The following is a 103,681-nucleotide window of genomic DNA, read 5'->3' as shown; positions in this document are numbered from 1 at the left end:
GCTTGAGTTGTCACAAGATCACCTGGCATTCCTCCTGCGCCACTGGAAGCCCAAAGGGGTCAACACCCCAGGCAGCAAACGTTTGTCCCTTGGGAGGAGGGCAGAGGGCCAATTCCAGACTTTTCTCCTCTCCTACTTCCCTTGCACTCCATTTTGCAGGTTGATCCCATGGGATAGAGCAGCTGTTCCACTGTAGCAATGGCCAACCCAGTAATGCCCCTTCTGCTGGCTCACCCCTATTAAGCCTGTAGCCCATGCACTGACTTCTCCCTCCTGGTAAGGCTGTAGCCCATGCACTGACTTCTCCCTCCTGGTAAGGCTGTAGCCCATGCACTGACTTCTCCCTCCTGGTAAGCCTGTAGCCCATGCACTGACTTCTCCCTCCTGGTAAGCCTGTAGCCCATGCACTGACTTCTCCCTCCTGGTAAGGCTGTAGCCCATGCACTGACTTCTCCCTCCTGGTAAGGCTGTAGCCCATGCAATAGCTGTTGCACACTTTGCAAGCTGACTCTTGTCTTGCAACTCCAGCTATCTATTTTCAACTGGTTAGTGTGCTTTATTTATTTCACTTTTATGTATTTTAAAGTTTTGACACACACACACACACACACACACACACACACACGTAGAGAGAGAGAGAGAGGGAGAAATTTTTCCCATTCACTGGTTCATTACCTAAATGCCCGCAAGAGCCAGGTCTGGGCTGGACCAAAGCTGGCAGCCAGGAACTCAATTCAGTTCTTCTACATGGGTGGCAGGGACCCAGGTACTTGAGCCATTGTCTGCCACCTCGCACACCTCCCAGAGTGTGCATTAGCAGGAACCTGGACTCTGGAGTGGAATCCAGACTTGAACCACGTACTGTGATATGGAATGCAGTGTCGCAACTGAACGTCCACCCCAGCAGCTCCTGGTGTTTATCTGGTTCCTTCCCGTCCAGAGACCTCTGCACTCCTCACTTTCCCATCACAGGACCACCGATACGGTTTTTGGTTCAATAGGATTTCCTTAGAGGAATCTTCCAAGTCCCTAGATGGGTCAAATCAGCTTATCTTGGGGATATTACACCTCAATACCGTCTGTCACAGTGCCTGGTACCTGATGGGCATTTGTTAAACACCTGCTAAGGAAAGGAGAGAGTTACGAGGTGGAGTTACTCCAGATACTGAGTCACGCTGGTCCACACGCATGAGTGCAGTCACCTCACGGTCCCTGAGCTCTTCACCTCAGTGCAGGGCCACAGCACCCACCAGCAAGCCCGGCTCTGCAGCTGCCTGGAACCTGCTCGCCCTCCCCGGGCTGCCTCCGCCTTGCTGTGTAAACGGATGCACCAAAGCCCTGAGCTGGAAAAATGCACCAACTCGTAGGAAGGAAAAGCCTCTAATTTAGCTGCTTGCTACATGCATTGACACAGGATTTGATACTTTGATATTTTCCTTTTTTTAGAATAAACAGCAGTTCCAGCCAAACTCTTGCAGGGCGCAGACACAAAGCTGTGCAGTGCAGACACTCGAGTTCTGAAGCCCGTCCTTAACCTGCTCTTAGAGGGAAGGATACTGTTGTGAATGTTCTGTAAATAATTAGGTGTTGTGCAGTTCAGTAATGCCAGCTGTAAAGGCAGTGCAAGATTTTACTAAGAGACAAGGATGTTAGCTGCCAGAGAAATATTAGCATAATGATAAGGCACTGACATGTTTATAACGTGTTAGAGCTTCCGTGGAGAAGATGTTCGTATTAGAAAAATATGAATTCCCACAAAGAGTATTAGAACCTGTTATGCTTCAGAACGAATTTTTAAAATTTCCAACGCTTGCTTTTTTAGGCATGTACTCACACATAGAATGATGTTTGAATTAAAGGTGCAGTGAGGCGATGGCGCCACGCGATGGCGGTGTTGCAGAGCGCTGTCAGCCGCGGCCGCGCCCTGGCTGGGGATTTGGTCTCCCAAGGCGGCCCCGCGCGCTGTGGGCTCCAGGACTCTGTGCCACGACCCTTCTCCCAAGTGCGAGTTCGGGTCCCACCAGAAATCACTGAATTTAAAAAAAAAATTTATATTATTTATTTGAAAGAGTTACAGGGAGAGGTAGAGCTAGAGAGAGAAACAGAAAGGTTTTCCATCTGCTGGTTCACTCCCCAAAAGGCCCCAATGGCCAGAGCTGAGCCAGTCGGAAGCCAGGAGCCAGGAGCTTCTTCTGAGTCTCCCACGTGGGTGCAGAGGCCCAAGGACCTGGGCCACCTTCTACTGCTTTCCCAAGCCACAGCAGAGAGCTGGATGGGAAGTGGAGCAGCTGGGACTAGAACCAGCACCCATAAGGGATGATGGTGCAGCAGGGCAGGGTTTTAACCTGCTGTGCCCAGCGCCGACCCCTTAATGCACATTTTGATCTATCCTCTGTCATCATCTGTATCTACCAGCTCTCTCCTCCCCTCTCCCAATCTACATATCATCATGAGATGTCCCATCAGGAATTGTCTCATACAGTTATAGAGGAAGAGAAGTTAAGGTTAACCATCAGGGAGCTGATGCTGTGACTACAGTTCATGTGCAGAACCCCGAGAAGGAGGACAACCAGTGGTGTAAGCTGCAGACTAAGCCCAAGTCTAAAGGCAGGAAAAGACCTAGGAAAGTCCCAAAGACAGGCAGGCAGAGAGGAAGACGGAGAGGTGAGTATGCATGAGAGCTGTTCCTCACTCGGTTCTGTTCTCCTCGGCCCTCGGCACACTGGGAGAGGCCCTGCTATGTCTCTGAGGCCTCTACTTCACTCAGTGCATGGACTTAACAGTGGACTTCATCAGACACCTCACAGTCACACCTGTCTGGCCAGCCTGTAGCCCGGCTGGGTTGACACATGCTGTTAGCCAGGACAGCCATTACGTGTTTTCAAAATGGGGGCATCAGCCGGCGCTGCGGCTCACTTGCCTAATCCTCTGCCTGCGGCACTGGCACCCCAGGTTCTTGTCCCTGTTGGGGTGCTGGATTCTGTCCCGGTTGCTCCTTTTCCATTCCAGCTCTCTGCTGTGGCCCAGGAAGGCAGTGGAGGATGGCCCAAGTGCTTGGGCCCTGCACCCCATGGGAGACCAGGAGGAAGCACCTGGCTCCTGGTTTCGGATTGACACAGTGCACACAGGACGTAGCGGCCATTTGGGGGGTGAACCAACGGAAGGAAGACCTTTCTCTCTGTCTCTCTCACTAACTCTGCCTGTCCAAAAAAAAAAAAAAAAAAAAAAAATGGGGCCATCCAGAGTTGGATAGACGATAAAAATCCCTCGTAACTTACTGTAGGAATGTTATGAATTACCCTAACATCTGTACTTTCCACAGGTTACAGGTTCAAGTGAAGCAGGGGCTGATGGGCACAGATTCATTCCAGGGCCCTTGTATTTTCCTCAGGACTCAGCAGATGGCTGCAGTCTTCACGGTCCCACTGCCGAAAGCATGTGCTTGTTGGTACTCCTTCCCCTTAAAAAGCTGGCTTTCTCTGCCGGCCGCCGTGGTGCATTCTGCGGACACAGGCACAGCCACCAACGGCTCACACAGCCCCCGCGGTATGGTTGAGGCCACCGGAGCACACACAGCTGGACTCCCAGAGGGTGCAGCAGCTGAAATGCTGCTTATACTCTGGATCAGACACAGGCTATGCTCACCTGAATAACTGGAGCTGCATATTAGACCCTGGGCATCACCCTCACGTTCAGCACCAAATTCACAGTCGTTCACTTCTTACTTGTCAACAACTACCACACATACATAAACATCTCTGCATGATGCTGGTAGGGGCCGGCTGATAATCTACGACAAAACACACATTACTGGTTTAGAGGGTGGCTCTTAAAGCCATTACCAGGGCGTGCATTTGTCATAGGGGTTAAGCACTGCTAGGGGCCTCCACATCCTGTATCAGAGTGCCTGGTTCGCGGCTCGGCAGGGGTTGCTTCCTCAGGAGCCACACTGAGAGGACAGGGTGGACTGCCAGGAAGGCCATGCTTCCCGGGAGGCCTGGAGGACAGGTGCTACTTCCGGGGAGGTCTCCTGCACGGACAGGTGTTACTTCCGGGGAGGTCTCCTGCACGGACAGCTGTTACTTCCGGGAGGCCTGGAGGACAGGTGTTACTTCCGGGGAGGCCTGGAGGACAGGTGTTACTTCCGGGGAGGCCTGGAGGACAAGTGTTACTTCCGGGGAGGGCTCCTGCACAGACAGGTGTTACTTCCGGGGAGGCCTGGAGGACAGGTGTAACTTCCGGGGAGGGCTCCTGCACGGACAGGTGTTACTTCCGGGGGGGACGCGCTGCGAGGATGGCGTTTACTTCTGGGGGACACTCCCAGAGGGCGCGGAAAGCTGGTGCGAATCTATCCGGGCCGGAGACAAGGGCTCCTACCTCCCTGGTCGGAGTGAGGCTGCTGGAGCTCTGAGGAAAGCGGCGCCTGAGGAGCGCCCCGGCCGCAGCGGTGCCCGGTGCCTGGCGGAGCTGAGGAGGAACGGGGCGAGGCCCCCCATCCCCGAGTTCCTTGAGGGGAGGAACGCGGTGAGTTCCTGCAGGCGGGCCGGCTCCCTTCCCCCGGCGTGAAGTCTTCAGGACCTTGTGTTCGAGAAGATCCGAAGGGTTACCAGACCGCGTCTGTAGGAACCGGAATCCAAGAGTTAAACCGCATCCTTCGTCCAGGGCTGTGCATTTCTTGTTTTCTTTTTTAAAGCTTTTATTTATTTATCTGACAGGCAGAGTTTCAGACAGAGTGAGAGAGAGAGAGAGAGAGAGAGAGAGAGAGGAAGGGAGAGAGGGAGGGAGGGAGAGGGAGGTCTTCCATCCGCTGGTTCACTCTCCAGATGGCCGCAAAGGCCGGAGCTGCGCCGATCCGGAGCCAGGAGCCAGGAGCTTCTTCTGGGTCTCCCACACGGGTGCAGCGGCCCAAGCAGAGGGCTGGATCAGAAGTAGAGCAGCCAGGACTAGAACCGGGTGCCCATAGGGGATGCTGGTGCCGCAGGTGGTGGATTAACCTGTTGGCCACCGCGCCGGCCCCAGGGCTATGCATTTCTTCAACAGACCCTGGAGAAAGCTGCAGAGGCCGACTTCCGGTCAGGACTGATCTCCAGACGGCATTTCCGGTTAGACCAGCCAGGTACACAGAGCACTTCAGCTTTGGCACTGCTCCCTGGACTGGTGTTTATGTTTGTGTTTGTGTCTGCAGTGCACTGTGTGCTGATTTTTTCTCCCTTCCTCTGTTTGGTTTGTTTTGTTAAGATTTATTATTTAGGGGCTGGAGCTTGTGGCGTGGCAGCATCCCCTATGGGTGCTGGTTTGAGTCCCAGCTGCTCTTCTTCCATCCAGCTCTCTGCTATGGCCTGGGAAAGCAGTAGAAGGTGGTCTAACTGCTTGGGCCCCTGCACCCGGAAGGAGCTCCTGGCTCCTAGCCTCGAATTGGTGCAGCTCCAGCTGCTGTGGCTATCTGGGGAGTGAACCAGTGGATGGAAGACCTCTCTTCCTCTCTCTCTCCTCTCTCTGCCTGTGCCTCTGTAATTCTGCCTTTCAGATAAATAAATAAATCTTTTTTTAAAAAAATTACTTATTTATTTTTGAAGGAGAGAGAGAGAGAGAATCTCCATTGCTGGTTCATTCCCCAAATGGTTGCAACAGCCAGGAGTGGGCCAGGTGGAAGCCAGTTCTCCCACATGGGTGGCATGGGCCCAGATAGTTGAGCATCACCTTCCACCTCCCAGGGTGCATATTACCAGGAAGCTGGATCAGAAGCTGAGCACTCCCATGTGGGAAGCTGGCCACACAAGCTGCACCTTAACCCACTATACCACAATACAGTCCCTGCAATAATGTCACAGTGCAGACTCTAAGTCAGCACTACTTGCCCCAGATCAAATCATGGGGTAGTGTGAGAGGTATTGGGAATTGGTGCAGCTCTGTTGCAGATACTCATTCTCATTAACAAATACCAAGTTAAAGTATGTTTATATGATAACCAGTCAATAGAATATTATTACACATCATTGCATATGCCATTTCTCATTGATTGGTAGTTTCTTTGTCTTGTCTTTAAATCAGAGGAATGAAACATGGCAGCTATGCTCTTGGGCTCTCGCTTTTTTTTTTTTTTTTTTTTTAAGATTTATTTTATTTATTTGAAAGGCAGAGTTACAGAGAGGCAGACAGAGAGTGGTCTTCCTGCTGGCCCATTCATGGAATGGCTACAAGTTGCACAGCTGGGCCTGTCTGAAGCCAGGAGCCGAGAGCCAGGAGCTTTGAGGTTCTTCCGGGTCTCCCACACAGGTGCAGGGGCCCAAGGACTTGGGCCATTTTCTACTGCTTTCCTAGGCCATAGCAGAGAGCTGGATTGGAAGTGGAGCAGCTGGGATTGGAACCGGCACCCATATGAGATGCTGGCACTGCAGGCGGTTACTTCACCTGCTGCACGGCACAGTGCCACCTGCCTTGGGTTCTCTTTAGTGTTTTATGCTGAATTCCATTTCCCCCTGTTTCTATTGGATATTTCACATAAGTAAGTGTCCTCATGAACATTCTGGCATTTGACTGCCTTAACAGTGCTGTTTGATTGCCACAGCAGGTGTGAGCCCACGGGGTCCTCGTGCTTCCTTCTGAAAGTGCAGGGGCCACATCTTTGCAGGGCGCTTCCTGCTGCCATGGCTGCTGAAGGGTCCTATGGCAGCCTGCTCCTGAGGTGGGTCTGCTGGCCATGACTGAAGGCCATTGTCGGCTCTGTTGAGCCTCTTTTTCGACAGCCAGGCAGGTGGGTGCTTCCACCTAAATGTCCTTCTGTCCTTCCCTGTCCACCAGTGCTGGGCAGGTGGCAGCTGTCATGCCTTCCCAGCGTGTCCCAGCTCTCTGTTCCCTTCATGTGTTCATTTCCCCTAATAAAATCTTAGATGTTCCATCATCTGCTTTAGGGATAGAGGCTTGCAGAGCCAGGGCACACAGAGATGATCTCATGAGATGTGACTCTCACTCCAGCTCACAGGATTTAGTATTGTGCTTTTGCTCTCACCATTTTTACATAGATCTGCTTCATTCTTTTAACTGATTTATAGGATTCAGTTTTATGAAAATGTTACATTTTGCTTATTGTTTCATTCGCGGGTATATTGTTTGGTTTTTCTTGCGATTATAAAATACTTCAGTGAACATACAAGGGTGCTAAAAAAAGTTCATGGAAATACATATTATGATAAACACCATAAGCATGAGTACGTGGCTATATGATACCAGCAACAGGTGCTCAATGACTGGCAAAGGCATAGTCTATCCTTGCCACCAAATTATTAAGTCTTTGTCTTTTTGCACCAAAATAAACATTTTAATTCTGTATTTCCACAAACTTCTTTTTTTAAAGATTTATGAATTTATTTATTTGAAAGGCAGAGTTACAGATAAAGAAAGAGACAGAGACAGAGACAGAGACAGAGAGAGAGATAAAGAAAGTACTTCCATCCATTGGTTCACTCCCCATATGGCCAAAAGAGCCAGGGATGGGCCAGTCTGAAGCCAGGAGGCTGGAACTGCGTGCTGGTCTCCCACATGTGTGGCAGGGGCCAAGCACTTGGGCTATCTACTGCTTTGCCAGGCGTGGTAGCATGGAGTTGGATTGGAAGTAGAGCAACTGAGGCAGTGCTTACATGGAATGCTGGCATTGCAGCCAGTGGCTTAACTTGCTGTGCCATAGCCCCAGCTTCAACACACTTTTTGATCTACTCTTGTACAATGTCATGTTGTGCAGTTCCAGTTTTCAGCCTAGAAATAGAATGACTAGAGTGGAGTGTATGCACTTTTTCAATTAACTTATGGTTAGCCACACTTCATATTATAATGAAATTCCCATACTACTTCTACCTGTGGAGTGAGTCCCTCTTTCTCCCTATTCTTGCCAACACTTAATATTGTGGAATTGTCTGCTTTTCTCATGTTCTTGTTAAAACTCTTTGTAGACATTTCTATTACTTTTAGGGAGATGAACATCTTTTTCTACGTCAGTTGGAATTGTTTCAGTTCTTTGAATGCCCCCATGCACGGTTGTTATTTATGAAGGTATTTTTGAAATAGAATATATGGGCTCAGTTGTAATATGGTTGTGTCTTGTTCCAATGGAGTTCGTTTGTCATAACCACAGGAGAACCATCAGCCACCTTCTATTTGTTTCCAATTAAATACTTTTTACCAGTTTCTTGTGAATGTCTTTTAATAGTGAAGAATTATAAACTCTAAAGAATAGTCCCAAAAAGCGTTTCTATGTCGTAATCCCTTTCCTTATTTTCATAATCACATGCTGGTAGGCTTTTTCAAGCAATTTGTTTTCTCCTTGCAGTTTAAATACATGTTTCGGTGTGCTTCCAGCGAGGGTGCTTAATATTCCTGTTCTAAATTTGAGGACACCAAGGAGTCATGTTTGGGAAATTTTTGAAGTTGTTCAAAAGCAGGACTGCTGTGGAGATGGCTTCTTTGCATTCTTCTTACATCTCGGTGTTTTTTTTTTTTTAGCTTCCAAATGGAGTACTAAAGAAAGAAGCTACTCTTGTCCTCTGCTGCAGCCGGAGTACACATGTGCGTGTGCTGCCGTGGCACCTGAACCAGCACAGGGAAAGCAGGGGAGGCAGAGCAGGTGTGCTCATGCCTGCTAGATAAAGAGAGACGGCAGCACAGTTCTGGAATGAACTGAACTGGTGGGAGGGCGCTCACCTCGCCCTTTGTGTCTGCTCTTTCTCTTGAGTCTTCCTCACTCTCCTTCCTGGTGCTGCTTCCCAGGCTCCGTGTTGCAGACACAGCACCTCTGAGAGCCTGACCTTCCCTGTGCTTGCCCCTAGCTGGAGAACAGAGGAACCACCTCGTCCGTTTTTCCATGGCGTGTCTCGGGTCAGCTGTCTGCCTAGCCTGCGCTCCATTTAGTAGATGTGGCTGCTGCAGATGCACCCATTTCTTCCCTCTGCCAGTCTTCTAAAGGGCAGATTCAGGTCAGGGAGTCCCCATCAGCCGTATGACTTGCTGGAGCTGTGTCGTGGCCTAAGCTCTTCCTCTTCTTTCTCTTTCGCAGGCGCCAGTCCTCGCTGCAGCTGGAAGCCCTGTCTACTGTGAATCTCCATCTCCAATTATCTTCAGTGGTTCTCCCCGGTAAGGCCCTTTCATAGTTAGCCCCCCACTGGCACCTGGTTTCTCGAGGACCCAGGGTGACAGGCCTCACATTCTTCCCATGATGGTGTGGTGACTTCCACTGCAGTCTTCAAGTTTTATGAAGTCCTCTTTAATGTGTGAGATGTTTAGATGTAGGGCACACAAATAGGAGTATGCTGCTGTTACTCTCCTGCATACACACCTCTGCACTGTGGCCCTGCGTGTCTGTTCAGTAAAAGTGGAGTCTATTTACACCCCTGGCATCAGGGCTAGCCACATGCTTTTTTTATTGATTTATTTTTTGCCAGGGAGACATTAGTAAACATGCTACAGGTGGTCTCTGCAGGGCACTGTACCTTGGGGATTTCCTTGTGGCTCTGGAAACCTTTCTTTGGTCACGTGGACAGGTGCAGGCCGGCCTGCTGGAGGGCAAGGGAGTGCATGGAATAGAGAGATCTCCCTGGAGTAGGCTTCCCCCAGAGCAGACAGTTTCATGAAGCTCTCAGGTGCCAAGTGGAGAAACGTTGACTGATAGCAGTTGACCACAGCACGTCACTTACTGAACTGGCGGTGGGCTGCAGGTACAATGCTGATAAGCAAGTCACTGAAGAGCCTTCTGGAAAACTTGCCTCTTTCTTGAAAAGAGACACAGGTGAAAACATGCCATATCTTGCCTTTACTATTGTTCTGTGATAATGCGATGCCTGGAGCTCTGGCATTGAGAGGTGAGACTAAGCCTCCAGGAGATGTCATGAAGAGAATGACAGTTGACATGGAAAACCAATATCATTAGGCCTCAGAATGACCCAAACTTCATATCACTTCCTGTTATGTGATGCAATGCATTTCCTACTACTTAAGACGTATGACTTGGGTTTTTCTGTAACTTGTAGCTGATGGCACCCTTTTTGATGCACTGGTTAAATTTAAGCTTGGTAGAAATGCGATACAAATGTTTAAAATGAAAACATGCATATTTATGCCTGGAGATGCAGTCTAACCTCTAATAAACAGCCCTTCTGAAATTTTCTGTTCCTCTTTCTGTCTTCCTTTTCTCCAAACATACACAGAGCTTTGTAAAAATGATAAGGAAAGCAGTATTTTTGAGTCACACCAAAATAATGTTCTCTGATTTTCCCAAATATTGCCATATATTTCCATTTTAACATATAACTGATTCTGTTAAAATGAGTTTATGTAAGCTGGAAGCTGACATGCCACAAAAACGAAATGAGTGGAGAATGTCTCACAGAATCTCTTTTGAGTTCTGAGAGGAGCTCTGAAACCTGGAGCAGTCAGGGATCAGAATAAAAATACCTTTTTCAGAATTGCTTCTGTGGTGACCATCTAGGTAGGGAGATGAAATGTGCTTTTTACTTCAGGAGCAAAGTGCTGTCCTGTAGGATGCACAGTTACCTCCTGTGTATGGATAAATTGTCCCTGCCAGGGTAGGGATGTCTCGTCCCACTCTGTGCAAGCAGGCATGCGTGCTGCCGTCTCTTCATTTCTCTGCAGCCCAGGAAATACCTTGCTGGAAGACAGAAGCGAATGATGTTGTAAGTAGCTGACGTGTGCGCATGTCTGCTTACCGACAGCATTCAGACATCTGAGAGAACCCTGTAGAGGCCTGCTGGTCACTCACTACTTCCAGGCAAGAGAGACAAGTTCCAAATGCCATCTGCTCACCACAGCAGAGCGTTGCAGGGACGTTTGCAAGCTGCGATGTGGAAATGATGGTGGGATCTGCGCCCTGCCAGCGCCGACAGAGGTCTCAGACATCCTGGATCACTTTGCCTGGAGATGACGTGCCCACCGCAGACTCTGGCAGTGGAGTGCGGAATGTGGAAGGGTGTCGCCTCCCAGCTGACCAGCAGGTGCTTGCAGGACGCGTCTGGAGCTTTATCACCTGACCCCCAGCCAGGGCGAGCAGGTTTGGAGGCCAAGCCTGTGATGAGGCAGGGACCGTCCTTGCACACACCTGTGGCGCCTGTGTGCACCGAGCACTAAGTGTCTGAGTGTACTTTTGTCTTGATCTAGTAAGTCAGACCAAACCGTGGTGCTGATGAGACAGTCCTGAAAATGCCAGCGTGACCCCGACCCTCAGGAGGAGGAGGAAGAGGTCTGAGGAGTGACTTGACGCTCCCCCGCAGAAGCGTGGCTGTCCCGTGTAGCGTTCTCGGTAGCTGTCCACTTCCCTGTCCTGGCCACGCCTCCAGGACTGACTTCATGACATCTCCTTGAGGCTTAGTCCCACCTCTCAAACAGCCCCCACCCCAGACCCCTCTCCTCCAAGCTGCCTCCTAAATCCCTGAAATTAGCTAAGGTCCCGCGCTTCCCTCAGCTTGCAGTACTTTCCTCTTCCTCTCCCTGTCTACTCACACCTTAAACTTTTCATTTCTATAATGACCATGGCTTCGTCTGCAAACCCTGGTCATTTCTCCGTGATCTTGTTTTCTAGGATTCATAAAATACATTTTCTTGTAGACCCTTTGGGAACTGTACCTGCTCAGTAAATCCGAGCAGCTTCTGGTTTGTTTTTCCTTGTCTCCATGTCTAGTATTGTGCATGCATAGTCGTGTAGTTTGCTACGTACTGTGCTGGATTCCCCGTGGAGGCTGTGGCCAACGTCTCTCTCCTCCAAGCGCAGCCACTCTGCACCCAGAGGCTGAGCATATTTCCTGTCCCCTGGATTCCATGCTTCACCCAGGACTTGCTTGGCCTCTGTGGGGCTGTGAGGCTTTGGGCCTAGGTACTTAGGTGACTTGAAGGTTTGGGTGGGCCCTTTAGGGATCCTTTTCCCGTGTGAAAAAGCCTTACAGAATTATGCAGCCATCCTCAGCCCCTGAGCCAGCCGAGGCTCCTTCTTGTATGTTGCATCCGCAGGCAAGCTTCCAGGCAGTGCAGCTATGTAAGGGACACAGTCTCCTTCTGCCTGAGTGTAGACGATCCGTCACCAAGAAGCCTGCAACAACGTGGACCTGTGGGTCGAGGAGCACAGACACCGACCTGTGAACTGGGAGGTGGACCTGCTGAGCTCTGGGAGGCTGTGTGAACAGCAGCTGCCAGTTGTGCAAGGGATGGCTCACACTCAGGGAGAGCTGCATGCCCAAGCCATGTGTGAATCTCCTAATGCCTCAGCTGGTGCCTTGTAGTTTAGTTTAATGTCAACAGTTTTGTTAAATTCACATCCCAGATGAACAAAGAGTGCTCTGTGGGCACTCCTGGCTCCCAACCACTGTGCCGTTGAAGTGGACTCTTAAAGCCTGAGTGATGGTATCGCAGATGTTGTTGGCTGTTCCCTTAGCTGGCACCTCACCTTGCGCACTGTTGAATTTGGCTCTGGAAGGCAGATTGTCCAATGATTTCAAGCCCCATGTCCGTCTTTCTGTCCCAAGGACATTTGCCTGGACATCTGCTTCATGCTGGCCCAAAGGGTTGGCGTCATCTGCTGCATTCCTTTCCACAGAAGCCCAGAGCTGTCTAGTACATACACACTTTCCTTGAACATTCAGAGAGAGAGAGGCAGAAATCATTTCTCGACATTTCTGCTGTCATTCAATATCTCGTGTGCTTGACCAGCGGGCACTGCTCTCAACGGATGTTGAGTTCTCGTCTACGTTTCTGATCTTTTGGGCACCCATGGTGTTTCTTGGCCTCCACCGTGTTGTGAGATGTTGAGCTGCTGTTTCATCGGTTTGGTGTTGTGTTCTACTGGACCGTGTGCCTCTGTGGAAGTGTCCTGTGCCTCTGGCCGCTTCAGACTTGCACTGATACGTTGGTGGTGTAGCAAACGTGAGCTTTGACACAAAGGGAAAGTATTGCATTGTGATAAGTTTTCGATGTGGAAGAGATTATTTCCATCAAGCTAATGCTTTTTATGGAATCTGACTTTCCAGTGTATTTGCCTGAACTTTTACTCGTGATATCTCTTTTGTTGAGGCTGCAATGCAGTACTTTTATTATTCTGCTTCTACTCTGCTAGCCAAAGCCATACTGTACCTGTTTTCTTTACACATATTTTTGTTCTGGGACCTAATGTCCACCAAATTTGGTGAAAGAAGAAGAAAGCATGGAATGGTGGTTTTTGAGAAGGAACCAAAAACCTAAGGCTTTACCCATATAAAAGAGAGTTCCAAGCACTGTGGCAGGTTTGGAAGCTCACTTGTTACTAGACAAAGGAAAGAGCCAGTTCTGACCCGTGTGCATCACTGCCCAGTGTGAGCAGGTGTAGCCTGCCTTCAGGGACAGGTGGCTGAGCTCTTTCTCTGGAGACCTGACTGGCTTCTCGGAGCACGGCTGACAGTGAACGTGACTGATACTTTCATTGCAGGTGTCAGGGATGCCAGTTTTGGGAACGGTGGGCGTGGCTGTGATCATGAAAAGACTAGATGAGAAGAACATAAGGAAGAGAAAGAGGAAGCTGAGAAAGTGTCTGGAGAAGGGCAGACACACAGTGTCTCCATGGCAGGGACAGGCACACCCTGGGCTGGGAGCCGCCTGTGCACCTGCTCCCAGCAGCTGTAGAAATGCCTGAGTTCTCGTACATGTACATCTTTTGAAGCCTCCCCGTCCTTGGCACCCCTGAGAAAGTCTGCTGCTTGAAGCCAGAATTACCTGATAGGCTCTGTGTTCTAGGGGAAAAATAAAGCAGAAAGAATTATAGCAGAAGAGACGAAATTGGTAAGAGAAGCTACCTGGGAAAGAATGGATGTGTGATTGTAAGAAAAGATGAAGGCAGGGAATATGTTGTCTGGAGATGGAAGTCAGCACCGTGGAGTCAGCAGGGGATGGTGAAGTGTAAGCAAACAAGAAAGGCTGGTAGACTGGGCCCAGACTGCTGAGGGTGGAGTGCACGTGCTGTGAGGAGGGCCGGAGGTGCTTCAGGCTCCGGTGTCTTCTGTCTCTTCCTTCTTTGAAAGTGATTGAAAAAAGCCTGTGTTTCTGTTGATTCTCTGCCCCACACTTTTTATTAACCTCTCTTCATTAAAATTTGCATATAGCATATGTGAATATCAGTGCACACTGCACATGCACAAAGACAAACATTGAATGGAACTTGCTTATAGCATGTGTGAAGACCCATGCACACTGCACACGGACAAAGACAGGCATCATGGAATATGCATGTAGTGCATGTGAAGATCAGTGCACACTGCACACGGACAAAGATGGGCATCATGGAATCTGCATACAGTGTATGTGAAGATCAGTGCACACTGCACACGGACACAGATGGGCTTCATGGAATCTGCATACAGTGCATGTGAAGATCAGTGCACACTGCACACGGACAAAGACAGGCATCATGGAATACAGTGCATGTGAAGATCAGCATACACCAGCACATGTGCAAAGGCATCATGGAATCTTCATGTAGCATATGTTAAGATCAGCATACACTCACATGTGCAAAGACAGGCATCACATGGACTTTGAAAAGGCCCCCAAAGCAGTACTGCTGTGGGCCATTTCAAGAGCCACTAAGGGAAGGAAAATCTAAGCCCATCTTTGTCCATGTGCAGTGTGTCACTGACCTGTCTTTGTAGATGTGCAGTATGCACTGACCTTCACACATGTGACATGCAGATCCCATGATGCCTGTCTTTCTACACATGCAGTGTGTATTGATCTTACATGTGCTCTACGCAGATTCCACGTATTGGGCCTGTCAAAGGTCCATCTGCCTTCATCTCCATACCTTACAGTACAGGTGAAGAGAGTGAGTGTGATGGCTCATATCCCCTTTGTGCAGGGTCAGTCACCAGGCAGAACCATCGGTTCCCCTAGGGAGCTGGTTTACAGTGGTCTCAGCGCCAAATGGGCAGCCCTGCCACAGCCAGGGCCCCTGCGTGGCAGCTGCATCCTCTGGCTGCTTCAGGAAGTGATTTCCATATTTGTGGGTGACTCCGGTGATCCACGCTTGCCTTCAAGCCCAGCGCTGTGTGCACACCTCATGTGTGCCTGTGTATTCAGTAACACCAGCCACTCTTTGTCATGCTACTGATACATCAACTGCAGTAAACACCGCATACTGCCACCTTTGTGTGAGGCACTGTTCTTGTCCATTGAGTCATTTCAGCCGCCTCAGAATCCTATGAGGTGAGTTCTAGCACTTCTGTTTCCTTTTTACAGGGAAGGGAAGCAGGCCTGGAGGGATTAGTGACCTGCCTGTGGTCACACAGCTGGGAAGCGCAGTTTGAACTGTGTCCTCCAGAGTCCACACCATCCGTTGTGACACACACTGCTTTGCAGACGTGCATACTCAACACTCCCACATCGCCTCTCCTCTGCCTGGAGGTGAACTCCCGACTCTGGGATGCTGGGCCTTGTCCTTACCCATGGACCCAGCCCTAATAAATGTAAGACTGGAGCCTTCCAGGGTTGGTTTGCCCTCATTTACAAACCAGTGCTCGGTGGTTCTCCCTTGACTGTGGGTTTCTAAGTCCATCCTCTCTTCCCCCTGTCTTAGCCAGGGATCAGGGATGTAGACTTATTCTCATGCCCAGAGGTCTCTCCAGGCCCATCCTCCCCTCATGAGGGTCTTTTGTTTAGGAAAACATCCTTGTCTCACCTTCTTCATCTATCCAAGGGTGTTCTCTTACACGGGTCCTTGGCAGTCTAGGACTGCAACTTTTTCCTCTTTAAATGCTATACTTTTTTTTTAAGAAGCCTGTGTTAATTTAGGATTGGTTAATAGGTTAATTCTGACGTCTCAAGGCTAACCCTGCATTGTGTGGGGTGTTGAAGGCACAGGGTCTTGAGATGCCGCTATTTCTGTTGCTCAATTAGTGATGAAGTGTTCTGGAAAAGTTGTCCTCAGTGCTTCAGGGGACAGATTGTTCTAGAAGCATAGGGAACAAGAGGAGGAAATAGGGAACTTTATAAGCTTAGGGAAATGCTGATGGGTGCCAGTCGAGACTTAGGACCTCTGACATTTTGTGTGAGGCAAGCAGATTGATCCTGGCTGCTCCCCAGGGTAGAGGATGTGCAACCTGGGGAGTGTTACAATGGCATGAAACCTTTTAGTGTGACAAGGAAATTGCATCAAAGTAAAACCACCTTCCAACCACGTGGTAGATTAGCTCCTTCTCCACTCCAAATCTGGAGTAACAGTAGTGCCACCTTGACTGGCTGCTGAAGGCAGTGGGGCCACAGCAAAAAGGCTCTGTACTGCCAGCCCCCAAGTGCTGCCTGACTGTTAGCCACACTCTGCTGCTGTAATCTTCTGAGTACTAGAACCTCTGATCTAAGGGATCATTGAAAAGGTTGAGGTGTTTTTTTTTTTTTAAGGTTTCTTTGAAAGTTACAGAGAAGAGAGGGAGACAGAGATCTTCCATCCACTGGGTCACTCCCCAGATAGATACAATGGCCAGCATTGTGCCAGGCAGGAGCCAGGAGCTTCAGGTTTCCAGTGTCAGTGATAGGGGCCCAAACGTTGGGCCATCCCCTTCTACTTTTCCCAGGCCATTAGCAGGAAGTTGGATCTGAAGTGGAACAGCAGGGACAGGAACTGGTGCCCATATGGGATGCCAGCATCACATGTGGTGGCTTACCTGCTATGCCACATTGACAGCCCTGAAAATATTGAGGTTCACATGGTCATCAATTTTCTGTGGAAACTGCGAGAGTTTAAGGACTCTCTCTGATACCCCTTTTCTCTGTCCCAAAGCACAAACCATATCCACTTTCCGTTATGGCAAAGTGGAGGACCTAGATACTGTTAAAGAGCTCATATTTGAGAAATCCAGGCTACAGGCTTGCTTAAGGAGACACAGCTATGCAAAGCGGGGAGATCCTAAGCTCAAGTCTCCTGGTGAACAATGTAAAGTCAAGATGAGCCGTGCCTTCCTGCAAAACGTGGGGAGCCTGTGGGGTTCAGGTGAAAAAAGAGGGCATCATTCTGGGAGTGCAGGGGAAGATGTCTGAGATTCTGTTCTTTTGCCTGAGTTCTGCCAGATGTTTCTATGTTAGTTCTCTGTATTAGCCAGCCTTTCTGCTGTGTAGTCCTAAATGCACACAGATGTTGGCACTGGAACTCTCGCTCCTGATTTGGCTAGGAGCGGCCTCGCCATTCCCAGTCACCTGATAGATAGAATCAAGCCTTGCAGGAGTCTGGAGATGATCTCGGATCAGAACCAGGCTATCTGCACCCTGCGAGGGCCAAGCAGCCCTCACTGGCTCTGTCCAGGCTGCCCGCTAATTAAGGGTGGATTTCAGGGAACATTCAGGTACATCAGCCTGATCACTTACTAAAAATCTCTTTGGCTTCTCTTTGGAACTGGAGACCCTTAGGTCAGAGGCGCAGGGATTGGTGCTGAGGCACTTAGAGGTTCTGAACCCAGCAAGTGAAATGCTGCCAGCTTGCTGACTCAGTGAGCATTGCAGGCCAGGACCAGGGTCTGGCAAAGAGGGCCCACCTTAATTGGGTGCCAAAAAGTGCTGTAACCAAAATAAAATATTTAATGGAATATTAATTAAAATATAATTTAGGGGTTGGCATTTAGCCCAGCAGTTAAGATACTCATGTCCCACATCCGAGTACCTGGATTTTAGTTCCAGCTCTGGCTCCTGGCTCCAGCTTCCTGCTCGTGCAAGCTCTGGGAGGCAGAGATGATGGCTCAAGTGATTGGGCCCCTGCCGCCCAGGTGGGAGATCCAGACTGAGTTCCTGGCACCTGTCTTTGGTTGTTTCTGGCATTTGGGGAGTGATTCGGTGGATGATAGCTCTCCATTGTTTACCCATTTGAGTTTTTAAAAAACAGTATTTCATAAAATATTTGTCTTGATTACTGAGGCCCCAGGTGCTTGTTTAAGCTCTCCCAAGGCAGGTGCCTCACTAGGCTCACCCTGGTCCAGAGTTAGAGTCAGCACTCTTGAGTTGAGATGCTGGGTTGAGCAGGCTTGGCCCTTGGTCCACCTGATGTAATTTTTTCGCATCACAACACATTTTGTGTAATGTAGCATCATATCCTGGAAAAATCCTGGTATGGAAAACCCCAGAGAGTAAGCATTAGTGGGAGCTGTCATGTTGTGCTCAGGGAAACCATTTGGGGTGGTGCCTTCCTCATGACCCTTGACCGTGGTGGAAACAGTGAGGCTGTGATGGTTAATTAATGTGTCCAGGGTATGAGAGCAACTGAGGCAAGCAGCTGTCACCCAGAGTTAGGTTGCCAGCATGGGAACCAGGGCCAGGTTGCTGCAGAAGAGAAGGCAAGAGGCAGAGTTGGCAGAGCTTTTCCTGAGGGCTCTCCATTCCTGCTGTCTCCTGTGTGAGGCCACCACACACCTGCCTGTGGGTGCCATGAGATGCCTCTGTGCCCTTTGGGAAGTTCCACCATAAACTTGTGCTGGCAGAAGTTGATACCTGTATTAAGGCTAGTTTTTCCCAAAGTCTACCCATCTTTGTTTCTCATATTGACATTTTTATTAAGTATTTATAATTTCATTTGCAGGCTGGTATTTTTTTAAGTTTCATTTGTTAGTCTATTTTTTTAAAAGATTTATCTTAATTTAGTTGAAAGACAGAGTTACAGAGAGAGGTAGAGACAAAGAGGGAGGTCTTCCATCCACTGGTTCACTCTCCAGATGGCCGCAACAGTAGGAGCTGCACCAATCCGAAGCCAGGAGCCAAGAACTTCTGGGTCTCCCACATGGGTGCAGGGCCCAAGGACTTGGGCCATCTTCCACTGCTATCCCAGGCCACAGCAGAGAGCTGGATCCGAAGAAGAACAGCCGGAACTGGCGCCCATATGGGATGCCGGCACTTCAGGCCAGGGTGTTAACCTGCTGTGCCACAGCGCTGGCCCTTTATTGGTCTATTTGAAAGGTAGAGTGACAGAGAGAAAGTGGGGGAAGAAGAAGAAATGGAGGTAGAGGTAGGTGTGTGTGAGTGTGTGTGTGTGTGTGTGTGTGTGAGAGAGAGAGAGAGAGAGAGAGAGAGAGAGAGAGGGAGAGAAAATGAGAATGAGAATGAGAATGAAAGTTTCTAATCACTGGTTTGTTCCCCACATGTACACAACAGCCAGGGCTGGGCCAGTCTGCAGCTAAGGGCTTGATCCCGGTTTCTCATTATCCACTGCTTCCCAGAGTGCATACTATCAGGAACTGGATTGGAAGCAGAAGAGCCAGGATACTGTGCGGCAGCTCAAGAGCAGCTCAGCCCACTGTGCCACAGCGCCCACCCGCAAGCTGTTTACACTTCCTGTTTCTGAGGTGAATGCTTGCCTGTGTCCACGTGGGCCACTCCCTCTCAGCAGGACTCAGTGTGGTGCTCCCATGGCATCAGCTGTGCTGTGCCCACGTGTCACGCAGGAAGCATTTCAGTGAGAAAAACCCACTGAGGGCCTTTATGCCTGTCTGGGTGCAAGAATGTGCATCCCCAGTACTTTCAGTATGCACCCATGCATTCTAAGCATAAAAAGATGTTCACTTTCCATGCCGTTAACCTTGGATTAAACAAGCCTGAGTTATGGGATGCTGTAATTCCTCAGAGAGCCACGATGACAGAACACACAGTGCCTGGTCTGTGTGCTCACCAGAAGCTCCGCTCAAATTTATGTCTCAATAATTCAAATTTCTGCCCGTGAGATGCCTTTATTTCAAATTCTATTTCCCCCCTAGGTCAGATTGCCTAGCATATAATATACAGACAAAACCAAACAGGGCCTGGAAAAAATTTCAGATACTGTAAAGTCCAGGGTAACTGAATAGTACAGGAACTCACTTGTGTAATCCTTGCAGTGCTCTGTGGGTCTGCACAGGTTTTGGGTGGCATTACTGGAAGTTGTGCTTCAGTGAGTGTAATAGAAACACCAGGGCCTGTCTCCAAGTGCATGTTGTGGACTCTGGTATCCTCAAGGTTGTTCAAGTCCAACCAGCAAAAGCCAGGATCTTACAAGGAAGTCTGGTGATGTTAATGCAGATCCTAACGGCTAGGAGTCTCTCAATGGCATTTGTGTATTTGTATTCCAGTGGTGAGTTGAACTTGGGGCTGATGAAGAATTCCATTCTCTACTGACTACAGGGGGCTTCCCTCAGGAAGGCTTAGCTGTCCCTCTTTGGTAGCACCCTTGCAGGGTCAGAAAAGTCCTTGTGCAGTGTAGTGCACCTCCATGGAGTCTCTGTACTGTTTCCTCTTTTGTGGCTTGACAGTGAAAGCAGCCATCTCAGGAATGACTGAGAGATGTGACCAGCATTGCTGTTTCTGCTACTGTTTCACGGTTGGAGTTTCTCTTCCTGACGGTAGCTTTGCTAGCATTCCTCTGAAGCTGGATCGTAACAGTGCAGTTTACATGTAGAGTGCTTTCTGGGCTAACCAGAGCACCCTTGTGTTTGTTGCTTGTGATTCTGACCCTGGCTCTCGGGTTTCAGCAGAGCCCCTGTGCAGGAGACCTGCTGCTGCACCTCAGGGTGCTGCTCGCTGAGGTGTCCGGGTTTGCTGTCGTTCTCGCTGCCTTTTCTCTGCGCGTGCTTCCCTATGACTGCACCCACAGGCTGCAGACCTGTTCCCTTTGCAGCTTTTCTCTTGAGGTTGAACATGGGCCCTGTGGTTCGGAAGGACACTGGGGACCTCCTGCCAGGTGGCCAGGTGGCCAGGTAGCCAGCAGCACCTGCCCTTTTTTACTTTGCTCTTATCTCATCATCCAGCTGGACCCTGAACTCCACAACCACAGATGGTTTCATCCAATTTTGGGTTCCTTACGTCTAGACCGATGCCTGCATCACAGTAGGCATTAAACACTTTTTGAATGAAGGAGTGAAAAGATGTGATAGATAGGCAAAAAAAAAAAAAAAAAAGTGCTGATGTAGGGCATAATTTTCAAAATTCCAAGTCTCTAGCATGCTCTTCAACATGAACCATTTTGGAAGATTTCACTGTGAGATGTTTGTGGCTGGGTTTTCCACGTGGAACCTGAGCCTACAAGGATGCCTGTAACACTCCAAGGGGCCAGCAGGGGCAGGCCTACTTACCCCCGCTGTTAAGGACAGTGGCCACTCTGGCAGTTGAGACAGGAATGATGTTTAATGTGGTCAGGTCCTCAGAATAATCAGATGACAAAATCCTTCTAAGTGTTTATTGATTCTGTTTCATTGTGAAGAATTCGGATGCCTCAAGTAGGTATGCTCGGCAACTTTGTATATTGGCTAAATGTTACAGTGACAGATAGTGTGTGGATGGGGTTGATATGCATTCGTATTTCAACCAGTTGCTGTTCCGTGTATGTAAAATTACATACATTTTTCATCTGTGTTAGGGAACTCCATCAAAGTGAAAATATAGCATATTACACCTCAGAGTTGGTGATGCACAATCATTTTTCTGGAGCTTCTTTTACCAACTTTTCTTAGATATAGATCATTTTGCTGAAAACAAATTAAAGATTTAAAGGATATATTCATTAAAATTCTGGTTTTATGGACAATAATAAACTCTGTTAGATAGACACAAGCTGGATGGAACATTCTATATTTATTTCTAATCCAGTTTGTTGTATTTGAGCAGACATAGTGTATACAAAATTATATCAAATTTTATATCAAACTTGTATCAATTGCTCAAGTTCGCCAGCTATATTCTACTCTTATTTAAGATGTGTACTGTTTTTTAAGATTTATTTATTTATTTATTTGAGAGGCAGAGTTACAGACAGAGTGAGGGAGAGACAGAGAGAAAGATCTTCCATCTGCTGATTCAGTCCTTAGTAGGCCACAATGGCCGGAGCTGGGCCGATCCAAAGCCAGGAGCCAGGAGCTTCTTCCAGGTCTCCCACATGGGAACAGGAGCCCAAGCACTTGGGTCATCCTCCACTGCTTTCCCAGGCCATTAGCAGAGAGTGGGATAGGAAAAGAAGCGGTCAGGATGGGAACCGGCACCCATATGGCATGCCAGCGCTGCGGGTGGAGGCTTAGCCTACTATGCCATAGCGCCAGCCCCCAGATGTGCACTTCTTGATCTAATCTGAGAGTGTACGTGATCCTCAAATGGTTGGTGCCAGGATCCTACTTCCTGATGGCCTTGGGCCTGTGCTGGCAGGGTTAATTGCCTGCAGTGTCATGGACCCATGTCTTGGATGTGACCACATCAAATCCATAGGAACCTCAAAAATGAGGTTTCCAGGGGATGAGATGCAATTGTGGCTTACAGAATAAGTTACAGCGCTCTGTGTTTGATGTGTTTTTTACTTATTTCCCATATTCTGTAGTGTTCTACCAGTTACTATTGAAAATTGCCTGACCTAATCTTTTTAAAAATATCTGATATTTATAGCTTTCCTTAAGATATGTGGAGATCAGTTTTGGATAGTGTCTACATACTCATTGAGTTAATTCAGAGAATGTTGTTTTTCCTGCTCAGATAACCAATTATCTTAGTGATTCTATAGAAATACAGTGCATTGCAGTTTAACAGTTTGTGTCTTTAAGTCAGGATTGCTCAGGTGCTCAATATCTAAGTTTTATTCTTAACAACATTGTACAAATACTGAACATGCTAGATAAAGCACCCCAAGCCAGAGCTCAGGCCTCTTCACAACTCGTGCCCCAGTTGCCCTGCCAGCCTGGGGCATCAGAAACTCAGCTGAGTTCTCAACTCGCGGAGCCTGGAGGTGAGCAGGTGTGGGGTGGAAACACCCTCCATGGAAGGAACCCCTGGGCTCACGAGGCTGCATGGGATTGAGCCAGCTGTGTAGAACCCGCAGAGACTTCTGGGGGGAGGTTGAGGAGAGCGTTGCGAGTCCACTCAGCACAGACTTCTGGTTCCACGCCTTGTGCAGAATCCACTGGCCAGGCTGCCCCACGCTGACGTCCACATGCAGTCGTGTTTTGCCAGAGCTAGAGTATTGAGAGTGAGTGGTGCTGGGTCCAGGATGTACTTAGGTGTTCTGTAGCTCGGCAGAGGGACGTCTTTGTCTCTCTCCCCAGGTTGTGTACACGGTCTTCAGCGGCATTTTGGAAAGGGCAGGGCCCTGAGACTCACACGCGTCAGTCTCATTACTTCCCTGCCGCTGTTTCTCAGGTTGTCAGAATTGGGATAATAACCTGGAGACAATCACAGTGTGCTCTGCTGAAAGGGGAGATTGGGTTGCCAGCAAATCCCTAATTGAGACCGAATTAGAATAAACGATTGTTAAGCTCTCCAGCCTAATTGTGAATGGTGTGTATTTGACATTCCCTCAGATATAAATTAAAATAAAAAGAGCATTTTCCAAGGCACAGAATAGCTTTGCCTTAATGACGGCCTGCCTTGCACTGCGACAGCTTGCATTATTCATAACGTCATTATCAGGCATATTCGATGCTGAATGCTTTGCTTGCCCAGAAATTGTGCGGCATGACCAGATAAGCAGAATCTGCACTTTGTATTTATTCTTGCGACTGCTTTCTCCGGATGGCTTCTTTTATCTCTGTCTTGAGCTTGTTTACTGCTGCTCGGCGGGATACACAGTCAGTGACAAAAACCTCATTCATTCACTGATGCAGAGCACTGCATCATCAAAGCATTAAATCCTGCAAATGTCAGAAAGATCCAGAGGCGCAATCCTCGGGCTGTTGCTGTCAGTGCTGAAGTCAGATTTCCCATCTGAGCACCGGAAGGAAAACCTGCGCTGTGCACCTGCTTCGTGAAGATGGAGTCCTCCGCCAGCCCGGTGCTGCACCAGCCAGGCCCCTTCCATCAGCAGGGCGGGCACCGAGTCCTGTGACGGGCGCCAGCTTGTGCTCTCAGAACTGACTGGCCCCGAGGAAGCCAGCTCAGCCAGGGGGAGTCTGCGTTAGCCTCTCGGGCTCCTGGATGAAGACCATGAACAGAGGTCTCAGAAGCCTCTCTGCTGTGAGAGCAAGGTTCCCGGGTCTGGATGATTCTCCCCAGCAACGAGGCCCTCTTTCGAGAACTTCTCCACCCTCAGCCCTCCAACACAGCGATTTGGGCTTTGTGACAGCCCCTGCTATGCCTGCCTTGGCAAGCAGTGTGCCCACCTCCTAGAGTCTTGCATGAATAATTCACTTGAGTGCCCTACTGACTCTGCAAAGCCTGGGGGAGGGCTTAGGAGGCAGTGTTTAATAGGTTCTTCCAGACAACCCAGCGTGTAGCTCTGAGTTCCTGGAGCCCTGTCCCAGAAGGCCAGAGTGCAGTGAAAGAAGGAATGTGCTGGAAACCCCACGCACTTGGCACCATGCCTCTGCCTCCTGTGCTGGTGTCCACTGTGACCCAGTAACAAAGGTCAGTACTTCAACCAGGGTCACTGTCAGGGACACAATTCTTAATTGCAGGATTTGTGTATTGACACAAGTACTTTTTGTTAGATCTTGGAAATTTGGCCTTGTCTTGTGGCAGAAGCAGTGTGGCTTCAAGGCTGCAGAAGTGCTGTGAGGTGCTCACTGGAGCAGGAGGCGCACGGGCTGCACACAGGAGCAAACAGGTTTGTTGTCAGCCCTGCTGGAGGAGCCAGCAGCAAGGTGGTGACCCAGGAATGCGGTTTGCAGAGACATACTGGGCACCACAAGGCTGAGCAGGTCTCGGCAACAGCTTTACACCTGAAAAAAGCATTCCTTATAAAAATCATTGTCCACATTTCTTGTTGCATAATAAGTACCCCAAACTCAATGATTAACAAAAAAGTCCAAACTCTTATTTCCTCGATTTGTGGGTCAGAAATCCAGGGGCACGCACTGTCTGTGGGTCAGGAACCTGGGGTCAGGGTTTCACATGGCCCCATCGCGGTGTAGGCTGTGGCTTCAGTTGTCTCCAGGTAAGCCTCTTGGTGTTTTCCAGCTTCCCATGTTTTGGCTGTTTTCATAGCAACTGACTTCACTCTGCCTTCTTTTCTTTCAGGAAAAACTCTGTGTGTGTGTGTGTGTGTGTGTGTGTGTGTGTGTGTACATTTGTAGCCACTAGCAGTGCTGTGGTGAGGATTTGGAGACTTGTTGCTTCTTGCTGTGAACGGAGAGGAGGTGGCAGCACAGCTGAGATGTGTTGCATTCTTGGTCTATGTGAGGTCAAAGAGCAGGGCTGACTAGTTTCCTACTCTGTAGCTACTGCACTTTCAGGAAATGTTTCCTGTATGTTTGGGGTTAGCACTGTCAGGGCCTGGGTTGGGGAATGCAAACTTTCAAAACGTTCCCTAGATTCTTATGATGAGAAACCAAGTTTGGGAGCCACAGCCTGGGGACCAGACTGAATTCTCAGTTCAGAGGACAGATGAGCAGTAAGCAAGTGTGTCCAGTAGAGGGTTATTTGGGAGGATCCAGAGTGGGCAGTGGAAAGTGGTAGGAGGATCCAGTGTGGGCAGTGAGGGTGATAGGGAAATCCAGTGTGGGCATTCAAGGGTGGTGGTGGGATCTGGTGTGGAAAGGGGAAGATGAGGGGATCCAGTATGGGCAGTGGAGGGTGGTGAGGGGATCCAATGTGTGCAGTGGAGGGTGGTGAAGGGATCCAGTGTGTGCAGTGGAGGGTGGTGGTGGAATCCAGTGTGTGCAGTGGAGGGTGGTGGTGGGATCCATTGTATGCAGTAGAGGGTGGTGACGGTTCCAATGTGTACAGTGGAGGGTGGTGAGGGGATCCACTGTGTGCAGTGGAGGGTGGTGAGGGGATCCAATGTGTGCAGTGGAGGGTGGTGAGGGGATCCAATGTGTGCAGTGGAGGGTGGTGAGGGGATCCAGTATGGGCAGTGGAGGGTGGTGGTGCGATCCAATGTGTGCAGTGGAGGGTGGTGATGGATCCAATGTGTGTAGTGGAGGGTGGTGATGGATCCAATGTGTGTAGTGGAGGGTGGTGAGGGGATCCAATGTGTGCAGTGGAGGGTGGTGATGGATCCAATGTGTACAGTGGAGGGTGGTGGTGGGATCCAGTGTGTGCAGTGGAAGGTGGTGGTGGGATCCAGTGTGGGCATTGGAGGGTGGTGGTGGTGTCCACTGTGGGTAGTGGAAGGTGGTATGTGAAATTAGTTTCTGTTTTGTGATGGAAGTGAAAGACTTCCAAAGGACTTTGAAATGCTTCTGTGTGAGAATTTCATTACTCTGAGGACAGTGTTTGGGAGCAGACACAGACTTGTCTTGAAAATAAGAGGGAGAAAGAAGAGTGGTCTCCATTGGGGTCTTTGGTCTCTGTTGGCTCTCCGTCATTTATATTACGAGTTAGAATGGTTCACCTACCTCAGACACACAGCCAGCTTAGATCTCAGTGGAGGTAGAGAATTATAGCAATTATTTGGAAATTAATTGGATTACTTGACAATTGTTTCAAGTTTCCACTCCAGTCATACTGTGGAGACGTAATATCATTAATTTCTGGTTGAGTGATTTGTGCCCTGTTCTCTTCTGCTACACAGAATTCCATCCCACACTGCAGCATCTTGTAAATAAGGAGTACGTACCTGATGAGCTGAGATTTTTTTGTATATTTGCATATCCTACAATTAGATTTTCTCTCTCTTCCCATCCTCTCCCTTGTTATTTTTATGAAAGTATTTTAATAAAGGAAAACTTTGAGATAGTCTCCAGAAATTAAAGTTTCTCAAGATGCATCATGATCTAGCACTTGAAAATAGGAATGTTTTGTAACATGCAGAATCACAATGTATTGCAAAAGATAGTTCAGATTTTTTGTGAGGCCAAGATATTGCTGTTTCCCCTGCTTTCCTGTATTTAGACTGACATGGGAGTTGACCTGTGCTGGGCAGGCTGAGTGTGTCCTGACTCCTTTTCCCAGCACAGAGACTGGGATTGAGCCTGTTTTCCATGCCGGCAACTTCAACACTGTTGTGGCATCCCTGGAACGCACTGGTTTGCTGCCACTGTCAGCAGCGATGTAGAGCAGTTCTCTCATGCTGGGAGAATGCAGTCCAGTCTCCTCTGACAGCAGCAGGGACAGCCCCCCTGACCTGCCTCCTGGGCCCACGGGCTTCTGGAACACGGTGTATTTGGAGGTTTAAATGTCATTTTAGGCCCGACTCTCTAGAGGCAGGGCCGGAGATGGGCCTGGGAGACCTGACAGCTTGAGGGTGTGGTCAAGGAAAGGCAAACAGGAAACAGGGTGAAAGGGCATGGGGCCCAGCAAAGTGGGGTCTGCTTTGAAGCAAGACACTCAGCACTTTGTACCCCAATGAAGCTGTGTGCTGGGGCTACATGGCCACACAGCCTGGAGGCTGAAGTCCATGGCCGGTGCCCCATTGAATCCTCTGAGGTCCAAGGGGAAGGACCTGGGCTGACTCTCTGGACTTGCAGGCAGCTGCCCTCTACAGCCATGTCTTGTGTGCAGTTTCCTCTTGGGAGGACAGGAGAGGGACTGCGTCAGGGCCCACCCTCATGGCTTCTTTGTAATAACACCCTGCTTTTAAAGGCCCAGTCCTGAAGCACAGTCCCATTCTGAGATTTTGGTTTTAGGGCTTCCCTGTGAGCGTGTGTGCTGGACACAGCCAGTCTGTCCCATGCATCAGAGGGGTATGAAGAAGAGGGGGTCTGTGAACACACTGTGAGCAGGGGAGCCAGACCGATGCTGGGGGAAGGAGCCTAGGAGGTACTCCAGGTCTGTTGCAGAAAGCACCCTGCATGGGAACACCAGTGTTCTGAGCCAATTCAGGACTCCTCGGTTATAAAATGCACTGTTATTTTTAGTGCAGTAATCACAGGAAAGGTCCCCAAGACAAAACTCTAATGGGAAATCCGTGCAGAAAGTGGGACACCAGAGATGTGGATCTTCAGTGCCAGGTAAATGAGGAAGGACACAGCCATGCAGAGATGGTCAAGGAACGTTGCACAGGATGGAGGAAAGGAAGAGCACTCCCCTGAGACTTGGGGTCACCAGCTCTTGGTGACACAGACTTTCAGGCTGAATTACCACTGTTCAGGGTTCAGAAACCTCCGAGGGGCCACGTGTAGGGTGCTCAGGTGAGTGGTGGTCCAAGCACTGGCCACAATAGTAATGGCGAAACTGGAGAAAATTCAGTTCTAGACCTTTTTCTCCAGGGTTGGAAACTGCCTGTGGCCCCACTGGGCTGCCCCTCTCAATGCTCATAAGTCTTTATTGGCCACCATCACGCCTGTTCACATGTGTGGTCAGCCCTGGCTGTAACAACACAGGTGAGCCCTGTGACAGACCACATGGCCCATGGAACTGGAAAGAGAATGTGTGCTAACCCTTGATGAATCTCTGCCTTTGAACTCCCTTATTTGTGACCAGTCTTCTGTGGTGTGCAGTGTTACATCCCCATCTTGCAGACAGGAGGCTGAGGCACCAGGAGCTTAAATGCCACAGCTGTTGTCTTATAGCTGGCAGTGGCATGGGAGAGGTTGATGGCAGGTGTGCCAATTCCGTCTTGCAGCAGTAGGCTACACAGCAGGCAAGGTGTGTTGAGAAAACATACAGGCAGGTCATGGGGGCTCCCTGGACCGTTTGCAGCAGGAACACATCGTGAATGAATGCAGTCGGCCAGGAAGTGTTGACACTGGCCACTCTGAATCCAAATCCTGACATCCCTCAGAAACCAGATAAAAAAATGTGGTTATCAGCAAAGCCTCCTTTGCCCTGGCACTTGGCAGGCTTGTCAGAGTTGCGCCCGTGCTGAGTCAGGTGTCCATGGGGAAACTTACCCTGTTTTGCTCTCAGAAGTTGAGCTGGGGAGCCCTGCGCCAACCAGGGATTTTTATCAGTGGGCCCAGGGCATGCCGAGCGCCTTGAGGAAGCAGTCATCTCGCTGCCAGACACAGAATTTTCTGGAAGCCTATAGAGGGTCCACAGACAGAAAGCATTTATCCTCAACAAATTGTTCTTTTGTTTCCAGAAGTCTACAAGAAAGCCATTATTTTTGTTAACAATTAAAATTAATTAAAAGTCCTAGTGGTTTGGATTTAATATCCACTATAAATTTTAAAATCATTAAAAACTTGAGGCATTTATATCTTGGTTATAAATATTCCTGTAAAATATTATACCTACAATTCTTTTGCAGTATTTTACAATAATGGGTGAAATAGGCAATGCTATTAGGGATATAAAGAAAATAATAGAAAAAAAAGGAAATGGAAACTTTTTTAGTTTTTAATTTTCATTTATTTTCACTTTATTTGAAAGGCAGAGAGACAGACAGGGAAACATGTCCCATCTGCTGGGTTCACTCTCCAAATGCACACAGCAGCCAAGGCTGGGCCAGGTTGAAGCCAGAAGCCCAGAAATCAATCTAGGTATCCCATATGGATGGCCGGGACCCAGGTTCTTGAGGCATCACCTGCTGTCTCCCAGGATATGGTTTAAGAGGAAGCTGGATCAGAAGAGGAGCCAGGGCTCAAACCAGGCACTCCCATGTGGGACGTGAGGGCTTCAGGGGGTGTCTTTAACTACTGCACCACACACCTGTCTCCATGCATGAAATGATGTACATAGGCAGGAGTTGGGTAGGCTGCTGGTGATGCCCATGAGAAGAGGGCAGGGTCCCTTCTCAGGAGGAACTCACTGTCCAGTGGCCCAGGGAGCCAGCTGTGAACCAAGCAGGCTGGTCCACCGTCCCTGGCTTCAGGAACTCTGTGCACTCCTTCCTAGGAACGCCATTCTGCACGAGGAACTGCACCAAGTGCTGGGAGTGGTGGGGAGGACGCCCCTCGGCTGAGTGTTAGCTGCTCTTGGGAGCTCAGTGGGAGGACGAGGAAGATGCAGAGAAGGAAGGTGAGGTCTGAGGCTGGAGGGTGCGAGTCCCAGAAGCGGGCAGGGCTAGTGTCAGGACACGGGGTGCTGCAGCCAGAAAGCACATGTGCAGGACCCGGGTGGCCTGGCCTCCTGCCAGTGGCAGTTGAGGGGCTGTGGAGGACATTCAGATTCTGGTACCTGCACAAAGGATACCTTCGAAGGGAAGGTGGGTCTGGCTGCCTGCCCAGTGCTCCTCTCTGCCTCCTCCCGTGCAGCCCACTCCTCACTGCTGTCCCCACCCGAGAGCACTCTCTCACTCGCTCCCTCGGCCCATCCTGTCCATCACCACAACTCACAGTACTCAAGCAAACTGCACCCCTGACCCAGGAAACAGTCGAGTGCTGCACGGACTCAGCAGTGGGGGCAGAGGGATCTCAGCCCCGTGGGTCCGAGCTGACCCAAACCATGAATCCTGAGACCTGGCTGTGCCATCAGACAGGGAGGCCAGGCCGCAGGAGGCCTGCCCATTCGTCTCTGCCTCTCACCACCCCTTCCACGTTCTCCTTCGATTTCTAGTTGATACCTTAGTTCCATTAGCTCAGTGGTTTGTAGCATTGTGGGAATCGATGCTCCAGGCTGACCCCCTTCTGGGTCTCCAGATCCGAGATCAAATCAGCAAGAGCTCTTCACATGAGCGGATGCCAGAGTCCCAGTGCTGTCAGGTTGTGTGGTCTGGCATGTGCTGGGAACTGAAGGGCAGACACGGGGTGCCCTGGTGCTCCGAGCCACAACACCTACGATGGTTCGCCCTTGGCCTGCATCTCTAGTTTCTCAGTCCATGGGTGTCCCATGGCTGTGCTGAACAAAAGGTGGAATCTGTCACCAGCTTTGCCTTACACTGTTCTCTCCCCCACCTTCTCCTCTACCGCCCGCCCCATCTTGCCTCAGTGAGAACTGATGACTGATGTTTTACCTCAGACCCACAATACTCTTGTGCTTCAGAGTGTCCATCACTCAGTTGCACCTGCTGTTTGCCTGGCTGCCTTTCTCTGCCAGAAATAACTCACTGAGTCACGGGATCAAGCCAGCTTCATTTACCTGGGGTGCGTCTGTCTTGGGGAACGGGCTGCCAGCCTGACATTGTACATCTTGGGCTGGATGATCCCTGTCGATGGTCACATGAACTGCACCTCCTGGTGTTCACACCATGTGTCATTCCCTCTTCTGCATACTCAGGGCTTGGCCAAGAAGTCTTTAGCAAACATGATGCCTGTGGCACCCTGACAAAAGCTGCTGCAGTGGGGACCGCCTCCTGGAACTCACCACCAGGCATGAAGCTCGGGCCAGCCCCGAGGAAAGAGAGCCCAGACCTTAAGGAGGAAGATGCTAGCTCCCCCAGTGTCCAGCCAAGCCCAGTATCTCCAACAGACCCAGGCAACACCAGCAGCAGAATCATTAGAAATAATAAATCATTGTTTCTGCCCTGGGATAGCAAGTCATACTGACCAATAACAGAGTTTGTGCTTGGGCACTTCTTTACATGGCTGGGGACCTTTATGTCTATGCTTTGGAAACTACTGCCTTGCATGGGCTGCTTGCAAGCTTTAGCTCATTTAACCTCACGACAAGAGTGCAGAGTGAGTCACAGTACCGTCCCCTTCCAGAGGAGGGGGCTTGGTTATCAGAATGAGGTGCTCAGCTGCATCCTAGAGCTGGTGCATGGTGGAGCTGGGATGCCGTCTGAGCGCTGTCCCCCAAGGCTTTGCTTTCACGACCCAGTGCTCTGAACCAGTGCTTGCTGTGGGATGGGTGTCTTCTTTTGATCTTTGTGACCATGGAGGAAAGCTGGCACTGCTCCCTTCCTTGTCAGCAGAGCCCTCCCCACGGGCACGTTCCTGTTCAGCATGGGACATCGTCATTGCAGCTGCAAGGTCAGCCCGGGACTGTGTGATGGCAGCTACAGGACAGTCTCCACCATCTGAGGATCCCAGCAAGTTCGACGTGTGGGATTGGGAGCTTGGGCAGACAGGAAGTCAGCTGCCTGGAGAAAGCAGGGGTTTGCCTCTCTGGGGGAGGTGGGGATTTGAGGAAGCCAAGGGGGTCCTCAAGAGTAGATAAATCCAGTTGTGCGTTTGCAAGACTTCAAGGTAAATTCCTTTGCTTGCTCTTGTTAATGTCCTATGTGATGCTCACAGATCTGAGCCAGGTAACCAAAGGTCTGCAGCCTTTCTTGGGAAAGCCGCACGAGATGGTCCCAGACCTGGCAGGTTGCTGACTCATCCCCTCCCTCGGCACAGGGGCTGTGGCGACGCCCAGGAGCCTCCTCTCCAGCCCTTCCCGCCCCTGACAGGGCATCTGCAGTGCTGCTGTTTTTAAGCCCTCATCTGAAATGGGGCCTTTGAGCCTACATGTCTCACTAGGCAGCCACAGCCTCCCACCTCCTGAAGAAAACGGTCTGAAAGTCCCTGTCTGTGTTTACGCTTCCTGTTTGTGTACCCACTGCCCTAGCGGCCTTCTGTGCCTGCCAGATGAGGAATCATTCGTCTGTTGTTTAATCACAGATGAGCTCCAGACAAGAGAAAACTCACCTAGGAGAGTGGGGCTGACGCCCCGGTAGTGCACCCGGTGGGAACCTCAGGTGGTAGTTCACATACGGCAGACGCCCACCTCGCTGTTGATTTAAATACGGCAGGCGTGTGAGCCATGCTGGAGTCTAGACCCCTGTCAGTGGTGGCCCAACGGATGATTTAATCCCATCCCTGGACAGCAGAGGGTGCTGATCGGACATTAGTAGATTCACGGCCTTGCTCACTGAACAGTCCACCCTGACGATCAGGCGGTTTTCTCTCCATTTTCTAATTGGAGGCAAACTTTTGAAAGTGATTTGTGCACTGGCCTTGGTAAATGGTTTATGGATTTAAAATAATAATTTTCAACACAACCGCAGCCTGTGTTCTTCACACGGGCGTGTCTGGTGCCACAGCCAAGCACATGAAGCCGGCTGGTTTAACCTAGATGCCCTGGTGAGAAGTGAGAAGTACACGCTGGTCTGCAAAGACTCAGCACTAAAAATCAACACAAAATGTCTCAGTGACTTGTCTCTACTGATCCCACGTTGAAGTTATTTTAGATACCATGATTTAGATAATGCTTCCCATTAAAGTGAATTCTAGATGTTTGTTCCCACTTTTCTAATGTGGCGACTAGAAACTCTGACCCTTCCCCGGGTTTGCTCAGGACACAGTGCAGCATGCGGCCTCAGCATCAGGAGGCCCCTCCCAGCCACACTTGTTCAGTTCCATAGTTTTGCTTCCATTCACTGTTACTGAGAAGACTCTGAGAGCCAGGTGGCCCAGACGTTCTGTGGTCATCAGGACCTGCCTGTGCTCTCTGGGGCTCAGAGAAAGGAGGGCTCTCCTGACCTAGCTGTGTGTGGCAAGGGAAGCAGAGTCAAGGACAGTAAGAAATGCTGTTCTTGGTTGAATTCTCAGTTTTATGACCAAAAAATTACGCTGAGCCCTTCCCCCAGCCAGAGGCTTTTACATGAGGTTCTGTTTCAGCCTGTGAAAGCGTGGCCAGCACTCAGAGCAGTAGGGACCCCAAAGAAACAGCCTGCCTCAAAGATAAGCACAGTCCAAAACACGGTCCCTGCACAGATAGGGCCTACTCAGATGCCATCAGTGCATAACCACCGGAGACGAAGGGGGGACCAAGCACGCCTGGTGTCAGGAGCCTGACCCTTGGGACCAGCCGTCCCAGACCTGACCATAAGGTGAGCCAGGCACATGTGTCCAGGGTGTGGGTCTCCTGGACCTTGGTCACACTGGTGATGGAGCAGCAGATAACGGTCCCACGAGCTCCTGGCTGGGCTTCCCTGAGGACACAGGCTCTGCCTCAGGACTGGTTGGCTTGTCTCTCTCTTTGGCAGCTCACTCCGCCGCTCCCCTGTGGAGAAGCCAGCTTTGCCGCCATTGCCCCGCCCTCTGTGATTCTCAGCACTTCAGATGCACACAGACCGACCCGTTGCTGGATGAACAGCAGGAACTGGCCTGGCCTCATCTTGAGAGGAGCTGCTTGGATGTGGCACAGTCTCCGGCGTCCTTGTCAGGGGCTCACTGGAGAGCCCAGCAGAGCTGACAGTCAAGGCCAGAGTCTGCACACATCCACCACCGTGGTCCCAGCTGCCCAGTGCGATGTTCTGGCTCACTGTAAGAGGGGAAGTTTGTCACCGTCCCGAGTCTTTGTCCTGTTGCTGCAAAGAATGGGCCGTCTGAAGCACGCTTCGCCCTGTGCAGCCCTGTGATCGCGTTTGCAGGGCACGTCAGTTCCCATCAGGTTTGCAGTTGAATGCGGGTGTAAAGTTCAGAGGTCCTCAGACACTGGAGTGTGAATGCTGCAGAAAAGCAAAGATACTAAAATCACACAGGAGTGACTGGAGCTGTTCTCTGGGTTACTGCCTGATGAGGTGTGGCAGGCTGACTGTAACTGACATGAGCAACGTGGCTACAGGAGAAACAGATCTAAACAGGTTCCCATTCTGGCTGTCCCAAAGCTGTTTCCCCAAGGACTCTTCTGTTCGGCACTTGAATAGCTTCCTGCGATCCAGAACAGTGCCATTCAAAGCTGTCGTCACCAGCCACGTGTGGATAGTTAAATAAACTAGAAAGAAAGAAAATGTGAAAACCAGGGTCTCCGTCATAGTAGCCACATCCTACCTGTTCAGTGTCTTTAGGGGCTGCTGGCTGCTCTGTTACATTTATTTCTTTTATTTTATTTTTAAGCCCAGAAGGACCCTGCCTCTCTGTCTTTGAGCACAAGAGACTTGGATACTCTTACTTAGAGCCAAGCAGGATTTGCTGGGTGATGCTCCTTCTCCTTAGCCTGAGAGGCCTTTGTCAGCTGTGATGTTTCCCGCACCTGTGGCGGTGCATCGACCGTGCCCTGTGGGACGGGGTCTTGTGACCATGCTGCTCACCTCAGCAGCTCTGCTCCACTTTGATGGCAAGTGATTTGGTAAAATAAGGGTGGCTTCAAAAACTCATTCTAGGGAACTGGAAGTGTGTGTCTGGGCAAAGTTCGCTTCAGGCCCTGGGAGTGGGGAAGGACCACAGGGCTGGGGTGCCAAGGCTTTGGGCATGGTGAGCCTAGCAGGTGCATCTTCCGACACAGAACGAGGAGAGCGAAGGCCAGATCCTTCCTGCCCTGGTGTTCAGGGGAAGCCGGACACAGAGACTTTCCAGCTCCCCGTTGCTGTATCCTGTAGGCTGCAAAGCTGTTCAGACAGGCGTTTCGGGAGACAATTTTTCTAACATCTGGAATTACAGTTTTGTGCCTGGGCTAGAAGTACCTTGTAGGTGTTTTGCACACTGCTATTTATGGGTGCTCTGACAACTGCTATGTTACAGAGTGTGATAATGTATTCCAGAATGACCTTTAATACTGATATTTTGAAATCTGTTCTTAAAGATGTGTGTGTCATCTCAGATTAAAAACCTGACTTTTAATGATTCACTTGCTTTCAGATGTGCTGACTAATCTTGGAATTAATTTGCATTTCTCACTAAATTCACATTTTAGATCTACCTATTTTTAATTTCTAGCTGAGTTAGAAATTTTTTCATGATAATGTGAAGCATCAAAAGTAGATTTTGAGAGAAAATAAATACCTAAAATATAAAGCAGAATCAGCAAGCAAGATCTTCCAGTAAGCCCAGGAGAATGCTCCTTGTCTGAGGAAAGCCAGGGCTCTTCAGGAAGCTCCGCCCCCTGGAGCTGGGGGACAAAGGAGTGGGGAGCACCTGCTCATGCAGAGTGTGTCACTCTGTTATCTTGGGTGGAGGGCGTCTCACTCTGTGACCCCAGATGGAGGGCATGTCACTCTGTTATCTTGGATGGAGGGAGTCTCACTCTGTGACCCCTGGTTGGAGGGCGTCTCACTCTGTGACCCCCGGATGGAGGGCGTCTCACTCTGTGACCCCCGGATGGAGGAGGTCTCACTCTGTGACCCCCGGATGGAGGGCATCTCACTCTGTGACCCCTGGTTGGAGGGGGTCTCACTCTGTGACCCCCAGATGGAGGGCGTCTCATTCTGTGACCCCCGGATGGAGGGTGTCTCACTCTGTGACCCCCGGATGGAGGAGGTCTCACTGTGAACCCCGGATGGGGGTCTCACTCTGTGACTGTTGGGACCCCTGCTCAGTGAACGACCACTGCCTGGACATGGTCCAGGGTGATTGTGGAACCAAAGCCTCTATATGCATGCTGTCTTCTTTGTTAAACAAGGTAGAGGTAGAGGTACAGAACTTAATGCTTCATTTTCCAAATTCAGACCATGACCCAGAGTGTTCTCGAATGTCATCTCTGGTGGTCTAATGACCATGCAGACCCTCTGTGTGTCAGGTGGGGGTGAGCTAATGTTGGGGGGATCAGCCCAACCAATTATGTCCAATCAGTGGGTGTAAAAAGCAATCATAAGTGCAGTAAGAATTTTAAAATCGGTTCATGTTTTACCTTCTCAATGGTCAAGCACATAAACAGTAATTTTATTGTCAGAAAAAAGTGGCAGTTGCTTACTGTGCCCCTTGCCACCTCTTTGCCACAAGAAAGTGTAGCCTCAGTACAGGGAGGTCTTCATATGGCAACTGGAACTTGGATACTTTAATTTATTTAAACACACCTTTAAAATTTCAGAGGAAAGACACAAGAGTTTATACCATTGTTTCACAGTCATTGAACAATCAGTGTAATGAATAGTTTAATTATTTAGTAGTTACCTTTTTTTTTAAAGTACTTTTTTTCTTTGAGAAGCAGAGAGAGAAACAAAAATTTGGGGAATCCTTGCATAGCTTTCTCATAACATGCATTCAATGAACTTTTTGAAGACTCCTTGAAATCCTTGTGTGATGTTCAAATCAGAGGAAGCATCTTTCTCTTCAGTCATTGTTTCTTTGTGGTGAAGACACCCAAGACCCTTGCTCCTAGCTTTCGCGACAGCTGCAGTACGTGGTCCTTTCCTGTGGCATGCGGCTGTGCTCCCAGCTGTGACTTTGCGCCTCCCCATGCCGTCTTCTCCCGACTCCCAGCCCCGTCTCTGTTGGGAATGCAGGTACTTGGACCTGTGGGTCTTTCTCCGAGCCTCAGCTGCATCACACACCTTGGTCTGAGAGTCTTCACTTCATACTCGGATTTCAGCCCCGCGGTTCTAGGGGTGTTCCTTGATTTTAGGTGTCAAGGTAATCACTTTCATCCTGTATTTAAAATACTGGGGAAATTTCAACTATCTTTTATTCAAGATATGTGAAATAATTTAGTTTGCATCAATCATAAAGCAAATGCTGTTATAAAATGAATATCCAGATGTGTTTAAATATCCCATTTATCATTAAGAATTTTTGGCTTCTTTTAAAATATCTTTATAAGTCAATGTTATATATCATGATACTAATGGAGCCAAATAATTTCTGTACCTGAATAAATACATAAACGGTGATCATTGGCCCATCTTTCTCTTTCATACTCTTCCTTCCTTCCTCCCTTCTTCACTCTCTCCACTCTTTCCTTCCTTTCCCTCTTTTTATTCCAGTGACAACAAAATACATGGGATTTAGTATTCAGCATTCTTATCTATGTTTCTTTTTTTTTAAGATTTTATTTATGTATTTAAGAGGTAGAGCTACAGACAGTGAGAGGGAGACAGAGAGAAAGGTCTTCCATCCTTTGGTTCATTCCCCAAATGGCCGCAACGGCTGGAGCTGTGCCGATCCGAAGCCAGGAGCTGGGTGCCTCCTCCTGGTATCCCATGTGGGTGCTGGGGCCCAAGCACTTGGACCATCCTCCACTGCTTTCCCAGGCCACAGCAGAGAGCTGGATTGGAAGAGGAGCAGCAAGAACTAGAACCGGCGCCCATATGGGATGCTGGCACTGCAGGGAGAGGATTAACGAACTGTGCTATGGTGCTGGCCCCTGTGTGTTTCACCATATGTCCATAAGTAACATGTAAAATTGCTTTTTGGGAGGCCAGTACTGTGGCATTGCGGGTAAAGCCGCCACCTGCAGTACCAGCATCCCATATGGGTGTCAATTCAAGTCCTGGCTGTTTCCTTTCCAATCCAGCTCTCTGCTATGGCCTGTGAAAGCAGTAGAAGGTGGCCCAAGTCCTTGGGCCCCTGCACCTGCGTGGGAAAACCCAGAGGGGGCTCCTTGCTCCTGGTTTCAGATCTGCACAGCTCCAGCCATTGTGGCCAGTTGGGGAGTGATCCAGCAGATGGAAGACCTCTTTGTCTCTCTGCCTCTCCTTCTCTCTCTCTCTATAACTCTGCCTTTCAAATAAATAAATAAATCTTTAAAAAAATTTTTTTGAGTTTTTAGACTTTTAATGTATGAGTTCATTATATATATACATATAAGTGTATGTATATATATATATTCTGATAACTTTCCTTATTTCTTATTCATTATATTTTAGATTTGCCCAGTTCAGAAACAGAAGTCTAGTTCTTTGCTTTGTTTCTATTGTGTTTTTTCCTTTCCACCAGTATATCAATTTTTCACTTTTTAAAACAGCAACTCCTTTTTTTTTGTTTATTTCTTGTGTGCTTATAAGAGACAAGATTTTTCTGGGTAGTACTTCTGTTTATCATATAACTTGTCTATGCCATGACATGCTTTAATAAGTAGGACTTTTGACCTACTTTGATGTAAGCGGACCTAGCTCACTGCACTGAGCTGTGCCTCGAGCGTTTGGGCTGGCTCAGATGCTGCCTAGCCACTCTGAGTACCAGGACGTCAACATCCCAGACACATTTCTAGCTCCTTGGGAAACTGTATTGTAGATTATGTGCCAGTAGGTTGAATTGCTAGTTGATTTGTATCTTTAACTGATTTTATAAAAATTCTTCTAAAAGTGATTTTAGAAGTAGGTTACATTCATTTTGTTACAATAATAATCAACTTTAATGAAAAACATTAATATGTGTACAAAAGATATGTCCTCTCTTAGTCAATCTATTATCTTTCATTTGTTAGATTTTTGTTTTGACATGGAAAGCTTCTATAACATTCGTTTTTTGTTTGCTTTATTAGCTTCTTGTTTTTATTTTTTAAAGTTTTTGAGTAACACTTGTTAATTTTTATGGTGTACAGTGCAGTATGTCTGCTCATGTACACTGCATGAACTGATCAAGTCAGGTAGTCAGCATCTCCATTTCTCTGTCCTTGTGTTTGGAGCCTACCAGCTCTTGTCTTCAGTTCTCTCTACAGAATATTGAAAGTCAGTGTGAATTCCGAGTGGTGATTGCTGCAGGCTGGGGACATGGGGGCAGGGGGCACAGGAGGATGTTGCATGGCAGGCGCTAAAACACAGATACAAGTAGTAAGTTCCAGTGTCGGGTGACTAGTTCACAGCAAGGTGTCACGCACCGTCTGTTGCTTGCTGTGGTAAGTTCTAGTGTGTGGCTCTAGTTCACAAGAAGGTATCAATGAGTTCCTGTAATAAGGTCTGGTGTCCTCAACATAGTGGGGCGACTGTAGTTGGCAGTGAGCTGTCCATATTAGTAGTTCCTATAGATGAGTGCTACTGTCCGACTGGTTCACAGCAGGGTGTGATATACTGTCTCCCAGCTTTATCAGGATCTCGTTTAAATCCTGTCCCTTGGCTTTGCAAGTGTTTGCCCCTTGCTGCACTCATGATAGTCTATGCTAGTTACATATTTGGTGACTTTTATCCTTATTATCGTGGAATGTCCTATTCCTTCTGCCTTACTTTCTATTTAGTATTGCTCCTGTGACATTAACAGAGGCTGAAATCTGACTATTGTATTTCTCGTCTCTTAATTCCTAACCTATTGCTGCATTTTAAACTTTTTTTTTTTTTTTTTTTTTTTGGTTTTCCATGAGGGTACTTACAAATGTGGACACTTTTCTGTCTTCTTATTCTGTGTTTTCCTTTCTTGGCTTTTTCTCCTCCCATTCCTACCTTTTCTTGATTTTATAGAATTTATTATAGTCGGCCGGCACCGCGGCTCACTAGGCTAATCCTCCGCCTTGCGGCGCCGGCACACCGGGTTCTAGTCCCAGTCAGGGCGCCGGATTCTGTCCCGGTTGCCCCTCTTCCAGGCCAGCTCTCTGCTGTGGCCAGGGAGTGCAGTGGAGGATGGCCCAAATACTTGGGCCCTGCACCCCGTGGGAGACCAGGATAAGTACCTGGCTCCTGCCTTCGGATCAGCGTGGTGCGCCGGCCGCGGTGGCCATTGGAGGGTGAACCAACGGCAAAGAAAGACCTTTCCCTCTGTCTCTCTCTCTCACTGTCCACTCTGCCTGTCAAAAAATAAATAAATCAATCAATAAAAGAATTTATTATAGTCTTTTTTCTGCTTTTTGATGATTTGTAGGCAATAGATTAATTCTTGTGGTTATACTGAAATATATAATATAGGTAATTAATTATGCGTTATTCTAATTTATTTCCTTTTTAGAAAGATTTTTTGTTTAGAAGTCAGAGTTACAGAGAGAGAGGGAAAGAGAGAGACAGATCTTCTATCTGCTGATTCACTCCCTAGATCCCTTCAATGACCAGGGCTGGCCCAGGCTGAAGCCAGGAGCCAGGAGCTTCATCCAGATCTCCCATGTGGGTGCAGGGGCCCAAGCACTTGAGTCATCTTCTAGTGCTTTCCCCAGGCTATTACCAGGGAGCTGGATCGGAATGGAGCGGCCAGGACATGAACTGGTGCCCATTTGGGATGCTGGTATTGCAGGTGGCAGCTTTACCTGCTATGCCACAGTGGCAGCCCCTATTCTGATTGTTTCTGAAGTCGCTCGGTATTCCCTTCACCCTTCCAAACACAGGAATTTAGCTTGACATAGGGTGATGTTTCTCATTGTCCTGCCTCCAGCCAAGGAGCTTTTTTAGGCTTTTCTTTCTCAGGCATCCCCTGCCATACTTACAGGAATATCTCCGTATATACCGTTGTAGGTCTGTCCTGTACACACTGAAAAGAGGGAGTTATTTTGTTGTCTTGCTAAGAAAAACCCGTTTTCTCCTCACTGGAAGTAAGTTGTCCCAGTTGAGAACATGTGCTTTAAACTTTCATCTTCCCATTGCACATTTTGTTCCCTTTAACTTTTATTATTACCTGGAGTTATAACTTTATCCTATTCCGAAACATCCTACCAGAGTTTTCCTTCTGTAAGTTTTACAGCTGGGGCAGTTTTATTACTGAAAGAAATGCATAGTGTGATTCCCTTTATTGAAAAGCAACCTGGTAACATGTGTTAAAATTTAAAAGATAGACGTCCTTTGACACAGTGATTCTACTCCTGAGAATTCATTTTTCTGTGTAAGGAGCTGGGTGTCAAGGTTTGTTGCTGTACTGTTTATGGTGTAAACACCCCTGGAACAACATGAGTGTCTCTGTGTTGGAGAAGCCAGGACAGCCCAAGCTTCCCACGTGAAGCCTGCTGATGCCAGCCAGCCCGGAGCAGTGGACTGCAGCTGGGCTGGATGGCCAGGGGCCTTTGGCGGTGTCTGACAGGCAGAGACCAGGGGACACAAAAAACCTCCCGAGTCCACAGGACAGCCTTCTGGCTGCCAGCCCCCAGCACATAATTCTGCAGCCTGCATATCAGTATTGCTAAGGTCAAGAAGCCCTGAATTAGAGCAATGTCCATGAAAGATGGTACACTGGGAAAACAACATGTAGGAAAATTATATATAATTTTACCTCATTTTTGTAAAACAGTGAAGTGCCTCATGACCTAGGTAGGTGTGAATGCCTGCTATAATAACATGTCCATGATCTGTATTGTAGGGTTATTTGACCAATGGGAACATGTGGAAAGATGCACCTGAAATGTCAAGAGAGGGGCCAGCATTGAGACATAGTGGGTTAAGTCACTCCTGCAGCATCGGCATCTCCTGTGGGTACCTGTTTGAGTTCCAGCTACTGCACTTCTGATCCAGCTCCCTGCTCTTGGCCTGGGAAAACAGCAGAAGATGGTCTGAGTCCTTGGGCTCATAACCAAAATGCCTGCAACAGCGGGGGCTAGGCCAGGCCAAAACCAGGAGACCAAAACTTCATCTAGGTCTCTAAGGTCAGGTGGGTGACAAGACTCCATAGTTAGGCCATCACCTGCTGTCACCCATGGTTTGCATCAGCAGGAAGCTGGGATCCAAAGCAGAGCTGGAACTTGGACCAAGGCATTATGCTACTGAAGTGGGTGTGCCAAGTGGCACCTTCACTGCTGTGCCAAATGCCCACCCCTTTTCTGTGTTTCCTCTGACTAGAGTCTACTGGGACGTTCATGTTTCTGAATGGAGCTACAGTTAGTTCTCGTGATTTATTGTAAGCATGTTCTGTCAAGTCACTGCAAATGCTGAATCAGTGAGCACTGAACCCCTGCTCCACGGAGAATGCAGGGCTGGGTTCCTGGGGCGTTCTCGTCAGTCAGTCCTCAGCCCTTTCAGTGCAGGTTTCTGCTTAAAGACACTGATTAATCGATGTCACTGATTCATTAGCATTTAACTCATGGACAGTAGCACACCACTTTCATGAGGAGCAAGGCTCACCTTACACATTCTCTCCTCCTTGGACATCAGGATACCATACAGCACTTGAGCACTATGCTTGGGGGCCGTGTTAAGCAATGAAGTCAACTGCAAACAGCACGGAACGCTAAAACAACAAAACCAGAACCAGAACCAGCAGCCGACCGTGACACTAGGTAGTCTCTGAGAAGACACTTGCAGAGCGGTGCCTCGCATGACCTCAGCTGAGGTGAGCGTGGGAGGTGACTCAAATTTCTAGCCCCGTGTGCACATCCGTAAAACAACCGTGAGCGTTGATTTGGGGGCACAAATACCGTGTGGTGAGTAGGACACGTGGGAAGATTGCACTCCACAAATAGTGAAGATCATCTCTGTGTGTGTAAGCTTTGCTGCCTTTTTGCTTTATTTGACATTCTCTACACTTAAAGCAATAGAATTGCCTAGAAGATTGAGCTCAGCAAGTTGCTTTGACTGTTCCCTGATGGGATGACTTACACACTTTGGTTCTCCAGTCAGGGATTTGCATTGAATTCTAACTGTGAGACTCATGGGCTGCTTCACCTTGGGACTTTCCTCCACGTTGCTAAACCTCTTTCTTCATCAATAAAATGTGTGTTGTAACAGCACTCTGCCCTCCCAATGAAATAAAGGAATGCTTGAAGTAATGCCTTATGTTCTGTCTCTAACATGCTGGCTGTTACTCTCGGTCACAGACTTGGAGTGCTCACTCCCTGGGATGCAAGGTCTTCTTCCTAATGGACTGTAGGCTCCTGGAGAGGAGGGACAGATCAAGATCTCGCTGCCCTGTGATTTGTGTAGTTTTCGCACAGTCCACACTTTTTGACTGTGAGGGAATGAGATGGGCTCTTCCTAAGTGGGTGTCACCCCATTTGCAGGGTGAGTGATAATGTCACATGTCAGATTGTGAACCGTCGTAGGGCAGTGGCTGTTTCATTAACCTTTGTTCTTCCAACACCCAGAACCAGATCAAGCATGACTCCCAATTGCCTGTGTGTGTTTGTGCGTGCACACACCTGCCGTGTGTGTCTCTCGCCTCGACTAAGCTTCTCTAAGTATCCATGAGCAGCCATGTGTCATGGAGACGTTTTAGGGGTAAGCACGTTTTCTTCTGCTTTTCAGTTATTTGTCCAAGTCTGCCCTCCTCTTGGAACAGAAGCACACATGTGTCGTTCCCACTTGCTTTTTCTGAGTCCCTCTGAGAATGGGGTTTCATTGACAGATGATGATGTTTTCTCTCTGTGTAGCTCAGGGTCACATATTTAATTTCGGAAGGCTCCCTTCCTGATTACCAAAAAGGAGAGTTAACACTTAAAAAACCATCTCTGCACTCCTTGCTGCACTGCTCTCTCTTGTATTTCTCTTGTGCCCTTCAGTCTACAGATGTGTGAGCTGGGGGACAAAGTGACCTTCCAAGTCCACTGGGATGTTTCTATCTGCAAAGCTGACAAGTCTGAATTCCACCACGTGTTTCCTAAAACGGCATCTCTAATTTAGAGATCTCTCTCCTTGACTTAGAACAGCAGGGCTGTGAGGAGCGTCTCTTGGCAGAAAATGTGTTCACTCCTGTGTGGCCAGCAGCACTATGAGTCGCCCTCGCGACCTCAGTGAACGACACGGGATTCATTGCCTAACAGTCTTCATGGATATTTTATGTAACTTGGTTTGCAAGATGTTCAGGAACAAACAATCCGAGAACTGCTTTGCTTGGTGATTCTGTGACGTTAAGATCCCAGGGAGAAGCAGGCAGCGCTGCATCGGACAGCAAATCCAACTGATAGTGTGAGCTCATTCTCATCTTCAAAATAAACAACTGTTCCAGTCAGCTGCTGTAATGTGTCTCCACGATAATACATTCCTGTCTTGAGCGCAGCAAGTTATTTTTCTGTTAACATATTCCTCCTCACACTTACATCTGTCCCTGCCACTCAGTTACGCGTGCCTGTGTTCACGCTCTCACGTTATGTTTTATTCCTGTGCTTCTCTGCATTTGAAAGGCTTAACCCAACCTTGTGCTGGTGACCATGTTTGTGCAGGTACCAGCTTAGCCAATAAATTCCAGAGACACATAATTGCAAGTCACCAGGCACACTGGTTTTGTGTGCATTTGACAGAAGAGCTGTTTAGTTCAAGAAAGGACATGTCAGTAAAGCAACTTATAAAAAATTGAGAGCATGATTGATTGTCCCTTGAGATTGGTCAAACTGCCATTCATAGTATAGGAGATTCTGTTGTGGAGTGGGGTGGTGTCTCAGCTAGATCTGTTACATGTTCTTGTCTCGGCATGAGAAATGAATTCAAAGCAGAGATGTAGATAAAGACAGAGAGCAGGATTTACTTAAAGAGATTAAGGACAGCACAGAGACAGGAATGCTGGCAGCCCCATGAGAGGGAACTGTCCCCACCTCATCCAACTCCTGTGATCCTTTTTGTCAGTGGTGTCCTAGCTGCACGTTCAAATGGGTTGGGGTTTGGGTGGAGTTCCGTGTGCATGGTGACCTCCTGGAACGCGCATGGCATCTGCACGTGCAGCTCGCCACACAGGTGCTCATTGTGAGGTCTCTATATGATGGGAGAGGTGCATCAAGGGTACTGGTGTGCTCAATCAGCATGCAAGGATAGGGTTTTAGAGGAGCAAGGCTGAGGCACAGAGACCGCTGGCAGCCTCCCCGCTCCTTGGTCCGCTAGCTGGCTCCCTGCCTAGCCCGTATCCCTTTGGGAGACAAACACGCTAAAACATTCTGATCATCTAAAGAGAATTCCTCAAACGATGGGCAGGCAGAGCTCCCTGTTGTCAGATACTGAGAACAAGGGGGAGCCTGGCGTGCCCAAAGGACCTCAGCAAGAAGTTAGGGCTGTCGCCCAAACCACAGCTCCCTGGAGAGTCGGTATTTTAAATTAAAGGGGCCGAGGCAGCTGCAGATACTCTGAAATCTCCTGGTCTTAACCCCCATGGAAGAGACAGTGGCCTTTGGTCCCTGCCCCTGGCTTTCATCAACCAGACTCCCACTGAGGGAGACAATCAAACCTGTGGACGTGGCAGGCCAGCTCACACCGTTGTCCCTGTTTTGTCCTTTCTAGGAAGCCAGAGGCAGCCCTTGTCCTGCTCTGCAGACCCAGTGGGCGGTGCACGTTTCTACCAGCTCTCCAGTGCCCCCTACATTCCTCTTTCTGTCGTCCCTGTGCGCAAGGGACATCCAAGCTTCTGGATCACACTGGGCTCCCAGGCAGTCACACTCTGTGTTCTCTACTCCTCCCACTCTGTCCTGAGCCCCGCTCCAGCCAACCTTCAGAGCAGGAGCCAGCCTGTGCCTCCCTGCATACTCACAGGGCTGGGGTGGACGCCAGCTTCACCAGGAATGGAATGAGGTCACCTTTTAAGGTGGTGTCAACTCTGATTGCAGTTCCAGCTGGTGTTCTCTGGACGCAGACGATTGCTGATCCTGCCACAGCACTGCTGGCTGAGGGCTCGGCAGTGACTGCAGCTTGGAGGAGTTTCTCTTGCTCAGCCAGCGCACAGCCGAGTGGATCAATGAATGCTCATCCACTCATGAGCAGGTCTATTTCCTTACTCATGTTTAGAGGTTTCGCTTGAGGAAGCCTGATCTGACTGTGAACACAGGTGACGTCACTTCTTAGTTGGCCAGATTACTTCAGTTATCCCTCATGTGCAAAGCAGAAAATACCTGCAACTCAAAACTGTGATTAGAATAAATAATTATAAAGAATAGATAAATCCCTGTGATGAGCATTCTGTACATAATATCTTTCATTATGGGAAAATCAGGTTATTTCTCTTAATGACAAAGAATTGTATTCCTATTGATTTCGCTTAAGAGTGTTTCAAATGATCACAAATGATGCGTTGCAAATCTAAAGCAGAATCTCTGAAGCAAATGAATTCAGACCCTTTATAGCAGAGAAAGGGCTATGAAATCAAACAGTGAGATGGCATTAAAACTAGATATGCATGAGGATTTTCCTTGGTAATACTGCAGCAGAAGCCTCCAGTAGGATTGTAAGCATAGGTGCATGCGTGTGAGTGCTTGTGTGTTTATGGGAGTGTTTTATGTTTTAGAAGTGTCGCTTTGTTTGGGAGACTAAGTATTTAAGCAAACCTCACATAGGAAATTAAGAGATTTGCCATGGATGAACCGCACAAAGACAAACAGGAGTCCTCCATGGACAGGAAGGAGCCTCTCCAGTTGCGACATTTGCATTGTGCAAACTGATTTCCACAGCCTGGGAGGTCTCAGAGCAATTTAGTGCAAGCATTTTATCTCATTTCGCAGTATATTTCATTTTGATGAGAGGCCAAACATTTTTGAGGTATCAAAGGATATAAACATCAACGGAAGCATTTTTTTTTTACCAGAAAAATATGTTTTAAGTTTGGAAACAGCGGTGCCTCAGATGCAGCACTGGGCCCCACTCCACAGAGACTGCTCGTTCCGACTGCAGCACTGACCCCGCTTCTGTAACTGGGCAAGTTTTTCAGCCTCCTGAGGTCAGACTCTTCTGTCTTCAGGTTAGATGATGGTGCCTCCTTTACAGGAATGAATAAGAAGGGAGTTTAATGTATGGAAACAGTGGTGGCCATGGGTATTTGTCACAGTCTTGGTAAAAGCTGAGACTATTCTTCGTCCGTGTTTCCATCTCGTCATCCCAAGCAGAATGCCCGTTCTCCTCAGCCCGGCCGCAGTCACCTGCCTTGTCTTCCTTCTCAGCGCTCAGTGCACCCAGCACGCTGCCTCCCAGAGGAGAAGCGCTGCAAAGATGCCATCCTTTCGGCAGGGAGCTCTGTCTGGGCATCGGCCGGAAGCCGGAGCCTCCACCCCTGGAGGGAGGGTGATGAGCTGATGTGATCCAGACCCCCACGCCTTGTGTGCAGGTCTCATACGACAGCCTCCATTTCACTGAGATCTGCTCTCGCCTGCTTTTCAAAATTCTGAGTCTTTCCAGTCTAGCTGCCCCCGTCCCGTGTTTGGGAGCGTTGTGGGCTCAGGAATGCTTCATTTTCCTATGAGTGTGGGGAGAAAACCACATCGTACCGTGATGAACCTCACCTGGCAGTCTGTACAGCGAGGGAGACAGTGGCAGACGGAAGGGCTCACACCCACCACAGGGCAGCTGCACATCTGACAGTTCCAGAAATGAGTCTTATAATGATTTTGGATTTTTGATTAGCCCAAATGCCTGAAGGCCTACTCATTGGCTGAAATTCGGCAAATGATGACCTCCTTTAAGCCTTTCCAGACCTCAGGGAACAAAGAAATACTACAGAAATAAAAAATAAATGCTGGTGAGGATGTGGGGAAAGGATTTCCTAATCCACTGTTGGTGGGAATGCAAACTAGTACAGCCATTGTGGGAGACAGTATAGAGATACCTCAGAAATCTGAAAATGGATCTACCACAGGACCCAGCCATCCCACTCCTGGGCATTTACCAAAAGGAAATGAAATCAGCATATGAAAGAGTGATCTGTATCCCATGTATATTACAGCATAATTCACAATGGCTACGATACGGAAACAACTCAGATGCTTATCAACTGTCCTGAGGACATTCTGTTACATGAAAAAGACCAGTTGCAAAAATGTAGAAACTGCATGACTCATGATGGACAGGAGCTGGGGTAGGGACAGGCATGGGAAGTTACTGTTTACTGGGTAGAGAGCATCAATTTTCTGGATGGATGGTGATGATGCCTGCATAGCAGCATGAATGCAGGTAACACCACTGGGCTGAGGTGTTCAAGATGGGCAAGGTGGCAAATTCCATGTTACGTGTGTTTTACTGCATTTTAAAATAAAAAAAAATGACTAGTATCCCTTTTTTGACTTACGGATTTAATTTTGGGGTTAAAAAACTTTTTGTTGATTTATTTTTTATTTGTATTTCTTTTTCTGTGGACTGCCTATTGCTATCAATTTTCTAATACAATTGGTTTGAATACAGTGCCTTTAAAGGAAAAATTCAGAGTCCTTTGCCTGGCATGGCACATCAACTTTTAAAGCAGATGTTGCACCACCTGGTGGCTCCAGGTGATACAGAACTTGTCGGGGAGGAAGAGACCCTCTGGGGCTGAACCGTGCCAATTAGTGGGGGCTTATGTGGTTAGTGGACTCTCCATCATCTGTATAGGTCGTAAAAACCTGTAATCTGCAGCTGATTGAGACCACATTGTGGTTTCAAAATGACTTTCCAAAATCAGATATTCCATTTCATTGGAAAATGAAGTCACAGTAAGGCTTTTAAAGCATTTTTTCTATAAGTTGTTTGTTAGGATGCATTTGCTTTGTATTCTGGGAGACTGTTCATTCCTGAAAGGTATATAAGAATAAATGAGTTGATTTATAATAAATGCAATGCATATTTTATTTTTGTTCTCATAACAGTTATTTTGCCTTGATTCCTGAGTAATACATTAGACAATTCTTCTTTTTCCCCAGAAACCTTTTATTTAGGGAATACAGTCTTCATGAATTTCATAAATACAAATTTAGTAGTGTTAGGTAGGAAGTTAGAGATGAGCTTATGTGTGTGTAACAGGCCTAAAGAGAAGACTTCTATGTCCAGCATATGCATCTGCATCTCAAAGTCATCCTGATAACGTTTCAGGGGCATCCTGCCCTGCCTCCTTCTACCCGATAACCTGCCAGGTGGGGGTCCTTGCCCCTTCTGCCTGACAAATCTTCCACAATCTCCCAAATGCAGCCCAATATCTGCATTTCAAACACCCTGCTCCGGATCCCGATTCTCTAGGGGGTCTTGCTCACCCTTCCTCTGAACCCTGGATGGCGCCAGCCAGCGAGGCTTCCTTCTGTCTGATACCTTCAAGGGAAAACTCAGATAGGAGCTTCTTAATATGTACATCCATAAAATCCTTTGTTTCAGGAGGAGATGTGTGAAGACAGAGACCCATCTCCTTAAAAACCCCCGGCCTCAACCGGACTGCACGCTCAGCCCTCTGCCTCTATGCTGAGTTGCCCGCCTGCCTGCCCAGGTGTACTGTCTCCATTCAACCATGTAACCTTGCTCCTTCCCCCCGTCCTAGCGACTGCACTCTCTCTCAGGTCATGTCTGGAGAGGTGCCCATCCATTTTTTTTAACTTTTATTTAGTAGATGTAAATTTCCGAAGTACAGTTTGTGGATCACAATGGCTTCCCCTCCCCCATAACTTCCCTCCCACTGCAACCCTCCCATCTCCCCCTTCCTCTCCCATTCCATTCACATCAAGATTCATTTTCAATTATCTTTATATACAGAAGATTGATTTAGTATATATTAAGTAAAGATTTCATCAGTTTGCACCCACACAGCACACAAAGTGCTGCAGGAGAAATTGAGCCCATCTGTTCTTGCGGATGTCCCTACCCTAATAAACTTTGCTACTTTTTACTTTCCACTACTCTGTCTCATGCCTGAATTCTTTCTTGCATGGAGACAAGAACCCTCCATTCTCCGGTAACAGTAGTATAGTGATTCTTCCCACCAAACCTGCCCTTCCACACACACTCCCACCGCCCTTCCTCCCTCTCTATTCCCATTCTTATTTTTTACTAAGATCTATTTTTAATTAAATTTATACACATATGATTAACTCTATACTAAGTGAAGAGTTTAACAATTTGTATGAAAAAAAAAAAAAAAACCTGTTCCTCAACAGTCAAGACAAGGGCTGCTAAAAGTCAAAGTATTAATTCCACTTCCATAGATTACCTTTTAGGTGCTGTGTTAGTTATCAAGGATCATGGAGAATATATGGTATTTGTCCCTTTGGGACTGGCTTGTTTCATTAAGTATGATGTTTTCCAGTTTCATCCATTTTGTTGCAAATGATAGAATTTTTTTTACTGCTGTGTAGTATTCCATGAAGTATGTATCCCATAATTTCTTTATCTGGTCTTCAGTTGATTTGCATTTGGATTGATTGTGTATCTTAGCTATTGTGAATTGAGCTACATTAAACATGGTGTACAGATAACTCTTTCATAAGCTGATTTCATTTCCCTGGGGTAAATTCCCAGGAGTGGGATGGCTGGGTCTTATGGTAGGACTATATTCAGATTTCTGAGTTATCTCTAAACTGGTTTCCATAGTGGTTTTACCAGTTTACATTCCCACCAAAAGTGGATTAGGGTACCTTTTTCCCCACATCCTCACCAGCATTTGTTGTGAGTTTATTTTTGTATGAAAGCCATTCAAATGGGGGTGAGATGAAACCTCATTGTGGTTTTGATTTGCATTTCCCTGATGGCTAGTGATTCTGAAGATTTTTTCATGTGTCTCTTGGCCATTTGGATTTCCTCTTTTGAAAAATACCCGTTTAAGTGCTTTGCCCATTTCTTAACTGGATTGTCTGTTTTGTTGTTGTTGAGTTTCTTAATCTCTTTATATATTGTCATCAATCGTTTATCAGTTGCATAGTTTGCAAATAATTTCTCCCATTCTTTCAGTTGCCTCTCCACTTTCTTGAGTCTTTCTTTTGCAGTGTAGAAGTTTCTCAATTTGACATAGTCCCATTATCAATCTTGACTTTGATTGCCTGTGCCTCTGGAGTCTTTTCCAAGAAATCTTTGCCTGTGCCAGTGTTTTTGCAGTGTACCCCCAATGTTCTCTAATAATTTGATGGTATCAGGTTATAGATTTAGGTCTGTAATTCATGTTGAGTGATTTTTCATGTAAGGTGTAAGGTAGGGGTCTTGCTTCATACTTCTGCATGTGGGGATCCTGTTTTCTCAGCACTATTTGTTGAAGAGACTGTCCCTGTTCCAGGGACTGATTTTAGTTCCTTTGTCAAAGATAAGTTGGTTGTAGGTGTGTGGGTTGACTTCTGGAATGTCTGTTCTGTTGCAGAACAGAAATGGTTTATCTATAAGTTTTTGTATCACTACCAGGCTGTTTTGATTATAACTGCCCTGTAGTGTGTCTTGAAATCTAGTATTGTGATGCCTCTAGCTTTGTTTTTGTTGTATAAGATTGCTTTAGCTATTCAGGGTTTCCTGTGTTTCTATGTGAATTTCAGCATCATTTTTTCTAAATCTGAGAAGAATGTCCTTGGTATTTTGATTGGTATCACATTGAATCTGTGAATTGTTTTTGGTAGTAAGGACACATTTTGGTGATACTGATTTTTCTAATCTATGAACACGGAAGATTTTTCCATTTTTTTGGTGTCTTCTGTTTCTTTGTTTTGCAATTCTCATTGTAGAGATCTTTGACATCCTTGGTTAAATTTATTCCAAGATATTTGATTTTTTGGTAGCTGTTGTGAATGGGATTAATCTTAGAAGCTCTTTCTTAGCCATGGTATTGTCTGTGTATACAAAGGCTGTTAAATTTTTCGTGTTGATTTGATATCCAGCCACTTTACCAAAGTCTTCTATGAGTTCCAATAGTCACTTAGTGGAGTCTTTTAGATCCTCTCTATATAGAATCATGTCATCTGCAAATAGGGATGGTTTGACTTCCTCCTTCTCAATTTGTATCCCTTTGATTTCTTTTTCTTGCCTAATGGCTCTGGCTAAAACTTCCAGAACTGTACTGAATAGTGAAGGTGAGAGTGCGCATCTGTGTCTAGTTCAGGATCTCAATGGGAATGCTTCCGAGTTTTCCCTTATTTCAGTAGGATGTTGCTTGTGAGCTGGTTATACATTGCCTTGATCATGTTGAAGAACATTCCTTCTATGCCCAATTTGCTTAACATTTTCATCGTGAAAGGGTGTTGTTGTACTTTATCAAATGCTTTGTCTGCATCTATTGAGGTAATCATAGGGTTTTTGTTCCTCAGTTTGTTATGTGATGTATCACATTGATTGATTTATGAATGCTGAACCATCCCTGCATACACATAAATTCACGTATGTACACACACATGTACTCATGTGCTTACACATTCACACACATCAAAAAGGCCAGGGGCTGCCATAGGAGCTAGCAAGGACTTGACAGTGTCCTCTGCAGGGAGACCTGCATGATGCCTGGCCAGGAACCACATGCGGTCAGTGGAATCCCCGAGGTCTGTGATGCGTGTGATCCTGAGAGAAGTGGCCCCACTTGTTTTCTGCCCTATAACTGAACACCTGGAGCCAAATAACATGTGACGGAAAGAGCTCATTGTGACCCATGGCTCTGGACAGGCAGGAGCACAAAGCACAACGCTGTTACCTGCTTGGTTTCTCAGGGTGGAGGGGCCAGGGGTTGGTTCAGAGAGGAGGGGACACAGCCCAGTGGCCCTGCAATGCTCTGCTCCTAGCTGTTTAAGCCTCTCTGGGGACACTACCCGAGGCCCTTGCTGAGGGCTGAGCCCCCGTGACCCGAGACCTTTGAAAGCCCCAGCTGCCTGTCAGTACCATGACATTGGCAGTTGGATTTCACCAGAAGCTGTGGTGAGGACAAAGCATGTGTAAAGCGTTGCAGGGGCTGCCTGGGGAGTGAGCACACAGGTTACGTCCTGTAAGCTCTGCCGATCACAGCACTGAAGCTCGGCCATCGCAGGGAGTATTTGCTAAGACCTTTTGACAGCTTGGTAACACCATCTGCTCATGGTTGGTGCGGCGCTTGGCTGGAATAAGTGCCTGTGGCAGATAGGACACCAAGAAGAAACAAAGCACCAGAGGAGAGCAGGTGTCACAGCGGATCAGGGGTGTCACGGGGACAGAGAATATCACAGTGCACTGTGGGTGTCACAGGGATCTCTGGGAGTCCTGGAGGACTGTGGCTGTCTCTGGGTCTGGGACAGAGTCTCTCCTCAGAAGCCACGCGTCTTATTGTGCATTCAGAATCATGGACCCCTCAGGGATGCTTGGAATGAAAGTGCCTTCAGTTTGTTACTTTTTGTTCCATATTTTCAGGTACCAGAAAGTATAACAAGGTCATCGGCCAAGTATGAATGGTTTTTGTTTCAGAGGGGTGGGATTTAGGTAACTTTCTTGAAAAAAAGGAAGGACATGAAGAAGGCAAGTCTGTTGAGTGTTGCTGGCCTGCAGTTTCTGTCAATTAATGATCATAACTGTTCAGGCTCCGTGGGAGCTTCCAGCAGCTCAACCGATAGCATAACCTTCATGGCCGCATTTACTGAGACAGATCTATTAATGTGGAGCTGGTGTGGACCTGGAGGACGTCTCTTTCTGACCACAACAGTCTCTTTACCAACTGTACATTTCCATGGAGAGTTGGAGGTGCTTTAGTCAAACATGCAGAGCAATGAACAAAAAGAAACAGAGTGTCAGGAAGTCAGGCCGTCGGTGCACTCGAGCTGTTTACAGACACGTTGCTCTCAAGTGTCTGTATCGATGGCGATGCTTGCCATCTGTCGGTAGCACACGCTTGTTACATGAAGCTTCAGGGGATACATGCAAGCTGCCGCGTGCCATCCACACTGTCCTTCACTGTTTTTGATTGGACAGTGTCCCACCCAAGAGGCCATCAGAGGGCATCCGAGCTGTTGAAGGAATCCTTGGGGAGTTTCCCCCAGGGAAAACCTCACTGTGGCTGGAGGCTGCTCACACGCTCGCCGTCTCCACGGCTGGGAGACCAGGTCATTGCCACTGGGTCACAGATAGCTGGAAGGTCTGAGACAGTCCAGGGCTTAGAGTTGGTCTCATGTTGCGGCTTGACTGTGACATCCATGGTCCCAGTGAGTAATGCTGGGTAGACAGCCAAAGATGGCATTGCCCTCCAAATTCTTGAAATATATAATTGTAAAATGATTCTTGAAATTCTTGTGATATGCAATTATACACTGTAATTCTTAGCATTCTTGAGAAAGCAACATAAATCTAATCCAGCAAATGATTTCTGAGTGGTACCATCCTCTCCCCAAATTCTCCAGAATTCAGCGGCTAACCAAGTGCACGCGGCAGCTTTGCTGGTTATTCTAGTCACTTCATTGCTTATTCTGCCAGTGTTTTTAACCAGATCTTCAGATGTCATGTTTTAAACAGATCTTCTTCAAATGTAATGTCAGTAATATCACCAAATATTTGTTGGACTCTGCCTGCTTCTACCTAACCCTTTCAAAGACAAGTAGTACCCCTGCTGGCCAACACCAGTGTTCACATGAGGCAAACGCCCTGCCCTGGAGCTGCTGTGGCCCCTGGATCACAGTGGAGAATTCACGGCCATTGCTGCTGCCTGCACTCAGCTCTGGCACTGCGATCCGTCCATGTGTTTGTTGCCACCCATCTGTTCTTACGTCAGACTTCACTCAGTCCTGACTTTTCCAGTGCCTGAGAAGTAATAAACTTTTTAAGAGAGGCATAGATTAACAGGAAAGCAAACTGCCATTAAAACTATAAATTTGGATACTTGTTACATGGTTGAGGAGTGTATTTGGTTCAGTGATAGCTATTAGACGCATTTTACATCCATAATGATTGAGAAGAGCAGCAGAGCAGCCATTACGAGCAGTGGAACAACTGTAAACTGAGAGGGAACTGTTATTTGTTATTTTTGTGGCTCTCTCTAGTGCTAGAGGAATCTTCCCCACTGGGATAATGATTTGAAACATCAGTTGGAGCCATAAAATATGAAGCCCTTTTCAAAGTATTTTCATAATTATTTTATTACTCATGCTTTTGTTTTTGAAAAATATCTCAAAGCATGGAGATGCTGTAGTTGGGTCAGCAAAGTGTGCCTTCCAGAAAGAAATGGGTGTCTCTTTTCCCTGGTGACTCTGTGGGTGATGCTAGCTGTGGGCACTATGTGTGAGGCCTTTGGCCAAATGCCAGGGACACCAAGATCAACAAGAGCATGTCCCACAGAGGCTGTGGGATCAGAAGCCTCCATGGCCCTCCTCTCTCTCCCCCTCCTCTCTTCTCCCCGTGACACCTGCTGGCCTCCCCACCCCCCCGTGACACCTGCCGCTCTTGCACCCTGGCTCTGGGGCAAGAAAGACTCTGCTGCTGATCTCAGCTCACACAGCAGGACTCCTGGACTGTCCCAGGGTGCTGTGTCGCAGACATTAGAGTGTCACTCAGAGGCCGCAGCTACAATGCCACTAGGGATGTTCAGCCCCTTGTCAGAGTGCCTGCGTGTTGTCCCAGCTCTGCTCCTCATTCCAGCTTCCTGCTCATGGGCACCCTGGGAAGTGGCAGGTGACGTCTCAAGGACTGAGTCCCTGCTGTCCACATGGGAAACTTGGGTGGAATTCCAAGCTCCTTGCTTTGCCCCGGCTCGGTGCCAGCTGCCAACGGCATTTGTGCATGTAAGATCTCCCTCTTTCTCTGCCTTTCACTTTAATTAATCGATTAATTAAATTTAAATAAAAGTTAGATCTCTTCTTGGGGCCTCTTAATAGCCGTGCTACTTGTAGAGGGCAGTCAGGTGAGCTCAGGTTTTGAGCTGCACTCGGTACTGTTATGGGGACCCAGGAGGAGGAAGTAAGGGCCCTTCTGTGGCAGCTGATGGCCCTGGCGAGGGAAGCAGGGTGAGGATGGCTTCCCAGGGGAAATGCGACGCAAGTCAGAAGCAAGGCCAAGAGTCCTTGCAGGGCCCTGGGGCGGGGCGGACACCGCCCTGCTCATGTGCTGCTGGTGGGAACTCGGGGGCTCCCCTGAACCCACCCTTCTCCGGCTTCCCTTCTGTAGCTTCTGCCGCACCCTAATCCTCCTTTTCCTCTCTCTGTGCCTCTGCCTGCCGCGTGTCTTTCACCCCACCCGCTGATGACAGGCTTCCGTCAGTGTCCCGCATTCTGGAGGACTCCGCGCAGTTTCCCTCGTCCCTCAGTCTGTGCCGCTCTGCGCTACAATACCTGGGTCACAGGGCTCTGTTTGGGGTCGCAAAGCCAGGCTGGCGCCTGCTTGGCCTGAAAGACACTGTGACTTGTGTCACTGCCTGCAGAAGCTTTCGCAGTAGCTGGACTTCTCTCCATTGTTGGCCAATTTTTATTTTTGGTTTTATTATTTAAAGATTTTTTTATTTGAATGGCAGAGTTACAGAGAGGGAGGGAGGGAAGGGAGGGAAGGGAGAGAGGGAGGCGGGGGTCTTCTATCCACTGATTCATTCTCCAAATGACCACAATGGCCAGGGCCCAGCCAGGCCAAAGCCAGGAGCCTGGAGCTTCACGGAGCAGCCAGGACATGGAGCAGCACCCGTGTGGAATGCCAGTGTCACAGCCAATGTCATGGCTTTTCTGGCTACCCCACAATGCTGGCCCCTAGAGCAACATTCTAAGGAGATCACTGGGTACCATGCACACAGGTGTGGCCTAGAGAGACTCATGTTCAGAAACTAGCCCCGGGTATCCTGTCCTGCACATACAGCACTGGACCATCAGACATGCAAGTAAGGATACGGCAGATGATCCAGATCCTCATTGCAGAGGCCGTTATGTTTCCCTGGGATTGCTTAGTCCAGATCAAGTTGCAGAAAGCATCTGCAAGCCTCAGGTGTTCTGGCAGTGCTGGGAGATTTTGAGCCATTGGAGGTAACATGGATGAGCGTCCACTTTGTGTCCTGCAGCCGGCTGCACTGCTACCTGGCAGTTGTTTCCTCCCATGCCCTTGTGCCATGAAGGTACTTCCTGTCTGTTTTCATGTACAGGTTAGGTGTGGCAGGTGGTGTAAGCGAAGTCTAGCCATGTGCTTCTGCAATGGGCTTGGGCAGTTGTGCCTCTCTTGGGCCTGAGTCCCTGTGAAGTTTCCCCAGAATGCCACTGTCCCCTTCAAAGGGGCCCCAGTGACTACACAGGGACCTGCTCAGCCAGCCTGAAACACTGAGACACGCTCACTGCCCAGGCCCTGACACCATCTGGTCATTCACAGCTTCACCCACAGGGAAGATGGTGCAAGGTAAGGCCAGCTGATGCCTGACACCCACCTAAGGGAAACCTCTTGAATACAGTGTATATGAGTACAGACCTTTAAGGCTGGGAGGTGCAGGTGTTAAACAGAGCAGTGTGAAATAAGCACTTGAAACATCAGGTGGATGAAGAGAGGCCTCCACCCTGCATCCACACACTCTGGCTTCATCCCTCTGCCCATGGAACCTGGCTATGCTCTGTGTCTACTCGGCCTCCTTGTGCACTGTCAATCATTTGGAGAGCTCTGAGGACCCCTGGATCCTTGACTCTGGCACTAGCTAGATTTGTCCTCAGGGGGTTACATGAAAACATTCAGAGGCTTTGTGAAGCCTGAAGTGACCATCAGAACACCGGCGTGTGATCCACTTTCACAACCGCCAAGTGTCCAGCAGCATCTCTGATGTGATGTGTAACTCCTAATCAGTGAGAGTGTGCAGCTGTAGGAAGCTGAAGCACGCCTGCAAGAAATGAAATTGCTACTCTGCTGCCATTAATGAGAGCTCTGAAAAGCGTATGCAGAGAGTTCTCCTCATTTTCAATGATTCTTCATACTCATTACCACATTTAAAGGGGCAGAGGGTGGGAACTAAAAATACCATTTTGCAGGCACAGAAATGTTCCCCGGCAGCAGATGCTGAGGCCCCACAGTGCGCAGCTCCAGGGCCGGGTGCTTTCTGCTGCAGGCTCACATCATTTAGCTCTGGAGTCAGGGCAGGCCAGCGCTAGCCATGTGCTGACCCTGGTATACCCACTTCCTGCTGCTGCAGTTGCTGTGTTTCCAGGAATTTGATTTGAGCCACAGTGTGCCGTAATCTTTATAATAAAAAGCCATGGCCTTTCCTTCCCAATGCAGAATTCTCTGGAGAGCTGGAAGCTGTTTTTCTTTTTTGGTGAAATAAAACTTCATCTGACTTGCATTTTTAAAAAAATTTTTTTTGTGCAACAAAAAAGACTTTATTCACTTTCTACATGTAACCTCGTCTTTCTTTCTGAAGACAAAGAAAAACTGGTGCATGTGTATTTGCACATCTGTCTGCGTGTGTGCCTGTGTTGATGTGAGGTGGGTGTTTGTGGTCCCTCTATGAACCTTCAAGTTCTTTTTGACTTGTTCCTAAAGAATGGGGAATGGTAGAAAATACGCCGCGTGCCTTCGCAGACCGGGTCATGAGAGGGTCAGCTGCTCTCTGCTCTCCCTTGGACTCTGGGGCACTGCCTGTAAGCAGTAAGCCTGTAAGCTGTAAGCAGCATTCGAAGATTCATGTTTCCATGCCACAGGGAGGGCTTCTGCTCCTTTGCTTTCTTCCATCCAGCTATGGCTGCAATGGCTGGCAGTGCTGCTGCCATGGTGGGAATGTGAGTGCACTGCCTGCAGTGACCCATCATGGCCTGGCCTTTCGAGAGGGGAGCTGTAAACACACCACCGTCTGGGGCCTGGCACTAGGCAGGTGCACGGTGAATGCCAGTGGGTAACCAGATCTGCCTGTGCCGCTCCTAGGAGTAGAAGGGGGCTGAGGTTTAGGTAACTGGAGCTGGAAGATGCATTTTCTCCCCATTGTACCCGTCGGTCATGCCGTGCAGCCACCCCCTTGAACTCCATGGGTTAAAACTGCAGAGATCACTGATCGTGAGCTGACTTGGGGAGGTTCCAGGTGAGCTGACCTGAGGTGCACATGAGTGAGCTGACTCCTATCTTTTTTCCCTTGACTCTGGGAAAAGCAACTTCGTATATATTCTTAAGATCCAGCTGGTTTGTCTTGAAATGAAAAGTGGTTAATTTAAATGTAGACTCTGCAACACTCTGTTCTTCAGGTCCAAGTGTTACTTTCTCCTGAGTTATGTGGTTAATTTTCTTGCTCATTCTCTGATCGTGTCCTGCATACACCTGGCTGGAGCTGTGCACCCTTCTGTTAAAAAGTGGAGACAGTTATTAGCATCACTGAACGTGTTTCCACCTTTTATAATTTATTTTAGTAAAAGGGAAGATCAATTACATTTTGAAAATACTGTTCACGTTGGTAGAAGCCTTCCAATCAATTCAAGCAGGGGACTTGCAGATTCATTATTTTATAATCTAGGTAGCATCTAAGGTAATGATAAATGCTTTCCTCAGGATAAAAACATGCACTTATTTCTTTTCTAACCTGCAAATTACTTGTATAAGCCAATATTTTACTTTGCTTCTAATATTTAAAAAGAAGATGATTTAAGGTGAGTCAGTGGATTCATTCCTCTTGACTTTAAATGTCTTCATTATATACATTCAAAAGATAAATTATTATCTAATCTAAAAAGATACATTGTGATGCCTAAATAATCTGCAGAACATATTTATAACTGCAGTGTCAGGCATTGTGAATCACACTAATTGCTTTGTGTTGTAACTTTTTGCTTTGCAACAGGATTCAAGGTACAAACGTGTTCAGAGTGGGGCCGACCTTGTAGTGCAGCAGGTTAAACCGCTGCCTGCAATGCTGGCATCCGATTTGGGTGCTGGTTCTAGTCCTGCTGCTGTACTTCCAATCCAGCTCCTTGCTGAGGGCCTGGGAAAGCATTGAAAGATGGCTCGAGTACCTGGGCTCCTGCCACCCATGTGGGTGACCTGGAGGAAGCGCCTGCCTCCTGGCTCTGGCCTGGCCCAGCGCTGACTGTTGTGGCCAGCTGGGGAGTATGTACAGACAGAGTAAGGCGATTCTTTAAATGTGGTCAGGTCCAGTTCTTAAACCCTTAATTGCTGCTTATGATGTTTGTTGAGATGACAGTGACAAGAGAGAATGTCTGCATGGAGAAGGTTCCCAAAGTGGAACATTCAGATTTCTTTCCTATTTAATTTTTTCTGTGGCAGCAGCTATACAGAAATGATTGAGGTCTGAGCCGTGAGGCAGAAGGCCACGAAGCACTGTGTGCGTCGCAGAGCGGCCTGAGTGCCTCTGAGCATCACTGCTCTGTGCAGGAGGTACTGCTGGGAGATGCAGGCTTCTCTGAAGAAGCAGGGGCCATGTTCTGGGGGCGGATAGAAGGTACATGGGAGGAATAAGCTGCGAGGCTTGACCCGTGTTTGATAGACAGCCTCAGCTGACCGCCCGTGAAGACATTGCAGTGTCTGTGAGCCCTGATAGTTCAAAGCCAGCGTGCAGTGATTCATGAGGGCTGTGCTGCAGACCAAATGTCACCAAGGAGCACCTGAGCCCTCGAGAGAATTCACACCAGCAGTACTGGAGGCAGGCGTGTGGACCTGCAGGGACTGGGAGGAGGAGAAAGGGGACAAGGGAATGGTGAGGGAAGACCCAAAGCAAGTGGACTGGGAAAGACAGGGCCGCTGAAGTCCTGGAACCAGGTGGTTTCCTGGGACCTCTCTGATCCGAGCCAAGCTCTGCAGCCATGGAGAAATCACACTGCGGTTTGACTGGAACTAGCGATCCTGGATCCCAGGTCATCCCAGAGATGACCTCAGATCCACGGGTTCTCACAATTTCCCAATCTGTATTAAGCAGCTTAGGTGAAATATCTCCTGGGTTCCTAGCAACCATCCTGAGGCAGATGCTATTTTATGGCCAGTCTTTTGTAGAGGAAGCATCAAGGCAGAGAAGGTTAAATAATCTTCCCCCACTAAGAGCAGGAGAGCCCGATTAGGGCCAGGCCAGGCCTTGGGAGCTCCCGGCGTGAGCCCTATAGGTCCTGGGCAAGGAAAGGCTGGGCCTGGCTTTTTGAAGCGGGAAGCGGATGTGTGCGCAGGGGCCCAACGCTCTGCTGCGGGCGTGCACGGGGCGGCAGCCGCGAGGGCAGTGCCCCCCCATGGTGCGGATCCTGGGGTCAGGAGATGCGGTCCTAGGGGCAGCCCGGACAGGGTCGGGAGCTGCGCTGAATCCGTCTTTTACTGAGAGGCTCCCTAGCCCCAGGTGTAGTGGGATTGGTCCTGGCAGCGGGTCAGGGGGCCTCGTTTGGGCAAGAGTGGGTGGCAGGACTTGGATTTGAGTGCAGACAGCTGTGTGTGTGCCACGGTGCTCGAAGGAGCTCAGGTGGCTTCCCTCGGTTGTACAGGCGGTGCGAGGAGACTGGGTGGGTGCCCCACGGTGGACTTGCCTGGGCCGCTCAGCACCCATTCAGGGCAGCAGAGCTGAAGGGCGGCCACAGAAATGTGTTTCTAGGTGGAAATTTAGGACTTGGGCGCTTAGTTTTGGTGTGAGGACCGACTTTCTATAAATAAGGGCTGGCTGCCCTTGAACATTTTTAGAGCGTGTGTGCATCTGATGTTAAAACTAAGAATATTCATTGCCCATTTCTTGTTTTGCCAGTGGAAAAATGTACAGTTTCTCTCTGGAGTCCCTTGAGCTGTGGAGAGAGGCACAAATCTTGGTAGCAGTGAGTTTTGCACCGTTGACTGGGAGAGCCACCCCCCGCAGGCAAACCCGGGGGCTTTGTGTCTGGGAGGCCTTGCATTGTCTTCCTTGTGCCCCTGTTCACTTGCTTATGCTCTGCCATATGCTGTTTCTGTCTTGACTCGATGGCGTGCCTTTGAGGATTACAGCCCCAGCCCCCGGGCAGCGCTGCCAGTGGCCCAGTTGGCCTCTCTGAGGTGGCGATGACCTGATGTGTAGAGCAGTAACAGCCGCGTGATTGATGGTTCTCGTTTTACTTGGAGAGGAACTGGGCCTGGAAAGGCACGCGGAGGACAGCGCCGTGTCAGCGGCAGGAGGGTGGACAGCTTGGGATGTTGCTAAGAAGGCGCCCAGTTTCACTTTGGGTGATGGGAGCCCTGGAAGGTGCTGGGCTGTGGAGTGTGTTTTTGAGTATGGGGGCCGCAGTGGAGGGCGGAGCTGAGAGGAGACCAGCCTCTTCCTCTGAGGTTCTGCAGAGGCCACTGGCCTTGGGACAGTGCTCAATCCTGGATGAAGAGCAGTGTGAATCGGTAGATGAGAAACCAAGATTTTGCACTAGTCTCTGTCAGTTGGTGTTCTTGAGATGTGAGCTTGACTTTTCAGTGTTTCATCTGTGATTCTTTTGTGAGGCAAGGCCAGCTGAAATCGGGATTAGGGCACAGGATAAAATCTTTCACATCCATAGCTGATATTCAGATCCTGGAATCTTAAGGATTTGGGAACCCAGAGTGCGCCAGCCACAGGACTGCATTGTCTTGCTAATTCCCTCAAAATGCACTTGGATGTGAGTTACAACCCAGCCAAGGGCGGGAGGTCAGCAGGTGCAGTATAGTCCTGGGTGACCTCGTGAGGAAGCATTGGTAGGTCTTCAGCAGCTGTCAGCTCACAGCCAGCATCTCCAGCATTCTGAGAGATGAGGTCACTAAGTGCCAGTTCTGGGTTTCTCCTTAGAATTCAGACTTGGGATTTCTACCTGGGCCAATTGGGGTCCTGCTGCCAAATGGAGCCAGTCTGGGAGGCAGAGGGGAAGGGAGACTCAGCATCAGCACCAGGGAGGGCGGGGAGGTGCTGGGTCCCTGGCTCTTCTCAGCCCTGTTTGCTGAGAGAGTCCAGAGAGGGTGAGTGCGCTCCTCCTGCTGCTCCCTCACGCAGCGTGGACGAAGGGGATGGAACTTCTGGGGCTCCCGCAGGGCAGAGAGCAAGCGGTTCCTGCCCTGGCTGCTCCTTACTCCTCTGAGCTCACTCCTTGCACACCAGTGAGGAAAACTGGACACCTCTCCTCAGGGCCAGGTCGGTGGTCACGTGGCCCTGGACAGATTTTACCCACTTGTGTTGCAAACTGCCCACCCAGAGTCAAGCCCCTCCATCACGGTGACGGAGTGGTCTCTTGGGGACCGGCCTGGGAGCTCTGTGTAAGCAGATCCGGCTGCAGTTGAAGTCCTGACTAGGAAATGATGGTTTGAGACGGAAGAAAATGCTCTGTGGAATATGCTGTTACTGGTTCTCTTTGGGCAGGGAAAAAACATCTTTGAGTTTACCTTTAAAGACACAGAGAGCTAAAGCCGTTATGCTGCAGCCCTTAAGAAAACATTTGGATTTTATCAACGGCGCAGAAGATCAGCAGCAGTTTCAGGTCAAGTCCAGGTTAATTAGAGAGTAAGTCAGCTAACTTTCCTTCACAAATCGCAAGTATTTCTTGGTCAAGATGGCTGATGTCGACGTGCCGTGCTAGTAATGGGGATTCTTGAGACATTTTCAAGATGCTTCCATACCTCCTACAATAAGCCCATCCTTGTGGAACCATTTCTGACTGTCGTTATTTAGGATTTTAAGGTAAGATCCAAAGTGAAGCTTGACTTCCTGTTTGCTGTGACACACATAATTTACAAATTGGGAGCTTGGAATCGAGGAGCTTTCTCAGTTCTTTCACTCACCTGCCTAGTACACAATTTCTCTTCGAAAGAGAATGCACCCTGAATTCATATTTTTTCCTCTTTAGAGTTGAATTTTGCTTTTTCTCTGCATCCATCTTTCCTTTGCAAAGTGATACACACACAACTGTTTGTAAATCAAGGTTCCATAAGATATGATTATAAAAAGATAAGAAATGCAAATCTGATGTATCTCATTTTCTTTACCTTTTTTTTCCTCTGGCCTCCACGGATGTACTTTCTTATACTCCGTCTAAAAGTATTTTTTTGTTTAAGAAGTAAACACATTCCTGTTGACTATTTGCATAATATGTTAATGCAGATATACATTTAGACATCTGGATAGCATTTTAATATCTCATTCTCATTCACGAAGCTGGAGCTCACACAGATGGTGCAGTGATTTTCGGAGCATTGTTGTAAACAAATAAGGCAGCCAGGAAACCAAACACACTGCAGGATGGGCTCAGCCAGCGAGGAAGGGCTTGGGGGAGATGTTTTGACTGTGGGGTCCTCAGCCCTGACCAGTCTCTGACACGCCGAGAGGCACCAGCAGGCGGCTTCTCCATGCTTGGAAAGGAGCAAAAGCACAGCACCAGCTGTGAGTTTTCGGTTCTGAATGCTTTAAAGATTAAATGCATGTTCTCACAGTTACATAGAATACACAGGTGCATATGTACCTGTGGCATGTGTGTGCTGGTACATATGTGTACACCTGTTTCAATAACATAGGCTCATGCTGGTGAGCAGTGAGTGGATCTCTGGCTTCTTACTCTCCCTGGGGACCCTTCAACTCCTTGGCTGCTGAAAGCCCCGCCTCTGAGCTCATTCAGTCAGGGATTTACCCGGGTCCAGCTCTCTGTGATTCTGGGCAGGTGACTCTGTCTCTCATCTGGGATGATGATGGCGCCATCTCCAAGGGCAGATGGGATTGGATGCACAGGCATTCCTCCGGGGCTTTGCCGATGCCTCCAGGCGGGCAGTGCCCAGCAGGTGCTTAGAATTGGGGTCATCATTTTCTTCTTCAGCCCTGGATCTTGACACTTCTGCATACTTTGGATGATGCGAGCGGGTGGCTGGGCCTTGTGAGGACACAACCAGTGCCCTGGCCCAGGAGTAACACAGGCTGCGTCTTACAGCTGACCTGTCTTGAGCTGACTGGACAGTGGCCGGAGCTCAGTCGGCCTCAGCTTCTCAGCAGCAAGATCTCGGCTCCTGGCTTCCATGTGAAGGGTCCCTGGGCCTGTTCCGGATGGCCCTGGGCAGAGGGCAGGAGGTAGAGGCCCCGGGACCCAGGGATGCCCGAGGCAGCCACGTCTCATTGCTGTGGCAAGTTACGGGAGCTTCCCACCTGCCAGGTGATGCTGCAGCAGGCACCTTGGGTTTGATGCTAAGGACTGACCCACAAAGAAACAAGGCCAGGAGACAAGAGGCCAGAGGCCAGGAGTAGGTGCAGGGGACTCTGAGAAGAAGGTGAGGAGCTAATGACAGGACTGTGTTACGTAGCAATCACCCTGCACTTTTGTTTGTGTTTTTCACCCAAAACGACTGAAAATAAAACATCTGCTGTGGGCACACGCGGGCAGAGGGTGCTGTAGAGCAGAATGCTGCCCTCAGGTGTGCTGCCTAGCAGGATCCAGGATTGCGCACATGAGCAAGGAGACTCCTGGCGTAAGCTGATGCCTCCACCAGAGCCAAAAGCTGAATGCCCACTTGTGACGGTGCTTCTGGTGATGTCCTTGGGGGGGTCAGTGAAGAGCCGGCACCGTCTTCTCAGAGGAAGAAGGATATTTCTTCTCCGTGCATAGCTGTGTCAGAAAAAGCTCACCTGAAATGAGTGCTGGGAAAAAACCCCCCCACCCCAACCATATTTCTTTCAGGTTTCACAGAATCCCCTTTCTGGCTGCAGGGAGTTTTTGTCCAGACTCGCTTTACGCTTTCTTGTGTAAAGCTGCTGTGATGGTCACGTGTCCCTTTTTTATATGCAACACTTTGCCCACATTTTGTGCTAATTGTCTGTGTCTGTCTATATCTGTCTTCTATCTTTATATCTGTTTATCCATTTATCTATCATCTATCCACCTATTTATCTTAATTTTATTATACCAAATTATCTTGATTGCGCTGATGTCTAAATAAGTTTAATAAGTTTTGTTGTATACATTTCATTTATTCTTAATTTATTCACTTGATTTTAATACAACTTAGAAATAAAAAACTTATGGATGAAAGTTACATATTATATAAACATGTGAGCTTTTAATCATATGCACATATACACACTTACAGGGATTTCAGTGAATTTCTTTTTGCTTATAAATGTGAACAAAAGAGCTGGTAATGATGGCACCTGTGTGTGTTCCATTTCCACCACTCTAAGCTCCGACACGGTGGGAAGCATCATTTGTCTACAGAATTATTCTGCTGGTGTTTTGCTCCCAGGGAAGTAGAGAAAATACAGAGTTCCCTGCTTTTAATATCTCTGCCTTTTATGTTCATCACAGCCTCTGTTTTAGGCAGCACCCCCAACACACACACGCACACACACACACACACATACACACAAAGGTCTGTTTCCTATTTATCCCCAGAAATTTCTTTGGTAAAGTTGTCCTAAAACATGACCCAAAATTATATAAATGCCATTAAAATATCACCTGTGACTTTCCTTTTTCTTTTGTTTCCAACTAGACGAACGTTTCCTCTGAGTGCACTGTTGCCGTGGGAATGTGTCACCGAAGGAGGAAGTGAGAGTCCGGGGCTCCACCTTGTCCTCCTGCACAGGAGTCACAGTTTCTGGACATGGGGTGCACAGGGCTCTTCGGGGGCTCTGGGCTTATCAGTGGTTTCCTGCATCGTGATACTCTCATTCCAACATGTGGCCCTCGTCCCAGGTGCTTCCAGGTGTCTCGGTACCACCGGGCACCAAGGTGCTGGGCTTGTGTAAGTCTCCTCCTGAGTATGTGAGACACTGGAATGTGACTAAGTAATTGAATTTTTGACATATGCAAAAAAGTTGTAAAATAGATTAAAAAGTACCGTAAATAGACATCTAAAAGAAAGGAACAGATGGGCTCTTTGTTAAGATGTTCAGATAAAGCCAGAAACTGAGAAGCAGATGGCTTGGATGCCTGGGGTAGTTTGGCAACGGGACCTGGAGCCAGTGGAGCAGCAGATCAAGCTCTGCCTTCCCAGGACAACCTGAGCACACGGACGGGCCCCTGCACACGCGGCGTCTGCTGCTGCGTAGTGGAAACGCCCATTTGTGCTCCACTTCCATCGAAAGCAGTGAATTCACACTCAGCGGTTGGGGAGGGCGCCTGAAGTGTGAGGGAGAGGGGCAGATAAAAGCAAGCATCCCAAGAGTGCTGACTTGGGTTTAATCTTTGTAATATTGGCTTAGCCCTATCATATTTGCTTTATCTGTGGAATCTTCTTAGGAATATGCAAAGTGCACCTGCTCATTTTCCTGGGTGGGCGAGAATTTCTGGTGGTGCCCACTGGCAGGAGCATGTGGATGCTGCACAGCAGTTGTGGACACTGTTCACATTCATGCAGCACTTTCCATCCTGAACCACTTTCTTTTTTTTTTTTTCTTTTTATTTTTTTTTTGCCAGGCAGAGTTAGTCATTGAGAGAGAGAGACAGAGAGAGAGAGTCATAGACAGAGAGAGACAGAGAGAGAGTCATGGACAGTGACAGAGAGAGAGACAGAGACAGAGAGAAAGGTCTTCCTTCCGTTGGTTCACTCCCCTACTGGCTGCTACAGCTGGCGCTGTGCCGATCCGAAGCCAGGAGCCGGGTAATTCCCCCTGGTCTCCCATGGGGTGCAGGGACCCAAGCACTTGGGCCATCCTCCGCTGCCCTCCTGGGCCACAGCAGAGAGCTGGACTGGAAGAGGAGCAACAAAGACTAGTACCTGGTACCCCAACCAGGACTAGGACCCCAGGGTGCCGGCGCCGTAGGCAGAGGATTAGCCAGTGAGCCATGGCGCCGGCCCTGAACCACTTTCTAAACAGACACAGATCCACTCTCTTATCAGAAATCATTCCACTAGCGTGGCCGACCCCACAGAGCGGGGCATGGATTGAAAGCAGCCGCTTCCGCCCAGCGAGCTGATGCCCCTGAGCATTCCTGCTCCGTCTGACCTGCCACATCCTCAGTTTCACGTGGATCCCCTCCGTCTCATGTAGGGATGCTGGTTCACATATGTAGGTTTTATTAAAACCCTGATGCAAGTTTTGTTTACAGGCTTTTCTCCATGTCAGCAGTGTCTTAGGATTTTACACAGGAATCTGACTCATTCTGAAGATGAACAGCGTGATAGTCACAGGACAGGATCCTACAGTCTGTGGAGTATTTAGCTTATTTCATTAAAAACATGTCTATCACTAGCCATACTTTCTTGAGCAAATGTGAACAAGCACATCGATGGCCATGTGTGGATAAACAAGCTGAACTGCTCAGTGAATATAAAAAATGTAAATGATTAAGTTTGTGATAGACAGGGTGGAACCAGCTTAACAACTCGTTTTCCCAGCTCTGTGCTGCCAGATCGGGATCCCCTGTTGAGATGGGTGTGGCATCAGGCGTGGCTGTGGGTTGTAGGTCTGGCATCAGGTGTGGCTGTGGGTCAGGGTGGCTGTCACAGGTGTGGTGTCAGGCGTGGCGGCTGTGGGTCACAGGTGCAGGATCAGGTGTGGCTGTGGGTTGCGGGTGTGGTGTCAGGCACGGTGGCTGTCGCGGGTGTGGTGTCAGGCGTGGTGGCTGTTGTGGGTGTGGTGTCAGGTGTGGTGGCTGTCGCGGGTGTGGTGGCTGTAGGTTGCATGTGTGGCATCAGGCGTGGTGACTGTGGGTCATGAATGTGGCATCAGGTGTGGTGACTGTGGGTCATGAATGTGGCATCAGGCATGGTGGCTGTCCTGGGGTCACTGGCTTCCCACAGTAGTGCCATCGAGGAGTCCTGGCCTCCCCTGTGTGTGGCGCCTCCCTGGCCTGCTTCTCCACACAGGAGTGGTGCTCAGGGCATGGAATTTCCTGTTTGTTCCAATGCACTTTTTAAATTTTTAGAAAAGATTTATTTATGTGAAAGTCGGGGACTGGCGCTGTGGTGCAGCGGGTTAAAGCCTCAGTTTGCAGTGCCGGCATCCCATATGAGCGCCAGTTCGAGTCCTGGCCCCTCCTCTTCCCATCCAGCTCTCTTCTATGGCTTGGGAAAGCTGTGGAAGATGGCCCAGGTCCTTGGGCTCCTGCACCTGTGTGGGAGACCTGGAAGCATCTCCTGGCTCCTGGCTTCAAATCAGCTCAGCTCTAGCTGTTGCAGTCATTTGGGGAGTGTACCAGTGGGATGGAAGACCTCTCTCTCTCTCTGGCTCTACCTCTCTCTGTAGCTCTATCTTTCAAATAAATAAAATAACTCTTTTTTTTTCTTAAAAAAAAAAAAAAGAAAGTCAGTCAGTTACAGAGAGAGAGAGAGAGAGAGAGAGAGAGAGGTAGAGGCAGAGAGAGAGCAGTGTGTTCCATCTGCTGGTTCACTCCCTAGATGGCTGTGGCAACCAGGGCTGAGCCAGGCTGAAGCCAGGAGATTCTCTCAGGTCTCCCACACAAGTGTAGGGGCCAAAGCACTTGCACCTCTTCTCCCACTTCCCCAGGCCCAGTAGCCTGGAGATGAATCAGAAATGGAGTGCCAGAACACAAACTGGAACCGGTGTGGAGTGCTGGCGTCACAGGCAGTGGTTTTACTGGCTGCGCCACAGCATTGCCCCACTCCCTGCCGATACACATTCTTAACTATACTTGTGACGTTCCAATATCTAAGTCCTCGGTTTCTTTGGCGTGGGTAAATTATGTAGGTAATTAAGCCATTTTCTCCACTTTGGTCTCCTAAATGCACTTTGTCTGAAAGCCTTTTTATTCCTCCACAGCAATTTGTTTTTCTCAGTTTGCCACAGGACTTGTTGATTATTTTGCATTTTATTTTTAGTGGTCATTGTTTCTTCTTTTATTTACTTAATTGTTTTTCATGTTTCTTTGTAAAAGTAGTTCCTGTAGTGTGAATATCCTTGACAGGTTTTGTTCATTTTCCTCTATTTTGTGTTGGCTTTTATCTGGATCAGACACCGCCTTACGTTGTTAGTGATTTCAGTCTTGCTCTGATACTATTTTGCTTCGTTACATGATTGCTTTAGATGTGGTTTTCTTGAGTTTGGGGGGGGGGTGGGAAGATAAAATCTCATTTATTTGACTATCCCACATCTTTCAACTTAGTATAATTTATGCTTATTAGTAATTTTTCTTTCCTGTGTCACTGGCAGTGGTATGAAGCCCGACATCTGCTTCTTTGCTATGAGCAGCATATTTAGGGACTGGCTAAGTGCTTTGATGAAGGATTTTCTAAATTTGGCCCTAGCACCTTATTGAGCTCCATCTTTTCAGTAATGGCACAAATGCGGATGACATTGCCTGTTTCTCGTGTGTTGGCGGTTCCAGTAGATTTCCCAGGAGCGAGGATGGACCACAACGCTCACTTGTTACAGAGGAGAGGAAGCAAAAACATCCCCCCAAAATAGCGCACTTTGCACTCTTTAAAGTGGAGATGTCACTACTTTCAGAGTGTGTGGTGGGAAATAATCAGAGGGAATGGTGCATGTTAGGGTTTTACTCCATGACTGTGTGCTATTAGTGCCATCCTTGTTGTATGTGCAGTCATTAGCATATTTAAGAGACAGGGATGCAGTGGCCACTGTGTTTTTGAGATATTATTTGCTAAATGTGTTGTTCGAATGATTTCTGCAAACATGGAGAAACACATGGGGGCGAGAGCTGTGGATGCTTCCTACTCTTCCCGTGGAAAACCCAGCCCAGGCTGCACAAACTGACAAAGCCCTCCAGCAGCCCTCAGGACGCCTCTGCAGTGAGCCTCTCCTGTCTCATTCACGTCAGCTCCTGGGCCTGAAAACCCTGTGACATGGCTGTGCTCCTGGTGTGAATTGGTCTGGAGGTCAGAGATTACCTTAAGAGACATGGAAGTAGTTCTGTGTGGTACTTAAAATACTGTACTACCTTGGAAAGGCTGTTGTTCTTTGTGACACCGAATGCCTGCTGTATTTCCTCCAGTCATCAGCCAACTGTGTTGTGTGACTGCCTCAATTTTAATATGGTCCCAGGTATTTTCACTCTGTCCTTCACCCCAGACTCTCATCTCTCCATTACTTAAGTGTAGCTTCTTCATCCACTGACGTTTTTAAGTGACAACTTCAGAATTACCGTTCACACATTAACTGATCCCTTTGACTCTGCTTTCAAATAGTTCCCCAACATGGATCCCTCTCGTCCCTGCCTTGTCAGTGATTGGATGGAAATTTTATGGCCTGAACTCTGTCCTGACCTGCTGACCAGTGCCCACCCCTGGGCATTTCATTCCGACCCCATGCCACGCTCCCACTGTGTCACGATGTCGGCATCATTTTTCTACGTGGAAAGACTTCCAGTACAAGACAGTGAGCTGTTGGGGAAATGCAAGCACACCTGTGAGCACAGAGCCGGCCAGGCCGCGGTGCAACCAGGTCTCTCCCACACTGGAGGCCAGAGCGCAGGTCAGTCCACCCGGTCTGCAGAGTGGTTTGAGGTCTCTTGGAAAGTTCAGCATGTGCTTCTCACATGACACACAGTCATATCCTTGGGCATTTGTCTTAGCAGAATGAAAACTTATCTTCCCACAAAAATCTATATACAAAACCTTCTTAGCTTCATTTGCAACAGCCTGGACTGCCTTTCAGAGTGGGAATGAATGTAATTGTGACAGAATGCACCTGGTAGCCACAGTGTTGGCAGACACGAGTGGGATCTGTCTCAAGGCATCACTGCTCAGTGAGGGAAGCCATGTCAGAAGGTTGCGGAGCCTCAGTATCTGTTTACATCAGAGTCTAGATGCCACGCTGGTGATGGCGAAGGGGTTGGTGGTTGCTGGGGTGAGGGCCTGGGGTCCACAGGGCAAGATTGTCGGGGTGACCTAAGGAGTCTTCTCTACAGGGATGGCACAGCCCCTATCCTTACTGGGCCAATGCTTGTACAAATCCGGGAGTGATGGAATTTCATAGAATGAGTCACCAAGGTGGGAAAGGTGACCAGGAAGCTGAAGACATCAGAGTGAGGCTGGGTCCCAACTCCCACACTGTGCAGTGTAGTTCTCCGGCATTGATGGTGTCCTCTGGTCACACAGGTGTGTGGGGGCCTCGGTACTACTTTATTCTTTTTTAAATTAAAAAAAATTTTTTTATTTGACAGGTAGAGTTACAGACAGTGAGAGAGAGAGAGAGAGAGAGAGAGAAAGGTCTTAATTCCGTTGGTTCACTCCCCAAATGGCTGCTAAGGCTGGTGCTGCACCGATCTGAAGCCAGGAGCCAGGTGCTTCTTCCTGGTCTCCCATGTGGGTGCAGGACCCAAGCACCTGCGTCATCCTCCACCGCCCTCCTGGGCCACAGCAGGGAGTTGGACTGGAAGAGAGGCAACCGGGACCAGAACCTGGCACTCAGATGGGATGCCAGCACTGTAGGCAGAGGATTAACCAAGTGAGCCACGGCGCTGGCTCCTCGGTACTACTTTAAAAACAGTGACTTAAACTGGTTCAAATGTTGTTTAGAAGGAACACGAAGAGCCAGTGTTATGGAGTAGCAGGTTAAACCAAAGCCTACAATGCTGGCATCCCATATGGGTGCTTGTTCATAACCCATTTGCTCCGCTTCTGCTTCAGCTCTCTGTCAATGCACCTGGGAAAAGCAGTGGAGGATGGCCCAAGTGCTTGGGCCCCTGTGCCCACGTGGGTGACCTGGAAGAAGCTCCTGGGTCCTGGTTTTGGCCCAGCCCAGCACCGGCTGTTGTGGCCATTTGGTGAATAATCCAGCGGATGGAAAAATCTCTTTCTCTGTCTCTTCTTTTTTTCTCTGTAACTCTGCCTTTCAAACAAATAAATAAATCTCGGGAAACAATGGAAGACGTCTATGACTGTGCAGGTCAGGACGGATGCGATGCAAGCTTTTGCCAAGGCACTGGTGCGAATCCAGGTTGTGTTTTTTTTGTTGTTGTTGTTTTGTTTTTTGTTTGTTTGTGTTTTTGTTTTAACTCCCTGCAGCTCTTCATGGTTGCTCACTTTCCACACCCGACACCCACACAGAGGCTGGGGCCTCTCCCCCGTCACTGTCATGTCTCTCCTCTTGTGTGCAGGGGCGGACTCCTCTTCCTTGAAATCTCTGGATCTGAGTCTCCTTCGGGTCCTGTCAGGCAATGGTGCTTTTGTTCCCTCTGTCCTCTGTCTGCCTGTCTCTCGTAGACCATGAACTCTGGACATGGCCAGCACCTGCTGCTCCAGGCTTGGTGCAGTGTGACTCAGAAAATTAGGCTAGAGCGTTCCCAGTCTGTACCCTGATTCACACCTTAGCCCAGGATCAGTTAGTTTTCCTGTGTTTTTGAGCTGCTCGCTCTGCTTTGCTTTGTTAGTGGACATGTTTTTGTTCCTTCCTCGCAGGTGGTTGTCCCCTTTGCACTGTGTTTCTGACCCTGCCTCCTGGCCACATTGAAGCAGAACCTCAGTGCCTTTCAGATACATTTTTAAAGGCAGCCTTCATGGGCCTGATGAGTGCCAAGGCCATCTGTGCTTCTCTGCGGCCCTGGGAATTGTCTAGAGTTCAGGGCATGCTGAATAGAGTTAGAAACATCTACAGCTCCCTCGGAGTCCATAACATTTTATTTGCCAGATATTATGTTTGTGTCATCTAATACTCGCTCTTATGTGCTATCAGAGCCACAATTTAGAAAACATTTGTTTTATAGATAAGCTCTTAGCTCAAGATCTCAGGAAATCATTTTAGATTATGTTGGTTTTATGTGACGGAATCGCTTTCTGAAAATGTCAGCAGTGACTGCATGGCAGCCAGGTGATTGGCTACAGCAAGCGAGACAGAAGAATGCATTTCCTATGAAATGAATTATGTGTTAGATTAGATGCCATTGTTAATGACAACATGTTGGCATGCTCATTCTAGTGACAGATTCCACCCTGCTGTTCACCTAGGGCCCAGGCATTGCCTCATGTGCTTCCTACAGTCCGTGAACCCTGTCTACCCCAGGGCAGGCGTGCACTGAGTGTTTACTGAGTGAGTGACCCACAGGCCGATGTCTGCTGAGCACTGATTGCCTCGCTGACCATCCCCGTCCATTAGTGGGCATTTCCTATGAGTCATGTCTCCTCACGTGCCTGTGCTGTGGCATCTGCCTCTCTCCACTGAAGCGAAGTCCTCGTCTCAAGACAGCTGGGCAGAGCTGTGCTGTCAGCCAGCACATGATCCGCACTCAGAAGACAGAACTTGAAATCCTCAAATCATCTAAGAAATCTCCCCAATTCTTTCATGTCAGAGTTAATAATTAAATGTTTGATACTTCTTTAAGCTGTTAAGCTAGTAATAGAAATGCAATATTTTAGCTCAATTTTCTCAATTAAAGAATATGTTATTAACATGAAGCATAGCAATAATCTTCATTTCATTAAAATGTGAGTCCTAGAAAGATAATTTTAACCCTACGATGTGCAGAAGTTCCTTTCGCTCCTCTAGATGTGGGACAGGAGCTCCATGTCCGCGGGGGACAGCGGTCCTGAAGCCCGAGTCCTCACCTGCTCTTCCCGCAGAGCTGCGCACTGAGAGTTGTCAAGTGACCCATTGTAGTAAAGAACTACATGTGATTTTGTTACTCTTTTCTTGACTGTATTTTTTTCTGCTAGCTTTTTATTTACTTATTTCCATCAAAATGAGCATACCTTGACATTAAGATCAAGAAGTGCGCAGAACATTCACTTGGATTATGGAAGCTGCAACTCACTCCTGGAAGTTTGTTAATTAACAAAAGGAGTGTAAAATGCTGCTCTTCATTGTAGTCCTATTACATTTTCCCAAAGGGATGTGTGAGCCTGGTAAGTGACGTGGCAGCAGCCAACGTGTCTGAAGTAGACCCCAACCCAGAAAGACAGGCTGCGCGTGAGCTCCCTCCCTCGTGGGAGCAAACCTTGCTAGGGACTCAGGACAGGGCTCACTGGACCCTGGTGGGCTGGAAACATGACATGTAAACAGGAGTACAAACAAGGGCTAACAGCCATCTCTCTGTCTGTCACGCGGAAGGCAAAGCTCTTAGGATTTTCCTCTCGGTAGAAAGCAGAGACTGTGGAACGTGTCTGCTGTCAGGGTACATTCCCTGTCCGAGTGTTTGCTGCAGGTTCCTCTTTGGGTTGCTGGCTCTGGGCAGGTGTTCTGCAGGGCAGGCTGAGGGCCTGGCCGTAGCCCAGCTGTTTCCTTGCCCTTGGCAGAAGTGCTGGGGCAGAGGCTTCTGCTCTGTGTCATCACCGACCCTCACCGGCTGTGTGCAGTTCTCTCCCCCACAACTGGTGTTTAACCATCGTGAGAAAACAAGCTGGTGTAGCCCATAGCTAAAGGTAGCTCACGATTCTCACCTCAGGAAACAGTGACAGGGACGTTTATTTCTGTGACATATTGCTTCTCACATGCACTGCAATCCAGGGCCGGAATGCAAATGCAAGTGTCATCATGACTGCAGTGTTCTGTGCTGTTTCTTCTGTTTTGAGTACACACCAGATGAGATAGTCAATTGGAAATCCTGTCATTGGGGTTCGGGCCGGCTGGCTGTGGGAGACGAGTGTTGGGGCAGCATCTTTTCCACCTTCTGCCTAGAAAGGTGGAGCCGATCCCTTCTGCCTGAGCCTGTGGGTGCTGAGGCGTGGGGTGTAGTCAGAGCAACATCGTGCGAGGAGCAGGTGCAGACTTCACATGGCTGCCGCTCTGCTCTTGCTTGAAGAACTTGCTCAAGGGGAGAGAGGGGCCACCCAAGGTACCCATGTGTGAGGACCCCAGCCGGGCCCTGGTCTGTAAGCACAGCTCTGACTAGCGCAGGCTCTTCATTGAGGATGGATTAAAAAATAACTTAAAAAATGTGGTCCAGTGATTAATGTACTTGTCTTCACTAAGTCTCATACAGACATTTTTTGGGGTACAGTTAAATTTATAGAAACAAAAGGTGGAATGCCTACCCAGGAGGAACTCCTTTTGTCATATGAGAGATGGAGAAGTGAACACTCAAAAGTTCTTGATAAAGTATTACCGTTAGCAGGACAGAAAAATGGACAAGCTGGGACACAAAGGAAGGGACACACCTTCTACCCAGGCACATGATATCTGGTGTACTCTTTTTTTTTTTTTTTTTTTGACAGGCAGAGTGGACAGTGAAAGAGAGAGAGACAGAGAGAGAAAGGTCTTCCTTTTGCCGTTAGTTCACTCTCCAATGGCCGCCGCTGCAGCCGGCGCACCGCGCTGATCCTGGCAGGAGCCAGGAGCCAGGTGCTTTTCCTGGTCTCCCATGGGGTGCAGGGCCCAAGCACCTGGGCCATCCTCCACTGCACTCCCTGGCCATAGCAGAGAGCTGGCCTGGAAGAGGGGCAACCGGGACAGAATCCGGCACCCCAACCGGGACTAGAACCCGGTGTGCCGGCGCCGCAAGGTGGAGGATTAGCCTATTGAGCCACGGCGCCGGCTTGGTGTACTCTTGATGTGCAATTGTTGCCATCACTATATATTTTATATGTATCGTTTTGCATTTAATTGTTATAATTTTTAAACCTGAGCTCAAACACCTGCAACAGCTGTGGCTAAGTGGGGCTGAAACCAGGAGCCACAAACTCAGTTTGGGTCTCCCATGTAGGTGGCAGGGACCCAACTTCAGAGCCACCATAGGTGCCACCTGGAGGGTGTGTTAGCAGAAAGCTGGAATCGGGAGCCAGAAGTGGATTCCAGATCCTCAGATGTGGTGCATGGCTGTCCTGACAGCCAGGTTCAGTGCTTGACCCATCTGTTGGTAACATAATGGCAACTCTCCACGTGTCGGGTGCGGATGATGGGGTAAGAGTTCTCCCAGGGATTCTCTATGTTGCTTTGGCTTGAGGAGACCGCCCAAGAGGGTCATCTCAAGTGGTGATGAGGCACCAGATTGTAGCAGGAGAGCCCTGGCCCTGAGCCCAGGCGTCAGTGGTAGTCCCTAAATAGTGTGTGGGAGATGGAAATATTTAAGGTTCTTCCTTGACATTTCAACCTCAAAAAAGGACAACATTGCCTCCTACCAAACCCCTCATCATTCTTCTTGCTGATGGAAACCGTGGCCAGAAGTTTCCTAATCAAGGCAAGTGTCCTTGGATCGCATGGCAACTGCTAACAGAAGCCTCTGGGTAGTCTGCCTTCCACTGACCGCTGACCGCTGACCGCTGACCGCTGGGTGACATAATCTGCATTTCAGTTGAATGGTTTGTGTGACAATGAGCAGACTGGAAACACGACTTTTAAAGCACTGGAACATGATTTTAACTCTTTAGTTTTTGTAATTCCAGTGCAAATTTGCTTTCTTTATTTTCTCATGGGGGATATAAATGTAAGTCTTCAACACTTTTGAAAAGTATTTAAAAAATGGAATAAATGGCCTTTCAATTCAATGTGCCGTACCCAGATGGCTTCATCAATGCACCGACTTCCAGATTCACTGCCCTCCAGCCATGGGACCCTATGCTCATCGTCTGCCCCCTCACCCAGCCCTGGGAACCGGAGCAGATGCCGCGTGCTTGCGCTTCTCAAAGTCGTGTGTGCCGAGAAGCCCGTCCTGTAGATGGCTGCTTCCTCAGAAGTGCACCCTCGGGCTGCTTCACGGAGCTCCCGTCAGAGCGGCTCCGCGTCCTTCACGCGTGCTGTCTGCTGTGGCAAGAACCTGAAGATAACACTGTAGAAGCCATGGTGTTGCTGGCGATGCCAAAGAGGAAACATGCAAGTTTGGTTTCATTCCTCTTTCGTCTCCTTTTCCCACAAGATTGGCTGATATCGAGTCCTAAAAGTCATTATTAAATAGATGTGGCAATTTAAGAAGTTTTAAGGTTATGAAGATTCAAGTGAGGAGAAACGAGTGGACCTGGACCTGAAAGTGTTGAGCAGCACGTGGTCACCACGTGTCAGGAAGAGCCTCAGTGACATGGAGGTACAACGGCATTGCTTCCCGAGCCGCAGGGATGCCCATGCGTGTGTGATTGTCCCGCAGAGGTGGTCCGCAGACCACTGGCCCTGAGGAAGGACAGGCTCATTCCTGCGGTGTTTTACCCCCAGAGCCTCCCTTGGTATCTGACAAAAATTGCGACTCGGGAAATGATTGAACTGAAGTAACCCCCGTGAGTGGGTTCCTGTGCCACTGAGAACCAAGTGGCTTTTGTTTCAGAGTTCATGACTTCTGGCACTGTTTCTTTCTTTCTTTTTTTTTTTTTTACAGGCAGAGTGGACAGTGAGAGAGAGAGAGACAGAGAGAAAGGTCTTCCTTTGCCGTTGGTTCACCCTCCAATGGCCGCTGCGGCTGGCGCACTGCGGCCGGCGCACCGCGCTGATCCAATGGCAGGAGCCAGGTACTTATCCTGGTCTCCCATGGGGTGCAGGGCCCAAGTACTTGGGCCATCCTCCACTGCACTCTCTGGCCACAGCAGAGAGCTGGCCTGGAAGAGGGGCAACTGGGACAGAATCCGGCGCCCCGACCAGGACTAGAACCCGGTGTGCCGGTGCCGCAGGCAGAGGATTAGCCTAGTGAGCTGTGGCACCGACTTCTGGCACTGTTTCTGTCATGGCAGAGACTTTTATGAAGAGAAGCATGAAGCCAGCACAGAAGACATCAACACAGGCTCTGCATCTGTAACCAGCTGACTGCTTGAAAAGTTTCCTTCGATTTCCTTATCTTCTGACCTGACGTCCAATGAAGAATTTCTTACTCACGTGGATGGTGTAGGGAGGCAGATACATTTCCTGGTCTGTGTTTCACCTCACTAGTTTTGCTGTCTGTCACTGCTTTCTGTGAAACTCATGCTTAATAGTACTTGTCCGCTTTTAATGGACTTCATTCCAGAGAGGATGTTCTGCTGGATTTAGTTCCTTAAGGTTTTCCATTAAGTTACGGATGTCAGTCTCTGTGGTCATTAGCACTGGATATAGATAAGAGGCCACAGTCTGCTTACCACTATCCAGCACGGGTCTGTCAGAGCATTTCTAAACATAGCACCCGTATCGCATTTCCGGTTGCATCTGACTCTCCCCATATCGCATGTGATTATGTTATTGTCTGTTTTCCTAGTGAGGAAAAACTGTGAGGATCCAAAACATAAGGGAATTTTCCTAAGGACCCATACTTAGGAAAGTACTGAGTGGATTTCTGGACTTAGTTTTGCCCTGGTCCTAAATTACACACTCTTAAATGATAAATGATGGACACTTGAATTCTTATTTCCGCTCGACTCCTGGCTTCATTTTACTCTGGACATCCAGGGACAGAAGAAACTGTCCTCTAGATTAGACTGTTCGCCTCATCGAGAATGTGTGCAGTCTTCAGGTTTTATTCCCGAAGTGATGGATGAATTCAAACAGACCAGATGGAGGTGAGGCATAGGAATATTCATGTCTGAGGCCTGGAGCGATTTTCTCCCCCCTGTGACAGAAGTGAATGAGCTCACAGTGATGCTGGCATCGAAATCTTCAGCCATCGTCCGTCCTGGGGAGCAGTGAATCAACACCAGATCGGCATCGTCTGCACTCACAAGGCCTTGCTTCATTTCTGGGGAGCACGTGCGTCACCCCAGACGGCTGATAATGCTCATTTTATGAATCTTGAATATCCACTAGTGTTGCTCCCTCAGTCACGGTGTTCACATCTTTGTTCATTCAACAGCTACTTACTGAGGGCCTTTGGTAAAAATCCCTGAGCGAATGGGGCCCCTGCTTTGGTGGGGCTGGGGGAGGGCTGACTATGAATAAAACAAGTAAGCTGACTGTACATAGCTAACACCATGGCGGGAAAGTCTCAGAGGAGCAGAGGTGGTGTTGGTGTTCTCGTTATTAGGCACTGATAATATGCAGTGTGTGGAAGCTAGTTGTCTACACAGATGCACCGAAGGCGCCCAGGTAAAGGGACTGTGAAGAGGGCACAGGGCGAGCCCGGTGGGCCCATGATGATGTCACTGGAGTGTGGAATTTTGCCTGAAGGAGGAGCAGGTTTGAGAGCAGGAAGAGGATTTAGCTTATGGGTGCCCTTGTGTTTACACTGTGAGCATAAGTGCATTGAACACCCCTAAAATACCCAGCAGCACAGCACCTGGTAGGGTGTGGGTGAAGTCCTTGGTGACCCCAAGGCCAGGCTGCAATGTGCTTATCCACCCTTGGAGAAGACCCAAATCCAAAATGCAACCTATGTCTTCCACCAAACGCATATCACTCTCGCACAGTGCTAAAGTGAAATACTAAATAAGGGGCCGGTGCCGTGGTGCAGTAGGTTAATCCTCCGCCTGCGGCGCATCCCGTAAGGGCACCGGTTCTAGTCCTGGCTGCTTCTCTTCCAATCCAGCTCTCTGCTATAGCCTGGAAAAACAGTAGAAGATGGCCCAAGTCCTTGGGCCCCTGTACCTGCTTGGGAGACCAGGAAGAAACTCCTGGCTCCTGACTTCGGATTGGTGCAGCTCCAGCTGTTGCGGCATTTTGGGGAGTGAACCAGCGGATGGGAGACCTTTCTCACTGTCTCTCCCTCTCACTGTTTGTGACTCTGCCTCTCAAATAAATAAATAAAAATCTTTTTGAAATTATTTTATTTTATTTATTTGAAAGAGTTACAGAGAGAGGTAGAGACAGAGAGTATTCTATCCCCTGGTTCACTCCCCAGATGTCTGCAATGGCCGGAGCTGTGCCAATCCGAAGCCAGGAGCCAGGAGCTTCTTCTGGGTCTCCCATGCAGGCTCAGGGGCCTGGCCACCTGGGCCATCTTCTACTACTTTCCCAGGCCATAGCAGAAAGCTGGATTGGTAGAGGAGCAGCCAGGACTAGAACCCCGTGCCCATATGGGATGCAGGCGTTTCAGGCCACGGTATCACAGTGCCAGCCCCAATAAAAAAATCTTTAAAAAAAAAAAAAGAAATAATAAAACGTTGTAAGGCAGAGACCCTCCGTGGTCCTTATAAGAAATCCTCTGAACAATGAGAGTGGCCACACAGGCATGTTCTGGAAGACATTTGAAATATTGTCATTTTCACCTGTGGTATCTCTGCACCTGCAATTATTTTAAAAAATATTTATTTATTTGAAAGGCAAATTATAAGAAAGAGAGAGAGAGGGAGAGAGAGAGAGAGATATCTTCCATCTACTGGTTTACTCTCCAAATGGCTGCAACAGCTGAGGCTAGGCCAGGCTGAAGCCAGGAGCCAAGGCCTCCTTCCAAGTCAGGGGCCCAATAATGTAGACCATCTTCTGTTGCTTTCCTAGGCATATTAGCAGAAAGCTGGATTGGAACTGGAGCAGCTGGAAACTCAAGGTGGCACCCGTATGGGATATTGGCAACACAGGTGTCACCTTTGCCTGCTACGCCACAACACCAACCCCCAGTTATGTTTTAAATACACTGTGAAGTTCTTTTATTGCATATAAATAATACCAAAGATCTGATTTTTTAGTTAACCTGGCTAGAGGCTAACAATTTTATTGATCTCTTCAAAGACCAAATTTTTGGTTTTGTTACTTTCCTTTGTTGATTTCCTATTCCACTGCATTGATTCCTGCTCTATTTTTGTTTCCTATACCTTCTTCTGTTTACTTTGGAATTAATTTATTCTTTTTTCTAGTTCCTAAAGGTCAAGCTTAGATAATTGATTTTAGATTTTCCTTTTCTAAAGCATGTATTCACTGCCATCAGTTTCCCTCTGCATACTTCTTCCTGTGCCTTCTACAACATTGCTAAGTTGTACTTCATTTTCATTTAGTTCAGAAATTTGTATTTCTCTTGGGACTTATTGTTGTGTGTGTTTTGGGAGTGTGCTGTTTAGTTTCCAGGTATTTCGGGGGATTCCAGAGATCTTCGTGTTCTGGATTTCATTGTGTTCTGAGAGAAGATGCCTCATAACTCTGCTCTTTCACGTATGTAAGATATGGGCCATCTCTTCAGTATTCCCTGTAAGCTTGAGAAGATTGTGTTTCCACAGTTTTGGGAACCTGCTCACTTCTTGTGGCAGGTGGTGGGCCTCCTACTGGAATTCTGGAACCATCTGCCTCTCCCAGCATTTCCATCGGTTGTGCTGCTCTGTCCTCAGAAACAGATACATTAGGGGTTGTTGTGTCTTCTTGGAAAATTCACCCCCTTTGCAGTCCATAAAACTGCCTTGTCCCTGGTTACTTTCTCTGCCCTGAAGTCTACGCTCGCACACCTCCTTTAGGACGGATGCCAGCACAGCATGCCTGTGCTTCTGCTGTCACTGGGTTTTAATCTGGGCATGTTTCTACATGTCTGTAGCAGTCTTTGTAGTTGATTTAGGATGGTTGTTTATGGATCACTCAAAAGCTCCGCCTTCCGGTTGCTGACTGTAGCTCCTGTCGTCCACCGTGGTTGCTGCACTGCTGGGCATGGCAGTGTGGGTTTTTCACTTGTTAGCACTGAACCGTATACTTGGCGTCTCTTCTGTGCCTGATGCAAAACCAGAAATCTCCCAGCTGTTGTTTGAGAATCTTCCTGTCACCACTGGAAACTTCAGGCACATTCGCATTGTGTGTTTTAAGTAACATAAATACATGCTTGTTACTTTGCTCACATTCTGCAGTGTGCCGTTTTCTTATTGGTTTGTAGGAACTCTTATATATTGGATAATAACCTTTGTTTGTTCACATACGTGTCAGATTTCTGCCTTCAGACTAAACACTGATGTAATTTTAGCCCCCAGTATGCTCACTCAGTTTCTCCACTCAGTTCTGTATCTCATATAAAGGATTTGTGTATGTTTGTGTGTCACACACATGTAAGCATGTCTGTGTGTGTTTGTGTGTGCTGCACATTTGGGGCATGTGGTATGGTCACCGGCAGCGTGTATGCTGTTGATAGAAATGTCTTGTGAGGTGGGTGTGACCAGCGCCTTTACAACACAGTCCTGAGATTGCAGCAGTGTAAGTTACATTGTTGTAATATCTGCCATGGTCAATTATACAGCTAATCACCGTGTAGTAAAAGAGATACAGCTTCAAAATGGAAGCCTTGGATTTTGTGTTTAAACTTTCGGAAAGCCTTAACATTGATGGGGAGGTGAAGATGTCCGCAATAGTCCTGAAGTGGGATGACGGCAAACACAGAATTCACAAGTGGGTCAGCAAAACAACATGGTCTGGGAAGGCAGTGTGTCTCCAAGTGTGTACGAACTAACAGTGATTGCTTTTGTATTTCATCCCATTATTATCATATTGGGATTTCCCTTTTACGACAGATGGCACTCTATTTCAAGACACTTACTGAAATAGTTATGTGAAATATAAGTTCAAGTATTTCTACAGTCAGGTGGATATTTAGACTTAGAATCCTGAGGAGATTTCTGCTGCCTCGGAGTGTGGGGCTTTCAGTCCCGCGGTCCCAGCCGCAGGTGCAGGGCTGCTCCCAGCGTCGCCTCTGTGAGGCCTCCAGGCAGGACGGGCAGCCTGACTCTGAGCTGTTGTTTCTGCCAGTCCAGTCTCTGCTGACTGGGGACATGCTGCTTGCAGATCACAGAGATGCTGTGGCTGGTCCCTTTGGGGGCCTCATATGAACTTACTTCCTTAGCGGGCCGTTCTTCCCTCAGTTCCAGTTGCTCTTTTCTCAGATTAAAGCCAGAAAACAGTCCACGTAGCATTTGGAGAACTGAGCGTCAGCCCAGCCTGGGGAGCTGACAGCCAGGGCGTGGGTTCGTGCCCTGAGCCTTTTGCTGAGGGTCTGCAGCAGTAGCTGCACTACTGCTGAGTGCAGATCTGCGTGTGAGCATCCCCCTCTTTGGCAGAGGGCTGGGGCTTGCTGGCCTGCGAGCGAGTGCAGGATGAGGCGGTCTTACTGGGAGCTGGACTTGGGGAGGAGTGTGTGTGACTCACAGAGCTGCAGACGGCTCCTTGTGCCAGCGTGTCTGCTTGTGTGCCGTGGAGAATGGAACCCCTGAGACGGGGTGGGGGGGACTCAGACTTTCAGCTCCGATGACTTTAATCAGCCTCCCACAGACTGGCAAGCCCTGCAGCGTTCATGAACCTGATGAGACAGAAGCGACTGCACAACAGGTGCAGGGACCAGTACTCGTCCTAAATTACTGAAACTGACAAGATGGTGACCTGTCAAGCGAATGGGGATTATGCTCCATGGAGCCTGGATGGCAGCAGGATATTAAGCTTTAGAGGGAAAAGAATCCTGGACTTGCCATTGAAAATGAGCATCCTGTAAACAGAGACACGGAAGATGCTGATGATGAAGTAAGAGGAAACAAAGAAATCAGCATGGCCAGTACGTGCCCAGCTCTTCTGATCCGTGCCCCAGTGATCTGCATCTGTGTGGTCTCCATCTCTTCCATTTCATGGTTTTCAGCTCATCAGTGGAGGACCACATCTGTGCTAGGAAGAATCCAGTCGTGTTCCTTTCCTTCTGCCCAGTGCTGGGAGACTCAGACACAGTGCCACACCCCTGAGGCTCATGGCCACTTGGTGCAGCTATCAGAGGCTACCCAGGGAGGCCCTTGCCCACCTGTGCTGCTGGGGCGACTGTGGGCAGAGACCCCTCTGGCCAACCACGGCCCCATCTGCCCTCACCCCACACAGCAGAGCAGCAGACCTGTGAGGCATTTCAAGGGCCAGAAGGCAGCTCAGGGACTCCTTGCCTGAGCTCCCTGGGTTCCACGAATGGGGACCAGGGGTTAGACAGACAGTGTGGGCCATGGAGTCCCCACATTCGACAGCCTTTTCTTTCCAATCACTGTGTCTAATTGCAACGACTGGCAGATTGAAATTCGCCTACCAAACAGCAAACGTGGTGTTCAAACCAGCATCTCTGCTTTCCTAGTAAGTGGGGAGAGAAGAGTGCTGAAAGTGGGAGCTCACCCTTCGGTTCCACAGCTCGCTCCTTTCTGCGTTCACCTCTGTGGCTCCCGGGAGAGCACCCGCCTGTTCGTTCGAGCTGGCCACCTCCTTTCTCCTCCTCATGTCCACTTTTCTACAAGGATCATGTATTATTCAAAATTGTAAGATTGCCATTTTTATATTTTTTTCATATATGTGGAAAATGATAATTACTTGTTTTTAATTGAAAAAAAAAAAAGACTTAACCTTAATAAGGAAGTCTTCAAACCACACCACGAAGATGATCAATAATGAGAACAAGTCCCATTTATCTACGTTTCCTGGTTTGTCTGTTCCTGTGACATTATGAAGTCAGTAGTAGGGTGGACACAGAGGCCCGTGCACACGAGCGCTACCCGCAGGCTGAGACCCCCTCCCGTGGATCTGCCTCTCACTCACCACTGGGATTCTTTGATTCCTCTGTGCCCCCCCCCCCCACCTCTGGCCAGGTTTACCGCTGGGTGGCTGAGCCCCCGATCCCGACTTCTCTTTGGAAGCCATTGTGCTCAGTCCATTTTCTCTTAGATCTTTGAGAATTCCTGGCTTTCCCACTCCCTGCAGTTCTATCTCCTTCCCCGGTTCTGTTTAACGCAGCGTTGCATTAATGAGGACTGGGCCAGGTTTCAACCACATTTAATCTTACGTTTTTAATTATTCCTCACATTTTACGGTCTTGACACATTTACTGCAATATAGGGAAATCATTAATTCACTTAGAAATATGTATGTGAAAACTGTAGTTTCCAGTGATTAATCTCCATATTCGGTCATTACCTCGCTGTTAATTCGCCAGGCGTCCAGGAGTGAGGGTGCATGCCAGGCTGGCAGCCTGCCTGTGTGTGGCCTTGGGAGGGGCCCATCCCAGGTCTCCTGCTCTCCTCTCCACACTGCCTGTCTTCAGCGTGCACCAGACCCTGCCCAGCTCTCTGTGGCCTAACTGCTCCTCAAAATGGTTCTTAGCCTTTATGGAAAGGAAATAAATCTTGATTTCTCTTTGCTTCTGGCAGGAAATCATCTGGAATGAATTGTGCAATGCCAGCTTCATCTTAGACATGTTTGAAAGGTAGCAGAGAGCAGGAGGAGTCTCGCTGTGTCTGGGTGTCTGGGAGGAGTCTTGGTGCCTCTGCCCCCTGCCCAGAGCTCAGGTGTGTAGCTTCCCCTGCTCCCTTTCTAGATCTGAGTCTCCGGGGAGGGGGATCTGTGGCTCCCAGTGCAGCAGTGAGGATGTAGGGGTGGGATTCAGACTCAGGGTCCTGACAGCTGCATGGAGTCAGTGGGTGGGTGTACACTGCATGGGGTCTCCTGGGAAGTCCTTAATGACTTTCTAAAGGTTCTCCTGCTGGGAAAAAGGCCAGAACTGCTGGAAGTCATGGAAAACTTACAAAGCAGAAGATGGAGAGAAAGGGGGAGAATTACCTTGTTCCTGGTAAAATATGCAGCTTTAAAATAAGGTGGATTTCAAGGTTTTGTCTCTATAGCTCTGACATTGCTTTTCCTCTCTGACCTTTCCCTTCACCCGAGGCAGCACAGGGGCCCTGGTTGGACCAGGCTGCCCTTCACTGCATCCCACAGACACCACGCCGTGCACACTGCAGGCTTGTGCAGCTCTGTGTGGAGCAGGTCTCGCAGCACCCTCGTCCAGCACTGGACACTCCCTTCACCTCTGTGTCCGTCCTGCAGTTCTCTCAGTTTTCTGGTTCTGTCACCAGCTGTCTGTGCTCTGTCGTGACTGAGGCACCATGAATCCCATCCTCATGAGAAGGTGGACTTGATCAACAGGGCTGTGTGACCTCTGACTGCTTGCCAGGCAGCCGACTCCCATCTCTCTGCCTCTCCTCAGACCTCCTGGAGGCTCAAAAATACTGGAATTTACTGAAATTAGGCCAGCTGATAGCTGGACAGGGGCCTCTAAGTACTCACGTGAAAGGAAAGCCTCGTGTGTCTCACTTTAAATCAGAGCTGGGAACGGTCAGGCTTAGTGAGGAAGGAATGCGGAAAGCGGAGCCAGGCCAGGAGCCAGGCCTCTGTGTCCAACGGTCAGCCGAGTCCTGAATGCCAAGGGCAGGTTCTAGAAGGAAATTGAAAGTGCTGCTCTAGTGAGCCCAAAATGATAAGAAAGCGAAACGGATTTATTGCTGTTCTGGGAATAGTCTCAGTGGCCTGGGTAGAAGATCAAACCAGCCACAGCATCCCCTGTGCCAGAGCCTAGTCCAGAGGCTCTCTGTAAACTCTCTCCAACCCTGGAGGCTGCGCGAGGTGGGGAAGCTGCAGGAGAAAGGGCTGAAGCCAGCAGAGGTTGCTGAGTTTAAGGAAGGAGCTGTCTCCTCACCCGGAAGTGCAAGGTGCAGCAGAAGGGCTGATGGGAAAGCGGCAGGGAGTCCCATGGAAGATCCTCTAAGGTCCCTCATGAAGGTGGCTGCACGAGCCACAGGCCCCCACACTCACAGAAGGGCCAAGCTCTTAGGAAACAAGGGAGTGGGAGACCCCAAGCCACCTGTAAAGGCAGAGCCACAGGGAGGGGTTTGGGGGAGGCAGAGAGAGAGTCTGCCTGCTGGTTTACTCCCAGGGTCCGCAACAGCCCTGCTGGGCCAGGCCGCAGCTTCTTTCCTGGACGTGTGCTTGCTGCTACGTCAGTAAGGACACAGGTCCCCGTCCACGTTCCTGGGGTCTCAGGAACACGCGAACTGCCTGTGAAAACTCACACTCACCCACCGCCAAGCACAGCCAAGGCGTCACCTCCCTCATCCGGGACACAGCTGGATTTCTCATTTGGCAGTCAGAAGTGACTCCCAGGTGACGTCCTTGTCAGGTGTTCAGTCCACTGGTTGAGACAAACAGTCTGAGTGTTAGGCAGCAAAGTGAGCCTCCTCTGTGCTGGGAGAAGAGGTGTGTCCAGTCACCCCTCTGGGGAAGTTTCCCATCAAGGAAAGTCCCGGGAGAAGTTGGGCCTGCCTTCCCCAGGCGCTGGGCTCCTGTTCTGACCGCTTCCCCGTGCTGGCTTTCTGGCCCCAGGCACCCGCACCTTTCTGGTGGGCAGTCCTGAAGGAATGGGCTTTCTGCTCTCGGAACAGTTCGTGAGTGACCTCAAGGGTCATGGAACACCGTGTGCTGATGCATGGGTCCCCAGGTCACTTGGCGCAATCTCCGAGGTTGTGAACTCATCGATTCATCTTAGGGAGACCCCACCCTACACTGGGTCCCAGCGGAGAGGGCATTCACCTGGGTCTGGGGGTCTGTGCATCTGGGGTACAACTGGAGGTGAAGTGGGGGCAAAAATGGCATCTGAGGGGTGGCAGAGAGGGTGAAGTCCTGGCCTCCCTGCCCTCCCCGGTGGTGTTTCCCGGAAGCAGTGCCTCTTCTGTGGACTCACACGCAATTCGTGAAGGGTTGGCACCGAGCGCTGTTTTCCCAAGTGACCAGTAAGAGGCATCCTGTTTCTTAGGCACGTGGGGACAATTCAGGGGATGTTCCTCTTTCCTGAGCCTGCGTTGGGATTTTCCAGGAAATGCCAGTTAAAGCAGAAGTGCGGTTATTTCCAGGATGGCAGTGCCATGCTTTGTTGGGGATGAATTGCCAAAATGCTTGTGGCTGCATCCAGTTACCCGCCCTGCACTGCCAACGGCTGTGGTCTGTATGCCAGCACAAGTCGATGCTGGCAGTCTAAGGACGATTTGCTGTCCACAACTTTTGGTCATTTTTCAAAGGGCTCTGTGAAATTTCCAGGCTGCTTATAATCCCACTTAGTGAACAGCTTCCTGGGGCACTGGTGGTGGTTTTGTGGTTTAAAGAGTTGATACCCTGAAATGGCTTGGCGAATAACATACCTAATTACACACACACACACACACACACACACACAGGGGCACAGGCACATAGACACATGTGCACACACACAGGCTTGCCACGGCATCAGGCCCTGGCTTTCACTGTTAGGCAGAAATGCTAGTGATTCCAGGACATGATGGGACATCGTACTGAGTTCGTTCTTATCAGTTGTCCTCACTTTATGGGGGAGATGTTTGGCTTAGAGACTTTGAGCTGGTGTTTTGGAAAGAGGCAGCTACCAGAAATCCAAAAGCATGCATAATTGGATAAGTAATTATGCTCACCTTTTTGCAGAAAACAAAATATTCCCATTTATGTTGGAGAATGAAGAATGGTGTGTCAGAAGAGAATCTTCGTAGACTGAGCACAGGTCTCTAGAATCCTGCTACTCTCTCAGGACAGGGCGTGGCTATGAGCAGCTCGACCCAGACCTGGGGAGGAGAGGCCTGTGTGAGTCTGCAGCGGGGCTGACTGGGCTGGTTTGACTTTGACCCGGCCCCAGAATCCGCCCATGCCGCGGCTCTGGCTCTGTCCTTCCCATCCACAGAACTGACATTTTCTGTTGCCCTTAATTTAATGCAGCTTTGTTTTGTAAATGTGCCACCCTTCTTGCTTTTAAAAATGGGAATTTGAATACGGATGCCTGCCGTGCTGTGCTGTCAGTTCACAGTGAAATCCGCACTGCACCCAGCCATCCACTTCATGCCTGGCTGCAGTCACTGTGTACAAGGAGACTCCAAACACTTAGCTCAGCACCATCCCCGAGAGCCTGGAAATTCAGTCTCCCAGCCCACAGGCTGATTCCTCCAGACCTGGAGCATTCTTGTTGCTCTTACCACACAAACCAATGCAAATGAATAACATGGTTCTTCTTCAAGGATCTGTCCAGCGACCTCCCATGCCACTTCTTCATCTCCTACATTACTGAAGAGTTGACGAGTGCTCTGTCCCCATTGCCTGCTCATTCCTGGCCTGACAAAGCCACTGGAAACAGCTCACCCCGTTTCCTGCATCCAAGGACCCTGGTCTGTCCTCAAGCCATGGCCCCGCTTTCTGAGCTCCCGTCTGGTAGGGAGAGTGGTTTCTGGGTTGCTCTGCACCTCCGCGGTCAGACTTCCTGCCGGCATGCCCAGGGGGTGTCTGTGCCTCACCATCCATTCTTCACAAGCTTCATAGTTCCCCTGGCCTCACTGCCCCCTGCCCCCTGCGGCCTCCGTGTCCAGTGTGCCCCAGGACCTTGCTGGGGACGTCTTCTGTGGCCACGGCTTGGGGTTGCGTGTGTGCGGCTGGCGTCCGTGTGTAGTCCACACACTCGCGGGCAGCCTGCAGCCAGGGCGGCAGCAGTGCTGAGGCTGGGCACCCCCTCACTCCCACCTCACATTCCTGTGCTTGGCTGAGATCCAGGGCACCCTGAGGGGGCTTTGAATGACATGTGTCTACTGGTAAATCCAGCGTGACTGGTGACCGCTGGTCTCCCCTGTTGCCTGGTTCTGCGATGAGCCTGCGAGTGTGTACCTTGCTGCACAGCGGGGGATTCTCATTGCTGTTGTCACTGGGATGTATCTTGATTCCTTCTTGTGCTGCCTGCAGCTGTAACTTCACTGTAACACCCTTCACTGACTCTGAGGGGGTCTGTTCCTACTCACCATGGGGTCATGTCACTCTCACCGAGTTTTGCACGCGTGAATGGGGAAAGCGTCGTCTGTCCCAGAGTTTTGCTCTCTGTGTGTAGATGATGGCGTAGCACAGTTTCCAGTCATCACTCTCCTCTGTGCAGCATTTCTATAGAGGAAGCAGAGAAGTGGCTAACAAAGCACAGGCCACTTATCCGTCACATGTGTGCACACGAGCATTCACATGCACGCGTGTGAATGTGCATGTGTAAGAGTCTGTATACACGTGGCACTCACACTCATGGGCACGCTGCAGCCTCCCCGGGTCCCTGATGGAGACCCACAGCTTCAGAATACTGCTTCGCAGAGGCTCCGTGGCTGACCCAGCTTTGCACAAGTAGGATCCCACAGTAATGCCTTGGAAACTGCTTGTGTAGCCAGCTCACGGGGAGACCCTCGTGCTGTCCAGGGCCAGGCAGACCTCCGAGGGGCTGTTGGCGTTTGCCTGCTTGGCTTCCCTGGCTGCTTCTGGTAAGTGGCTCCTGTGTCCCCCCTCAGAGAGAGAGTGTTGTGGGTGGCATGGTGGCCCCGTTGTCACTCATTTAGGCCTCAGTCTGGAGTTGGCCTCTGTTCTGAGGTTTCCCGAGGACCCCAAAGAGAGCTATTCCACAACACGGAGACTCCAGTCCCTGGGCTGCTCGGGGGTTGTAGTGCACTCCAGGTGGTCTCGGAGGGACTGTCTCAGGACCCCACTGCAGGGGCTTGGAGAGAGATAGCTTTTTGTCTTTTTTAAAGGTTTATTTATTTGAGAGGCAGGGCTACAGAGAGAAGGAGAGACAGAAAAGAGAGATCTTCTATCCACTGGTTCACTCTCCAAAGGGCCACAACAGCCAGAGCTGGGCCTATTCCAAAGCCAGGAGCTTCTTCCAGGTCTCCCATGTGGGTACAGGGGCCCAAGCACTTGGGCCATCTTCTGCTGCCTTCCCAGGCCATTAGGAGGGAGCAGGATCAGAAGTGGAGCAGCTGGGACTCGAATAAGCATCCACATGGGATGCCAGCACCCCAGGTGGAGGCTTTGCCTGCTATACACAGTGCTGGCCCTAAGGCATGGCTTCTGGCTTCCAGTCCCCAACACTCCAGCCTGACATGCTCTCTTTCTCTGCCCCTGCTCCCCCGACTTTACGTTTGTGCAGCTGTGGGCTGCAGTGCACTTTGGTTCCTTTCTGCCTGCATGGACCTCTGGGAGCCTGTGGTCATCTGGCAGCACCTGGAGGGGCAGGGCAAGATGAATTCTGATATCGACTGGCCGTGCCTTGTTTGTATTTGTATTTCCCATTCATTTAGTTATTTGAATGGGGTGCACACACACACACACACACATACACAGTGTGTGTTACCATCTGCTAGTTTATTCCCAAATGACTGCGATGGCGGGGGTTGGGCCAGGCCAAAGCCTGGAGTCTGGAGCTCTATCCCACATGGTGGCAGAGGCCCAAGTACTCGAGCCATCACCCGCTGCTTTCCTATGGTGTGCCTTAGCAGGAAGCTGGATGGGAAGTGGAGGTGGGACTCAAACCCAGGCATTCTATCACGGGATGCAGATGTCTCAAGTGGCAGTGCTGCCCTCTGTACCACAGCCCCTGCCCTGCACATGGGCCCAGACTTTTCCTAAGTGTCCTGGGATCTCCTTGAGCTCTGGGGAAAGCGTCTGGTGAGGGGTGCGGCCATGGCCGTGGGGCCCCGCGTGTTGCCCTCTGATCTGGAGGCTGTGGAGCGCGTGGTTCAGCAGACTTTGCTCCTGTGAAAAGACTAAGTTCTGAAAGGTGCAGAGGTCAAGTGTTACAAGGTGCAGAGGAGCGCTCGCTTACATGGGATGCTGAGCACTGAGGGAAAGGCCTGGAACCTACTGGCTATGGCTTCGGAATAACAGACTCATAGTTTGGTGCAGAGGTGGTGTGAAAAGAAATTGTGTTGAACACTTTAACAGCGGTGGATAATTGTTTTAGATTATGTGGACAGTCATGTATAACTTGATAGTTTAGTCTAACCCAGACATAACATCGTCCAGCATCACGCTGAGAGGAAGGCCACGTCCCCAGTCAGTTAAGGAGAAATGTTGCTGTGAACACAGCCGTACCTTTCCGTCATGAAAACTCTTAGATTGGATCACTCACACCGTGGCGCCCTGAAGCCTCCGGACTGTGCAAGGACTGGAAACCAGGAACTGAGGCAGGATCTGGATGCGGCCACCAGGTGGCGCCAGAGGACTTCCTTTCTGCGCCTGTCACTCAGAATTTATTGATGAAGGGTGGAGTGAAAAAGTCTTCAATTGCTTAGAAATAATGCGGTGATCCTAGTGACAGATCCAGTCCTTGATTCAACCACACGATTCCACACATGTGTGCAAAGGAGTCAACTGTCACAGTTAGGCTGACAGCGTCACACTGTGAGTGCTCACTTCCACGCTGCAGAGTCCATCGACCCATTTCATCACCTCCAGCTGCACGGAGCGGCCTCATTGGATTCTCTGTCAGCGATCACAGCAGACCTGTGAGGCAGGGAGGGAGGCAGTGGCCACCCTAGAGTCAGCTGATATTGCACCGTTGGCCACGGAGCTGGCACTGCATCCACCTGCCTCTGAGCCCGTGCAGCCTGCCCAACTCAGGGAAAGGTTCCAGCTTCCAACGACTGACTTGACTTTAGAGGACACATCGAAGTGTTACTTGACATTCAGGTTGCACTGAATTTCGTTTCTGGTTAACGAAAGAGCCAGAAGTTCTGGACAACCCTGTTCAACAGCAGAAGCAGACAGACCCAGGCAGCGAGGGCAGCACAGCTGCTCCGTGAATCAGCCCGACGGTGGTGCTGTGCCTGGAATCGCTTAATAGGATCTCTCCTTCCAGTGCGGTTGATGCTTTTCTCGCTGACTTGGAGCCACACGTAGGCTGTATAATACCTGTCTCAACAGAGACCACCAAGCAGCAGATGAAAGACACTCTCTTGTTCAGAGGGGTTTCCTCTGGTGAACCCCTGTGGGGAAGCTGTGACGCATCATGGGCCCCTCCCAGGGTTGATGTGCTTGTGAGACGCCCACCCGGTCTAACTGATGTCAGCTGTGCCGTGTTCAGGAGGTGGTAGGAGGCAGCATGCAGCTTGCTCCTGAAGCCTGCAGACGCCCTCCTGGGGTGCGTTCTTGCAGCCAGTCTCCTTGTGCGCACCTCTGGCAAGCCAGAGGGCACTCGAGCACAAGGCTGTGGGGGGCGTGTCAAACCCTGGAGTCCCAGACTCCAGAGGCGTGGGGCTCTGACGGGGTCACCCCCGCGTTGCTGAGGGTTCTCAGGCACGGGAAGTGTCCTCCAGGCTTGCGAATGCCCCCTGAGCTTCAGCTGTACAGCCACCGCCATCGGCAGGCATGGCAGTTTCCTCCGGGTGCTCTGAAGGCTGGAGTTAAATGAACACCATCCTTCTCATCCCAGGGCTGAACATCCAGCTAGAGCAGACAAAGGGGGTGTCCTGCGTTTTACAGTGCATTGGGAACACACGTGTTCTGGGCTTTGTCAGTGCTTGGTAGGGCATTGGGTGGGGCAGTGTGTGCAGAGCTGGGAGACGCACCTTCTCTGCTAGCCCTGTGGTTCCTCTGCTGTGCAGCAGTGACGCAGCGAGTGTACCCTCCTCGTTACGGAGATCTGTGTGCATAGACGCTGCGCTGGGTAGAAAGGTCCCAGTGTGAACAGCATAGGAGGCTTTCAGAAACACCACACGTAGCAGGCAAGACGGGAAACCAGGGACTACCGAGGGCCGTGGTGCTGCTCTGCAGGCACCAAGCGTGGGTTGTCCTGGGGGGGGCACTGAGCTACTCCGTGGGAGCGTCTGTGGTTGGAGATCCCGGGAAGCAGTGACTTCCGAGTCCGGGTCAACAGGAAGAGTTAGTATTACCTGGGCACCTGGGGGTCTGAGTGAGCTGCAGAGACCAGAGGCGAGGGAGAGAGGAGGCTGCCCAGGTGACAGAGGCCTGGCCAGGCCTGACCTGGAGGAGCGAGGCTGGGAGGGTGAGTGGGGACTGAATCTAAAAGCTGCTGTTGCTGTGAGGGTTCAGGCTTTGTCTTGAAGGTGTCAAGAAGATGCTGGAGTTGAAGTTGAGCACTTCAGGAAGACCCCTGCAGGTGCTTGGAGGAAGACCAGGCCAGCAGGAAAGGAGGCATGGACGTGGGCAGATCATGGTGGGGGCAGAGGTGAGGGGTGCTGAGTGAGGCAGCTGCTGGGACAGACAGCTGGACAGCGCCAGGAGATACTGCAGAAATAATGACCTTGCATGCAGGGGTGGGGCAAGCATAGAACAGGGTCCCTTTGACAGCTCGTGTTTCATATCATTTATAAGACAGTGGCTGCCCAACGATGCTGGTGAGGAAACGGGGGTTCTGGAGGTGCTGGCCCCTGGAGTGGTGTGAGGGCAGTGTAGATCCTCTCATCGGGGTCCACTTCTGCAGTCTCAAAAGCTGGCCGCAGAGGACAGCAGAGATGAAGGTGGACTTTCTGAGGGGACAGACTCAGCCTCCTTTCTCCATCTGGAGGCTGTTGGCGTCCCTCCCAGGCACCCTGGCAGCATTTGGTTTCCAGCCTGAGAGGAACGAGAGGACATGAGGGCCAGTGCTGGGCAGCACTCACGAGAGGAAGCCAGGCTGGTGCTGCCTGTGAGGGCTCTGGGACCGAGTACTGCTGTGTGAGGAGAGACACAAGACCTCAGTGAGGCCATGCGGCCACGTCACCGGTGGTGGCTTGTCACGAGCCTACGTTCCCTAGGTCAGAATCCACAGCTTCCACTTCACGAGGAGAGGGAAGCACCCAGCCCTCTGAAGCGGTCACTCTTGGCAGCTGATGTCAGGTGGGTCAGCACTCTGCAGCGCGTCTCACAGGTGACAGGAGTCACTCTGCCAAGGGTGTGGAAACGGCCCTGCTTGGTCCCCTCGTTTTCTCTCTTCGTGACCTACAGGTGCTCACATGTGACTGGGCTCGTGTTCATGGAGTTGTTTGGTTGAGAAGGGCTCTCCACTCAGTGTCCTGAGGACGGAGTGTGGGGCTTGGTTTTGAGGAAGGCGGGCCAAGCCCACCTGGCCACAGAGCTCTGCCCGAGTACGCAGTGGGGGAGCTTCCAGGAAAGATCCCAATTGAGGGCTGAACGCCTGCAAACAGAAAGCAGCCAGCCCTAAGCGGTGTCCCTGCCTTTCACCATGGAACCAGCTTTCTCCCACGGAGGCCCTGGCGACGCTGCCCACCTTTGCTTGCCCAGACGTGCTCTGCTTTTCCTGCGAGGCTTGTTGAAGCTGCAAGGTCGCATCTGTGTGGCAAAGTGGTCTGGGCTGTGTGGCAGTTAGCAAGCATGGTCTGCCCTGTGGTGTCTGTCACACCCAGCATCTGTCACCTAGACTGTGTCCAGTGAATGACTGCTTGGCGTCATCTTATGAGAGGCTCACAACAGGCCAGGCCTAGGGTTAGGGCCATGGTTAGGATATGAGACCACAGCCAAGAGACTCTGAGGCCAGTACACCTGCAGTCACTTAGTTTCCAGTTTGATGATTCAGTGGAAAACATCCAATATGTTAAGATCTTGTAATCCCATCAAGTTTTACAAGACAAGAGACAGATGCAGTAAGTCCAATATCTCAATACTAAGAGTAAACACTGGCTTGCCACAGTGTGCACCGGTGGACCGTGGGTCTCTGCTGTCAGCTGCTGGGCACTGCACCGTGTGCTTCCCAGAGGCCCCTGCTGGAGCTCCAAACTCCAATGTGAGTCTGTTGGAAAAAGGGCCTCAGGAGCTAACTGTGGTTAAGGAGGTCATGAAGGTAGGGCCTAAGCCAGCAGGACTGGTGGCCTTGAAGAAGGTGGGCCCCTGTCCACGGTCCCCCTGGCCAGCGGAAAGACCATGTGAAGCTAGTGGCCACGTCACTCCAGGAGACCCCCACAGGCACCAGGCCCCCTCCACAGTGTGTTCTGAGGTTTCCAGGCTCCAAGACTGGGAGCAGACAGCTGAGCAGACAAATATCCTGCTCCAAACACAGGAGCAATCTTATTCCAGGGGAACCTGTCGCCACACTGCACTGAGTCCACCTTCATGAAACACTTCTGGAGAGTCTACAGGCTCTGTTTCAGCTATTTAATACTTAGGGGGTCATTGAGAGGAATGGTCTCTGGGTGCCACATGCGAGCTCTCACAGTAGAAATAAATTACCTTTCGTGGTGTGTGTGTCCTGGAGGGGCCCAGGTGGCCAATTTTTCTTCACTGGGTAAGCGTACTTTGTTATGGGGATTTTCTGTTTCAGGAAACGGGACCACACATCCTTCCCCATGGTGCAGTCCTAAGATGCTCCAAGGAGGCCAAGAAACCTCTGATCCTCCTTGTGGGGGAGACGCCGCTTTGTGGCTTCTCTCTCTCTCTCTCTCTCTCTCTCTCTCTCTCTCTCTCTCTCTCCTCATACTGCTGGGCCTCTCAGACCCTCCAGTAACACGCAGGGCGATTCCCACAAGGCAGAATCCTCATGCAGACATTCCCAAGTGCACTTCACAGACAGACCCTCACTTGGCACAAACAGAAAACCCACGGTGCTGGTGTTTCTCAGGACACACAGTTTCCTCCCTGGGAAATCCTGCTTTAAAATGGAGAGCTCTGCCACAAAGGGGAGAACCACTGTACTACAGATTTCAGAGCAAGGTGTTATTCCAGATACTTCCCTCAGAAAAGGGTTGAACATTTGGGATTAGCACTGCCAAAGGTTTTGAGAAGGCAGCAGGAGGGAGGGATGCAGAGGGAGAGGCTGGACGGTCTGCAGGTTGTACCCCGAGACCACACAGGAGGTGTTGCAATGATGGCCATCAGAGAGAAGCTGAGAGAGATGCAGACACAGATGGAGGAGAGGGGAAGACAGAGCCACAGTGAGATTCAGAGAGAGGAAGAGGGAGAGGGAGAGAGAGGGAGGAGCTGAGGGATTGCCAGTGCCCCTGACCCGCAGGGCTGGAGCCACCACAGCACATGGGGTCCTAGGAGGCACAGCCATGCTCACATCCTCTGGGACCACACAGTGGGTTCCATTGCAGGAACTGTGCTTCCTCCACAGCCTACACCTTGCACCTGCAGCTCGCTGGGGTGTATTTTGCATCCAGAACACTGAGATGGAAATCTGTGAGATACAAGACCCAGGCTTCCAGCCTTGGGTGTTACAGGCTGAAATTGTGAAACGGTAGTGTTCCTCAGACTTGGAGACTGAGGGATGATCCAGGGACGTCTTTGTGACATCAGCAGCAGGGAGCACACTGCCTGGGAGAAGCAGAGGAGGGGAATCGCAGCCCTCTCAGAGCATGGAGCCATCCCAGGAAAGACAGAAGTGTGAGCATGAGAACAACTCAGTGCGCCGGAGTGCAGCACAAGGTAATGATACAAAAGTGATAAACACTATTAGGGGTAATCAGGACGTTTTGTAGGTAAATCTTACCACACAGTGGCTAATACTTCTTAATAAAGAGCATTTCAGCCAGGGACTGGTGCAGTGGCACCGAGGGTTAAGCCACCCCCTGCAGCACATGTTCAAGTTCCGGCTGCTCCACTTCTGATCCAGCTCCCTGCTAGTGTGCCTGTAAAGCAGAGTAGAATGGTCCAAGTGCTTGGGCCCCTGCAACCACATGGGAGACCTGGATAGAGCTCCAGGCTCCTGGCTTTGGCCTGGCTCAGCACCGACCATTGTGGCAATTTGGGGAGTGAAACAGTGGATGGAAAATTCTCTCTCTCTCTCTCCTCATTCTCTGCCTTTCAAATAGTTAAAAATATTTCAGATAATGAAGAACATCTGATAGAATTAGCCCTTACCCGATCGTGCCCAGTAATATATAATTCATAGCTGCTATAATCAGAACCAGATTTGGGAAAGTTATTTGGAAGGTGTAGGGATGCATCAGGTTGTCAACACTGTTTGCTCTTGGGAACACACACAACAGAGGTCAGAAAAACTGTGAGACAGTAGGAATTACTGTCATCCACACCGTGAATTATCTACAGCAGAATACTGAACCTGAATCTGACTCCACCTCGACACCTGCCCCCTGGTTTCCAGGACACGCACAGGTTAGAGTAGTGCATTACAGCCACACAACGGTGATAAAGCAGCGTGACTGGGAATCTGGGAATCATGAATCTACTCAGAAAAGCACCCAGTTTCTTCAAGTCATTCACGATGGAAGGCAGTTATGGGCAGATGGAGGCTTAAAAGATGCCTCAGCCAAATTATACATGTTGAATATGTTTTTAAATCTTAATATGAGCAAAACAAAATAAAAACATGCTTTTTAAACACAGTTGGAGAAAACTTAACGTTGACTGTCTAGTGCCATAGGGACTTTTGCGTGCGTTGGGTGTGATTGTATTGTCCTTGTTGGGTTATAAAGCGGTGTCAGGAGGGTGGATATTCAGAATGGCAGGTCAGGTGTCGGCTCCCACATCAGAGCCCTGGGTGTGATGAGCAGCTGCAGCTCCTGACTCCAGCCACCGACACTGACCCTGGGAGGCAGCAGTGACGATCAAGGAGTTGGATTCCTGAGACCTGGACTGGATTCCTGGCTCCTGTCTGTGGCCCTTGCCCAGTGCCCTTGATGGGCAGTTGGGGAGTGGACCAATAAGCAAATTAGAGCTCGCTCAAAGAATCATTGTGTTAAAAACAAACTGCTGATGGACACATAACACAGTGTCTCGGTGGAGTGAGGGCGTGGTGGGTGGTGGAGGAGGGTCACGGCCGGCTGTTGATGGCTGAGCTGAGTGACGGCTGGCTGTTGATGGCTGAGCTGAGTCACGACTGGCTGTTGATGGCTGAGCTGAGTGACGGCTGGCTGTTGATGGCTGAGCTGAGTGAGGAGTGCAGTGGTGGGAGGTGGAGGTGGTCATGGCCGGCTGTTGATGGCTGAGCTGAGTGACGGCTGGCTGTTGATGGCTGAGCTGAGTGAGGAGTGCAGTGGTGGGAGGTGGAGGAGGGTCACGGCCAGCTGTTGATGGCTGAGCTGAGCTGAGGAGTACAGGGTGTTTCACGTCACATTTTCTCTAATCGCCTATGCTTGGAATTTTCCGTGATAAAAAGTTAAAAAGAATATTTTACATGATGTTACCATCAGTTAGCTCTGGGTTTTAGGATTTCTAAATCCTCTATTTTATCATTGTGTCTTACTGGGCAATCTTTAGTGAGGATGCATTACATGCATAGTCACAGAGAAGTGCAGAAGTGTTCCATGGGTTGAAGACCAGTTATGCAGTCGTACACCAGGAGTACAGCTCTAACCTTACTGATCGTCATCACCCGCTCTCCTGGGCTTGCTGTACTCAGAAAACAAACCAGGTGGTATAAAACAACAGAGATCCTTCATCTCACAGTTCTGGTAGCTGGGGTCCAAGGTCAGGTATGGGCAGGGCCATGTTCCCACTGAAACGTGTGGGATGGCATTTTCTTGACTCTTCTTAACTTACTGTGACAGCCGACAGTATTGGGTTCCAGGGCTGTCAGCCTGTCACTCAGTGTCTTGTTCTGTCATCACAGGGCACTTACCTCTGCTTCCTTGAGGCCATCTTAAAGTATTTTGCATTATTCTAAGTCAGGATAGTTTTCTTCCCAATAAATACGAATAACTAACAACAGTTTATGGAGTGCCTGCCCACACCAGGCAGGACACGAAGTCTCACTCCTGCCCACAGTGGGCAGAACATGGGGGTCTTGTTCCTGCACGTCTCAGGCGCTCATTGCTCAGCCTGTCGGTCAGCACGTGTTTGCCTCTCCCCCAGGCTTACTTGGCTGCCTGCCTCTAAACGTCCTTTGTGCCTCTGTGAGTGTCTCAGGTGGAGCCTTGTGAGCCTGCTCTTATCACATGTCCCCGAGATAACAGGGGTGAGGGTCAGGGCCCTGGGCACTGATGTCCATCCAACCCTCCCCACCAGAGGCCTTCTTTCCTCCCCCACTTCTGGGAGCAGAGGAAGCACTTCCCATCCTGGCAGGGCCCAGGGAGGCAGTTGACAAAATCACCCTGGGTTGTGGGGAGCTGGAGAGTTGGGCATCATGGGGTTAAACAGGACCCCAACGAGAGGCATTTATGTCTTTTAGTATCATAGATAAGAGCTCATAACTGTAGCCTGACTCAGGTTGAATATTCTTTTTTGCAATGAAACAAAATTCATCTCATGTACCTTCCCCTACATCCTCCTTAACACCTGCTGTAGTCAAAAATCTGGGCTTTGGGGAAAATGAGGTAAGAATTGAAATCCCTCCTTTGAAACTTGAAATCTGGATGCAGACTGTTCACCTTCTTAAGCTTTAACTTCCTCCTGTGTGAGCAGCAAGTTGCAGATTAAATGGAGTAGCAAACAGAAATCACTCAGCACCTGCCATGTGCCGAGGGGTCCAGCGCTGGTCCTACTGCCCAAGCCCCCACGGATTCCTGTCAGTGTGGCTGCACTGCTCAGTGGGCTGGCCTGGGAGGCCGAGTGCGGAAGCTCCCTCTGGCTTGCACATCACAGCCTCAGACCCTCGGGTTTGGACCCGGCGGCTCACACCAGCAAAGGTCTTTGCCTTTGCACCCCAGGGGTTGCACCAGCAGCTGTAGACCCGCGCTGAGTTCCACCACCAGTGTCCCTGGTTCTGTGGCCTCTGATCTACCCCGGTCTACGTTCCGATGGAGCAGCCCTGCAGGCACGCTGGCCTTTCTCTGAGCTGTAGACCAGGGATGCCAGCCCTAGAAGCCAGCTTCCCCTCTCCTTAGACCTTGCGGGGACTGAATTCAGGGGTGCTACATCTCAACGTCTTGAAAAAATTGAGCAAGTTCTCCTTTGCGGGTGTCGGTGTCATGTTTCTTCTGCTTAACTCACCTCTTAGAAAGGATGATAGACCTCAGGGCTGTCACTCACTGTAGACATGCCGCCCTGTTACGAATGTTGCCACCTCGCGCCCTCACCCCGCCTCTATTCAAATGTGTCTATAATTACACTGTGAGGAGCTAATTAAGAAGGCGCTTAATGTAGTATAGCCGAGAGTACTTTCCATTCAGGAAATCAGTTCTACTCTTTATTAGGAGTTGCAAATAAAGCAATTCAATAACCCGAATCCATTCCAAGGAAAATACTGTTAGCTTCACAGGGTTGTAACTCCAGCCAGAACAAACGTGTGTGGGCTTCCCTGTCGGCCGGTTCCAAGCACAGCATCTGCTCTTGTCAGACCGCCTCCGTCTTCACCACCCGTGCAGGGTGACGCCCGTTTCTGCTGATGGCACTGCTGCCGCCCTCCCAGCAGGTCTTTGTTTCCTTCTGAAATAAACCAGATTAAAGGGATCTGCATGGTGCAGTTCAGCTGTGTGTTGGCAAGTGCATGCACACTGAAGCCACTTTCTGCCACCATTTAGAACTTCCTTGCCTGTCGGCAAAGATGAAGTCAAACACTGAGCACCACCGGCTGCCCCCGGCCCCTCTGAGCATCTGTGCTGGCAGGGCAGTTCCACGGCAGAGGACTGTGCCTTCTGGCACAATGGAACACACTAGGGAAAAGGACTCGCTTCTACCACGATTTCTCAGGCCTCTACAGGGTCGGCTGTCGGCAAATGAAGATAAGGTCATGTCTGGGAAGCTGAGTGGGTTGGGGCAGAGGGGACAACGCTGATGCTTTGTTACAGGACAGGGACGCTGTCATCATTTTGCAATGACAATGCTGACTCTTCGCATGGGCTCTCACATGTGACCCCTGGGGTTTGAGGAATATTCTGGACCTTGGGGTCCACGTGTGGCCATCTGGGCTTTCCTTTCAGGATTATGAGCCCTGGATGCTGCCATGTTTGGTGTACACGGCTCTGATTCCCTGGCGCCCTGCAGAGGCCATCGTGATGTGTGAGGGCTGGGGCCTGGCTCCGAGAACGTGGACTGACTGGTGAGCAGGGCTCTCGGGGACTGTGGGAAGCAGAGTTCCCATTCAGAGCCCCCTGCTGTGGCAGCTGCAGCCGCTCGGGGAGCCAGCGGCACCTGCCTGTGCTACCTCTGCCTTCATCTCCAGAGACACCTCGTCCTGTCCAGTTCCTGGACTCAGTCTGCAGTGTTGCCTGTTCGAGCTGCCCTTAAACTTCCCATCAATTCCCCCTAAACTTGAGGTAGGGATTTCTGTGCTGGCCTCAAGGCTGACCTGGCTGATAAACAAGCACCTCTTACTGTCCTTCTGAGTGTCACTTTGTACTGGTGCATGGTCAGGCCCTACTTGAGAAAACCGTGCAAGTCGGACAGAGGCAGGGCGGTGTGCTTGCCAAAGCTGCATCTGATGCAGCATTTCCAAGAGGCTGACAAGGATAGCTCCATCACCTACACTTGGGGAATGCAGCATTTTGTGACTTGATTTTAATGATAAGTTAAGGCCTCACTTCTGTGAAGTGGTAGGTAGACAGGGCCACAAATCACTCTTGTCTGTGCACTGTTGTGTGGAATTGCTGGTTTCCTGTCTAACCCAACCATCCTGTGCCCTCTTGATTTTCCCAGAGCCTCTGCAACCCACGTCCCAACCCTTCTGCTTGGATTCATTGTTGCCTTCCTGTTGGTTTCCTCTTTATCAAGGAGAGAATCCTATGTTAATGTTTTGGTGATGGTGTTTTGACATGTGCATGCGCAGATGAGATTGTATGGGGTTACCGATAGCTCCAAACGAGCCGAATGACTGTGAATGCATCGACAAGGAAGACTTTTGCGTGATGACCTTCAGTGGAAAACATCAAAAGCCTTCAGAATGCTGAGAGGGCTGGAGCCGGGCACCGAGAGAACGTGGTGATTAATTTTACTCTTCAACTTTAAGAATGAACATCGAATTTCTCACACCTTTCTGGAAAACATAAAATTCTAAAAAGCCTAGTAACTCAGCAAATACTGATTTGGAGATACTCAAGTGTTTCTTCTCACTTAAGATCTGGGGATGAGTTGGGTGAGGAATTGGCAAATCAACATTTCTACCCAGCTCCTTAGGGAAACGCAGATCTGGATGCAGAAGTCTAAGAACAATAAGGAAATCCTGGACTCACTGAAGCAACTGAGGACCTACAAGAAACGATGGGGATTTGGTAAGAAGACACGCGGATTTCACGGTGGGCTCAGGTGTTAGCTCTCACTGAGTCCCTGAAGTGTCAGTCAGAAACAGCGGCGGCAAAGAACAAGTGCCAGACAAGTCCAGTACATCTGAAAGGGCCAGCCACCTCACTGACAGAAGGGGGTGGTGAGTGTGTGTGTGTGTGCGTGTGTGTTACAGTGACTGTGACCATGAGTGTGAGCTAGAGTGTGTGTGAGTGAGAGTCTGGGCGAGCAGGTGGAATTAAGTGTGAGTTTACAAGAGTGTTGTGACAGGGAATATAAGAATGTGAATGAACGTGGGCACGAGTGTGTCTGTCTACACTCACATATTCACAAGTACAAGTTGTGTGCACTCATGTGTGTGCCATAAAGAGGAACGCCTGGATATCATTCCCCGTGGTACACCCTTCAACACCAACTGAGCTCAGAAAATATTCACTGACATAAAGCAGAACTAAAATATTTTGCTCTCTTACAATTTTCTAATTATTTGGATACATGTGTAACAAATAGCTACAGTAATCAGGGTGAATTTTCTAGATATACTGAAAATACATTCCAAAATGTTTACCATTTATTAGCAATGAAAAAACAGTTGGGATAGTAAATTGCTAAGCATAGCAGTGAAGGGAAATTTTTTCTTAGAATAAACAATTGAAAACTGTATTATTTCATGGAGATCTGTGTTATTTGTTGATTTCTGCCTAATTAAATTCAGATTATAAAGC

At 49.3% G+C, this 103,681-nt stretch overlaps 1 protein-coding gene across 3 annotated transcripts; it reads left to right on the top strand.

Annotated features, from left to right (window-relative positions):
- The first annotated feature begins 3,756 nt into the window (after nt 1-3,756).
- On the top strand, nt 3,757-66,721 carry LOC127487200 (uncharacterized). Of its 3 annotated transcripts, none has more exons than XM_051831843.3 (3): nt 3,757-4,524; nt 9,047-9,123; nt 66,104-66,721. In XM_051831843.3, the coding sequence occupies exons 1-3, from the start codon at nt 3,982-3,984 to the stop codon at nt 66,357-66,359; spliced, it is 876 nt and encodes a 291-aa protein (XP_051687803.3). In that variant the 5' UTR covers nt 3,757-3,981; the 3' UTR covers nt 66,360-66,721. The 3 variants fall into 3 exon arrangements, with proteins under 3 accessions (XP_051687803.3, XP_089161849.1, XP_089161848.1); XM_089305723.1 differs by lacking the exon at nt 66,104-66,721 and adding an exon at nt 15,256-15,472 and having other exon boundaries at nt 3,770-4,524; XM_089305722.1 differs by lacking the exon at nt 66,104-66,721 and adding an exon at nt 33,665-35,207 and having other exon boundaries at nt 3,773-4,524.
- The last annotated feature ends 36,960 nt before the right edge of the window (nt 66,722-103,681 follow it).

Source organism: Oryctolagus cuniculus, chromosome 10, assembly GCF_051225735.1.
Source record: "Oryctolagus cuniculus isolate XC-2025 breed Fujian yellow rabbit chromosome 10, ASM5122573v1, whole genome shotgun sequence".
NCBI classification, from domain to species: domain Eukaryota; kingdom Metazoa; phylum Chordata; class Mammalia; order Lagomorpha; family Leporidae; genus Oryctolagus; species Oryctolagus cuniculus.
Note: the sequence above shows the minus strand (reverse complement) of the source record. Positions and strands in the feature narration are given on the sequence as shown.

What these genes read in the sequence shown, in the direction of transcription:
- LOC127487200 (XM_051831843.3), top strand. Translation starts at nt 3,982, where the DNA reads ATGCTTCCCGGGAGGCCTGGAGGACAGGTGCTACTTCCGGGGAGGTCT. An exon ending in TCCTTGAGGGGAGGAACGCG is followed by an intron (nt 4,525 to 9,046) that starts GTGAGTTCCTGC and finishes TCTCTTTCGCAG; the next exon opens with GCGCCAGTCCTCGCTGCAGC. An exon ending in ATCTTCAGTGGTTCTCCCCG is followed by an intron (nt 9,124 to 66,103) that starts GTAAGGCCCTTT and finishes GTTTCCAACTAG; the next exon opens with ACGAACGTTTCCTCTGAGTG.